The 144,179-nt window shown below is 35.0% G+C and overlaps 1 non-coding gene across 1 annotated transcript; it reads left to right on the forward strand.

Annotated features, from left to right (window-relative positions):
• The first annotated feature begins 29,935 nt into the window (after positions 1-29,935).
• Positions 29,936-30,007, forward strand: TRNAD-AUC (transfer RNA aspartic acid (anticodon AUC)). The gene has a single exon. It is a non-coding gene; the product is annotated as a tRNA-Asp (tRNA).
• The last annotated feature ends 114,172 nt before the right edge of the window (positions 30,008-144,179 follow it).

Below are 144,179 nucleotides of genomic sequence, written 5' to 3' on the forward strand. Positions count from 1 at the left end.
CCATCAAAAACAATTTACATCTATAATCTAATGGAAATGGAATGAAGCAGTGGGGAATATTATGCTTCTGCTCAACTCTAGGGGCTAGATTTAGAAGTGGAGTGGATGCTTTTTGTTAGTAGTGACCCCTGGTGGTAAATGGTTATAAGCTGCAAATGGTAAAGTGAGCTGATTGTATATATATATATATATATATATATACATATACATAGATAGAAAGATAGATAGACAGATCGATAAATAGGTATTTATTTTAATCAATCATTTCTTATTAAAGCAGATTATTTTTAGCTACGAATTTCTGATTTGTAATCATTTATGAAAAAAGATTACTTGTCCTAACCAAAAGAAGCAAAGCTGCCTATTACAATACTGTGAATTGATTGAGGGCATGCCCTAACCTCATGAAGGTGAGCACTGTTGAACTGAAGCCAATATGTCCTCGTTAGTATAGTGGTCAGTATCCCCGCCTGTCACGCGGGAGACCGGGGTTCAATTCCCCGACGGGGAGACGATTCCTTTTATTCACACAATTAAATAAAATGATGTACTTAATAACATTGTAAACTATATTTGTCATTATCCTTGTCTATTACGATTGAGATAAACGTTGAATTCAGTGATGGCCAAATTGCTTACAGATGTGTTAACTAAAAGTCAGAATATGCTCTGAATATTTCAATCTGCACAGACCATACCATCAAAAAAAATGTACATCTATAATCTAATGGAAATGGAATGAAGCAGTGGGGAATCTTATGCTTCTGCTCAACTCTAGGGGCTAGATTTAGAAGTGGAGTGGATGCTTTTTGTTAGTAGTGACCCCTGGTGGTAAATGGTTATAAGCTGCAAATGGTAAAGTGAGCTGATTGTATATATATATATATATATATACATATACATAGATAGATAGAAAGATAGATAGACAGATCGATAAATAGGTATTTATTTTAATCAATCATTTCTTATTAAAGCAGATTATTTTTGGCTAGGAATTTCTGATTTGTAATCATTTATGAAAAAAGATTGCTTCTCCTAACCAAAAGAAGCAAAGCTGCCTATTACAATACTGTGAATTGATTGAGGGCATGCCCTAACCTCATGGAGGTGAGCACTGTTGAACTGAAGCCAATATGTCCTCGTTAGTATAGTGGTCAGTATCCCCGCCTGCCACGCGGCAGACCGGGGTTCAATTCCCCGACGGGGAGACGATTCCTTTTATTCACACAATTAAATAAAATGATGTACTTAATAACATTGTAAACTATATTTGTCATTATCCTTCTCTATTACGATTGAGATAAACGTTGAATTCAGTGATGGCCAAATTGCTTACAGATGTGTTAACTAAAAGTCAGAAAATGCACTGAATATTTCAATCTGCACAGACCATACCATCAAAAACAATTTACATCTGTAATCTAATGGAAAATGGAATGAAGCAGTGGGGAATCTTATGCTTCTGCTCAACTCTAGGGGCTGGATTTAGAAGTGGAGTGGATGCTTTTTGTTAGTAGTGACCCCTGGTGGTAAATGGTTATAAGCTGCAAATGGTAAAGTGAGCTGATTGTATATATATATATATATATATATATATATATATACATATACATAGATAGATAGAAAGATAGATAGACAGATCGATAAATAGGTATTTATTTTAATCAATCATTTCTTATTAAAGCAGATTATTTTTGGCTAGGAATTTCTGATTTGTAATCATTTATGAAAAAAGATTACTTCTCCTAACCAAAAGAAGCAAAGCTGCCTATTACAATACTGTGAATTGATTGAGGGCATGCCCTAACCTCATGAAGGTGAGCACTGTTGAACTGAAGACAATATGTCCTCGTTAGTATAGTGGTCAGTATCCCCGCCTGTCACGCGGGAGACCGGGGTTCAATTCCCCGATGGGGAGACGATTCCTTTTATTCACACAATTAAATAAAATGATGTACTTAATAACATTGTAAACTATATTTGTCATTATCCTTGTCTATTACGATTGAGATAAACGTTGAATTCAGTGATGGCCAAATTGCTTACAGATGTGTTAACTAAAAGTCAGAATATGCTCTGAATATTTCAATCTGCACAGACCATACCATCAAAAACAATTTACATCTATAATCTAATGGAAATGGAATGAAGCAGTGGGGAATATTATGCTTCTGCTCAACTCTAGGGGCTAGATTTAGAAGTGGAGTGGATGCTTTTTGTTAGTAGTGACCCCTGGTGGTAAATGGTTATAAGCTGCAAATGGTAAAGTGAGCTGATTGTATATATATATATATATATATACATATACATAGATAGATAGAAAGATAGATAGACAGATCGATAGATAGGTATTTATTTTAATCAATCATTTCTTATTAAAGCAGATTATTTTTGGCTAGGAATTTCTGATTTGTAATCATTTATGAAAAAAGATTGCTTCTCCTAACCAAAGGAAGCAAAGCTGCCTATTACAATACTGTGAATTGATTGAGGGCATGCCCTAACCTCATGGATGTGAGCACTGTTGAACTGAAGCCAATATGTCCTCGTTAGTATAGTGGTCAGTATCCCCGCCTGTCACGCGGGAGACCGGGGTTCAATTCCCCGACGGGGAGACGATTCCTTTTATTCACACAATTAAATAAAATGATGTACTTAATAACATTGTAAACTATATTTGTCATTATCCTTGTCTATTACGATTGAGATAAACGTTGAATTCAGTGATGGCCAAATTGCTTACAGATGTGTTAACTAAAAGTCAGAATATGCTCTGAATATTTCAATCTGCACAGACCATACCATCAAAAACAATTTACATCTATAATCTAATGGAAATGGAATGAAGCAGTGGGGAATCTTATGCTTCTGCTCAACTCTAGGGGCTAGATTTAGAAGTGGAGTGGATGCTTTTTGTTAGTAGTGACCCCTGGTGGTAAATGGTTATAAGCTGCAAATGGTAAAGTGAGCTGATTGTATATATATATATATATATATACATATACATAGATAGATAGAAAGATAGATAGACAGATCGATAAATAGGTATTTATTTTAATCAATCATTTCTTATTAAAGCAGATTATTTTTGGCTAGGAATTTCTGATTTGTAATCATTTATGAAAAAAGATTACTTCTCCTAACCAAAAGAAGCAAAGCTGCCTATTACAATACTGTGAATTGATTGAGGGCATGCCCTAACCTCATGAAGGTGAGCACTGTTGAACTGAAGACAATATGTCCTCGTTAGTATAGTGGTCAGTATCCCCGCCTGTCACTCGGGAGACCGGGGTTCAATTCCCCGATGGGGAGACGATTCCTTTTATTCACACAATTAAATAAAATGATGTACTTAATAACATTGTAAACTATATTTGTCATTATCCTTGTCTATTACGATTGAGATAAACGTTGAATTCAGTGATGGCCAAATTGCTTACAGATGTGTTAACTAAAAGTCAGAATATGCTCTGAATATTTCAATCTGCACAGACCATACCATCAAAAACAATTTACATCTATAATCTAATGGAAATGGAATGAAGCAGTGGGGAATCTTATGCTTCTGCTCAACTCTAGGGGCTAGATTTAGAAGTGGAGTGGATGCTTTTTGTTAGTAGTGACCCCTGGTGGTAAATGGTTATAAGCTGCAAATGGTAAAGTGAGCTGATTGTATATATATATATATATATATACATATACATAGATAGATAGAAAGATAGATAGACAGATCGATAAATAGGTATTTATTTTAATCAATCATTTCTTATTAAAGCAGATTATTTTTGGCTAGGAATTTCTGATTTGTAATCATTTATGAAAAAAGATTGCTTCTCCTAACCAAAAGAAGCAAAGCTGCCTATTACAATACTGTGAATTGATTGAGGGCATGCCCTAACCTCATGGAGGTGAGCACTGTTGAACTGAAGCCAATATGTCCTCGTTAGTATAGTGGTCAGTATCCCCGCCTGCCACGCGGCAGACCGGGGTTCAATTCCCCGACGGGGAGACGATTCCTTTTATTCACACAATTAAATAAAATGATGTACTTAATAACATTGTAAACTATATTTGTCATTATCCTTCTCTATTACGATTGAGATAAACGTTGAATTCAGTGATGGCCAAATTGCTTACAGATGTGTTAACTAAAAGTCAGAAAATGCACTGAATATTTCAATCTGCACAGACCATACCATCAAAAACAATTTACATCTGTAATCTAATGGAAAATGGAATGAAGCAGTGGGGAATCTTATGCTTCTGCTCAACTCTAGGGGCTGGATTTAGAAGTGGAGTGGATGCTTTTTGTTAGTAGTGACCCCTGGTGGGTAAATGGTTATAAGCTGCAAATGGTAAAGTGAGCTGATTGTATATATATATATATATATATATATATATATATATATATACATATACATAGATAGATAGAAAGATAGATAGACAGATCGATAAATAGGTATTTATTTTAATCAATCATTTCTTATTAAAGCAGATTATTTTTGGCTAGGAATTTCTGATTTGTAATCATTTATGAAAAAAGATTACTTCTCCTAACCAAAAGAAGCAAAGCTGCCTATTACAATACTGTGAATTGATTGAGGGCATGCCCTAACCTCATGAAGGTGAGCACTGTTGAACTGAAGACAATATGTCCTCGTTAGTATAGTGGTCAGTATCCCCGCCTGTCACGCGGGAGACCGGGGTTCAATTCCCCGATGGGGAGACGATTCCTTTTATTCACACAATTAAATAAAATGATGTACTTAATAACATTGTAAACTATATTTGTCATTATCCTTGTCTATTACGATTGAGATAAACGTTGAATTCAGTGATGGCCAAATTGCTTACAGATGTGTTAACTAAAAGTCAGAATATGCTCTGAATATTTCAATCTGCACAGACCATACCATCAAAAACAATTTACATCTATAATCTAATGGAAATGGAATGAAGCAGTGGGGAATATTATGCTTCTGCTCAACTCTAGGGGCTAGATTTAGAAGTGGAGTGGATGCTTTTTGTTAGTAGTGACCCCTGGTGGTAAATGGTTATAAGCTGCAAATGGTAAAGTGAGCTGATTGTATATATATATATATATATATATATACATATACATAGATAGAAAGATAGATAGACAGATCGATAAATAGGTATTTATTTTAATCAATCATTTCTTATTAAAGCAGATTATTTTTAGCTACGAATTTCTGATTTGTAATCATTTATGAAAAAAGATTACTTGTCCTAACCAAAAGAAGCAAAGCTGCCTATTACAATACTGTGAATTGATTGAGGGCATGCCCTAACCTCATGAAGGTGAGCACTGTTGAACTGAAGCCAATATGTCCTCGTTAGTATAGTGGTCAGTATCCCCGCCTGTCACGCGGGAGACCGGGGTTCAATTCCCCGACGGGGAGACGATTCCTTTTATTCACACAATTAAATAAAATGATGTACTTAATAACATTGTAAACTATATTTGTCATTATCCTTGTCTATTACGATTGAGATAAACGTTGAATTCAGTGATGGCCAAATTGCTTACAGATGTGTTAACTAAAAGTCAGAATATGCTCTGAATATTTCAATCTGCACAGACCATACCATCAAAAAAAATGTACATCTATAATCTAATGGAAATGGAATGAAGCAGTGGGGAATCTTATGCTTCTGCTCAACTCTAGGGGCTAGATTTAGAAGTGGAGTGGATGCTTTTTGTTAGTAGTGACCCCTGGTGGTAAATGGTTATAAGCTGCAAATGGTAAAGTGAGCTGATTGTATATATATATATATATATATACATATACATAGATAGATAGAAAGATAGATAGACAGATCGATAAATAGGTATTTATTTTAATCAATCATTTCTTATTAAAGCAGATTATTTTTGGCTAGGAATTTCTGATTTGTAATCATTTATGAAAAAAGATTGCTTCTCCTAACCAAAAGAAGCAAAGCTGCCTATTACAATACTGTGAATTGATTGAGGGCATGCCCTAACCTCATGGAGGTGAGCACTGTTGAACTGAAGCCAATATGTCCTCGTTAGTATAGTGGTCAGTATCCCCGCCTGCCACGCGGCAGACCGGGGTTCAATTCCCCGACGGGGAGACGATTCCTTTTATTCACACAATTAAATAAAATGATGTACTTAATAACATTGTAAACTATATTTGTCATTATCCTTCTCTATTACGATTGAGATAAACGTTGAATTCAGTGATGGCCAAATTGCTTACAGATGTGTTAACTAAAAGTCAGAAAATGCACTGAATATTTCAATCTGCACAGACCATACCATCAAAAACAATTTACATCTGTAATCTAATGGAAAATGGAATGAAGCAGTGGGGAATCTTATGCTTCTGCTCAACTCTAGGGGCTGGATTTAGAAGTGGAGTGGATGCTTTTTGTTAGTAGTGACCCCTGGTGGTAAATGGTTATAAGCTGCAAATGGTAAAGTGAGCTGATTGTATATATATATATATATATATATATATATATATATATATATATATACATATACATAGATAGATAGAAAGATAGATAGACAGATCGATAAATAGGTATTTATTTTAATCAATCATTTCTTATTAAAGCAGATTATTTTTGGCTAGGAATTTCTGATTTGTAATCATTTATGAAAAAAGATTACTTCTCCTAACCAAAAGAAGCAAAGCTGCCTATTACAATACTGTGAATTGATTGAGGGCATGCCCTAACCTCATGAAGGTGAGCACTGTTGAACTGAAGACAATATGTCCTCGTTAGTATAGTGGTCAGTATCCCCGCCTGTCACGCGGGAGACCGGGGTTCAATTCCCCGATGGGGAGACGATTCCTTTTATTCACACAATTAAATAAAATGATGTACTTAATAACATTGTAAACTATATTTGTCATTATCCTTGTCTATTACGATTGAGATAAACGTTGAATTCAGTGATGGCCAAATTGCTTACAGATGTGTTAACTAAAAGTCAGAATATGCTCTGAATATTTCAATCTGCACAGACCATACCATCAAAAACAATTTACATCTATAATCTAATGGAAATGGAATGAAGCAGTGGGGAATATTATGCTTCTGCTCAACTCTAGGGGCTAGATTTAGAAGTGGAGTGGATGCTTTTTGTTAGTAGTGACCCCTGGTGGTAAATGGTTATAAGCTGCAAATGGTAAAGTGAGCTGATTGTATATATATATATATATATATACATATACATAGATAGATAGAAAGATAGATAGACAGATCGATAAATAGGTATTTATTTTAATCAATCATTTCTTATTAAAGCAGATTATTTTTGGCTAGGAATTTCTGATTTGTAATCATTTATGAAAAAAGATTGCTTCTCCTAACCAAAAGAAGCAAAGCTGCCTATTACAATACTGTGAATTGATTGAGGGCATGCCCTAACCTCATGGAGGTGAGCACTGTTGAACTGAAGCCAATATGTCCTCGTTAGTATAGTGGTCAGTATCCCCGCCTGCCACGCGGCAGACCGGGGTTCAATTCCCCGACGGGGAGACGATTCCTTTTATTCACACAATTAAATAAAATGATGTACTTAATAACATTGTAAACTATATTTGTCATTATCCTTGTCTATTACGATTGAGATAAACGTTGAATTCAGTGATGGCCAAATTGCTTACAGATGTGTTAACTAAAAGTCAGAATATGCTCTGAATATTTCAATCTGCACAGACCATACCATCAAAAACAATTTACATCTATAATCTAATGGAAATGGAATGAAGCAGTGGGGAATCTTATGCTTCTGCTCAACTCTAGGGGCTAGATTTAGAAGTGGAGTGGATGCTTTTTGTTAGTAGTGACCCCTGGTGGTAAATGGTTATAAGCTGCAAATGGTAAAGTGAGCTGATTGTATATATATATATATATATATACATATACATAGATAGATAGAAAGATAGATAGACAGATCGATAAATAGGTATTTATTTTAATCAATCATTTCTTATTAAAGCAGATTATTTTTGGCTAGGAATTTCTGATTTGTAATCATTTATGAAAAAAGATTACTTCTCCTAACCAAAAGAAGCAAAGCTGCCTATTACAATACTGTGAATTGATTGAGGGCATGCCCTAACCTCATGAAGGTGAGCACTGTTGAACTGAAGACAATATGTCCTCGTTAGTATAGTGGTCAGTATCCCCGCCTGTCACGCGGGAGACCGGGGTTCAATTCCCCGACGGGGAGACGATTCCTTTTATTCACACAATTAAATAAAATGATGTACTTAATAACATTGTAAACTATATTTGTCATTATCCTTGTCTATTACGATTGAGATAAACGTTGAATTCAGTGATGGCCAAATTGCTTACAGATGTGTTAACTAAAAGTCAGAATATGCTCTGAATATTTCAATCTGCACAGACCATACCATCAAAAACAATTTACATCTATAATCTAATGGAAATGGAATGAAGCAGTGGGGAATATTATGCTTCTGCTCAACTCTAGGGGCTAGATTTAGAAGTGGAGTGGATGCTTTTTGTTAGTAGTGACCCCTGGTGGTAAATGGTTATAAGCTGCAAATGGTAAAGTGAGCTGATTGTATATATATATATATATATATATATATACATATACATAGATAGAAAGATAGATAGACAGATCGATAAATAGGTATTTATTTTAATCAATCATTTCTTATTAAAGCAGAATATTTTTGGCTAGGAATTTCTGATTTGTAATCATTTATGAAAAAAGATTGCTTCTCCTAACCAAAAGAAGCAAAGCTGCCTATTACAATACTGTGAATTGATTGAGGGCATGCCCTAACCTCATGGAGGTGAGCACTGTTGAACTGAAGCCAATATGTCCTCGTTAGTATAGTGGTCAGTATCCCCGCCTGTCACGCGGGAGACCGGGGTTCAATTCCCCGACGGGGAGACAATTCCTTTTATTCACACAATTAAATAAAATGATGTACTTAATAACATTGTAAACTATATTTGTCATTATCCTTCTCTATTACGATTGAGATAAACGTTGAATTAAGTGATGGCCAAATTGCTTACAGATGTGTTAACTAAAAGTCAGAATATGCTCTGAATATTTCAATCTGCACAGACCATACCATCAAAAACAATTTACATCTATAATCTAATGGAAATGGAATGAAGCAGTGGGGAATCTTATGCTTCTGCTCAACTCTAGGGGCTAGATTTAGAAGTGGAGTGGATGCTTTTTGTTAGTAGTGACCCCTGGTGGTAAATGGTTATAAGCTGCAAATGGTAAAGTGAGCTGATTATATATATATATATATATATATATATATATATATATATATATATATACATAGATAGATAGAAAGATAGATAGACAGATCGATAAATAGGTATTTATTTTAATCAATCATTTCTTATTAAAGCAGATTATTTTTAGCTAGGAATTTCTGATTTGTAATCATTTATGAAAAAAGATTACTTCTCCTAACCAAAAGAAGCAAAGCTGCCTATTACAATACTGTGAATTGATTGAGGGCATGCCCTAACCTCATGAAGGTGAGCACTGTTGAACTGAAGCCAATATGTCCTCGTTAGTATAGTGGTCAGTATCCCCGCCTGTCACGCGGGAGACCGGGGTTCAATTCCCCGACGGGGAGACGATTCCTTTTATTCACACAATTAAATAAAATGATGTACTTAATAACATTGTAAACTATATTTGTCATTATCCTTGTCTATTACGATTGAGATAAACGTTGAATTCAGTGATGGCCAAATTGCTTACAGATGTGTTAACTAAAAGTCAGAATATGCTCTGAATATTTCAATCTGCACAGACCATACCATCAAAAAAAATTTACATCTATAATCTAATGGAAATGGAATGAAGCAGTGGGGAATCTTATGCTTCTGCTCAACTCTAGGTGCTAGATTTAGAAGTGGAGTGGATGCTTTTTGTTAGTAGTGACCCCTGGTGGTAAATGGTTATAAGCTGCAAATGGTAAAGTGAGCTGATAGTATATATATATATATATATATATATATACATATACATAGATAGATAGAAAGATAGATAGACAGATCGATAGATAGGTATTTATTTTAATCAATCATTTCTTATTAAAGCAGATTATTTTTGGCTAGGAATTTCTGATTTGTAATCATTTATGAAAAAAGATTGCTTCTCCTAACCAAAAGAAGCAAAGCTGCCTATTACAATACTGTGAATTGATTGAGGGCATGCCCTAACCTCATGGAGGTGAGCACTGTTGAACTGAAGCCAATATTTCCTCGTTAGTATAGTGGTCAGTATCCCCGCCTGTCATGCGGGAGACCGGGGTTCAATTCCCCGACGGGGAGACTATTCCTTTTATTCACACAATTAAATAAAATGATGTACTTAATAACATTGTAAACTATATTTGTCATTATCCTTGTCTATTACGATTGAGATAAACGTTGAATTCAGTGATGGCCAAATTGCTTACAGATGTGTTAACTAAAAGTCAGAATATGCTCTGAATATTTCAATCTGCACAGACCATACCATCAAAAACAATTTACATCTATAATCTAATGGAAATGGAATGAAGCAGTGGGGAATCTTATGCTTCTGCTCAACTCTAGGGGCTAGATTTAGAAGTGGAGTGGATGCTTTTTGTTAGTAGTGACCCCTGGTGGTAAATGGTTATAAGCTGCAAATGGTAAAGTGAGCTGATTGTATATATATATATATATATATATACATATACATAGATAGATAGAAAGATAGATAGACAGATCGATAAATAGGTATTTATTTTAATCAATCATTTCTTATTAAAGCAGATTATTTTTGGCTAGGAATTTCTGATTTGTAATCATTTATGAAAAAAGATTGCTTCTCCTAACCAAAAGAAGCAAAGCTGCCTATTACAATACTGTGAATTGATTGAGGGCATGCCCTAACCTCATGGAGGTGAGCACTGTTGAACTGAAGCCAATATGTCCTCGTTAGTATAGTGGTCAGTATCCCCGCCTGTCATGCGGGAGACCGGGGTTCAATTCCCCGACGGGGAGACTATTCCTTTTATTCACACAATTAAATAAAATGATGTACTTAATAACATTGTAAACTATATTTGTCATTATCCTTCTCTATTACGATTGAGATAAACGTTGAATTCAGTGATGGCCAAATTGCTTACAGATGTGTTAACTAAAAGTCAGAATATGCTCTGAATATTTCAATCTGCACAGACCATACCATCAAAAACAATTTACATCTATAATCTAATGGAAATGGAATGAAGCAGTGGGGAATCTTATGCTTCTGCTCAACTCTAGGGGCTAGATTTAGAAGTGGAGTGGATGCTTTTTGTTAGTAGTGACCCCTGGTGGTAAATGGTTATAAGCTGCAAATGGTAAAGTGAGCTGATTGTATATATATATATATATATATATATATATATATATATATATATATACATAGATAGATAGAAAGATAGATAGACAGATCGATAAATAGGTATTTATTTTAATCAATCATTTCTTATTAAAGCAGATTATTTTTAGCTAGGAATTTCTGATTTGTAATCATTTATGAAAAAAGATTACTTCTCCTAACCAAAAGAAGCAAAGCTGCCTATTACAATACTGTGAATTGATTGAGGGCATGCCCTAACCTCATGAAGGTGAGCACTGTTGAACTGAAGCCAATATGTCCTCGTTAGTATAGTGGTCAGTATCCCCGCCTGTCACGCGGGAGACCGGGGTTCAATTCCCCGACGGGGAGACGATTCCTTTTATTCACACAATTAAATAAAATGATGTACTTAATAACATTGTAAACTATATTTGTCATTATCCTTGTCTATTACGATTGAGATAAACGTTGAATTCAGTGATGGCCAAATTGCTTACAGATGTGTTAACTAAAAGTCAGAATATGCTCTGAATATTTCAATCTGCACAGACCATACCATCAAAAAAAAATTACATCTATAATCTAATGGAAATGGAATGAAGCAGTGGGGAATCTTATGCTTCTGCTCAACTCTAGGGGCTAGATTTAGAAGTGGAGTGGATGCTTTTTGTTAGTAGTGACCCCTGGTGGTAAATGGTTATAAGCTGCAAATGGTAAAGTGAGCTGATAGTATATATATATATATATATATATATATACATATACATAGATAGATAGAAAGATAGATAGACAGATCGATAGATAGGTATTTATTTTAATCAATCATTTCTTATTAAAGCAGATTATTTTTGGCTAGGAATTTCTGATTTGTAATCATTTATGAAAAAAGATTGCTTCTCCTAACCAAAGGAAGCAAAGCTGCCTATTACAATACTGTGAATTGATTGAGGGTATGCCCTAACCTCATGGAGGTGAGCACTGTTGAACTGAAGCCAATATGTCCTCGTTAGTATAGTGGTCAGTATCCCCGCCTGTCACGCGGGAGACCGGGGTTCAATTCCCCGACGGGGAGACGATTCCTTTTATTCACACAATTAAATAAAATGATGTACTTAATAACATTGTAAACTATATTTGTCATTATCCTTGTCTATTACGATTGAGATAAACGTTGAATTCAGTGATGGCCAAATTGCTTACAGATGTGTTAACTAAAAGTCAGAATATGCTCTGAATATTTCAATCTGCACAGACCATACCATCAAAAACAATTTACATCTATAATCTAATGGAAATGGAATGAAGCAGTGGGGAATCTTATGGTTCTGCTCAACTCTAGGGGCTAGATTTAGAAGTGGAGTGGATGCTTTTTGTTAGTAGTGACCCCTGGTGGTAAATGGTTATAAGCTGCAAATGGTAAAGTGAGCTGATTGTATATATATATATATATATATACATATACATAGATAGATAGAAAGATAGATAGACAGATCGATAAATAGGTATTTATTTTAATCAATCATTTCTTATTAAAGCAGATTATTTTTGGCTAGGAATTTCTGATTTGTAATCATTTATGAAAAAAGATTGCTTCTCCTAACCAAAAGAAGCAAAGCTGCCTATTACAATACTGTGAATTGATTGAGGGCATGCCCTAACCTCATGGAGGTGAGCACTGTTGAACTGAAGCCAATATGTCCTCGTTAGTATAGTGGTCAGTATCCCCGCCTGTCACGCGGCAGACCGGGGTTCAATTCCCCGACGGGGAGACGATTCCTTTTATTCACACAATTAAATAAAATGATGTACTTAATAACATTGTAAACTATATTTGTCATTATCCTTGTCTATTACGATTGAGATAAACGTTGAATTCAGTGATGGCCAAATTGCTTACAGATGTGTTAACTAAAAGTCAGAATATGCTCTGAATATTTCAATCTGCACAGACCATACCATCAAAAACAATTTACATCTATAATCTAATGGAAATGGAATGAAGCAGTGGGGAATCTTATGCTTCTGCTCAACTCTAGGGGCTAGATTTAGAAGTGGAGTGGATGCTTTTTGTTAGTAGTGACCCCTGGTGGTAAATGGTTATAAGCTGCAAATGGTAAAGTGAGCTGATTGTATATATATATATATATATATATATACATATACATAGATAGATAGAAAGATAGATAGACAGATCGATAAATAGGTATTTATTTTAATCAATCATTTCTTATTAAAGCAGATTATTTTTGGCTAGGAATTTCTGATTTGTAATCATTTATGAAAAAAGATTGCTTCTCCTAACCAAAGGAAGCAAAGCTGCCTATTACAATACTGTGAATTGATTGAGGGCATGCCCTAACCTCATGGAGGTGAGCACTGTTGAACTGAAGCCAATATGTCCTCGTTAGTATAGTGGTCAGTATCCCCGCCTGTCATGCGGGAGACCGGGGTTCAATTCCCCGACGGGGAGACTATTCCTTTTATTCACACAATTAAATAAAATGATGTACTTAATAACATTGTAAACTATATTTGTCATTATCCTTCTCTATTACGATTGAGATAAACGTTGAATTCAGTGATGGCCAAATTGCTTACAGATGTGTTAACTAAAAGTCAGAATATGCTCTGAATATTTCAATCTGCACAGACCATACCATCAAAAACAATTTACATCTATAATCTAATGGAAATGGAATGAAGCAGTGGGGAATCTTATGCTTCTGCTCAACTCTAGGGGCTAGATTTAGAAGTGGAGTGGATGCTTTTTGTTAGTAGTGACCCCTGGTGGTAAATGGTTATAAGCTGCAAATGGTAAAGTGAGCTGATTGTATATATATATATATATATATATACATATACATAGATAGATAGAAAGATAGATAGACAGATCGATAAATAGGTATTTATTTTAATCAATCATTTCTTATTAAAGCAGATTATTTTTGGCTAGGAATTTCTGATTTGTAATCATTTATGAAAAAAGATTGCTTCTCCTAACCAAAAGAAGCAAAGCTGCCTATTACAATACTGTGAATTGATTGAGGGCATGCCCTAACCTCATGGAGGTGAGCACTGTTGAACTGAAGCCAATATGTCCTCGTTAGTATAGTGGTCAGTATCCCCGCCTGTCACGCGGCAGACCGGGGTTCAATTCCCCGACGGGGAGACGATTCCTTTTATTCACACAATTAAATAAAATGATGTACTTAATAACATTGTAAACTATATTTGTCATTATCCTTCTCTATTACGATTGAGATAAACGTTGAATTCAGTGATGGCCAAATTGCTTACAGATGTGTTAACTAAAAGTCAGAATATGCTCTGAATATTTCAATCTGCACAGACCATACCATCAAAAACAATTTACATCTGTAATCTAATGGAAAATGGAATGAAGCAGTGGGGAATCTTATGCTTCTGCTCAACTCTAGGGGCTGGATTTAGAAGTGGAGTGGATGCTTTTTGTTAGTAGTGACCCCTGGTGGTAAATGGTTATAAGCTGCAAATGGTAAAGTGAGCTGATTGTATATATATATATATATATATATATATATATACATATACATAGATAGATAGAAAGATAGATAGACAGATCGATAAATAGGTATTTATTTTAATCAATCATTTCTTATTAAAGCAGATTATTTTTAGCTAGGAATTTCTGATTTGTAATCATTTATGAAAAAAGATTGCTTCTCCTAACCAAAGGAAGCAAAGCTGCCTATTACAATACTGTGAATTGATTGAGGGCATGCCCTAACCTCATGGAGGTGAGCACTGTTGAACTGAAGCCAATATGTCCTCGTTAGTATAGTGGTCAGTATCCCCGCCTGTCACGCGGGAGACCGGGGTTCAATTCCCCGACGGGGAGACGATTCCTTTTATTCACACAATTAAATAAAATGATGTACTTAATAACATTGTAAACTATATTTGTCATTATCCTTGTCTATTACGATTGAGATAAACGTTGAATTCAGTGATGGCCAAATTGCTTACAGATGTGTTAACTAAAAGTCAGAATATGCTCTGAATATTTCAATCTGCACAGACCATACCATCAAAAACAATTTACATCTATAATCTAATGGAAATGGAATGAAGCAGTGGGGAATCTTATGCTTCTGCTCAACTCTAGGGGCTAGATTTAGAAGTGGAGTGGATGCTTTTTGTTAGTAGTGACCCCTGGTGGTAAATGGTTATAAGCTGCAAATGGTAAAGTGAGCTGATTGTATATATATATATATATATATACATATACATAGATAGATAGAAAGATAGATAGACAGATCGATAAATAGGTATTTATTTTAATCAATCATTTCTTATTAAAGCAGATTATTTTTGGCTAGGAATTTCTGATTTGTAATCATTTATGAAAAAAGATTGCTTCTCCTAACCAAAAGAAGCAAAGCTGCCTATTACAATACTGTGAATTGATTGAGGGCATGCCCTAACCTCATGGAGGTGAGCACTGTTGAACTGAAGCCAATATGTCCTCGTTAGTATAGTGGTCAGTATCCCCGCCTGTCACGCGGCAGACCGGGGTTCAATTCCCCGACGGGGAGACGATTCCTTTTATTCACACAATTAAATAAAATGATGTACTTAATAACATTGTAAACTATATTTGTCATTATCCTTCTCTATTACGATTGAGATAAACGTTGAATTCAGTGATGGCCAAATTGCTTACAGATGTGTTAACTAAAAGTCAGAATATGCTCTGAATATTTCAATCTGCACAGACCATACCATCAAAAACAATTTACATCTGTAATCTAATGGAAAATGGAATGAAGCAGTGGGGAATCTTATGCTTCTGCTCAACTCTAGGGGCTGGATTTAGAAGTGGAGTGGATGCTTTTTGTTAGTAGTGACCCCTGGTGGTAAATGGTTATAAGCTGCAAATGGTAAAGTGAGCTGATTGTATATATATATATATATATATATATATACATATACATAGATAGATAGAAAGATAGATAGACAGATCGATAAATAGGTATTTATTTTAATCAATCATTTCTTATTAAAGCAGATTATTTTTAGCTAGGAATTTCTGATTTGTAATCATTTATGAAAAAAGATTGCTTCTCCTAACCAAAGGAAGCAAAGCTGCCTATTACAATACTGTGAATTGATTGAGGGCATGCCCTAACCTCATGGAGGTGAGCACTGTTGAACTGAAGCCAATATGTCCTCGTTAGTATAGTGGTCAGTATCCCCGCCTGTCACGCGGGAGACCGGGGTTCAATTCCCCGACGGGGAGACGATTCCTTTTATTCACACAATTAAATAAAATGATGTACTTAATAACATTGTAAACTATATTTGTCATTATCCTTGTCTATTACGATTGAGATAAACGTTGAATTCAGTGATGGCCAAATTGCTTACAGATGTGTTAACTAAAAGTCAGAATATGCTCTGAATATTTCAATCTGCACAGACCATACCATCAAAAACAATTTACATCTATAATCTAATGGAAATGGAATGAAGCAGTGGGGAATCTTATGCTTCTGCTCAACTCTAGGGGCTAGATTTAGAAGTGGAGTGGATGCTTTTTGTTAGTAGTGACCCCTGGTGGTAAATGGTTATAAGCTGCAAATGGTAAAGTGAGCTGATTGTATATATATATATATATATATACATATACATAGATAGATAGAAAGATAGATAGACAGATCGATAAATAGGTATTTATTTTAATCAATCATTTCTTATTAAAGCAGATTATTTTTGGCTAGGAATTTCTGATTTGTAATCATTTATGAAAAAAGATTGCTTCTCCTAACCAAAGGAAGCAAAGCTGCCTATTACAATACTGTGAATTGATTGAGGGCATGCCCTAACCTCATGGAGGTGAGCACTGTTGAACTGAAGCCAATATGTCCTCGTTAGTATAGTGGTCAGTATCCCCGCCTGTCATGCGGGAGACCGGGGTTCAATTCCCCGACGGGGAGACTATTCCTTTTATTCACACAATTAAATAAAATGATGTACTTAATAACATTGTAAACTATATTTGTCATTATCCTTCTCTATTACGATTGAGATAAACGTTGAATTCAGTGATGGCCAAATTGCTTACAGATGTGTTAACTAAAAGTCAGAATATGCTCTGAATATTTCAATCTGCACAGACCATACCATCAAAAACAATTTACATCTATAATCTAATGGAAATGGAATGAAGCAGTGGGGAATCTTATGCTTCTGCTCAACTCTAGGGGCTAGATTTAGAAGTGGAGTGGATGCTTTTTGTTAGTAGTGACCCATGGTGGTAAATGGTTATAAGCTGCAAATGGTAAAGTGAGCTGATTGTATTTATATATATATATATATATACATATACATAGATAGATAGAAAGATAGATAGACAGATCGATAAATAGGTATTTATTTTAATCAATCATTTCTTATTAAAGCAGATTATTTTTGGCTAGGAATTTCTGATTTGTAATCATTTATGAAAAAAGATTGCTTCTCCTAACCAAAAGAAGCAAAGCTGCCTATTACAATACTGTGAATTGATTGAGGGCATGCCCTAACCTCATGGAGGTGAGCACTGTTGAACTGAAGCCAATATGTCCTCGTTAGTATAGTGGTCAGTATCCCCGCCTGTCACGCGGCAGACCGGGGTTCAATTCCCCGACGGGGAGACGATTCCTTTTATTCACACAATTAAATAAAATGATGTACTTAATAACATTGTAAACTATATTTGTCATTATCCTTCTCTATTACGATTGAGATAAACGTTGAATTCAGTGATGGCCAAATTGCTTACAGATGTGTTAACTAAAAGTCAGAATATGCTCTGAATATTTCAATCTGCACAGACCATACCATCAAAAACAATTTACATCTGTAATCTAATGGAAAATGGAATGAAGCAGTGGGGAATCTTATGCTTCTGCTCAACTCTAGGGGCTGGATTTAGAAGTGGAGTGGATGCTTTTTGTTAGTAGTGACCCCTGGTGGTAAATGGTTATAAGCTGCAAATGGTAAAGTGAGCTGATTGTATATATATATATATATATATATATATATATACATATACATAGATAGATAGAAAGATAGATAGACAGATCGATAAATAGGTATTTATTTTAATCAATCATTTCTTATTAAAGCAGATTATTTTTAGCTAGGAATTTCTGATTTGTAATCATTTATGAAAAAAAATTGCTTCTCCTAACCAAAGGAAGCAAAGCTGCCTATTACAATACTGTGAATTGATTGAGGGCATGCCCTAACCTCATGGAGGTGAGCACTGTTGAACTGAAGCCAATATGTCCTCGTTAGTATAGTGGTCAGTATTCCCGCCTGTCACGCGGGAGACCGGGGTTCAATTCCCCGACGGAAAGACGATTCCTTTTATTCACACAATTAAATAAAATGATGTACTTAATAACATTGTAAACTATATTTGTCATTATCCTTGTCTATTACGATTGAGATAAACGTTGAATTCAGTGATGGCCAAATTGCTTACAGATGTGTTAACTAAAAGTCAGAATATGCTCTGAATATTTCAATCTGCACAGACCATACCATCAAAAACAATTTACATCTATAATCTAATGGAAATGGAATGAAGCAGTGGGGAATCTTATGCTTCTGCTCAACTCTAGGGGCTAGATTTAGAAGTGGAGTGGATGCTTTTTGTTAGTAGTGACCCCTGGTGGTAAATGGTTATAAGCTGCAAATGGTAAAGTGAGCTGATTGTATATATATATATATATATATACATATACCTAGATAGATAGAAAGATAGATAGACAGATCGATAAATAGGTATTTATTTTAATCAATCATTTCTTATTAAAGCAGATTATTTTTGGCTAGGAATTTCTGATTTGTAATCATTTATGAAAAAAGATTGCTTCTCCTAACCAAAAGAAGCAAAGCTGCCTATTACAATACTGTGAATTGATTGAGGGCATGCCCTAACCTCATGGAGGTGAGCACTGTTGAACTGAAGCCAATATGTCCTCGTTAGTATAGTGGTCAGTATCCCCGCCTGTCACGCGGCAGACCGGGGTTCAATTCCCCGACGGGGAGACGATTCCTTTTATTCACACAATTAAATAAAATGATGTACTTAATAACATTGTAAACTATATTTGTCATTATCCTTCTCTATTACGATTGAGATAAACGTTGAATTCAGTGATGGCCAAATTGCTTACAGATGTGTTAACTAAAAGTCAGAATATGCTCTGAATATTTCAATCTGCACAGACCATACCATCAAAAACAATTTACATCTGTAATCTAATGGAAAATGGAATGAAGCAGTGGGGAATCTTATGCTTCTGCTCAACTCTAGGGGCTGGATTTAGAAGTGGAGTGGATGCTTTTTGTTAGTAGTGACCCCTGGTGGTAAATGGTTATAAGCTGCAAATGGTAAAGTGAGCTGATTGTATATATATATATATATATATATATAAATACATATACATAGATAGATAGAAAGATAGATAGACAGATCGATAAATAGGTATTTATTTTAATCAATCATTTCTTATTAAAGCAGATTATTTTTAGCTAGGAATTTCTGATTTGTAATCATTTATGAAAAAAGATTGCTTCTCCTAACCAAAGGAAGCAAAGCTGCCTATTACAATACTGTGAATTGATTGAGGGCATGCCCTAACCTCATGAAGGTGAGCACTGTTGAACTGAAGCCAATATGTCCTCGTTAGTATAGTGGTCAGTATCCCCGCCTGTCACGCGGGAGACCGGGGTTCAATTCCCCGACGGGGAGACGATTCCTTTTATTCACACAATTAAATAAAATGATGTACTTAATAACATTGTAAACTATATTTGTCATTATCCTTGTCTATTACGATTGAGATAAACGTTGAATTCAGTGATGGCCAAATTGCTTACAGATGTGTTAACTAAAAGTCAGAATATGCTCTGAATATTTCAATCTGCACAGACCATACCATCAAAAAAAATTTACATCTATAATCTAATGGAAATGGAATGAAGCAGTGGGGAATCTTATGCTTCTGCTCAACTCTAGGGGCTAGATTTAGAAGTGGAGTGGATGCTTTTTGTTAGTAGTGACCCCTGGTGGTAAATGGTTATAAGCTGCAAATGGTAAAGTGAGCTGATTGTATATATATATATATATATATACATATACATAGATAGATAGAAAGATAGATAGACAGATCGATAAATAGGTATTTATTTTAATCAATCATTTCTTATTAAAGCAGATTATTTTTGGCTAGGAATTTCTGATTTGTAATCATTTATGAAAAAAGATTGCTTCTCCTAACCAAAAGAAGCAAAGCTGCCTATTACAATACTGTGAATTGATTGAGGGCATGCCCTAACCTCATGGAGGTGAGCACTGTTGAAATGAAGCCAATATGTCCTCGTTAGTATAGTGGTCAGTATCCCTGCCTGTCACGCGGCAGACCGGGGTTCAATGCCCCGACGGGGAGACGATTCCTTTTATTCACACAATTAAATAAAATGATGTACTTAATAACATTGTAAACTATATTTGTCATTATCCTTGTCTATTACGATTGAGATAAACGTTGAATTCAGTGATGGCCAAATTGCTTACAGATGTGTTAACTAAAAGTCAGAATATGCTCTGAATATTTCAATCTGCACAGACCATACCATCAAAAAAAATTTACATCTATAATCTAATGGAAATGGAATGAAGCAGTGGGGAATCTTATGCTTCTGCTCAACTCTAGGGGCTAGATTTAGAAGTGGAGTGGATGCTTTTTGTTAGTAGTGACCCCTGGTGGTAAATGGTTATAAGCTGCAAATGGTAAAGTGAGCTGATAGTATATATATATATATATATATATATATATACATATACATAGATAGATAGAAAGATAGATAGACAGATCGATAGATAGGTATTTATTTTAATCAATCATTTCTTATTAAAGCAGATTATTTTTGGCTAGGAATTTCTGATTTGTAATCATTTATGAAAAAAGATTGCTTCTCCTAACCAAAGGAAGCAAAGCTGCCTATTACAATACTGTGAATTGATTGAGGGCATGCCCTAACCTCATGGAGGTGAGCACTGTTGAACTGAAGCCAATATGTCCTCGTTAGTATAGTGGTCAGTATCCCCGCCTGTCACGCGGGAGACCGGGGTTCAATTCCCCGACGGGGAGACGATTCCTTTTATTCACACAATTAAATAAAATGATGTACTTAATAACATTGTAAACTATATTTGTCATTATCCTTGTCTATTACGATTGAGATAAACGTTGAATTCAGTGATGGCCAAATTGCTTACAGATGTGTTAACTAAAAGTCAGAATATGCTCTGAATATTTCAATCTGCACAGACCATACCATCAAAAACAATTTACATCTATAATCTAATGGAAATGGAATGAAGCAGTGGGGAATCTTATGCTTCTGCTCAACTCTAGGGGCTAGATTTAGAAGTGGAGTGGATGCTTTTTGTTAGTAGTGACCCCTGGTGGTAAATGGTTATAAGCTGCAAATGGTAAAGTGAGCTGATTGTATATATATATATATATATATACATATACATAGATAGATAGAAAGATAGATAGACAGATCGATAAATAGGTATTTATTTTAATCAATCATTTCTTATTAAAGCAGATTATTTTTGGCTAGGAATTTCTGATTTGTAATCATTTATGAAAAAAGATTGCTTCTCCTAACCAAAAGAAGCAAAGCTGCCTATTACAATACTGTGAATTGATTGAGGGCATGCCCTAACCTCATGGAGGTGAGCACTGTTGAACTGAAGCCAATATGTCCTCGTTAGTATAGTGGTCAGTATCCCCGCCTGTCACGCGGCAGACCGGGGTTCAATTCCCCGACGGGGAGACGATTCCTTTTATTCACACAATTAAATAAAATGATGTACTTAATAACATTGTAAACTATATTTGTCATTATCCTTCTCTATTACGATTGAGATAAACGTTGAATTCAGTGATGGCCAAATTGCTTACAGATGTGTTAACTAAAAGTCAGAATATGCTCTGAATATTTCAATCTGCACAGACCATACCATCAAAAACAATGTACATCTGTAATCTAATGGAAAATGGAATGAAGCAGTGGGGAATCTTATGCTTCTGCTCAACTCTAGGGGCTGGATTTAGAAGTGGAGTGGATGCTTTTTGTTAGTAGTGACCCCTGGTGGTAAATGGTTATAAGCTGCAAATGGTAAAGTGAGCTGATTGTATATATATATATATATATATATATATATATACATATACATAGATAGATAGAAAGATAGATAGACAGATCGATAAATAGGTATTTATTTTAATCAATCATTTCTTATTAAAGCAGATTATTTTTAGCTAGGAATTTCTGATTTGTAATCATTTATGAAAAAAGATTGCTTCTCCTAACCAAAGGAAGCAAAGCTGCCTATTACAATACTGTGAATTGATTGAGGGCATGCCCTAACCTCATGGAGGTGAGCACTGTTGAACTGAAGCCAATATGTCCTCGTTAGTATAGTGGTCAGTATCCCCGCCTGTCACGCGGGAGACCGGGGTTCAATTCCCCGACGGGGAGACGATTCCTTTTATTCACACAATTAAATAAAATGATGTACTTAATAACATTGTAAACTATATTTGTCATTATCCTTGTCTATTACGATTGAGATAAACGTTGAATTCAGTGATGGCCAAATTGCTTACAGATGTGTTAACTAAAAGTCAGAATATGCTCTGAATATTTCAATCTGCACAGACCATACCATCAAAAACAATTTACATCTATAATCTAATGGAAATGGAATGAAGCAGTGGGGAATCTTATGCTTCTGCTCAACTCTAGGGGCTAGATTTAGAAGTGGAGTGGATGCTTTTTGTTAGTAGTGACCCCTGGTGGTAAATGGTTATAAGCTGCAAATGGTAAAGTGAGCTGATTGTATATATATATATATATATATACATATACATAGATAGATAGAAAGATAGATAGACAGATCGATAAATAGGTATTTATTTTAATCAATCATTTCTTATTAAAGCAGATTATTTTTGGCTAGGAATTTCTGATTTGTAATCATTTATGAAAAAAGATTGCTTCTCCTAACCAAAGGAAGCAAAGCTGCCTATTACAATACTGTGAATTGATTGAGGGCATGCCCTAACCTCATGGAGGTGAGCACTGTTGAACTGAAGCCAATATGTCCTCGTTAGTATAGTGGTCAGTATCCCCGCCTGTCACGCGGGAGACCGGGGTTCAATTCCCAGACGGGGAGACGATTCCTTTTATTCACACAATTAAATAAAATGATGTACTTAATAACATTGTAAACTATATTTGTCATTATCCTTGTCTATTACGATTGAGATAAACGTTGAATTCAGTGATGGCCAAATTGCTTACAGATGTGTTAACTAAAAGTCAGAATATGCTCTGAATATTTCAATCTGCACAGACCATACCATCAAAAACAATTTACATCTATAATCTAATGGAAATGGAATGAAGCAGTGGGGAATCTTATGCTTCTGCTCAACTCTAGGGGCTAGATTTAGAAGTGGAGTGGATGCTTTTTGTTAGTAGTGACCCCTGGTGGTAAATGGTTATAAGCTGCAAATGGTAAAGTGAGCTGATTGTATATATATATATATATATATACATATACATAGATAGATAGAAAGATAGATAGACAGATCGATAAATAGGTATTTATTTTAATCAATCATTTCTTATTAAAGCAGATTATTTTTGGCTAGGAATTTCTGATTTGTAATCATTTATGAAAAAAGATTGCTTCTCCTAACCAAAAGAAGCAAAGCTGCCTATTACAATACTGTGAATTGATTGAGGGCATGCCCTAACCTCATGGAGGTGAGCACTGTTGAACTGAAGCCAATATGTCCTCGTTAGTATAGTGGTCAGTATCCCCGCCTGTCACGCGGCAGACCGGGGTTCAATTCCCCGACGGGGAGACGATTCCTTTTATTCACACAATTAAATAAAATGATGTACTTAATAACATTGTAAACTATATTTGTCATTATCCTTCTCTATTACGATTGAGATAAACGTTGAATTCAGTGATGGCCAAATTGCTTACAGATGTGTTAACTAAAAGTCAGAATATGCTCTGAATATTTCAATCTGCACAGACCATACCATCAAAAACAATTTACATCTGTAATCTAATGGAAAATGGAATGAAGCAGTGGGGAATCTTATGCTTCTGCTCAACTCTAGGGGCTGGATTTAGAAGTGGAGTGGATGCTTTTTGTTAGTAGTGACCCCTGGTGGTAAATGGTTATAAGCTGCAAATGGTAAAGTGAGCTGATTGTATATATATATATATATATATATATATATACATATACATAGATAGATAGAAAGATAGATAGACAGATCGATAAATAGGTATTTATTTTAATCAATCATTTCTTATTAAAGCAGATTATTTTTAGCTAGGAATTTCTGATTTGTAATCATTTATGAAAAAAGATTGCTTCTCCTAACCAAAGGAAGCAAAGCTGCCTATTACAATACTGTGAATTGATTGAGGGCATGCCCTAACCTCATGGAGGTGAGCACTGTTGAACTGAAGCCAATATGTCCTCGTTAGTATAGTGGTCAGTATCCCCGCCTGTCACGCGGGAGACCGGGGTTCAATTCCCCGACGGGGAGACGATTCCTTTTATTCACACAATTAAATAAAATGATGTACTTAATAACATTGTAAACTATATTTGTCATTATCCTTGTCTATTACGATTGAGATAAACGTTGAATTCAGTGATGGCCAAATTGCTTACAGATGTGTTAACTAAAAGTCAGAATATGCTCTGAATATTTCAATCTGCACAGACCATACCATCAAAAACAATTTACATCTATAATCTAATGGAAATGGAATGAAGCAGTGGGGAATCTTATGCTTCTGCTCAACTCTAGGGGCTAGATTTAGAAGTGGAGTGGATGCTTTTTGTTAGTAGTGACCCCTGGTGGTAAATGGTTATAAGCTGCAAATGGTAAAGTGAGCTGATTGTATATATATATATATATATATACATATACATAGATAGATAGAAAGATAGATAGACAGATCGATAAATAGGTATTTATTTTAATCAATCATTTCTTATTAAAGCAGATTATTTTTGGCTAGGAATTTCTGATTTGTAATCATTTATGAAAAAAGATTGCTTCTCCTAACCAAAGGAAGCAAAGCTGCCTATTACAATACTGTGAATTGATTGAGGGCATGCCCTAACCTCATGGAGGTGAGCACTGTTGAACTGAAGCCAATATGTCCTCGTTAGTATAGTGGTCAGTATCCCCGCCTGTCATGCGGGAGACCGGGGTTCAATTCCCCGACGGGGAGACTATTCCTTTTATTCACACAATTAAATAAAATGATGTACTTAATAACATTGTAAACTATATTTGTCATTATCCTTCTCTATTACGATTGAGATAAACGTTGAATTCAGTGATGGCCAAATTGCTTACAGATGTGTTAACTAAAAGTCAGAATATGCTCTGAATATTTCAATCTGCACAGACCATACCATCAAAAACAATTTACATCTATAATCTAATGGAAATGGAATGAAGCAGTGGGGAATCTTATGCTTCTGCTCAACTCTAGGGGCTAGATTTAGAAGTGGAGTGGATGCTTTTTGTTAGTAGTGACCCCTGGTGGTAAATGGTTATAAGCTGCAAATGGTAAAGTGAGCTGATTGTATATATATATATATATTTATATATATATATATATATACATAGATAGATAGAAAGATAGATAGACAGATCGATAAATAGGTATTTATTTTAATCAATCATTTCTTATTAAAGCAGATTATTTTTAGCTAGGAATTTCTGATTTGTAATCATTTATGAAAAAAGATTACTTCTCCTAACCAAAAGAAGCAAAGCTGCCTATTACAATACTGTGAATTGATTGAGGGCATGCCCTAACCTCATGAAGGTGAGCACTGTTGAACTGAAGCCAATATGTCCTCGTTAGTATAGTGGTCAGTATCCCCGCCTGTCACGCGGGAGACCGGGGTTCAATTCCCCGACGGGGAGACGATTCCTTTTATTCACACAATTAAATAAAATGATGTACTTAATAACATTGTAAACTATATTTGTCATTATCCTTGTCTATTACGATTGAGATAAACGTTGAATTCAGTGATGGCCAAATTGCTTACAGATGTGTTAACTAAAAGTCAGAATATGCTCTGAATATTTCAATCTGCACAGACCATACCATCAAAAAAAATTTACATCTATAATCTAATGGAAATGGAATGAAGCAGTGGGGAATCTTATGCTTCTGCTCAACTCTAGGGGCTAGATTTAGAAGTGGAGTGGATGCTTTTTGTTAGTAGTTACCCCTGGTGGTAAATGGTTATAAGCTGCAAATGGTAAAGTGAGCTGATAGTATATATATATATATATATATATATATACATATACATAGATAGATAGAAAGATAGATAGACAGATCGATAGATAGGTATTTATTTTAATCAATCATTTCTTATTAAAGCAGATTATTTTTGGCTAGGAATTTCTGATTTGTAATCATTTATGAAAAAAGATTGCTTCTCCTAACCAAAGGAAGCAAAGCTGCCTATTACAATACTGTGAATTGATTGAGGGCATGCCCTAACCTCATGGAGGTGAGCACTGTTGAACTGAAGCCAATATGTCCTCGTTAGTATAGTGGTCAGTATCCCCGCCTGTCACGCGGGAGACCGGGGTTCAATTCCCCGACGGGGAGACGATTCCTTTTATTCACACAATTAAATAAAATGATGTACTTAATAACATTGTAAACTATATTTGTCATTATCCTTGTCTATTACGATTGAGATAAACGTTGAATTCAGTGATGGCCAAATTGCTTACAGATGTGTTAACTAAAAGTCAGAATATGCTCTGAATATTTCAATCTGCACAGACCATACCATCAAAAACAATTTACATCTATAATCTAATGGAAATGGAATGAAGCAGTGGGGAATCTTATGCTTCTGCTCAACTCTAGGGGCTAGATTTAGAAGTGGAGTGGATGCTTTTTGTTAGTAGTGACCCCTGGTGGTAAATGGTTATAAGCTGCAAATGGTAAAGTGAGCTGATTGTATATATATATATATATATATACATATACATAGATAGATAGAAAGATAGATAGACAGATCGATAAATAGGTATTTATTTTAATCAATCATTTCTTATTAAAGCAGATTATTTTTGGCTAGGAATTTCTGATTTGTAATCATTTATGAAAAAAGATTGCTTCTCCTAACCAAAAGAAGCAAAGCTGCCTATTACAATACTGTGAATTGATTGAGGGCATGCCCTAACCTCATGGAGGTGAGCACTGTTGAACTGAAGCCAATATGTCCTCGTTAGTATAGTGGTCAGTATCCCCGCCTGTCACGCGGCAGACCGGGGTTCAATTCCCCGACGGGGAGACGATTCCTTTTATTCACACAATTAAATAAAATGATGTACTTAATAACATTGTAAACTATATTTGTCATTATCCTTCTCTATTACGATTGAGATAAACGTTGAATTCAGTGATGGCCAAATTGCTTACAGATGTGTTAACTAAAAGTCAGAATATGCTCTGAATATTTCAATCTGCACAGACCATACCATCAAAAACAATTTACATCTGTAATCTAATGGAAAATGGAATGAAGCAGTGGGGAATCTTATGCTTCTGCTCAACTCTAGGGGCTGGATTTAGAAGTGGAGTGGATGCTTTTTGTTAGTAGTGACCCCTGGTGGTAAATGGTTATAAGCTGCAAATGGTAAAGTGAGCTGATTGTATATATATATATATATATATATATATATACATATACATAGATAGATAGAAAGATAGATAGACAGATCGATAAATAGGTATTTATTTTAATCAATCATTTCTTATTAAAGCAGATTATTTTTAGCTAGGAATTTCTGATTTGTAATCATTTATGAAAAAAGATTGCTTCTCCTAACCAAAGGAAGCAAAGCTGCCTATTACAATACTGTGAATTGATTGAGGGCATGCCCTAACCTCATGGAGGTGAGCACTGTTGAACTGAAGCCAATATGTCCTCGTTAGTATAGTGGTCAGTATCCCCGCCTGTCACACGGGAGACCGGGGTTCAATTCCCCGACGGGGAGACGATTCCTTTTATTCACACAATTAAATAAAATGATGTACTTAATAACATTGTAAACTATATTTGTCATTATCCTTGTCTATTACGATTGAGATAAACGTTGAATTCAGTGATGGCCAAATTGCTTACAGATGTGTTAACTAAAAGTCAGAATATGCTCTGAATATTTCAATCTGCACAGACCATACCATCAAAAACAATTTACATCTATAATCTAATGGAAATGGAATGAAGCAGTGGGGAATCTTATGCTTCTGCTCAACTCTAGGGGCTAGATTTAGAAGTGGAGTGGATGCTTTTTGTTAGTAGTGACCCCTGGTGGTAAATGGTTATAAGCTGCAAATGGTAAAGTGAGCTGATTGTATATATATATATATATATATATACATATACATAGATAGATAGAAAGATAGATAGACAGATCGATAAATAGGTATTTATTTTAATCAATCATTTCTTATTAAAGCAGATTATTTTTGGCTAGGAATTTCTGATTTGTAATCATTTATGAAAAAAGATTGCTTCTCCTAACCAAAAGAAGCAAAGCTGCCTATTACAATACTGTGAATTGATTGAGGGCATGCCCTAACCTCATGGAGGTGAGCACTGTTGAACTGAAGCCAATATGTCCTCGTTAGTATAGTGGTCAGTATCCCCGCCTGTCACGCGGCAGACCGGGGTTCAATTCCCCGACGGGGAGACGATTCCTTTTATTCACACAATTAAATAAAATGATGTACTTAATAACATTGTAAACTATATTTGTCATTATCCTTCTCTATTACGATTGAGATAAACGTTGAATTTAGTGATGGCCAAATTGCTTACAGATGTGTTAACTAAAAGTCAGAATATGCTCTGAATATTTCAATCTGCACAGACCATACCATCAAAAACAATTTACATCTGTAATCTAATGGAAAATGGAATGAAGCAGTGGGGAATCTTATGCTTCTGCTCAACTCTAGGGGCTAGATTTAGAAGTGGAGTGGATGCTTTTTGTTAGTAGTGACCCCTGGTGGTAAATGGTTATAAGCTGCAAATGGTAAAGTGAGCTGATTGTATATATATATATATATATATATATATATATATATATACATAGATAGATAGAAAGATAGATAGACAGATCGATAAATAGGTATTTATTTTAATCAATCATTTCTTATTAAAGCAGATTATTTTTAGCTAGGAATTTCTGATTTGTAATCATTTATGAAAAAAGATTACTTCTCCTAACCAAAAGAAGCAAAGCTGCCTATTACAATACTGTGAATTGATTGAGGGCATGCCCTAACCTCATGAAGGTGAGCACTGTTGAACTGAAGCCAATATGTCCTCGTTAGTATAGTGGTCAGTATCCCCGCCTATCACGCGGGAGACCGGGGTTCAATTCCCCGACGGGGAGACGATTCCTTTTATTCACACAATTAAATAAAATGATGTACTTAATAACATTGTAAACTATATTTGTCATTATCCTTGTCTATTACGATTGAGATAAACGTTGAATTCAGTGATGGCCAAATTGCTTACAGATGTGTTAACTAAAAGTCAGAATATGCTCTGAATATTTCAATCTGCACAGACCATACCATCAAAAAAAATTTACATCTATAATCTAATGGAAATGGAATGAAGCAGTGGGGAATCTTATGCTTCTGCTCAACTCTAGGGGCTAGATTTAGAAGTGGAGTGGATGCTTTTTGTTAGTAGTGACCCCTGGTGGTAAATGGTTATAAGCTGCAAATGGTAAAGTGAGCTGATAGTATATATATATATATATATATATATATATATACATATACATAGATAGATAGAAAGATAGATAGACAGATCGATAGATAGGTATTTATTTTAATCAATCATTTCTTATTAAAGCAGATTATTTTTGGCTAGGAATTTCTGATTTGTAATCATTTATGAAAAAAGATTGCTTCTCCTAACCAAAGGAAGCAAAGCTGCCTATTACAATACTGTGAATTGATTGAGGGCATGCCCTAACCTCATGGAGGTGAGCACTGTTGAACTGAAGCCAATATGTCCTCGTTAGTATAGTGGTCAGTATCCCCGCCTGTCACGCGGGAGACCGGGGTTCAATTCCCCGACGGGGAGACGATTCCTTTTATTCACACAATTAAATAAAATGATGTACTTAATAACATTGTAAACTATATTTGTCATTATCCTTGTCTATTACGATTGAGATAAACGTTGAATTCAGTGATGGCCAAATTGCTTACAGATGTGTTAACTAAAAGTCAGAATATGCTCTGAATATTTCAATCTGCACAGACCATACCATCAAAAACAATTTACATCTATAATCTAATGGAAATGGAATGAAGCAGTGGGGAATCTTATGCTTCTGCTCAACTCTAGGGGCTAGATTTAGAAGTGGAGTGGATGCTTTTTGTTAGTAGTGACCCCTGGTGGTAAATGGTTATAAGCTGCAAATGGTAAAGTGAGCTGATTGTATATATATATATATATATATACATATACATAGATAGATAGAAAGATAGATAGACAGATCGATAAATAGGTATTTATTTTAATCAATCATTTCTTATTAAAGCAGATTATTTTTGGCTAGGAATTTCTGATTTGTAATCATTTATGAAAAAAGATTGCTTCTCCTAACCAAAAGAAGCAAAGCTGCCTATTACAATACTGTGAATTGATTGAGGGCATGCCCTAACCTCATGGAGGTGAGCACTGTTGAACTGAAGCCAATATGTCCTCGTTAGTATAGTGGTCAGTATCCCCGCCTGTCACGCGGCAGACCGGGGTTCAATTCCCCGACGGGGAGACGATTCCTTTTATTCACACAATTAAATAAAATGATGTACTTAATAACATTGTAAACTATATTTGTCATTATCCTTCTCTATTACGATTGAGATAAACGTTGAATTCAGTGATGGCCAAATTGCTTACAGATGTGTTAACTAAAAGTCAGAATATGCTCTGAATATTTCAATCTGCACAGACCATACCATCAAAAACAATTTACATCTGTAATCTAATGGAAAATGGAATGAAGCAGTGGGGAATCTTATGCTTCTGCTCAACTCTAGGGGCTGGATTTAGAAGTGGAGTGGATGCTTTTTGTTAGTAGTGACCCCTGGTGGTAAATGGTTATAAGCTGCAAATGGTAAAGTGAGCTGATTGTATATATATATATATATATATATATATATATATATATATACATAGATAGATAGAAAGATAGATAGACAGATCGATAAATAGGTATTTATTTTAATCAATCATTTCTTATTAAAGCAGATTATTTTTAGCTAGGAATTTCTGATTTGTAATCATTTATGAAAAAAGATTACTTCTCCTAACCAAAAGAAGCAAAGCTGCCTATTACAATACTGTGAATTGATTGAGGGCATGCCCTAACCTCATGAAGGTGAGCACTGTTGAACTGAAGCCAATATGTCCTCGTTAGTATAGTGGTCAGTATCCCCGCCTGTCACGCGGGAGACCGGGGTTCAATTCCCCGACGGGGAGACGATTCCTTTTATTCACACAATTAAATAAAATGATGTACTTAATAACATTGTAAACTATATTTGTCATTATCCTTGTCTATTACGATTGAGATAAACGTTGAATTCAGTGATGGCCAAATTGCTTACAGATGTGTTAACTAAAAGTCAGAATATGCTCTGAATATTTCAATCTGCACAGACCATACCATCAAAAAAAATTTACATCTATAATCTAATGGAAATGGAATGAAGCAGTGGGGAATCTTATGCTTCTGCTCAACTCTAGGGGCTAGATTTAGAAGTGGAGTGGATGCTTTTTGTTAGTAGTGACCCCTGGTGGTAAATGGTTATAAGCTGCAAATGGTAAAGTGAGCTGATAGTATATATATATATATATATATATATATATATACATATACATAGATAGATAGAAAGATAGATAGACAGATCGATAGATAGGTATTTATTTTAATCAATCATTTCTTATTAAAGCAGATTATTTTTGGCTAGGAATTTCTGATTTGTAATCATTTATGAAAAAAGATTGCTTCTCCTAACCAAAGGAAGCAAAGCTGCCTATTACAATACTGTGAATTGATTGAGGGCATGCCCTAACCTCATGGAGGTGAGCACTGTTGAACTGAAGCCAATATGTCCTCGTTAGTATAGTGGTCAGTATCCCCGCCTGTCACGCGGGAGACCGGGGTTCAATTCCCCGACGGGGAGACGATTCCTTTTATTCACACAATTAAATAAAATGATGTACTTAATAACATTGTAAACTATATTTGTCATTATCCTTGTCTATTACGATTGAGATAAACGTTGAATTCAGTGATGGCCAAATTGCTTACAGATGTGTTAACTAAAAGTCAGAATATGCTCTGAATATTTCAATCTGCACAGACCATACCATCAAAAACAATTTACATCTATAATCTAATGGAAATGGAATGAAGCAGTGGGGAATCTTATGCTTCTGCTCAACTCTAGGGGCTAGATTTAGAAGTGGAGTGGATGCTTTTTGTTAGTAGTGACCCCTGGTGGTAAATGGTTATAAGCTGCAAATGGTAAAGTGAGCTGATTGTATATATATATATATATATATACATATACATAGATAGATAGAAAGATAGATAGACAGATCGATAAATAGGTATTTATTTTAATCAATCATTTCTTATTAAAGCAGATTATTTTTGGCTAGGAATTTCTGATTTGTAATCATTTATGAAAAAAGATTGCTTCTCCTAACCAAAAGAAGCAAAGCTGCCTATTACAATACTGTGAATTGATTGAGGGCATGCCCTAACCTCATGGAGGTGAGCACTGTTGAACTGAAGCCAATATGTCCTCGTTAGTATAGTGGTCAGTATCCCCGCCTGTCACGCGGCAGACCGGGGTTCAATTCCCCGACGGGGAGACGATTCCTTTTATTCACACAATTAAATAAAATGATGTACTTAATAACATTGTAAACTATATTTGTCATTATCCTTCTCTATTACGATTGAGATAAACGTTGAATTCAGTGATGGCCAAATTGCTTACAGATGTGTTAACTAAAAGTCAGAATATGCTCTGAATATTTCAATCTGCACAGACCATACCATCAAAAACAATTTACATCTGTAATCTAATGGAAAATGGAATGAAGCAGTGGGGAATCTTATGCTTCTGCTCAACTCTAGGGGCTGGATTTAGAAGTGGAGTGGATGCTTTTTGTTAGTAGTGACCCCTGGTGGTAAATGGTTATAAGCTGCAAATGGTAAAGTGAGCTGATTGTATATATATATATATATATATATATATATATATACATATACATAGATAGATAGAAAGATAGATAGACAGATCGATAAATAGGTATTTATTTTAATCAATCATTTCTTATTAAAGCAGATTATTTTTAGCTAGGAATTTCTGATTTGTAATCATTTATGAAAAAAGATTGCTTCTCCTAACCAAAGGAAGCAAAGCTGCCTATTACAATACTGTGAATTGATTGAGGGCATGCCCTAACCTCATGGAGGTGAGCACTGTTGAACTGAAGCCAATATGTCCTCGTTAGTATAGTGGTCAGTATCCCCGCCTGTCACGCGGGAGACCGGGGTTCAATTCCCCGACGGGGAGACGATTCCTTTTATTCACACAATTAAATAAAATGATGTACTTAATAACATTGTAAACTATATTTGTCATTATCCTTGTCTATTACGATTGAGATAAACGTTGAATTCAGTGATGGCCAAATTGCTTACAGATGTGTTAACTAAAAGTCAGAATATGCTCTGAATATTTCAATCTGCACAGACCATACCATCAAAAACAATTTACATCTATAATCTAATGGAAATGGAATGAAGCAGTGGGGAATCTTATGCTTCTGCTCAACTCTAGGGGCTAGATTTAGAAGTGGAGTGGATGCTTTTTGTTAGTAGTGACCCCTGGTGGTAAATGGTTATAAGCTGCAAATGGTAAAGTGAGCTGATTGTATATATATATATATATATATACATATACATAGATAGATAGAAAGATAGATAGACAGATCGATAAATAGGTATTTATTTTAATCAATCATTTCTTATTAAAGCAGATTATTTTTGGCTAGGAATTTCTGATTTGTAATCATTTATGAAAAAAGATTGCTTCTCCTAACCAAAGGAAGCAAAGCTGCCTATTACAATACTGTGAATTGATTGAGGGCATGCCCTAACCTCATGGAGGTGAGCACTGTTGAACTGAAGCCAATATGTCCTCGTTAGTATAGTGGTCAGTATCCCCGCCTGTCACGCGGGAGACCGGGGTTCAATTCCCCGACGGGGAGACGATTCCTTTTATTCACACAATTAAATAAAATGATGTACTTAATAACATTGTAAACTATATTTGTCATTATCCTTGTCTATTACGATTGAGATAAACGTTGAATTCAGTGATGGCCAAATTGCTTACAGATGTGTTAACTAAAAGTCAGAATATGCTCTGAATATTTCAATCTGCACAGACCATACCATCAAAAACAATTTACATCTATAATCTAATGGAAATGGAATGAAGCAGTGGGGAATCTTATGCTTCTGCTCAACTCTAGGGGCTAGATTTAGAAGTGGAGTGGATGCTTTTTGTTAGTAGTGACCCCTGGTGGTAAATGGTTATAAGCTGCAAATGGTAAAGTGAGCTGATTGTATATATATATATATATATATACATATACATAGATAGATAGAAAGATAGATAGACAGATCGATAAATAGGTATTTATTTTAATCAATCATTTCTTATTAAAGCAGATTATTTTTGGCTAGGAATTTCTGATTTGTAATCATTTATGAAAAAAGATTGCTTCTCCTAACCAAAAGAAGCAAAGCTGCCTATTACAATACTGTGAATTGATTGAGGGCATGCCCTAACCTCATGGAGGTGAGCACTGTTGAACTGAAGCCAATATGTCCTCGTTAGTATAGTGGTCAGTATCCCCGCCTGTCACGCGGCAGACCGGGGTTCAATTCCCCGACGGGGAGACGATTCCTTTTATTCACACAATTAAATAAAATGATGTACTTAATAACATTGTAAACTATATTTGTCATTATCCTTCTCTATTACGATTGAGATAAACGTTGAATTCAGTGATGGCCAAATTGCTTACAGATGTGTTAACTAAAAGTCAGAATATGCTCTGAATATTTCAATCTGCACAGACCATACCATCAAAAACAATTTACATCTGTAATCTAATGGAAAATGGAATGAAGCAGTGGGGAATCTTATGCTTCTGCTCAACTCTAGGGGCTGGATTTAGAAGTGGAGTGGATGCTTTTTGTTAGTAGTGACCCCTGGTGGTAAATGGTTATAAGCTGCAAATGGTAAAGTGAGCTGATTGTATATATATATATATATATATATATATATATATACATATACATAGATAGATAGAAAGATAGATAGACAGATCGATAAATAGGTATTTATTTTAATCAATCATTTCTTATTAAAGCAGATTATTTTTAGCTAGGAATTTCTGATTTGTAATCATTTATGAAAAAAGATTGCTTCTCCTAACCAAAGGAAGCAAAGCTGCCTATTACAATACTGTGAATTGATTGAGGGCATGCCCTAACCTCATGGAGGTGAGCACTGTTGAACTGAAGCCAATATGTCCTCGTTAGTATAGTGGTCAGTATCCCCGCCTGTCACGCGGGAGACCGGGGTTCAATTCCCCGACGGGGAGACGATTCCTTTTATTCACACAATTAAATAAAATGATGTACTTAATAACATTGTAAACTATATTTGTCATTATCCTTGTCTATTACGATTGAGATAAACGTTGAATTCAGTGATGGCCAAATTGCTTACAGATGTGTTAACTAAAAGTCAGAATATGCTCTGAATATTTCAATCTGCACAGACCATACCATCAAAAACAATTTACATCTATAATCTAATGGAAATGGAATGAAGCAGTGGGGAATCTTATGCTTCTGCTCAACTCTAGGGGCTAGATTTAGAAGTGGAGTGGATGCTTTTTGTTAGTAGTGACCCCTGGTGGTAAATGGTTATAAGCTGCAAATGGTAAAGTGAGCTGATTGTATATATATATATATATATATACATATACATAGATAGATAGAAAGATAGATAGACAGATCGATAAATAGGTATTTATTTTAATCAATCATTTCTTATTAAAGCAGATTATTTTTGGCTAGGAATTTCTGATTTGTAATCATTTATGAAAAAAGATTGCTTCTCCTAACCAAAGGAAGCAAAGCTGCCTATTACAATACTGTGAATTGATTGAGGGCATGCCCTAACCTCATGGAGGTGAGCACTGTTGAACTGAAGCCAATATGTCCTCGTTAGTATAGTGGTCAGTATCCCCGCCTGTCACGCGGGAGACCGGGGTTCAATTCCCCGACGGGGAGACGATTCCTTTTATTCACACAATTAAATAAAATGATGTACTTAATAACATTGTAAACTATATTTGTCATTATCCTTGTCTATTACGATTGAGATAAACGTTGAATTCAGTGATGGCCAAATTGCTTACAGATGTGTTAACTAAAAGTCAGAATATGCTCTGAATATTTCAATCTGCACAGACCATACCATCAAAAACAATTTACATCTATAATCTAATGGAAATGGAATGAAGCAGTGGGGAATCTTATGCTTCTGCTCAACTCTAGGGGCTAGATTTAGAAGTGGAGTGGATGCTTTTTGTTAGTAGTGACCCCTGGTGGTAAATGGTTATAAGCTGCAAATGGTAAAGTGAGCTGATTGTATATATATATATATATATATACATATACATAGATAGATAGAAAGATAGATAGACAGATCGATAAATAGGTATTTATTTTAATCAATCATTTCTTATTAAAGCAGATTATTTTTGGCTAGGAATTTCTGATTTGTAATCATTTATGAAAAAAGATTGCTTCTCCTAACCAAAAGAAGCAAAGCTGCCTATTACAATACTGTGAATTGATTGAGGGCATGCCCTAACCTCATGGAGGTGAGCACTGTTGAACTGAAGCCAATATGTCCTCGTTAGTATAGTGGTCAGTATCCCCGCCTGTCACGCGGGAGACCGGGGTTCAATTCCCCGACGGGGAGACGATTCCTTTTATTCACACAATTAAATAAAATGATGTACTTAATAACATTGTAAACTATATTTGTCATTATCCTTGTCTATTACGATTGAGATAAACGTTGAATTCAGTGATGGCCAAATTGCTTACAGATGTGTTAACTAAAAGTCAGAATATGCTCTGAATATTTCAATCTGCACAGACCATACCATCAAAAACAATTTACATCTATAATCTAATGGAAATGGAATGAAGCAGTGGGGAATCTTATGCTTCTGCTCAACTCTAGGGGCTAGATTTAGAAGTGGAGTGGATGCTTTTTGTTAGTAGTGACCCCTGGTGGTAAATGGTTATAAGCTGCAAATGGTAAAGTGAGCTGATTGTATATATATATATATATATATATACATATACATAGATAGATAGAAAGATAGATAGACAGATCGATAAATAGGTATTTATTTTAATCAATCATTTCTTATTAAAGCAGATTATTTTTGGCTAGGAATTTCTGATTTGTAATCATTTATGAAAAAAGATTGCTTCTCCTAACCAAAGGAAGCAAAGCTGCCTATTACAATACTGTGAATTGATTGAGGGCATGCCCTAACCTCATGGAGGTGAGCACTGTTGAACTGAAGCCAATATGTCCTCGTTAGTATAGTGGTCAGTATCCCCGCCTGTCATGCGGGAGACCGGGGTTCAATTCCCCGACGGGGAGACTATTCCTTTTATTCACACAATTAAATAAAATGATGTACTTAATAACATTGTAAACTATATTTGTCATTATCCTTCTCTATTACGATTGAGATAAACGTTGAATTCAGTGATGGCCAAATTGCTTACAGATGTGTTAACTAAAAGTCAGAATATGCTCTGAATATTTCAATCTGCACAGACCATACCATCAAAAACAATTTACATCTATAATCTAATGGAAATGGAATGAAGCAGTGGGGAATCTTATGCTTCTGCTCAACTCTAGGGGCTAGATTTAGAAGTGGAGTGGATGCTTTTTGTTAGTAGTGACCCCTGGTGGTAAATGGTTATAAGCTGCAAATGGTAAAGTGAGCTGATTGTATATATATATATATATATATATATATATATATATATATATATATATATACATAGATAGATAGAAAGATAGATAGACAGATCGATAAATAGGTATTTATTTTAATCAATCATTTCTTATTAAAGCAGATTATTTTTAGCTAGGAATTTCTGATTTGTAATCATTTATGAAAAAAGATTACTTCTCCTAACCAAAAGAAGCAAAGCTGCCTATTACAATACTGTGAATTGATTGAGGGCATGCCCTAACCTCATGAAGGTGAGCACTGTTGAACTGAAGCCAATATGTCCTCGTTAGTATAGTGGTCAGTATCCCCGCCTGTCACGCGGGAGACCGGGGTTCAATTCCCCGACGGGGAGACGATTCCTTTTATTCACACAATTAAATAAAATGATGTACTTAATAACATTGTAAACTATATTTGTCATTATCCTTGTCTATTACGATTGAGATAAACGTTGAATTCAGTGATGGCCAAATTGCTTACAGATGTGTTAACTAAAAGTCAGAATATGCTCTGAATATTTCAATCTGCACAGACCATACCATCAAAAAAAATTTACATCTATAATCTAATGGAAATGGAATGAAGCAGTGGGGAATCTTATGCTTCTGCTCAACTCTAGGGGCTAGATTTAGAAGTGGAGTGGATGCTTTTTGTTAGTAGTGACCCCTGGTGGTAAATGGTTATAAGCTGCAAATGGTAAAGTGAGCTGATAGTATATATATATATATATATATATATATACATATACATAGATAGATAGAAAGATAGATAGACAGATCGATAGATAGGTATTTATTTTAATCAATCATTTCTTATTAAAGCAGATTATTTTTGGCTAGGAATTTCTGATTTGTAATCATTTATGAAAAAAGATTGCTTCTCCTAACCAAAGGAAGCAAAGCTGCCTATTACAATACTGTGAATTGATTGAGGGCATGCCCTAACCTCATGGAGGTGAGCACTGTTGAACTGAAGCCAATATGTCCTCGTTAGTATAGTGGTCAGTATCCCCGCCTGTCACGCGGGAGACCGGGGTTCAATTCCCCGACGGGGAGACGATTCCTTTTATTCACACAATTAAATAAAATGATGTACTTAATAACATTGTAAACTATATTTGTCATTATCCTTGTCTATTACGATTGAGATAAACGTTGAATTCAGTGATGGCCAAATTGCTTACAGATGTGTTAACTAAAAGTCAGAATATGCTCTGAATATTTCAATCTGCACAGACCATACCATCAAAAACAATTTACATCTATAATCTAATGGAAATGGAATGAAGCAGTGGGGAATCTTATGCTTCTGCTCAACTCTAGGGGCTAGATTTAGAAGTGGAGTGGATGCTTTTTGTTAGTAGTGACCCCTGGTGGTAAATGGTTATAACCTGCAAATGGTAAAGTGAGCTGATTGTATATATATATATATATATATACATATACATAGATAGATAGAAAGATAGATAGACAGATCGATAAATAGGTATTTATTTTAATCAATCATTTCTTATTAAAGCAGATTATTTTTGGCTAGGAATTTCTGATTTGTAATCATTTATGAAAAAAGATTGCTTCTCCTAACCAAAGGAAGCAAAGCTGCCTATTACAATACTGTGAATTGATTGAGGGCATGCCCTAACCTCATGGAGGTGAGCACTGTTGAACTGAAGCCAATATGTCCTCGTTAGTATAGTGGTCAGTATCCCCGCCTGTCACGCGGGAGACCGGGGTTCAATTCCCCGACGGGGAGACGATTCCTTTTATTCACACAATTAAATAAAATGATGTACTTAATAACATTGTAAACTATATTTGTCATTATCCTTCTCTATTACGATTGAGATAAACGTTGAATTCAGTGATGGCCAAATTGCTTACAGATGTGTTAACTAAAAGTCAGAATATGCTCTGAATATTTCAATCTGCACAGACCATACCATCAAAAACAATTTACATCTGTAATCTAATGGAAAATGGAATGAAGCAGTGGGGAATCTTATGCTTCTGCTCAACTCTAGGGGCTGGATTTAGAAGTGGAGTGGATGCTTTTTGTTAGTAGTGACCCCTGGTGGTAAATGGTTATAAGCTGCAAATGGTAAAGTGAGCTGATTGTATATATATATATATATATATATATATATATATACATATACATAGATAGATAGAAAGATAGATAGACAGATCGATAAATAGGTATTTATTTTAATCAATCATTTCTTATTAAAGCAGATTATTTTTAGCTAGGAATTTCTGATTTGTAATCATTTATGAAAAAAGATTGCTTCTCCTAACCAAAGGAAGCAAAGCTGCCTATTACAATACTGTGAATTGATTGAGGGCATGCCCTAACCTCATGGAGGTGAGCACTGTTGAACTGAAGCCAATATGTCCTCGTTAGTATAGTGGTCAGTATCCCCGCCTGTCACGCGGGAGACCGGGGTTCAATTCCCCGACGGGGAGACGATTCCTTTTATTCACACAATTAAATAAAATGATGTACTTAATAACATTGTAAACTATATTTGTCATTATCCTTGTCTATTACGATTGAGATAAACGTTGAATTCAGTGATGGCCAAATTGCTTACAGATGTGTTAACTAAAAGTCAGAATATGCTCTGAATATTTCAATCTGCACAGACCATACCATCAAAAACAATTTACATCTATAATCTAATGGAAATGGAATGAAGCAGTGGGGAATCTTATGCTTCTGCTCAACTCTAGGGGCTAGATTTAGAAGTGGAGTGGATGCTTTTTGTTAGTAGTGACCCCTGGTGGTAAATGGTTATAACCTGCAAATGGTAAAGTGAGCTGATTGTATATATATATATATATATATACATATACATAGATAGATAGAAAGATAGATAGACAGATCGATAAATAGGTATTTATTTTAATCAATCATTTCTTATTAAAGCAGATTATTTTTGGCTAGGAATTTCTGATTTGTAATCATTTATGAAAAAAGATTGCTTCTCCTAACCAAAGGAAGCAAAGCTGCCTATTACAATACTGTGAATTGATTGAGGGCATGCCCTAACCTCATGGAGGTGAGCACTGTTGAACTGAAGCCAATATGTCCTCGTTAGTATAGTGGTCAGTATCCCCGCCTGTCACGCGGGAGACCGGGGTTCAATTCCCCGACGGGGAGACGATTCCTTTTATTCACACAATTAAATAAAATGATGTACTTAATAACATTGTAAACTATATTTGTCATTATCCTTCTCTATTACGATTGAGATAAACGTTGAATTCAGTGATGGCCAAATTGCTTACAGATGTGTTAACTAAAAGTCAGAATATGCTCTGAATATTTCAATCTGCACAGACCATACCATCAAAAACAATTTACATCTGTAATCTAATGGAAAATGGAATGAAGCAGTGGGGAATCTTATGCTTCTGCTCAACTCTAGGGGCTGGATTTAGAAGTGGAGTTGATGCTTTTTGTTAGTAGTGACCCCTGGTGGTAAATGGTTATAAGCTGCAAATGGTAAAGTGAGCTGATTGTATATATATATATATATATATATATATATATACATATACATAGATAGATAGAAAGATAGATAGACAGATCGATAAATAGGTATTTATTTTAATCAATCATTTCTTATTAAAGCAGATTATTTTTAGCTAGGAATTTCTGATTTGTAATCATTTATGAAAAAAGATTGCTTCTCCTAACCAAAGGAAGCAAAGCTGCCTATTACAATACTGTGAATTGATTGAGGGCATGCCCTAACCTCATGGAGGTGAGCACTGTTGAACTGAAGCCAATATGTCCTCGTTAGTATAGTGGTCAGTATCCCCGCCTGTCACGCGGGAGACCGGGGTTCAATTCCCCGACGGGGAGACGATTCCTTTTATTCACACAATTAAATAAAATGATGTACTTAATAACATTGTAAACTATATTTGTCATTATCCTTGTCTATTACGATTGAGATAAACGTTGAATTCAGTGATGGCCAAATTGCTTACAGATGTGTTAACTAAAAGTCAGAATATGCTCTGAATATTTCAATCTGCACAGACCATACCATCAAAAACAATTTACATCTATAATCTAATGGAAATGGAATGAAGCAGTGGGGAATCTTATGCTTCTGCTCAACTCTAGGGGCTAGATTTAGAAGTGGAGTGGATGCTTTTTGTTAGTAGTGACCCCTGGTGGTAAATGGTTATAAGCTGCAAATGGTAAAGTGAGCTGATTGTATATATATATATATATATATACATATACATAGATAGATAGAAAGATAGATAGACAGATCGATAAATAGGTATTTATTTTAATCAATCATTTCTTATTAAAGCAGATTATTTTTGGCTAGGAATTTCTGATTTGTAATCATTTATGAAAAAAGATTGCTTCTCCTAACCAAAGGAAGCAAAGCTGCCTATTACAATACTGTGAATTGATTGAGGGCATGCCCTAACCTCATGGAGGTGAGCACTGTTGAACTGAAGCCAATATGTACTCGTTAGTATAGTGGTCAGTATCCCCGCCTGTCACGCGGGAGACCGGGGTTCAATTCCCCGACGGGGAGACGATTCCTTTTATTCACACAATTAAATAAAATGATGTACTTAATAACATTGTAAACTATATTTGTCATTATCCTTGTCTATTACGATTGAGATAAACGTTGAATTCAGTGATGGCCAAATTGCTTACAGATGTGTTAACTAAAAGTCAGAATATGCTCTGAATATTTCAATCTGCACAGACCATACCATCAAAAACAATTTACATCTATAATCTAATGGAAATGGAATGAAGCAGTGGGGAATCTTATGCTTCTGCTCAACTCTAGGGGCTAGATTTAGAAGTGGAGTGGATGCTTTTTGTTAGTAGTGACCCCTGGTGGTAAATGGTTATAAGCTGCAAATGGTAAAGTGAGCTGATTGTATATATATATATATATATATATATATATATACATATACATAGATAGATAGAAAGATAGATAGACAGATCGATAAATAGGTATTTATTTTAATCAATCATTTCTTATTAAAGCAGATTATTTTTAGCTAGGAATTTCTGATTTGTAATCATTTATGAAAAAAGATTGCTTCTCCTAACCAAAGGAAGCAAAGCTGCCTATTACAATACTGTGAATTGATTGAGGGCATGCCCTAACCTCATGGAGGTGAGCACTGTTGAACTGAAGCCAATATGTCCTCGTTAGTATAGTGGTCAGTATCCCCGCCTGTCACGCGGGAGACCGGGGTTCAATTCCCCGACGGGGAGACGATTCCTTTTATTCACACAATTAAATAAAATGATGTACTTAATAACATTGTAAACTATATTTGTCATTATCCTTGTCTATTACGATTGAGATAAACGTTGAATTCAGTGATGGCCAAATTGCTTACAGATGTGTTAACTAAAAGTCAGAATATGCTCTGAATATTTCAATCTGCACAGACCATACCATCAAAAACAATTTACATCTGTAATCTAATGGAAAATGGAATGAAGCAGTGGGGAATCTTATGCTTCTGCTCAACTCTAGGGGCTGGATTTAGAAGTGGAGTGGATGCTTTTTGTTAGTAGTGACCCCTGGTGGTAAATGGTTATAAGCTGCAAATGGTAAAGTGAGCTGATTGTATATATATATATATATATATATATATATATATATACATATACATAGATAGATAGAAAGATAGATAGACAGATCGATAAATAGGTATTTATTTTAATCAATCATTTCTTATTAAAGCAGATTATTTTTAGCTAGGAATTTCTGATTTGTAATCATTTATGAAAAAAGATTGCTTCTCCTAACCAAAGGAAGCAAAGCTGCCTATTACAATACTGTGAATTGATTGAGGGCATGCCCTAACCTCATGGAGGTGAGCACTGTTGAACTGAAGCCAATATGTCCTCGTTAGTATAGTGGTCAGTATCCCCGCCTGTCACGCGGGAGACCGGGGTTCAATTCCCCGACGGGGAGACGATTCCTTTTATTCACACAATTAAATAAAATGATGTACTTAATAACATTGTAAACTATATTTGTCATTATCCTTGTCTATTACGATTGAGATAAACGTTGAATTCAGTGTTGGCCAAATTGCTTACAGATGTGTTAACTAAAAGTCAGAATATGCTCTGAATATTTCAATCTGCACAGACCATACCATCAAAAACAATTTACATCTATAATCTAATGGAAATGGAATGAAGCAGTGGGGAATCTTATGCTTCTGCTCAACTCTAGGGGCTAGATTTAGAAGTGGAGTGGATGCTTTTTGTTAGTAGTGACCCCTGGTGGTAAATGGTTATAAGCTGCAAATGGTAAAGTGAGCTGATTGTATATATATATATATATATACATATACATAGATAGATAGAAAGATAGATAGACAGATCGATAAATAGGTATTTATTTTAATCAATCATTTCTTATTAAAGCAGATTATTTTTGGCTAGGAATTTCTGATTTGTAATCATTTATGAAAAAAGATTGCTTCTCCTAACCAAAGGAAGCAAAGCTGCCTATTACAATACTGTGAATTGATTGAGGGCATGCCCTAACCTCATGGAGGTGAGCACTGTTGAACTGAAGCCAATATGTCCTCGTTAGTATAGTGGTCAGTATCCCCGCATGTCACGCGGGAGACCGGGGTTCAATTCCCCGACGGGGAGACGATTCCTTTTATTCACACAATTAAATAAAATGATGTACTTAATAACATTGTAAACTATATTTGTCATTATCCTTGTCTATTACGATTGAGATAAACGTTGAATTCAGTGATGGCCAAATTGCTTACAGATGTGTTAACTAAAAGTCAGAATATGCTCTGAATATTTCAATCTGCACAGACCATACCATCAAAAACAATTTACATCTATAATCTAATGGAAATGGAATGAAGCAGTGGGGAATCTTATGCTTCTGCTCAACTCTAGGGGCTAGATTTAGAAGTGGAGTGGATGCTTTTTGTTAGTAGTGACCCCTGGTGGTAAATGGTTATAAGCTGCAAATGGTAAAGTGAGCTGATTGTATATATATATATATATATATATATATATACATATACATAGATAGATAGAAAGATAGATAGACAGATCGATAAATAGGTATTTATTTTAATCAATCATTTCTTATTAAAGCAGATTATTTTTAGCTAGGAATTTCTGATTTGTAATCATTTATGAAAAAAGATTGCTTCTCCTAACCAAAGGAAGCAAAGCTGCCTATTACAATACTGTGAATTGATTGAGGGCATGCCCTAACCTCATGGAGGTGAGCACTGTTGAACTGAAGCCAATATGTCCTCGTTAGTATAGTGGTCAGTATCCCCGCCTGTCACGCGGGAGACCGGGGTTCAATTCCCCGACGGGGAGACGATTCCTTTTATTCACACAATTAAATAAAATGATGTACTTAATAACATTGTAAACTATATTTGTCATTATCCTTGTCTATTACGATTGAGATAAACGTTGAATTCAGTGATGGCCAAATTGCTTACAGATGTGTTAACTAAAAGTCAGAATATGCTCTGAATATTTCAATCTGCACAGACCATACCATCAAAAACAATTTACATCTATAATCTAATGGAAATGGAATGAAGCAGTGGGGAATCTTATGCTTCTGCTCAACTCTAGGGGCTAGATTTAGAAGTGGAGTGGATGCTTTTTGTTAGTAGTGACCCCTGGTGGTAAATGGTTATAAGCTGCAAATGGTAAAGTGAGCTGATTGTATATATATATATATATATATACATATACATAGATAGATAGAAAGATAGATAGACAGATCGATAAATAGGTATTTATTTTAATCAATCATTTCTTATTAAAGCAGATTATTTTTGGCTAGGAATTTCTGATTTGTAATCATTTATGAAAAAAGATTGCTTCTCCTAACCAAAGGAAGCAAAGCTGCCTATTACAATACTGTGAATTGATTGAGGGCATGCCCTAACCTCATGGAGGTGAGCACTGTTGAACTGAAGCCAATATGTCCTCGTTAGTATAGTGGTCAGTATCCCCGCATGTCACGCGGGAGACCGGGGTTCAATTCCCCGACGGGGAGACGATTCCTTTTATTCACACAATTAAATAAAATGATGTACTTAATAACATTGTAAACTATATTTGTCATTATCCTTGTCTATTACGATTGAGATAAACGTTGAATTCAGTGATGGCCAAATTGCTTACAGATGTGTTAACTAAAAGTCAGAATATGCTCTGAATATTTCAATCTGCACAGACCATACCATCAAAAACAATTTACATCTATAATCTAATGGAAATGGAATGAAGCAGTGGGGAATCTTATGCTTCTGCTCAACTCTAGGGGCTAGATTTAGAAGTGGAGTGGATGCTTTTTGTTAGTAGTGACCCCTGGTGGTAAATGGTTATAAGCTGCAAATGGTAAAGTGAGCTGATTGTATATATATATATATATATATATATATATACATATACATAGATAGATAGAAAGATAGATAGACAGATCGATAAATAGGTATTTATTTTAATCAATCATTTCTTATTAAAGCAGATTATTTTTAGCTAGGAATTTCTGATTTGTAATCATTTATGAAAAAAGATTGCTTCTCCTAACCAAAGGAAGCAAAGCTGCCTATTACAATACTGTGAATTGATTGAGGGCATGCCCTAACCTCATGGAGGTGAGCACTGTTGAACTGAAGCCAATATGTCCTCGTTAGTATAGTGGTCAGTATCCCCGCCTGTCACGCGGGAGACCGGGGTTCAATTCCCCGACGGGGAGACGATTCCTTTTATTCACACAATTAAATAAAATGATGTACTTAATAACATTGTAAACTATATTTGTCATTATCCTTGTCTATTACGATTGAGATAAACGTTGAATTCAGTGATGGCCAAATTGCTTACAGATGTGTTAACTAAAAGTCAGAATATGCTCTGAATATTTCAATCTGCACAGACCATTCCATCAAAAACAATTTACATCTATAATCTAATGGAAATGGAATGAAGCAGTGGGGAATCTTATGCTTCTGCTCAACTCTAGGGGCTAGATTTAGAAGTGAGTGGATGCTTTTTGTTAGTAGTGACCCCTGGTGGTAAATGGTTATAAGCTGCAAATGGTAAAGTGAGCTGATTGTATATATATATATATATATATACATATACATAGATAGATAGAAAGATAGATAGACAGATCGATAAATAGGTATTTATTTTAATCAATCATTTCTTATTAAAGCAGATTATTTTTGGCTAGGAATTTCTGATTTGTAATCATTTATGAAAAAAGATTGCTTCTCCTAACCAAAAGAAGCAAAGCTGCCTATTACAATACTGTGAATTGATTGAGGGCATGCCCTAACCTCATGGAGGTGAGCACTGTTGAACTGAAGCCAATATGTCCTCGTTAGTATAGTGGTCAGTATCCCCGCCTGTCACGCGGCAGACCGGGGTTCAATTCCCCGACGGGGAGACGATTCCTTTTATTCACACAATTAAATAAAATGATGTACTTAATAACATTGTAAACTATATTTGTCATTATCCTTCTCTATTACGATTGAGATAAACGTTGAATTCAGTGATGGCCAAATTGCTTACAGATGTGTTAACTAAAAGTCAGAATATGCTCTGAATATTTCAATCTGCACAGACCATACCATCAAAAACAATTTACATCTGTAATCTAATGGAAAATGGAATGAAGCAGTGGGGAATCTTATGCTTCTGCTCAACTCTAGGGGCTGGATTTAGAAGTGGAGTGGATGCTTTTTGTTAGTAGTGACCCCTGGTGGTAAATGGTTATAAGCTGCAAATGGTAAAGTGAGCTGATTGTATATATATATATATATATATATTACCTACTGGCGGTCGCCAGTAGGTAGTTATAGTTAGGACCACGTTTCCATAGGAAAACCTCAACATTCTATTTTGAATAACTTTGGCGCCGGTCGACGAATCCTCGCGAATTTCTCAAAATAGGTGGGGGGCTACGCTCCGCTCCTACCCTGAAAGTCTCGGGGGGATTCGTCAAGCGGGGGCTGAGATAAAAGGGGGGTCCCAAAACGCGTTTTTCCCATGCATTTTTCCATAGGACCTTTAGAACGAGCTACAGCCCGAACGGCTAAACAGAATTACTAGAAATTTGGCAGAGAGGTAGTCCCTAGGTCAAGGAAGTGCCTTTTGTAGGTTTGGTGTAAATCTGTTCAGTAGATTCTGAGAAAATAGCCTTTAAATCAATATATATATCTGAGCCCGCTTACGGTACGCTTACCGTACGCTTACCGTACGCTTACCGTAAGCTTACGGTGGCGTGCGCGAGCGCGATTCTGATTGGCTCTTAGATCTTAGTAAACATTCGAATCGGCCGAAACCAGGAAGCGGCGTCCGCCATTTTGTCTCTCGCACTGAGTGTTGTTTATCAAACATGATGGCCAAAAACATGTTACGGGGCTGTTTTGACAACTCCCTCCCACATAGTCATGTTGAGGGAGTCCCCAAACATCCCCCAAGAGCAAAAACGGTTTTATTTTTTTTTCGGCAATTTCGCGGGGTACGCTTACCGTACGCTTACCGTAAGCTTACCGTACGCTTACGGTAAAAAAATTAAAATAAAAAAAACACTATCCACACTTACCCCACCCCCTGTGCTTTTGGTGGCCGCAGGCCACCAAATGTGCAGGGCTTATTAATAGAGAAAAAAAACGTAATTTTGGCAACATGAAATTATAAAATCGAAATAAAAAAAACACTATCCACATTGACCTCACCCCCTGTGCTTTTGGTGGCCGAAGGCCACCAAATGTACAGGGCTTATTAAAGTTGATAAAAACCGTGCACGGAACGAACTGCGTTAAGTGGGCGCGCACGCCACAAATGGCGTAAAGTAACTTAGCATTTAAAAAAACGTACAAATTCACTGAAAAAAACATAGGTTTCACACACGTTATAGTTAGGAAATAGCATTTAAAAAACCTTGCTAATTCACTGAAAAAACCATAGGTTTCACACATGTTATAGTTAGCTGGACATTTTACTGATAAAAAACCAATGAAATTCCCCCGTTATAGTTACTGTAGGCAACTATAACTCACGCGACCGTAATCCTCTGCTGATGACATATGTGTCTTTATGAAAAAAAAATATTTGTAATATATGTATAGCTAAAATTTAATGGAAGAAGATATGGGCAAATAAGTGTCTAAATACAGTATTAGCATCAGCAGAGGATTACGGTCGCGTGAGTTATAGTTGCCTACAGTAACTATAACGGGGGAATTTCATTGGTTTTTTATCAGTAAAATGTCCAGCTAACTATAACATGTGTGAAACCTATGGTTTTTTCAGTGAATATATATATATACATATACATAGATAGATAGAAAGATAGATAGACAGATCGATAAATAGGTATTTATTTTAATCAATCATTTCTTATTAAAGCAGATTATTTTTAGCTAGGAATTTCTGATTTGTAATCATTTATGAAAAAAGATTGCTTCTCCTAACCAAAGGAAGCAAAGCTGCCTATTTCAATACTGTGAATTGATTGAGGGCATGCCCTAACCTCATGGAGGTGAGCACTGTTGAACTGAAGCCAATATGTCCTCGTTAGTATAGTGGTCAGTATCCCCGCCTGTCACACGGGAGACCGGGGTTCAATTCCCCGACGGGGAGACGATTCCTTTTATTCACACAATTAAATAAAATGATGTACTTAATAACATTGTAAACTATATTTGTCATTATCCTTGTCTATTACGATTGAGATAAACGTTGAATTCAGTGATGGCCAAATTGCTTACAGATGTGTTAACTAAAAGTCAGAATATGCTCTGAATATTTCAATCTGCACAGACCATACCATCAAAAACAATTTACATCTATAATCTAATGGAAATGGAATGAAGCAGTGGGGAATCTTATGCTTCTGCTCAACTCTAGGGGCTAGATTTAGAAGTGGAGTGGATGCTTTTTGTTAGTAGTGACCCCTGGTGGTAAATGGTTATAAGCTGCAAATGGTAAAGTGAGCTGATTGTATATATATATATATATATATACATATACATAGATAGATAGAAAGATAGATAGACAGATCGATAAATAGGTATTTATTTTAATCAATCATTTCTTATTAAAGCAGATTATTTTTGGCTAGGAATTTCTGATTTGTAATCATTTATGAAAAAAGATTGCTTCTCCTAACCAAAAGAAGCAAAGCTGCCTATTACAATACTGTGAATTGATTGAGGGCATGCCCTAACCTCATGGAGGTGAGCACTGTTGAACTGAAGCCAATATGTCCTCGTTAGTATAGTGGTCAGTATCCCCGCCTGTCACGCGGCAGACCGGGGTTCAATTCCCCGACGGGGAGACGATTCCTTTTATTCACACAATTAAATAAAATGATGTACTTAATAACATTGTAAACTATATTTGTCATTATCCTTCTCTATTACGATTGAGATAAACGTTGAATTTAGTGATGGCCAAATTGCTTACAGATGTGTTAACTAAAAGTCAGAATATGCTCTGAATATTTCAATCTGCACAGACCATACCATCAAAAACAATTTACATCTGTAATCTAATGGAAAATGGAATGAAGCAGTGGGGAATCTTATGCTTCTGCTCAACTCTAGGGGCTAGATTTAGAAGTGGAGTGGATGCTTTTTGTTAGTAGTGACCCCTGGTGGTAAATGGTTATAAGCTGCAAATGGTAAAGTGAGCTGATTGTATATATATATATATATATATATATACATATACATAGATAGATAGAAAGATAGATAGACAGATCGATAAATAGGTATTTATTTTAATCAATCATTTCTTATTAAAGCAGATTATTTTTGGCTAGGAATTTCTGATTTGTAATCATTTATGAAAAAAGATTGCTTCTCCTAACCAAAGGAAGCAAAGCTGCCTATTACAATACTGTGAATTGATTGAGGGCATGCCCTAACCTCATGGAGGTGAGCACTGTTGAACTGAAGCCAATATGTCCTCGTTAGTATAGTGGTCAGTATCCCCGCCTGTCACGCGGGAGACCGGGGTTCAATTCCCCGACGGGGAGACGATTCCTTTTATTCACACAATTAAATAAAATGATGTACTTAATAACATTGTAAACTATATTTGTCATTATCCTTCTCTATTACGATTGAGATAAACGTTGAATTCAGTGATGGCCAAATTGCTTACAGATGTGTTAACTAAAAGTCAGAATATGCTCTGAATATTTCAATCTGCACAGACCATACCATCAAAAACAATTTACATCTGTAATCTAATGGAAAATGGAATGAAGCAGTGGGGAATCTTATGCTTCTGCTCAACTCTAGGGGCTGGATTTAGAAGTGGAGTTGATGCTTTTTGTTAGTAGTGACCCCTGGTGGTAAATGGTTATAAGCTGCAAATGGTAAAGTGAGCTGATTGTATATATATATATATATATATATATATATATACATATACATAGATAGATAGAAAGATAGATAGACAGATCGATAAATAGGTATTTATTTTAATCAATCATTTCTTATTAAAGCAGATTATTTTTAGCTAGGAATTTCTGATTTGTAATCATTTATGAAAAAAGATTGCTTCTCCTAACCAAAGGAAGCAAAGCTGCCTATTACAATACTGTGAATTGATTGAGGGCATGCCCTAACCTCATGGAGGTGAGCACTGTTGAACTGAAGCCAATATGTCCTCGTTAGTATAGTGGTCAGTATCCCCGCCTGTCACGCGGGAGACCGGGGTTCAATTCCCCGACGGGGAGACGATTCCTTTTATTCACACAATTAAATAAAATGATGTACTTAATAACATTGTAAACTATATTTGTCATTATCCTTGTCTATTACGATTGAGATAAACGTTGAATTCAGTGATGGCCAAATTGCTTACAGATGTGTTAACTAAAAGTCAGAATATGCTCTGAATATTTCAATCTGCACAGACCATACCATCAAAAACAATTTACATCTATAATCTAATGGAAATGGAATGAAGCAGTGGGGAATCTTATGCTTCTGCTCAACTCTAGGGGCTAGATTTAGAAGTGGAGTGGATGCTTTTTGTTAGTAGTGACCCCTGGTGGTAAATGGTTATAAGCTGCAAATGGTAAAGTGAGCTGATTGTATATATATATATATATATATACATATACATAGATAGATAGAAAGATAGATAGACAGATCGATAAATAGGTATTTATTTTAATCAATCATTTCTTATTAAAGCAGATTATTTTTGGCTAGGAATTTCTGATTTGTAATCATTTATGAAAAAAGATTGCTTCTCCTAACCAAAGGAAGCAAAGCTGCCTATTACAATACTGTGAATTGATTGAGGGCATGCCCTAACCTCATGGAGGTGAGCACTGTTCAACTGAAGCCAATATGTCCTCGTTAGTATAGTGGTCAGTATCCCCGCCTGTCACGCGGGAGACCGGGGTTCAATTCCCCGACGGGGAGACGATTCCTTTTATTCACACAATTAAATAAAATGATGTACTTAATAACATTGTAAACTATATTTGTCATTATCCTTGTCTATTACGATTGAGATAAACGTTGAATTCAGTGATGGCCAAATTGCTTACAGATGTGTTAACTAAAAGTCAGAATATGCTCTGAATATTTCAATCTGCACAGACCATACCATCAAAAACAATTTACATCTATAATCTAATGGAAATGGAATGAAGCAGTGGGGAATCTTATGCTTCTGCTCAACTCTAGGGGCTAGATTTAGAAGTGGAGTGGATGCTTTTTGTTAGTAGTGACCCCTGGTGGTAAATGGTTATAAGCTGCAAATGGTAAAGTGAGCTGATTGTATATATATATATATATATATATATATATATACATATACATAGATAGATAGAAAGATAGATAGACAGATCGATAAATAGGTATTTATTTTAATCAATCATTTCTTATTAAAGCAGATTATTTTTAGCTAGGAATTTCTGATTTGTAATCATTTATGAAAAAAGATTGCTTCTCCTAACCAAAGGAAGCAAAGCTGCCTATTACAATACTGTGAATTGATTGAGGGCATGCCCTAACCTCATGGAGGTGAGCACTGTTGAACTGAAGCCAATATGTCCTCGTTAGTATAGTGGTCAGTATCCCCGCCTGTCACGCGGGAGACCGGGGTTCAATTCCCCGACGGGGAGACGATTCCTTTTATTCACACAATTAAATAAAATGATGTACTTAATAACATTGTAAACTATATTTGTCATTATCCTTGTCTATTACGATTGAGATAAACGTTGAATTCAGTGATGGCCAAATTGCTTACAGATGTGTTAACTAAAAGTCAGAATATGCTCTGAATATTTCAATCTGCACAGACCATACCATCAAAAACAATTTACATCTATAATCTAATGGAAATGGAATGAAGCAGTGGGGAATCTTATGCTTCTGCTCAACTCTAGGGGCTAGATTTAGAAGTGGAGTGGATGCTTTTTGTTAGTAGTGACCCCTGGTGGTAAATGGTTATAAGCTGCAAATGGTAAAGTGAGCTGATTGTATATATATATATATATATATACATATACATAGATAGATAGAAAGATAGATAGACAGATCGATAAATAGGTATTTATTTTAATCAATCATTTCTTATTAAAGCAGATTATTTTTGGCTAGGAATTTCTGATTTGTAATCATTTATGAAAAAAGATTGCTTCTCCTAACCAAAAGAAGCAAAGCTGCCTATTACAATACTGTGAATTGATTGAGGGCATGCCCTAACCTCATGGAGGTGAGCACTGTTGAACTGAAGCCAATATGTCCTCGTTAGTATAGTGGTCAGTATCCCCGCCTGTCACGCGGCAGACCGGGGTTCAATTCCCCGACGGGGAGACGATTCCTTTTATTCACACAATTAAATAAAATGATGTACTTAATAACATTGTAAACTATATTTGTCATTATCCTTCTCTATTACGATTGAGATAAACGTTGAATTTAGTGATGGCCAAATTGCTTACAGATGTGTTAACTAAAAGTCAGAATATGCTCTGAATATTTCAATCTGCACAGACCATACCATCAAAAACAATTTACATCTGTAATCTAATGGAAAATGGAATGAAGCAGTGGGGAATCTTATGCTTCTGCTCAACTCTAGGGGCTAGATTTAGAAGTGGAGTGGATGCTTTTTGTTAGTAGTGACCCCTGGTGGTAAATGGTTATAAGCTGCAAATGGTAAAGTGAGCTGATTGTATATATATATATATATATATATATATATATATATATATATACATAGATAGATAGAAAGATAGATAGACAGATCGATAAATAGGTATTTATTTTAATCAATCATTTCTTATTAAAGCAGATTATTTTTAGCTAGGAATTTCTGATTTGTAATCATTTATGAAAAAAGATTACTTCTCCTAACCAAAAGAAGCAAAGCTGCCTATTACAATACTGTGAATTGATTGAGGGCATGCCCTAACCTCATGAAGGTGAGCACTGTTGAACTGAAGCCAATATGTCCTCGTTAGTATAGTGGTCAGTATCCCCGCCTGTCACGCGGGAGACCGGGGTTCAATTCCCCGACGGGGAGACGATTCCTTTTATTCACACAATTAAATAAAATGATGTACTTAATAACATTGTAAACTATATTTGTCATTATCCTTGTCTATTACGATTGAGATAAACGTTGAATTCAGTGATGGCCAAATTGCTTACAGATGTGTTAACTAAAAGTCAGAATATGATCTGAATATTTCAATCTGCACAGACCATACCATCAAAAAAAAATTACATCTATAATCTAATGGAAATGGAATGAAGCAGTGGGGAATCTTATGCTTCTGCTCAACTCTAGGGGCTAGATTTAGAAGTGGAGTGGATGCTTTTTGTTAGTAGTGACCCCTGGTGGTAAATGGTTATAAGCTGCAAATGGTAAAGTGAGCTGATTGTATATATATATATATATATATACATATACATAGATAGATAGAAAGATAGATAGACAGATCGATAAATAGGTATTTATTTTAATCAATCATTTCTTATTAAAGCAGATTATTTTTGGCTAGGAATTTCTGATTTGTAATCATTTATGAAAAAAGATTGCTTCTCCTAACCAAAAGAAGCAAAGCTGCCTATTACAATACTGTGAATTGATTGAGGGCATGCCCTAACCTCATGGAGGTGAGCACTGTTGAACTGAAGCCAATATGTCCTCGTTAGTATAGTGGTCAGTATCCCCGCCTGTCACGCGGCAGACCGGGGTTCAATTCCCCGACGGGGAGACGATTCCTTTTATTCACACAATTAAATAAAATGATGTACTTAATAACATTGTAAACTATATTTGTCATTATCCTTCTCTATTACGATTGAGATAAACGTTGAATTTAGTGATGGCCAAATTGCTTACAGATGTGTTAACTAAAAGTCAGAATATGCTCTGAATATTTCAATCTGCACAGACCATACCATCAAAAACAATTTACATCTGTAATCTAATGGAAAATGGAATGAAGCAGTGGGGAATCTTATGCTTCTGCTCAACTCTAGGGGCTAGATTTAGAAGTGGAGTGGATGCTTTTTGTTAGTAGTGACCCCTGGTGGTAAATGGTTATAAGCTGCAAATGGTAAAGTGAGCTGATTGTATATATATATATATATATATATATATATATATATATATATACATAGATAGATAGAAAGATAGATAGACAGATCGATAAATAGGTATTTATTTTAATCAATCATTTCTTATTAAAGCAGATTATTTTTAGCTAGGAATTTCTGATTTGTAATCATTTATGAAAAAAGATTACTTCTCCTAACCAAAAGAAGCAAAGCTGCCTATTACAATACTGTGAATTGATTGAGGGCATGCCCTAACCTCATGAAGGTGAGCACTGTTGAACTGAAGCCAATATGTCCTCGTTAGTATAGTGGTCAGTATCCCCGCCTGTCACGCGGGAGACCGGGGTTCAATTCCCCGACGGGGAGACGATTCCTTTTATTCACACAATTAAATAAAATGATGTACTTAATAACATTGTAAACTATATTTGTCATTATCCTTGTCTATTACGATTGAGATAAACGTTGAATTCAGTGATGGCCAAATTGCTTACAGATGTGTTAACTAAAAGTCAGAATATGATCTGAATATTTCAATCTGCACAGACCATACCATCAAAAAAAAATTACATCTATAATCTAATGGAAATGGAATGAAGCAGTGGGGAATCTTATGCTTCTGCTCAACTCTAGGGGCTAGATTTAGAAGTGGAGTGGATGCTTTTTGTTAGTAGTGACCCCTGGTGGTAAATGGTTATAAGCTGCAAATGGTAAAGTGAGCTGATAGTATATATATATATATATATATATATATACATATACATAGATAGATAGAAAGATAGATAGACAGATCGATAAATAGGTATTTATTTTAATCAATCATTTCTTATTAAAGCAGATTATTTTTGGCTAGGAATTTCTGATTTGTAATCATTTATGAAAAAAGATTGCTTCTCCTAACCAAAGGAAGCAAAGCTGCCTATTACAATACTGTGAATTGATTGAGGGCATGCCCTAACCTCATGGAGGTGAGCACTGTTGAACTGAAGCCAATATGTCCTCGTTAGTATAGTGGTCAGTATCCCCGCCTGTCACGCGGGAGACCGGGGTTCAATTCCCCGACGGGGAGACGATTCCTTTTATTCACACAATTAAATAAAATGATGTACTTAATAACATTGTAAACTATATTTGTCATTATCCTTGTCTATTACGATTGAGATAAACGTTGAATTCAGTGATGGCCAAATTGCTTACAGATGTGTTAACTAAAAGTCAGAATATGCTCTGAATATTTCAATCTGCACAGACCATACCATCAAAAACAATTTACATCTATAATCTAATGGAAATGGAATGAAGCAGTGGGGAATCTTATGCTTCTGCTCAACTCTAGGGGCTAGATTTAGAAGTGGAGTGGATGCTTTTTGTTAGTAGTGACCCCTGGTGGTAAATGGTTATAAGCTGCAAATGGTAAAGTGAGCTGATTGTATATATATATATATATATATATATATATATACATATACATAGATAGATAGAAAGATAGATAGACAGATCGATAAATAGGTATTTATTTTAATCAATCATTTCTTATTAAAGCAGATTATTTTTAGCTAGGAATTTCTGATTTGTAATCATTTATGAAAAAAGATTGCTTCTCCTAACCAAAGGAAGCAAAGCTGCCTATTACAATACTGTGAATTGATTGAGGGCATGCCCTAACCTCATGGAGGTGAGCACTGTTGAACTGAAGCCAATATGTCCTCGTTAGTATAGTGGTCAGTATCCCCGCCTGTCACGCGGGAGACCGGGGTTCAATTCCCCGACGGGGAGACGATTCCTTTTATTCACACAATTAAATAAAATGATGTACTTAATAACATTGTAAACTATATTTGTCATTATCCTTGTCTATTACGATTGAGATAAACGTTGAATTCAGTGATGGCCAAATTGCTTACAGATGTGTTAACTAAAAGTCAGAATATGCTCTGAATATTTCAATCTGCACAGACCATACCATCAAAAACAATTTACATCTGTAATCTAATGGAAAATGGAATGAAGCAGTGGGGAATCTTATGCTTCTGCTCAACTCTAGGGGCTGGATTTAGAAGTGGAGTGGATGCTTTTTGTTAGTAGTGACCCCTGGTGGTAAATGGTTATAAGCTGCAAATGGTAAAGTGAGCTGATTGTATATATATATATATATATATATATATATATACATATACATAGATAGATAGAAAGATAGATAGACAGATCGATAAATAGGTATTTATTTTAATCAATCATTTCTTATTAAAGCAGATTATTTTTAGCTAGGAATTTCTGATTTGTAATCATTTATGAAAAAAGATTGCTTCTCCTAACCAAAGGAAGCAAAGCTGCCTATTACAATACTGTGAATTGATTGAGGGCATGCCCTAACCTCATGGAGGTGAGCACTGTTGAACTGAAGCCAATATGTCCTCGTTAGTATAGTGGTCAGTATCCCCGCCTGTCACGCGGGAGACCGGGGTTCAATTCCCCGACGGGGAGACGATTCCTTTTATTCACACAATTAAATAAAATGATGTACTTAATAACATTGTAAACTATATTTGTCATTATCCTTGTCTATTACGATTGAGATAAACGTTGAATTCAGTGATGGCCAAATTGCTTACAGATGTGTTAACTAAAAGTCAGAATATGCTCTGAATATTTCAATCTGCACAGACCATACCATCAAAAACAATTTACATCTATAATCTAATGGAAATGGAATGAAGCAGTGGGGAATCTTATGCTTCTGCTCAACTCTAGGGGCTAGATTTAGAAGTGGAGTGGATGCTTTTTGTTAGTAGTGACCCCTGGTGGTAAATGGTTATAAGCTGCAAATGGTAAAGTGAGCTGATTGTATATATATATATATATATATACATATACATAGATAGATAGAAAGATAGATAGACAGATCGATAAATAGGTATTTATTTTAATCAATCATTTCTTATTAAAGCAGATTATTTTTGGCTAGGAATTTCTGATTTGTAATCATTTATGAAAAAAGATTGCTTCTCCTAACCAAAAGAAGCAAAGCTGCCTATTACAATACTGTGAATTGATTGAGGGCATGCCCTAACCTCATGGAGGTGAGCACTGTTGAACTGAAGCCAATATGTCCTCGTTAGTATAGTGGTCAGTATCCCCGCCTGTCACGCGGCAGACCGGGGTTCAATTCCCCGACGGGGAGACGATTCCTTTTATTCACACAATTAAATAAAATGATGTACTTAATAACATTGTAAACTATATTTGTCATTATCCTTCTCTATTACGATTGAGATAAACGTTGAATTTAGTGATGGCCAAATTGCTTACAGATGTGTTAACTAAAAGTCAGAATATGCTCTGAATATTTCAATCTGCACAGACCATACCATCAAAAACAATTTACATCTGTAATCTAATGGAAAATGGAATGAAGCAGTGGGGAATCTTATGCTTCTGCTCAACTCTAGGGGCTAGATTTAGAAGTGGAGTGGATGCTTTTTGTTAGTAGTGACCCCTGGTGGTAAATGGTTATAAGCTGCAAATGGTAAAGTGAGCTGATTGTATATATATATATATATATATATATATATATATATATATATACATAGATAGATAGAAAGATAGATAGACAGATCGATAAATAGGTATTTATTTTAATCAATCATTTCTTATTAAAGCAGATTATTTTTAGCTAGGAATTTCTGATTTGTAATCATTTATGAAAAAAGATTACTTCTCCTAACCAAAAGAAGCAAAGCTGCCTATTACAATACTGTGAATTGATTGAGGGCATGCCCTAACCTCATGAAGGTGAGCACTGTTGAACTGAAGCCAATATGTCCTCGTTAGTATAGTGGTCAGTATCCCCGCCTGTCACGCGGGAGACCGGGGTTCAATTCCCCGACGGGGAGACGATTCCTTTTATTCACACAATTAAATAAAATGATGTACTTAATAACATTGTAAACTATATTTGTCATTATCCTTGTCTATTACGATTGAGATAAACGTTGAATTCAGTGATGGCCAAATTGCTTACAGATGTGTTAACTAAAAGTCAGAATATGATCTGAATATTTCAATCTGCACAGACCATACCATCAAAAAAAAATTACATCTATAATCTAATGGAAATGGAATGAAGCAGTGGGGAATCTTATGCTTCTGCTCAACTCTAGGGGCTAGATTTAGAAGTGGAGTGGATGCTTTTTGTTAGTAGTGACCCCTGGTGGTAAATGGTTATAAGCTGCAAATGGTAAAGTGAGCTGATAGTATATATATATATATATATATATATATACATATACATAGATAGATAGAAAGATAGATAGACAGATCGATAAATAGGTATTTATTTTAATCAATCATTTCTTATTAAAGCAGATTATTTTTGGCTAGGAATTTCTGATTTGTAATCATTTATGAAAAAAGATTGCTTCTCCTAACCAAAAGAAGCAAAGCTGCCTATTACAATACTGTGAATTGATTGAGGGCATGCCCTAACCTCATGGAGGTGAGCACTGTTGAACTGAAGCCAATATGTCCTCGTTAGTATAGTGGTCAGTATCCCCGCCTGTCACGCGGCAGACCGGGGTTCAATTCCCCGACGGGGAGACGATTCCTTTTATTCACACAATTAAATAAAATGATGTACTTAATAACATTGTAAACTATATTTGTCATTATCCTTCTCTATTACGATTGAGATAAACGTTGAATTTAGTGATGGCCAAATTGCTTACAGATGTGTTAACTAAAAGTCAGAATATGCTCTGAATATTTCAATCTGCACAGACCATACCATCAAAAACAATTTACATCTGTAATCTAATGGAAAATGGAATGAAGCAGTGGGGAATCTTATGCTTCTGCTCAACTCTAGGGGCTAGATTTAGAAGTGGAGTGGATGCTTTTTGTTAGTAGTGACCCCTGGTGGTAAATGGTTATAAGCTGCAAATGGTAAAGTGAGCTGATTGTATATATATATATATATATATATATATATATATATATATATACATAGATAGATAGAAAGATAGATAGACAGATCGATAAATAGGTATTTATTTTAATCAATCATTTCTTATTAAAGCAGATTATTTTTAGCTAGGAATTTCTGATTTGTAATCATTTATGAAAAAAGATTACTTCTCCTAACCAAAAGAAGCAAAGCTGCCTATTACAATACTGTGAATTGATTGAGGGCATGCCCTAACCTCATGAAGGTGAGCACTGTTGAACTGAAGCCAATATGTCCTCGTTAGTATAGTTGTCAGTATCCCCGCCTGTCACGCGGGAGACCGGGGTTCAATTCCCCGACGGGGAGACGATTCCTTTTATTCACACAATTAAATAAAATGATGTACTTAATAACATTGTAAACTATATTTGTCATTATCCTTGTCTATTACGATTGAGATAAACGTTGAATTCAGTGATGGCCAAATTGCTTACAGATGTGTTAACTAAAAGTCAGAATATGATCTGAATATTTCAATCTGCACAGACCATACCATCAAAAAAAAATTACATCTATAATCTAATGGAAATGGAATGAAGCAGTGGGGAATCTTATGCTTCTGCTCAACTCTAGGGGCTAGATTTAGAAGTGGAGTGGATGCTTTTTGTTAGTAGTGACCCCTGGTGGTAAATGGTTATAAGCTGCAAATGGTAAAGTGAGCTGATAGTATATATATATATATATATATATATATATATATACATATACATAGATAGATAGAAAGATAGATAGACAGATCGATAAATAGGTATTTATTTTAATCAATCATTTCTTATTAAAGCAGATTATTTTTAGCTAGGAATTTCTGATTTGTAATCATTTATGAAAAAAGATTGCTTCTCCTAACCAAAGGAAGCAAAGCTGCCTATTACAATACTGTGAAGTGATTGAGGGCATGCCCTAACCTCATGGAGGTGAGCACTGTTGAACTGAAGCCAATATGTCCTCGTTAGTATAGTGGTCAGTATCCCCGCCTGTCATGCGGGAGACCGGGGTTCAATTCCCCGACGGGGAGACGATTCCTTTTATTCACACAATTAAATAAAATGATGTACTTAATAACATTGTAAACTATATTTGTCATTATCCTTGTCTATTACGATTGAGATAAACGTTGAATTCAGTGATGGCCAAATTGCTTACAGATGTGTTAACTAAAAGTCAGAATATGCTCTGAATATTTCAATCTGCACAGACCATACCATCAAAAACAATTTACATCTATAATCTAATGGAAATGGAATGAAGCAGTGGGGAATCTTATGCTTCTGCTCAACTCTAGGGGCTAGATTTAGAAGTGGAGTGGATGCTTTTTGTTAGTAGTGACCCCTGGTGGTAAATGGTTATAAGCTGCAAATGGTAAAGTGAGCTGATTGTATATATATATATATATATATATATATATATATATATATATATATATATATATATACATATACATAGATAGATAGAAAGATAGATAGACAGATCGATAAATAGGTATTTATTTTAATCAATCATTTCTTATTAAAGCAGATTATTTTTAGCTAGGAATTTCTGATTTGTAATCATTTATGAAAAAAGATTGCTTCTCCTAACCAAAGGAAGCAAAGCTGCCTATTACAATACTGTGAATTGATTGAGGGCATGCCCTAACCTCATGGAGGTGAGCACTGTTGAACTGAAGCCAATATGTCCTCGTTAGTATAGTGGTCAGTATCCCCGCCTGTCACGCGGGAGACCGGGGTTCAATTCCCCGACGGGGAGACGATTCCTTTTATTCACACAATTAAATAAAATGATGTACTTAATAACATTGTAAACTATATTTGTCATTATCCTTGTCTATTACGATTGAGATAAACGTTGAATTCAGTGATGGCCAAATTGCTTACAGATGTGTTAACTAAAAGTCAGAATATGATCTGAATATTTCAATCTGCACAGACCATACCATCAAAAAAAAATTACATCTATAATCTAATGGAAATGGAATGAAGCAGTGGGGAATCTTATGCTTCTGCTCAACTCTAGGGGCTAGATTTAGAAGTGGAGTGGATGCTTTTTGTTAGTAGTGACCCCTGGTGGTAAATGGTTATAAGCTGCAAATGGTAAAGTGAGCTGATAGTATATATATATATATATATATATATATATACATATACATAGATAGATAGAAAGATAGATAGACAGATCGATAAATAGGTATTTATTTTAATCAATCATTTCTTATTAAAGCAGATTATTTTTAGCTAGGAATTTCTGATTTGTAATCATTTATGAAAAAAGATTGCTTCTCCTAACCAAAGGAAGCAAAGCTGCCTATTACAATACTGTGAAGTGATTGAGGGCATGCCCTAACCTCATGGAGGTGAGCACTGTTGAACTGAAGCCAATATGTCCTCGTTAGTATAGTGGTCAGTATCCCCGCCTGTCATGCGGGAGACCGGGGTTCAATTCCCCGACGGGGAGACGATTCCTTTTATTCACACAATTAAATAAAATGATGTACTTAATAACATTGTAAACTATATTTGTCATTATCCTTGTCTATTACGATTGAGATAAACGTTGAATTCAGTGATGGCCAAATTGCTTACAGATGTGTTAACTAAAAGTCAGAATATGCTCTGAATATTTCAATCTGCACAGACCATACCATCAAAAAAAAATTACATCTATAATCTAATGGAAATGGAATGAAGCAGTGGGGAATCTTATGCTTCTGCTCAACTCTAGGGGCTAGATTTAGAAGTGGAGTGGATGCTTTTTGTTAGTAGTGACCCCTGGTGGTAAATGGTTATAAGCTGCAAATGGTAAAGTGAGCTGATAGTATATATATATATATATATATATATATATATATACATATACATAGATAGATAGAAAGATAGATAGACAGATCGATAAATAGGTATTTATTTTAATCAATCATTTCTTATTAAAGCAGATTATTTTTAGCTAGGAATTTCTGATTTGTAATCATTTATGAAAAAAGATTGCTTCTCCTAACCAAAGGAAGCAAAGCTGCCTATTACAATACTGTGAAGTGATTGAGGGCATGCCCTAACCTCATGGAGGTGAGCACTGTTGAACTGAAGCCAATATGTCCTCGTTAGTATAGTGGTCAGTATCCCCGCCTGTCATGCGGGAGACCGGGGTTCAATTCCCCGACGGGGAGACGATTCCTTTTATTCACACAATTAAATAAAATGATGTACTTAATAACATTGTAAACTATATTTGTCATTATCCTTGTCTATTACGATTGAGATAAACGTTGAATTCAGTGATGGCCAAATTGCTTACAGATGTGTTAACTAAAAGTCAGAATATGCTCTGAATATTTCAATCTGCACAGACCATACCATCAAAAACAATTTACATCTATAATCTAATGGAAATGGAATGAAGCAGTGGGGAATCTTATGCTTCTGCTCAACTCTAGGGGCTAGATTTAGAAGTGGAGTGGATGCTTTTTGTTAGTAGTGACCCCTGGTGGTAAATGGTTATAAGCTGCAAATGGTAAAGTGAGCTGATTGTATATATATATATATATATATATATATATATATATATATATATATATATATATACATATACATAGATAGATAGAAAGATAGATAGACAGATCGATAAATAGGTATTTATTTTAATCAATCATTTCTTATTAAAGCAGATTATTTTTAGCTAGGAATTTCTGATTTGTAATCATTTATGAAAAAAGATTGCTTCTCCTAACCAAAGGAAGCAAAGCTGCCTATTACAATACTGTGAATTGATTGAGGGCATGCCCTAACCTCATGGAGGTGAGCACTGTTGAACTGAAGCCAATATGTCCTCGTTAGTATAGTGGTCAGTATCCCCGCCTGTCACGCGGGAGACCGGGGTTCAATTCCCCGACGGGGAGACGATTCCTTTTATTCACACAATTAAATAAAATGATGTACTTAATAACATTGTAAACTATATTTGTCATTATCCTTGTCTATTACGATTGAGATAAACGTTGAATTCAGTGATGGCCAAATTGCTTACAGATGTGTTAACTAAAAGTCAGAATATGATCTGAATATTTCAATCTGCACAGACCATACCATCAAAAAAAAATTACATCTATAATCTAATGGAAATGGAATGAAGCAGTGGGGAATCTTATGCTTCTGCTCAACTCTAGGGGCTAGATTTAGAAGTGGAGTGGATGCTTTTTGTTAGTAGTGACCCCTGGTGGTAAATGGTTATAAGCTGCAAATGGTAAAGTGAGCTGATAGTATATATATATATATATATATATATATATACATATACATAGATAGATAGAAAGATAGATAGACAGATCGATAAATAGGTATTTATTTTAATCAATCATTTCTTATTAAAGCAGATTATTTTTAGCTAGGAATTTCTGATTTGTAATCATTTATGAAAAAAGATTGCTTCTCCTAACCAAAGGAAGCAAAGCTGCCTATTACAATACTGTGAAGTGATTGAGGGCATGCCCTAACCTCATGGAGGTGAGCACTGTTGAACTGAAGCCAATATGTCCTCGTTAGTATAGTGGTCAGTATCCCCGCCTGTCATGCGGGAGACCGGGGTTCAATTCCCCGACGGGGAGACGATTCCTTTTATTCACACAATTAAATAAAATGATGTACTTAATAACATTGTAAACTATATTTGTCATTATCCTTGTCTATTACGATTGAGATAAACGTTGAATTCAGTGATGGCCAAATTGCTTACAGATGTGTTAACTAAAAGTCAGAATATGCTCTGAATATTTCAATCTGCACAGACCATACCATCAAAAACAATTTACATCTATAATCTAATGGAAATGGAATGAAGCAGTGGGGAATCTTATGCTTCTGCTCAACTCTAGGGGCTAGATTTAGAAGTGGAGTGGATGCTTTTTGTTAGTAGTGACCCCTGGTGGTAAATGGTTATAAGCTGCAAATGGTAAAGTGAGCTGATTGTATATATATATATATATATATACATATACATAGATAGATAGAAAGATAGATAGACAGATCGATAAATAGGTATTTATTTTAATCAATCATTTCTTATTAAAGCAGATTATTTTTGGCTAGGAATTTCTGATTTGTAATCATTTATGAAAAAAGATTGCTTCTCCTAACCAAAGGAAGCAAAGCTGCCTATTACAATACTGTGAATTGATTGAGGGCATGCCCTAACCTCATGGAGGTGAGCACTGTTGAACTGAAGCCAATATGTCCTCGTTAGTATAGTGGTCAGTATCCCCGCCTGTCACGCGGCAGACCGGGGTTCAATTCCCCGACGGGGAGACGATTCCTTTTATTCACACAATTAAATAAAATGATGTACTTAATAACATTGTAAACTATATTTGTCATTATCCTTCTCTATTACGATTGAGATAAACGTTGAATTTAGTGATGGCCAAATTGCTTACAGATGTGTTAACTAAAAGTCAGAATATGCTCTGAATATTTCAATCTGCACAGACCATACCATCAAAAACAATTTACATCTGTAATCTAATGGAAAATGGAATGAAGCAGTGGGGAATCTTATGCTTCTGCTCAACTCTAGGGGCTAGATTTAGAAGTGGAGTGGATGCTTTTTGTTAGTAGTGACCCCTGGTGGTAAATGGTTATAAGCTGCAAATGGTAAAGTGAGCTGATTGTATATATATATATATATATATATATATATATATATATACATAGATAGATAGAAAGATAGATAGACAGATCGATAAATAGGTATTTATTTTAATCAATCATTTCTTATTAAAGCAGATTATTTTTAGCTAGGAATTTCTGATTTGTAATCATTTATGAAAAAAGATTACTTCTCCTAACCAAAAGAAGCAAAGCTGCCTATTACAATACTGTGAATTGATTGAGGGCATGCCCTAACCTCATGAAGGTGAGCACTGTTGAACTGAAGCCAATATGTCCTCGTTAGTATAGTTGTCAGTATCCCCGCCTGTCACGCGGGAGACCGGGGTTCAATTCCCCGACGGGGAGACGATTCCTTTTATTCACACAATTAAATAAAATGATGTACTTAATAACATTGTAAACTATATTTGTCATTATCCTTGTCTATTACGATTGAGATAAACGTTGAATTCAGTGATGGCCAAATTGCTTACAGATGTGTTAACTAAAAGTCAGAATATGATCTGAATATTTCAATCTGCACAGACCATACCATCAAAAAAAAATTACATCTATAATCTAATGGAAATGGAATGAAGCAGTGGGGAATCTTATGCTTCTGCTCAACTCTAGGGGCTAGATTTAGAAGTGGAGTGGATGCTTTTTGTTAGTAGTGACCCCTGGTGGTAAATGGTTATAAGCTGCAAATGGTAAAGTGAGCTGATTGTATATATATATATATATATATATATATATATATATATATATATATACATATACATAGATAGATAGAAAGATAGATAGACAGATCGATAAATAGGTATTTATTTTAATCAATCATTTCTTATTAAAGCAGATTATTTTTAGCTAGGAATTTCTGATTTGTAATCATTTATGAAAAAAGATTGCTTCTCCTAACCAAAGGAAGCAAAGCTGCCTATTACAATACTGTGAATTGATTGAGGGCATGCCCTAACCTCATGGAGGTGAGCACTGTTGAACTGAAGCCAATATGTCCTCGTTAGTATAGTGGTCAGTATCCCCGCCTGTCACGCGGGAGACCGGGGTTCAATTCCCCGACGGGGAGACGATTCCTTTTATTCACACAATTAAATAAAATGATGTACTTAATAACATTGTAAACTATATTTGTCATTATCCTTCTCTATTACGATTGAGATAAACGTTGAATTTAGTGATGGCCAAATTGCTTACAGATGTGTTAACTAAAAGTCAGAATATGCTCTGAATATTTCAATCTGCACAGACCATACCATCAAAAACAATTTACATCTGTAATCTAATGGAAAATGGAATGAAGCAGTGGGGAATCTTATGCTTCTGCTCAACTCTAGGGGCTAGATTTAGAAGTGGAGTGGATGCTTTTTGTTAGTAGTGACCCCTGGTGGTAAATGGTTATAAGCTGCAAATGGTAAAGTGAGCTGATTGTATATATATATATATATATATATATATATATATATATATATACATAGATAGATAGAAAGATAGATAGACAGATCGATAAATAGGTATTTATTTTAATCAATCATTTCTTATTAAAGCAGATTATTTTTAGCTAGGAATTTCTGATTTGTAATCATTTATGAAAAAAGATTACTTCTCCTAACCAAAAGAAGCAAAGCTGCCTATTACAATACTGTGAATTGATTGAGGGCATGCCCTAACCTCATGAAGGTGAGCACTGTTGAACTGAAGCCAATATGTCCTCGTTAGTATAGTTGTCAGTATCCCCGCCTGTCACGCGGGAGACCGGGGTTCAATTCCCCGACGGGGAGACGATTCCTTTTATTCACACAATTAAATAAAATGATGTACTTAATAACATTGTAAACTATATTTGTCATTATCCTTGTCTATTACGATTGAGATAAACGTTGAATTCAGTGATGGCCAAATTGCTTACAGATGTGTTAACTAAAAGTCAGAATATGATCTGAATATTTCAATCTGCACAGACCATACCATCAAAAAAAAATTACATCTATAATCTAATGGAAATGGAATGAAGCAGTGGGGAATCTTATGCTTCTGCTCAACTCTAGGGGCTAGATTTAGAAGTGGAGTGGATGCTTTTTGTTAGTAGTGACCCCTGGTGGTAAATGGTTATAAGCTGCAAATGGTAAAGTGAGCTGATAGTATATATATATATATATATATATATATACATATACATAGATAGATAGAAAGATAGATAGACAGATCGATAAATAGGTATTTATTTTAATCAATCATTTCTTATTAAAGCAGATTATTTTTAGCTAGGAATTTCTGATTTGTAATCATTTATGAAAAAAGATTGCTTCTCCTAACCAAAGGAAGCAAAGCTGCCTATTACAATACTGTGAAGTGATTGAGGGCATGCCCTAACCTCATGGAGGTGAGCACTGTTGAACTGAAGCCAATATGTCCTCGTTAGTATAGTGGTCAGTATCCCCGCCTGTCATGCGGGAGACCGGGGTTCAATTCCCCGACGGGGAGACGATTCCTTTTATTCACACAATTAAATAAAATGATGTACTTAATAACATTGTAAACTATATTTGTCATTATCCTTGTCTATTACGATTGAGATAAACGTTGAATTCAGTGATGGCCAAATTGCTTACAGATGTGTTAACTAAAAGTCAGAATATGCTCTGAATATTTCAATCTGCACAGACCATACCATCAAAAACAATTTACATCTATAATCTAATGGAAATGGAATGAAGCAGTGGGGAATCTTATGCTTCTGCTCAACTCTAGGGGCTAGATTTAGAAGTGGAGTGGATGCTTTTTGTTAGTAGTGACCCCTGGTGGTAAATGGTTATAAGCTGCAAATGGTAAAGTGAGCTGATTGTATATATATATATATATATATATATATATATATATATATATATATACATATACATAGATAGATAGAAAGATAGATAGACAGATCGATAAATAGGTATTTATTTTAATCAATCATTTCTTATTAAAGCAGATTATTTTTAGCTAGGAATTTCTGATTTGTAATCATTTATGAAAAAAGATTGCTTCTCCTAACCAAAGGAAGCAAAGCTGCCTATTACAATACTGTGAATTGATTGAGGGCATGCCCTAACCTCATGGAGGTGAGCACTGTTGAACTGAAGCCAATATGTCCTCGTTAGTATAGTGGTCAGTATCCCCGCCTGTCACGCGGGAGACCGGGGTTCAATTCCCCGACGGGGAGACGATTCCTTTTATTCACACAATTAAATAAAATGATGTACTTAATAACATTGTAAACTATATTTGTCATTATCCTTCTCTATTACGATTGAGATAAACGTTGAATTCAGTGATGGCCAAATTGCTTACAGATGTGTTAACTAAAAGTCAGAATATGCTCTGAATATTTCAATCTGCACAGACCATACCATCAAAAACAATTTACATCTATAATCTAATGGAAATGGAATGAAGCAGTGGGGAATCTTATGCTTCTGCTCAACTCTAGGGGCTAGATTTAGAAGTGGAGTGGATGCTTTTTGTTAGTAGTGACCCCTGGTGGTAAATGGTTATAAGCTGCAAATGGTAAAGTGAGCTGATTGTATATATATATATATATATATACATATACATAGATAGATAGAAAGATAGATAGACAGATCGATAAATAGGTATTTATTTTAATCAATCATTTCTTATTAAAGCAGATTATTTTTGGCTAGGAATTTCTGATTTGTAATCATTTATGAAAAAAGATTGCTTCTCCTAACCAAAGGAAGCAAAGCTGCCTATTACAATACTGTGAATTGATTGAGGGCATGCCCTAACCTCATGGAGGTGAGCACTGTTGAACTGAAGCCAATATGTCCTCGTTAGTATAGTGGTCAGTATCCCCGCCTGTCACGCGGCAGACCGGGGTTCAATTCCCCGACGGGGAGACGATTCCTTTTATTCACACAATTAAATAAAATGATGTACTTAATAACATTGTAAACTATATTTGTCATTATCCTTCTCTATTACGATTGAGATAAACGTTGAATTTAGTGATGGCCAAATTGCTTACAGATGTGTTAACTAAAAGTCAGAATATGCTCTGAATATTTCAATCTGCACAGACCATACCATCAAAAACAATTTACATCTGTAATCTAATGGAAAATGGAATGAAGCAGTGGGGAATCTTATGCTTCTGCTCAACTCTAGGGGCTAGATTTAGAAGTGGAGTGGATGCTTTTTGTTAGTAGTGACCCCTGGTGGTAAATGGTTATAAGCTGCAAATGGTAAAGTGAGCTGATTGTATATATATATATATATATATATATATATATATATATACATAGATAGATAGAAAGATAGATAGACAGATCGATAAATAGGTATTTATTTTAATCAATCATTTCTTATTAAAGCAGATTATTTTTAGCTAGGAATTTCTGATTTGTAATCATTTATGAAAAAAGATTACTTCTCCTAACCAAAAGAAGCAAAGCTGCCTATTACAATACTGTGAATTGATTGAGGGCATGCCCTAACCTCATGAAGGTGAGCACTGTTGAACTGAAGCCAATATGTCCTCGTTAGTATAGTTGTCAGTATCCCCGCCTGTCACGCGGGAGACCGGGGTTCAATTCCCCGACGGGGAGACGATTCCTTTTATTCACACAATTAAATAAAATGATGTACTTAATAACATTGTAAACTATATTTGTCATTATCCTTGTCTATTACGATTGAGATAAACGTTGAATTCAGTGATGGCCAAATTGCTTACAGATGTGTTAACTAAAAGTCAGAATATGATCTGAATATTTCAATCTGCACAGACCATACCATCAAAAAAAAATTACATCTATAATCTAATGGAAATGGAATGAAGCAGTGGGGAATCTTATGCTTCTGCTCAACTCTAGGGGCTAGATTTAGAAGTGGAGTGGATGCTTTTTGTTAGTAGTGACCCCTGGTGGTAAATGGTTATAAGCTGCAAATGGTAAAGTGAGCTGATTGTATATATATATATATATATATATATATATATATATATATATATATACATATACATAGATAGATAGAAAGATAGATAGACAGATCGATAAATAGGTATTTATTTTAATCAATCATTTCTTATTAAAGCAGATTATTTTTAGCTAGGAATTTCTGATTTGTAATCATTTATGAAAAAAGATTGCTTCTCCTAACCAAAGGAAGCAAAGCTGCCTATTACAATACTGTGAATTGATTGAGGGCATGCCCTAACCTCATGGAGGTGAGCACTGTTGAACTGAAGCCAATATGTCCTCGTTAGTATAGTGGTCAGTATCCCCGCCTGTCACGCGGGAGACCGGGGTTCAATTCCCCGACGGGGAGACGATTCCTTTTATTCACACAATTAAATAAAATGATGTACTTAATAACATTGTAAACTATATTTGTCATTATCCTTCTCTATTACGATTGAGATAAACGTTGAATTCAGTGATGGCCAAATTGCTTACAGATGTGTTAACTAAAAGTCAGAATATGCTCTGAATATTTCAATCTGCACAGACCATACCATCAAAAACAATTTACATCTATAATCTAATGGAAATGGAATGAAGCAGTGGGGAATCTTATGCTTCTGCTCAACTCTAGGGGCTAGATTTAGAAGTGGAGTGGATGCTTTTTGTTAGTAGTGACCCCTGGTGGTAAATGGTTATAAGCTGCAAATGGTAAAGTGAGCTGATTGTATATATATATATATATATATATATATATATATATATATATATATACATATACATAGATAGATAGAAAGATAGATAGACAGATCGATAAATAGGTATTTATTTTAATCAATCATTTCTTATTAAAGCAGATTATTTTTAGCTAGGAATTTCTGATTTGTAATCATTTATGAAAAAAGATTGCTTCTCCTAACCAAAGGAAGCAAAGCTGCCTATTACAATACTGTGAATTGATTGAGGGCATGCCCTAACCTCATGGAGGTGAGCACTGTTGAACTGAAGCCAATATGTCCTCGTTAGTATAGTGGTCAGTATCCCCGCCTGTCACGCGGGAGACCGGGGTTCAATTCCCCGACGGGGAGACGATTCCTTTTATTCACACAATTAAATAAAATGATGTACTTAATAACATTGTAAACTATATTTGTCATTATCCTTCTCTATTACGATTGAGATAAACGTTGAATTCAGTGATGGCCAAATTGCTTACAGATGTGTTAACTAAAAGTCAGAATATGCTCTGAATATTTCAATCTGCACAGACCATACCATCAAAAACAATTTACATCTATAATCTAATGGAAATGGAATGAAGCAGTGGGGAATCTTATGCTTCTGCTCAACTCTAGGGGCTAGATTTAGAAGTGGAGTGGATGCTTTTTGTTAGTAGTGACCCCTGGTGGTAAATGGTTATAAGCTGCAAATGGTAAAGTGAGCTGATTGTATATATATATATATATATATACATATACATAGATAGATAGAAAGATAGATAGACAGATCGATAAATAGGTATTTATTTTAATCAATCATTTCTTATTAAAGCAGATTATTTTTGGCTAGGAATTTCTGATTTGTAATCATTTATGAAAAAAGATTGCTTCTCCTAACCAAAGGAAGCAAAGCTGCCTATTACAATACTGTGAATTGATTGAGGGCATGCCCTAACCTCATGGAGGTGAGCACTGTTGAACTGAAGCCAATATGTCCTCGTTAGTATAGTGGTCAGTATCCCCGCCTGTCACGCGGGAGACCGGGGTTCAATTCCCAGACGGGGAGACGATTCCTTTTATTCACACAATTAAATAAAATGATGTACTTAATAACATTGTAAACTATATTTGTCATTATCTTTGTCTATTACGATTGAGATAAACGTTGAATTCAGTGATGGCCAAATTGCTTACAGATGTGTTAACTAAAAGTCAGAATATGCTCTGAATATTTCAATCTGCACAGACCATACCATCAAAAACAATTTACATCTATAATCTAATGGAAATGGAATGAAGCAGTGGGGAATCTTATGCTTCTGCTCAACTCTAGGGGCTAGATTTAGAAGTGGAGTGGATGCTTTTTGTTAGTAGTGACCCCTGGTGGTAAATGGTTATAAGCTGCAAATGGTAAAGTGAGCTGATTGTATATATATATATATATATATACATATACATAGATAGATAGAAAGATAGATAGACAGATCGATAAATAGGTATTTATTTTAATCAATCATTTCTTATTAAAGCAGATTATTTTTGGCTAGGAATTTCTGATTTGTAATCATTTATGAAAAAAGATTGCTTCTCCTAACCAAAAGAAGCAAAGCTGCCTATTACAATACTGTGAATTGATTGAGGGCATGCCCTAACCTCATGGAGGTGAGCACTGTTGAACTGAAGCCAATATGTCCTCGTTAGTATAGTGGTCAGTATCCCCGCCTGTCACGCGGCAGACCGGGGTTCAATTCCCCGACGGGGAGACGATTCCTTTTATTCACACAATTAAATAAAATGATGTACTTAATAACATTGTAAACTATATTTGTCATTATCCTTCTCTATTACGATTGAGATAAACGTTGAATTCAGTGATGGCCAAATTGCTTACAGATGTGTTAACTAAAAGTCAGAATATGCTCTGAATATTTCAATCTGCACAGACCATACCATCAAAAACAATTTACATCTGTAATCTAATGGAAAATGGAATGAAGCAGTGGGGAATCTTATGCTTCTGCTCAACTCTAGGGGCTGGATTTAGAAGTGGAGTGGATGCTTTTTGTTAGTAGTGACCCCTGGTGGTAAATGGTTATAAGCTGCAAATGGTAAAGTGAGCTGATTGTATATATATATATATATATATATATATATACATATACATAGATAGATAGAAAGATAGATAGACAGATCGATAAATAGGTATTTATTTTAATCAATCATTTCTTATTAAAGCAGATTATTTTTAGCTAGGAATTTCTGATTTGTAATCATTTATGAAAAAAGATTGCTTCTCCTAACCAAAGGAAGCAAAGCTGCCTATTACAATACTGTGAATTGATTGAGGGCATGCCCTAACCTCATGGAGGTGAGCACTGTTGAACTGAAGCCAATATGTCCTCGTTAGTATAGTGGTCAGTATCCCCGCCTGTCACGCGGGAGACCGGGGTTCAATTCCCCGACGGGGAGACGATTCCTTTTATTCACACAATTAAATAAAATGATGTACTTAATAACATTGTAAACTATATTTGTCATTATCCTTGTCTATTACGATTGAGATAAACGTTGAATTCAGTGATGGCCAAATTGCTTACAGATGTGTTAACTAAAAGTCAGAATATGCTCTGAATATTTCAATCTGCACAGACCATACCATCAAAAACAATTTACATCTGTAATCTAATGGAAAATGGAATGAAGCAGTGGGGAATCTTATGCTTCTGCTCAACTCTAGGGGCTAGATTTAGAAGTGGAGTGGATGCTTTTTGTTAGTAGTGACCCCTGGTGGTAAATGGTTATAAGCTGCAAATGGTAAAGTGAGCTGATTGTATATATATATATATATATATATATATATATATATATATATATATATATATATACATAGATAGATAGAAAGATAGATAGACAGATCGATAAATAGGTATTTATTTTAATCAATCATTTCTTATTAAAGCAGATTATTTTTAGCTAGGAATTTCTGATTTGTAATCATTTATGAAAAAAGATTACTTCTCCTAACCAAAAGAAGCAAAGCTGCCTATTACAATACTGTGAATTGATTGAGGGCATGCCCTAACCTCATGAAGGTGAGCACTGTTGAACTGAAGCCAATATGTCCTCGTTAGTATAGTGGTCAGTATCCCCGCCTGTCACGCGGGAGACCGGGGTTCAATTCCCCGACGGGGAGACGATTCCTTTTATTCACACAATTAAATAAAATGATGTACTTAATAACATTGTAAACTATATTTGTCATTATCCTTGTCTATTACGATTGAGATAAACGTTGAATTCAGTGATGGCCAAATTGCTTACAGATGTGTTAACTAAAAGTCAGAATATGCTCTGAATATTTCAATCTGCACAGACCATACCATCAAAAAAAATTTACATCTATAATCTAATGGAAATGGAATGAAGCAGTGGGGAATCTTATGCTTCTGCTCAACTCTAGGGGCTAGATTTAGAAGTGGAGTGGATGCTTTTTGTTAGTAGTGACCCCTGGTGGTAAATGGTTATAAGCTGCAAATGGTAAAGTGAGCTGATAGTATATATATATATATATATATATATATATATATATATATACATATACATAGATAGATAGAAAGATAGATAGACAGATCGATAGATAGGTATTTATTTTAATCAATCATTTCTTATTAAAGCAGATTATTTTTGGCTAGGAATTTCTGATTTGTAATCATTTATGAAAAAAGATTGCTTCTCCTAACCAAAGGAAGCAAAGCTGCCTATTACAATACTGTGAATTGATTGAGGGCATGCCCTAACCTCATGGAGGTGAGCACTGTTGAACTGAAGCCAATATGTCCTCGTTAGTATAGTGGTCAGTATCCCCGCCTGTCACGCGGGAGACCGGGGTTCAATTCCCCGACGGGGAGACGATTCCTTTTATTCACACAATTAAATAAAATGATGTACTTAATAACATTGTAAACTATATTTGTCATTATCCTTGTCTATTACGATTGAGATAAACGTTGAATTCAGTGATGGCCAAATTGCTTACAGATGTGTTAACTAAAAGTCAGAATATGCTCTGAATATTTCAATCTGCACAGACCATACCATCAAAAACAATTTACATCTATAATCTAATGGAAATGGAATGAAGCAGTGGGGAATCTTATGCTTCTGCTCAACTCTAGGGGCTAGATTTAGAAGTGGAGTGGATGCTTTTTGTTAGTAGTGACCCCTGGTGGTAAATGGTTATAAGCTGCAAATGGTAAAGTGAGCTGATTGTATATATATATATATATATATATATATATATATACATATACATAGATAGATAGAAAGATAGATAGACAGATCGATAAATAGGTATTTATTTTAATCAATCATTTCTTATTAAAGCAGATTATTTTTGGCTAGGAATTTCTGATTTGTAATCATTTATGAAAAAAGATTGCTTCTCCTAACCAAAAGAAGCAAAGCTGCCTATTACAATACTGTGAATTGATTGAGGGCATGCCCTAACCTCATGGAGGTGAGCACTGTTGAACTGAAGCCAATATGTCCTCGTTAGTATAGTGGTCAGTATCCCCGCCTGTCACGCGGCAGACCGGGGTTCAATTCCCCGACGGGGAGACGATTCCTTTTATTCACACAATTAAATAAAATGATGTACTTAATAACATTGTAAACTATATTTGTCATTATCCTTCTCTATTACGATTGAGATAAACGTTGAATTCAGTGATGGCCAAATTGCTTACAGATGTGTTAACTAAAAGTCAGAATATGCTCTGAATATTTCAATCTGCACAGACCATACCATCAAAAACAATTTACATCTGTAATCTAATGGAAAATGGAATGAAGCAGTGGGGAATCTTATGCTTCTGCTCAACTCTAGGGGCTGGATTTAGAAGTGGAGTGGATGCTTTTTGTTAGTAGTGACCCCTGGTGGTAAATGGTTATAAGCTGCAAATGGTAAAGTGAGCTGATTGTATATATATATATATATATATATATATATATATACATATACATAGATAGATAGAAAGATAGATAGACAGATCGATAAATAGGTATTTATTTTAATCAATCATTTCATATTAAAGCAGATTATTTTTAGCTAGGAATTTCTGATTTGTAATCATTTATGAAAAAAGATTGCTTCTCCTAACCAAAGGAAGCAAAGCTGCCTATTACAATACTGTGAATTGATTGAGGGCATGCCCTAACCTCATGGAGGTGAGCACTGTTGAACTGAAGCCAATATGTCCTCGTTAGTATAGTGGTCAGTATCCCCGCCTGTCACGCGGGAGACCGGGGTTCAATTCCCCGACGGGGAGACGATTCCTTTTATTCACACAATTAAATAAAATGATGTACTTAATAACATTGTAAACTATATTTGTCATTATCCTTGTCTATTACGATTGAGATAAACGTTGAATTCAGTGATGGCCAAATTGCTTACAGATGTGTTAACTAAAAGTCAGAATATGCTCTGAATATTTCAATCTGCAAGACCATACCATCAAAAACAATTTACATCTGTAATCTAATGGAAAATGGAATGAAGCAGTGGGGAATCTTATGCTTCTGCTCAACTCTAGGGGCTGGATTTAGAAGTGGAGTGGATGCTTTTTGTTAGTAGTGACCCCTGGTGGTAAATGGTTATAAGCTGCAAATGGTAAAGTGAGCTGATTGTATATATATATATATATATATATATATATACATATACATAGATAGATAGAAAGATAGATAGACAGATCGATAAATAGGTATTTATTTTAATCAATCATTTCTTATTAAAGCAGATTATTTTTAGCTAGGAATTTCTGATTTGTAATCATTTATGAAAAAAGATTGCTTCTCCTAACCAAAGGAAGCAAAGCTGCCTATTACAATACTGTGAATTGATTGAGGGCATGCCCTAACCTCATGGAGGTGAGCACTGTTGAACTGAAGCCAATATGTCCTCGTTAGTATAGTGGTCAGTATCCCCGCCTGTCACGCGGGAGACCGGGGTTCAATTCCCCGACGGGGAGACGATTCCTTTTATTCACACAATTAAATAAAATGATGTACTTAATAACATTGTAAACTATATTTGTCATTATCCTTGTCTATTACGATTGAGATAAACGTTGAATTCAGTGATGGCCAAATTGCTTACAGATGTGTTAACTAAAAGTCAGAATATGCTCTGAATATTTCAATCTGCACAGACCATACCATCAAAAACAATTTACATCTATAATCTAATGGAAATGGAATGAAGCAGTGGGGAATCTTATGCTTCTGCTCAACTCTAGGGGCTAGATTTAGAAGTGGAGTGGATGCTTTTTGTTAGTAGTGACCCCTGGTGGTAAATGGTTATAAGCTGCAAATGGTAAAGTGAGCTGATTGTATATATATATATATATATATACATATACATAGATAGATAGAAAGATAGATAGACAGATCGATAAATAGGTATTTATTTTAATCAATCATTTCTTATTAAAGCAGATTATTTTTGGCTAGGAATTTCTGATTTGTAATCATTTATGAAAAAAGATTGCTTCTCCTAACCAAAGGAAGCAAAGCTGCCTATTACAATACTGTGAATTGATTGAGGGCATGCCCTAACCTCATGGAGGTGAGCACTGTTGAACTGAAGCCAATATGTCCTCGTTAGTATAGTGGTCAGTATCCCCGCCTGTCATGCGGGAGACCGGGGTTCAATTCCCCGACGGGGAGACTATTCCTTTTATTCACACAATTAAATAAAATGATGTACTTAATAACATTGTAAACTATATTTGTCATTATCCTTCTCTATTACGATTGAGATAAACGTTGAATTCAGTGATGGCCAAATTGCTTACAGATGTGTTAACTAAAAGTCAGAATATGCTCTGAATATTTCAATCTGCACAGACCATACCATCAAAAACAATTTACATCTATAATCTAATGGAAATGGAATGAAGCAGTGGGGAATCTTATGCTTCTGCTCAACTCTAGGGGCTAGATTTAGAAGTGGAGTGGATGCTTTTTGTTAGTAGTGACCCCTGGTGGTAAATGGTTATAAGCTGCAAATGGTAAAGTGAGCTGATTGTATATATATATATATATATATATATATATATATATATATATATATACATAGATAGATAGAAAGATAGATAGACAGATCGATAAATAGGTATTTATTTTAATCAATCATTTCTTATTAAAGCAGATTATTTTTAGCTAGGAATTTCTGATTTGTAATCATTTATGAAAAAAGATTACTTCTCCTAACCAAAAGAAGCAAAGCTGCCTATTACAATACTGTGAATTGATTGAGGGCATGCCCTAACCTCATGAAGGTGAGCACTGTTGAACTGAAGCCAATATGTCCTCGTTAGTATAGTGGTCAGTATCCCCGCCTGTCACGCGGGAGACCGGGGTTCAATTCCCCGACGGGGAGACGATTCCTTTTATTCACACAATTAAATAAAATGATGTACTTAATAACATTGTAAACTATATTTGTCATTATCCTTGTCTATTACGATTGAGATAAACGTTGAATTCAGTGATGGCCAAATTGCTTACAGATGTGTTAACTAAAAGTCAGCATATGCTCTGAATATTTCAATCTGCACAGACCATACCATCAAAAAAAATTTACATCTATAATCTAATGGAAATGGAATGAAGCAGTGGGGAATCTTATGCTTCTGCTCAACTCTAGGGGCTAGATTTAGAAGTGGAGTGGATGCTTTTTGTTAGTAGTGACCCCTGGTGGTAAATGGTTATAAGCTGCAAATGGTAAAGTGAGCTGATTGTATATATATATATATATATATATATACATATACATAGATAGATAGAAAGATAGATAGACAGATCGATAAATAGGTATTTATTTTAATCAATCATTTCTTATTAAAGCAGATTATTTTTGGCTAGGAATTTCTGATTTGTAATCATTTATGAAAAAAGATTGCTTCTCCTAACCAAAAGAAGCAAAGCTGCCTATTACAATACTGTGAATTGATTGAGGGCATGCCCTAACCTCATGGAGGTGAGCACTGTTGAACTGAAGCCAATATGTCCTCGTTAGTATAGTGGTCAGTATCCCCGCCTGTCACGCGGCAGACCGGGGTTCAATTCCCCGACGGGGAGACGATTCCTTTTATTCACACAATTAAATAAAATGATGTACTTAATAACATTGTAAACTATATTTGTCATTATCCTTCTCTATTACGATTGAGATAAACGTTGAATTTAGTGATGGCCAAATTGCTTACAGATGTGTTAACTAAAAGTCAGAATATGCTCTGAATATTTCAATCTGCACAGACCATACCATCAAAAACAATTTACATCTGTAATCTAATGGAAAATGGAATGAAGCAGTGGGGAATCTTATGCTTCTGCTCAACTCTAGGGGCTAGATTTAGAAGTGGAGTGGATGCTTTTTGTTAGTAGTGACCCCTGGTGGTAAATGGTTATAAGCTGCAAATGGTAAAGTGAGCTGATTGTATATATATATATATATATATATATATATATATATATATATACATAGATACATAGAAAGATAGATAGACAGATCGATAAATAGGTATTTATTTTAATCAATCATTTCTTATTAAAGCAGATTATTTTTAGCTAGGAATTTCTGATTTGTAATCATTTATGAAAAAAGATTACTTCTCCTAACCAAAAGAAGCAAAGCTGCCTATTACAATACTGTGAATTGATTGAGGGCATGCCCTAACCTCATGGAGGTGAGCACTGTTGAACTGAAGCCAATATGTCCTCGTTAGTATAGTGGTCAGTATCCCCGCCTGTCACGCGGGAGACCGGGGTTCAATTCCCCGACGGGGAGACGATTCCTTTTATTCACACAATTAAATAAAATGATGTACTTAATAACATTGTAAACTATATTTGTCATTATCCTTGTCTATTACGATTGAGATAAACGTTGAATTCAGTGATGGCCAAATTGCTTACAGATGTGTTAACTAAAAGTCAGAATATGCTCTGAATATTTCAATCTGCACAGACCATACCATCAAAAACAATTTACATCTATAATCTAATGGAAATGGAATGAAGCAGTGGGGAATCTTATGCTTCTGCTCAACTCTAGGGGCTAGATTTAGAAGTGGAGTGGATGCTTTTTGTTAGTAGTGACCCCTGGTGGTAAATGGTTATAAGCTGCAAATGGTAAAGTGAGCTGATTGTATATATATATATATATATATACATATACATAGATAGATAGAAAGATAGATAGACAGATCGATAAATAGGTATTTATTTTAATCAATCATTTCTTATTAAAGCAGATTATTTTTGGCTAGGAATTTCTGATTTGTAATCATTTATGAAAAAAGATTGCTTCTCCTAACCAAAAGAAGCAAAGCTGCCTATTACAATACTGTGAATTGATTGAGGGCATGCCCTAACCTCATGGAGGTGAGCACTGTTGAACTGAAGCCAATATGTCCTCGTTAGTATAGTGGTCAGTATCCCCGCCTGTCACGCGGGAGACCGGGGTTCAATTCCCCGACGGGGAGACGATTCCTTTTATTCACACAATTAAATAAAATGATGTACTTAATAACATTGTAAACTATATTTGTCATTATCCTTGTCTATTACGATTGAGATAAACGTTGAATTCAGTGATGGCCAAATTGCTTACAGATGTGTTAACTAAAAGTCAGAATATGCTCTGAATATTTCAATCTGCACAGACCATACCATCAAAAACAATTTACATCTATAATCTAATGGAAATGGAATGAAGCAGTGGGGAATCTTATGCTTCTGCTCAACTCTAGGGGCTAGATTTAGAAGTGGAGTGGATGCTTTTTGTTAGTAGTGACCCCTGGTGGTAAATGGTTATAAGCTGCAAATGGTAAAGTGAGCTGATTGTATATATATATATATATATATACATATACATAGATAGATAGAAAGATAGATAGACAGATCGATAAATAGGTATTTATTTTAATCAATCATTTCTTATTAAAGCAGATTATTTTTGGCTAGGAATTTCTGATTTGTAATCATTTATGAAAAAAGATTGCTTCTCCTAACCAAAAGAAGCAAAGCTGCCTATTACAATACTGTGAATTGATTGAGGGCATGCCCTAACCTCATGGAGGTGAGCACTGTTGAACTGAAGCCAATATGTCCTCGTTAGTATAGTGGTCAGTATCCCCGCCTGTCACGCGGCAGACCGGGGTTCAATTCCCCGACGGGGAGACGATTCCTTTTATTCACACAATTAAATAAAATGATGTACTTAATAACATTGTAAACTATATTTGTCATTATCCTTCTCTATTACGATTGAGATAAACGTTGAATTCAGTGATGGCCAAATTGCTTACAGATGTGTTAACTAAAAGTCAGAATATGCTCTGAATATTTCAATCTGCACAGACCATACCATCAAAAACAATTTACATCTGTAATCTAATGGAAAATGGAATGAAGCAGTGGGGAATCTTATGCTTCTGCTCAACTCTAGGGGCTGGATTTAGAAGTGGAGTGGATGCTTTTTGTTAGTAGTGACCCCTGGTGGTAAATGGTTATAAGCTGCAAATGGTAAAGTGAGCTGATTGTATATATATATATATATATATATATATATATATACATATACATAGATAGATAGAAAGATAGATAGACAGATCGATAAATAGGTATTTATTTTAATCAATCATTTCTTATTAAAGCAGATTATTTTTAGCTAGGAATTTCTGATTTGTAATCATTTATGAAAAAAGATTGCTTCTCCTAACCAAAGGAAGCAAAGCTGCCTATTACAATACTGTGAATTGATTGAGGGCATGCCCTAACCTCATGGAGGTGAGCACTGTTGAACTGAAGCCAATATGTCCTCGTTAGTATAGTGGTCAGTATCCCCGCCTGTCACGCGGCAGACCGGGGTTCAATTCCCCGACGGGGAGACGATTCCTTTTATTCACACAATTAAATAAAATGATGTACTTAATAACATTGTAAACTATATTTGTCATTATCCTTCTCTATTACGATTGAGATAAACGTTGAATTCAGTGATGGCCAAATTGCTTACAGATGTGTTAACTAAAAGTCAGAATATGCTCTGAATATTTCAATCTGCAAGACCATACCATCAAAAACAATTTACATCTGTAATCTAATGGAAAATGGAATGAAGCAGTGGGGAATCTTATGCTTCTGCTCAACTCTAGGGGCTGGATTTAGAAGTGGAGTGGATGCTTTTTGTTAGTAGTGACCCCTGGTGGTAAATGGTTATAAGCTGCAAATGGTAAAGTGAGCTGATTGTATATATATATATATATATATATATATATATATACATATACATAGATAGATAGAAAGATAGATAGACAGATCGATAAATAGGTATTTATTTTAATCAATCATTTCTTATTAAAGCAGATTATTTTTAGCTAGGAATTTCTGATTTGTAATCATTTATGAAAAAAGATTGCTTCTCCTAACCAAAGGAAGCAAAGCTGCCTATTACAATACTGTGAATTGATTGAGGGCATGCCCTAACCTCATGGAGGTGAGCACTGTTGAACTGAAGCCAATATGTCCTCGTTAGTATAGTGGTCAGTATCCCCGCCTGTCACGCAGGAGACCGGGGTTCAATTCCCCGACGGGGAGACGATTCCTTTTATTCACACAATTAAATAAAATGATGTACTTAATAACATTGTAAACTATATTTGTCATTATCCTTGTCTATTACGATTGAGATAAACGTTGAATTCAGTGATGGCCAAATTGCTTACAGATGTGTTAACTAAAAGTCAGAATATGCTCTGAATATTTCAATCTGCACAGACCATACCATCAAAAACAATTTACATCTATAATCTAATGGAAATGGAATGAAGCAGTGGGGAATCTTATGCTTCTGCTCAACTCTAGGGGCTAGATTTAGAAGTGGAGTGGATGCTTTTTGTTAGTAGTGACCCCTGGTGGTAAATGGTTATAAGCTGCAAATGGTAAAGTGAGCTGATTGTATATATATATATATATATATACATATACATAGATAGATAGAAAGATAGATAGACAGATCGATAAATAGGTATTTATTTTAATCAATCATTTCTTATTAAAGCAGATTATTTTTGGCTAGGAATTTCTGATTTGTAATCATTTATGAAAAAAGATTGCTTCTCCTAACCAAAGGAAGCAAAGCTGCCTATTACAATACTGTGAATTGATTGAGGGCATGCCCTAACCTCATGGAGGTGAGCACTGTTGAACTGAAGCCAATATGTCCTCGTTAGTATAGTGGTCAGTATCCCCGCCTGTCATGCGGGAGACCGGGGTTCAATTCCCCGACGGGGAGACTATTCCTTTTATTCACACAATTAAATAAAATGATGTACTTAATAACATTGTAAACTATATTTGTCATTATCCTTCTCTATTACGATTGAGATAAACGTTGAATTCAGTGATGGCCAAATTGCTTACAGATGTGTTAACTAAAAGTCAGAATATGCTCTGAATATTTCAATCTGCACAGACCATACCATCAAAAACAATTTACATCTATAATCTAATGGAAATGGAATGAAGCAGTGGGGAATCTTATGCTTCTGCTCAACTCTAGGGGCTAGATTTAGAAGTGGAGTGGATGCTTTTTGTTAGTAGTGACCCCTGGTGGTAAATGGTTATAAGCTGCAAATGGTAAAGTGAGCTGATTGTATATATATATATATATATATATATATATATATATATATATATATATATACATAGATAGATAGAAAGATAGATAGACAGATCGATAAATAGGTATTTATTTTAATCAATCATTTCTTATTAAAGCAGATTATTTTTAGCTAGGAATTTCTGATTTGTAATCATTTATGAAAAAAGATTACTTCTCCTAACCAAAAGAAGCAAAGCTGCCTATTACAATACTGTGAATTGATTGAGGGCATGCCCTAACCTCATGAAGGTGAGCACTGTTGAACTGAAGCCAATATGTCCTCGTTAGTATAGTGGTCAGTATCCCCGCCTGTCACGCGGGAGACCGGGGTTCAATTCCCCGACGGGGAGACGATTCCTTTTATTCACACAATTAAATAAAATGATGTACTTAATAACATTGTAAACTATATTTGTCATTATCCTTGTCTATTACGATTGAGATAAACGTTGAATTCAGTGATGGCCAAATTGCTTACAGATGTGTTAACTAAAAGTCAGAATATGCTCTGAATATTTCAATCTGCACAGACCATACCATCAAAAAAAATTTACATCTATAATCTAATGGAAATGGAATGAAGCAGTGGGGAATCTTATGCTTCTGCTCAACTCTAGGGGCTAGATTTAGAAGTGGAGTGGATGCTTTTTGTTAGTAGTGACCCCTGGTGGTAAATGGTTATAAGCTGCAAATGGTAAAGTGAGCTGATAGTATATATATATATATATATATATATATATATATACATATACATAGATAGATAGAAAGATAGATAGACAGATCGATAGATAGGTATTTATTTTAATCAATCATTTCTTATTAAAGCAGATTATTTTTGGCTAGGAATTTCTGATTTGTAATCATTTATGAAAAAAGATTGCTTCTCCTAACCAAAGGAAGCAAAGCTGCCTATTACAATACTGTGAATTGATTGAGGGCATGCCCTAACCTCATGGAGGTGAGCACTGTTGAACTGAAGCCAATATGTCCTTGTTAGTATAGTGGTCAGTATCCCCGCCTGTCACGCGGGAGACCGGGGTTCAATTCCCCGACGGGGAGACGATTCCTTTTATTCACACAATTAAATAAAATGATGTACTTAATAACATTGTAAACTATATTTGTCATTATCCTTGTCTATTACGATTGAGATAAACGTTGAATTCAGTGATGGCCAAATTGCTTACAGATGTGTTAACTAAAAGTCAGAATATGCTCTGAATATTTCAATCTGCACAGACCATACCATCAAAAACAATTTACATCTATAATCTAATGGAAATGGAATGAAGCAGTGGGGAATCTTATGCTTCTGCTCAACTCTAGGGGCTAGATTTAGAAGTGGAGTGGATGCTTTTTGTTAGTAGTGACCCCTGGTGGTAAATGGTTATAAGCTGCAAATGGTAAAGTGAGCTGATTGTATATATATATATATATATATATATATATATACATATACATAGATAGATAGAAAGATAGATAGACAGATCGATAAATAGGTATTTATTTTAATCAATCATTTCTTATTAAAGCAGATTATTTTTGGCTAGGAATTTCTGATTTGTAATCATTTATGAAAAAAGATTGCTTCTCCTAACCAAAAGAAGCAAAGCTGCCTATTACAATACTGTGAATTGATTGAGGGCATGCCCTAACCTCATGAAGGTGAGCACTGTTGAACTGAAGCCAATATGTCGTCGTTAGTATAGTGGTCAGTATCCCCGCCTGTCATGCGGGAGACCGGGGTTCAATTCCCCGACGGGGAGACGATTCCTTTTATTCACACAATTAAATAAAATGATGTACTTAATAACATTGTAAACTATATTTGTCATTATCCTTCTCTATTACGATTGAGATAAACGTTGAATTCAGTGATGGCCAAATTGCTTACAGATGTGTTAACTAAAAGTCAGAATATGCTCTGAATATTTCAATCTGCACAGACCATACCATCAAAAACAATTTACATCTGTAATCTAATGGAAAATGGAATGAAGCAGTGGGGAATCTTATGCTTCTGCTCAACTCTAGGGGCTGGATTTAGAAGTGGAGTGGATGCTTTTTGTTAGTAGTGACCCCTGGTGGTAAATGGTTATAAGCTGCAAATGGTAAAGTGAGCTGATTGTATATATATATATATATATATATATATATATATACATATACATAGATAGATAGAAAGATAGATAGACAGATCGATAAATAGGTATTTATTTTAATCAATCATTTCTTATTAAAGCAGATTATTTTTAGCTAGGAATTTCTGATTTGTAATCATTTATGAAAAAAGATTGCTTCTCCTAACCAAAGGAAGCAAAGCTGCCTATTACAATACTGTGAATTGATTGAGGGCATGCCCTAACCTCATGGAGGTGAGCACTGTTGAACTGAAGCCAATATGTCCTTGTTAGTATAGTGGTCAGTATCCCCGCCTGTCACGCGGGAGACCGGGGTTCAATTCCCCGACGGGGAGACGATTCCTTTTATTCACACAATTAAATAAAATGATGTACTTAATAACATTGTAAACTATATTTGTCATTATCCTTGTCTATTACGATTGAGATAAATGTTGAATTCAGTGATGGCCAAATTGCTTACAGATGTGTTAACTAAAAGTCAGAATATGCTCTGAATATTTCAATCTGCACAGACCATACCATCAAAAACAATTTACATCTATAATCTAATGGAAATGGAATGAAGCAGTGGGGAATCTTATGCTTCTGCTCAACTCTAGGGGCTAGATTTAGAAGTGGAGTGGATGCTTTTTGTTAGTAGTGACCCCTGGTGGTAAATGGTTATAAGCTGCAAATGGTAAAGTGAGCTGATTGTATATATATATATATATATATATATATATATACATATACATAGATAGATAGAAAGATAGATAGACAGATCGATAAATAGGTATTTATTTTAATCAATCATTTCTTATTAAAGCAGATTATTTTTGGCTAGGAATTTCTGATTTGTAATCATTTATGAAAAAAGATTGCTTCTCCTAACCAAAAGAAGCAAAGCTGCCTATTACAATACTGTGAATTGATTGAGGGCATGCCCTAACCTCATGAAGGTGAGCACTGTTGAACTGAAGCCAATATGTCGTCGTTAGTATAGTGGTCAGTATCCCCGCCTGTCATGCGGGAGACCGGGGTTCAATTCCCCGACGGGGAGACGATTCCTTTTATTCACACAATTAAATAAAATGATGTACTTAATAACATTGTAAACTATATTTGTCATTATCCTTCTCTATTACGATTGAGATAAACGTTGAATTCAGTGATGGCCAAATTGCTTACAGATGTGTTAACTAAAAGTCAGAATATGCTCTGAATATTTCAATCTGCACAGACCATACCATCAAAAACAATTTACATCTGTAATCTAATGGAAAATGGAATGAAGCAGTGGGGAATCTTATGCTTCTGCTCAACTCTAGGGGCTGGATTTAGAAGTGGAGTGGATGCTTTTTGTTAGTAGTGACCCCTGGTGGTAAATGGTTATAAGCTGCAAATGGTAAAGTGAGCTGATTGTATATATATATATATATATATATATATATATATACATATACATAGATAGATAGAAAGATAGATAGACAGATCGATAAATAGGTATTTATTTTAATCAATCATTTCTTATTAAAGCAGATTATTTTTAGCTAGGAATTTCTGATTTGTAATCATTTATGAAAAAAGATTGCTTCTCCTAACCAAAGGAAGCAAAGCTGCCTATTACAATACTGTGAATTGATTGAGGGCATGCCCTAACCTCATGGAGGTGAGCACTGTTGAACTGAAGCCAATATGTCCTCGTTAGTATAGTGGTCAGTATCCCCGCCTGTCACGCGGGAGACCGGGGTTCAATTCCCCGACGGGGAGACGATTCCTTTTATTCACACAATTAAATAAAATGATGTACTTAATAACATTGTAAACTATATTTGTCATTATCCTTGTCTATTACGATTGAGATAAATGTTGAATTCAGTGATGGCCAAATTGCTTACAGATGTGTTAACTAAAAGTCAGAATATGCTCTGAATATTTCAATCTGCACAGACCATACCATCAAAAACAATTTACATCTATAATCTAATGGAAATGGAATGAAGCAGTGGGGAATCTTATGCTTCTGCTCAACTCTAGGGGCTAGATTTAGAAGTGGAGTGGATGCTTTTTGTTAGTAGTGACCCCTGGTGGTAAATGGTTATAAGCTGCAAATGGTAAAGTGAGCTGATTGTATATATATATATATATATATACATATACATAGATAGATAGAAAGATAGATAGACAGATCGATAAATAGGTATTTATTTTAATCAATCATTTCTTATTAAAGCAGATTATTTTTGGCTAGGAATTTCTGATTTGTAATCATTTATGAAAAAAGATTGCTTCTCCTAACCAAAGGAAGCAAAGCTGCCTATTACAATACTGTGAATTGATTGAGGGCATGCCCTAACCTCATGGAGGTGAGCACTGTTGAACTGAAGCCAATATGTCCTCGTTAGTATAGTGGTCAGTATCCCCGCCTGTCATGCTGGAGACCGGGGTTCAATTCCCCGACGGGGAGACTATTCCTTTTATTCACACAATTAAATAAAATGATGTACTTAATAACATTGTAAACTATATTTGTCATTATCCTTCTCTATTACGATTGAGATAAACGTTGAATTCAGTGATGGCCAAATTGCTTACAGATGTGTTAACTAAAAGTCAGAATATGCTCTGAATATTTCAATCTGCACAGACCATACCATCAAAAACAATTTACATCTATAATCTAATGGAAATGGAATGAAGCAGTGGGGAATCTTATGCTTCTGCTCAACTCTAGGGGCTAGATTTAGAAGTGGAGTGGATGCTTTTTGTTAGTAGTGACCCCTGGTGGTAAATGGTTATAAGCTGCAAATGGTAAAGTGAGCTGATTGTATATATATATATATATATATATATATATATATATATATATATATATATACATAGATAGATAGAAAGATAGATAGACAGATCGATAAATAGGTATTTATTTTAATCAATCATTTCTTATTAAAGCAGATTATTTTTAGCTAGGAATTTCTGATTTGTAATCATTTATGAAAAAAGATTACTTCTCCTAACCAAAAGAAGCAAAGCTGCCTATTACAATACTGTGAATTGATTGAGGGCATGCCCTAACCTCATGAAGGTGAGCACTGTTGAACTGAAGCCAATATGTCCTCGTTAGTATAGTGGTCAGTATCCCCGCCTGTCACGCGGGAGACCGGGGTTCAATTCCCCGACGGGGAGACGATTCCTTTTATTCACACAATTAAATAAAATGATGTACTTAATAACATTGTAAACTATATTTGTCATTATCCTTGTCTATTACGATTGAGATAAACGTTGAATTCAGTGATGGCCAAATTGCTTACAGATGTGTTAACTAAAAGTCAGAATATGCTCTGAATATTTCAATCTGCACAGACCATACCATCAAAAAAAATTTACATCTATAATCTAATGGAAATGGAATGAAGCAGTGGGGAATCTTATGCTTCTGCTCAACTCTAGGGGCTAGATTTAGAAGTGGAGTGGATGCTTTTTGTTAGTAGTGACCCCTGGTGGTAAATGGTTATAAGCTGCAAATGGTAAAGTGAGCTGATAGTATATATATATATATATATATATATATACATATACATAGATAGATAGAAAGATAGATAGACAGATCGATAGATAGGTATTTATTTTAATCAATCATTTCTTATTAAAGCAGATTATTTTTGGCTAGGAATTTCTGATTTGTAATCATTTATGAAAAAAGATTGCTTCTCCTAACCAAAGGAAGCAAAGCTGCCTATTACAATACTGTGAATTGATTGAGGGCATGCCCTAACCTCATGGAGGTGAGCACTGTTGAACTGAAGCCAATATGTCCTTGTTAGTATAGTGGTCAGTATCCCCGCCTGTCACGCGGGAGACCGGGGTTCAATTCCCCGACGGGGAGACGATTCCTTTTATTCACACAATTAAATAAAATGATGTACTTAATAACATTGTAAACTATATTTGTCATTATCCTTGTCTATTACGATTGAGATAAATGTTGAATTCAGTGATGGCCAAATTGCTTACAGATGTGTTAACTAAAAGTCAGAATATGCTCTGAATATTTCAATCTGCACAGACCATACCATCAAAAACAATTTACATCTATAATCTAATGGAAATGGAATGAAGCAGTGGGGAATCTTATGCTTCTGCTCAACTCTAGGGGCTAGATTTAGAAGTGGAGTGGATGCTTTTTGTTAGTAGTGACCCCTGGTGGTAAATGGTTATAAGCTGCAAATGGTAAAGTGAGCTGATTGTATATATATATATATATATATACATATACATAGATAGATAGAAAGATAGATAGACAGATCGATAAATAGGTATTTATTTTAATCAATCATTTCTTATTAAAGCAGATTATTTTTGGCTAGGAATTTCTGATTTGTAATCATTTATGAAAAAAGATTGCTTCTCCTAACCAAAGGAAGCAAAGCTGCCTATTACAATACTGTGAATTGATTGAGGGCATGCCCTAACCTCATGGAGGTGAGCACTGTTGAACTGAAGCCAATATGTCCTCGTTAGTATAGTGGTCAGTATCCCCGCCTGTCATGCTGGAGACCGGGGTTCAATTCCCCGACGGGGAGACTATTCCTTTTATTCACACAATTAAATAAAATGATGTACTTAATAACATTGTAAACTATATTTGTCATTATCCTTCTCTATTACGATTGAGATAAACGTTGAATTCAGTGATGGCCAAATTGCTTACAGATGTGTTAACTAAAAGTCAGAATATGCTCTGAATATTTCAATCTGCACAGACCATACCATCAAAAACAATTTACATCTATAATCTAATGGAAATGGAATGAAGCAGTGGGGAATCTTATGCTTCTGCTCAACTCTAGGGGCTAGATTTAGAAGTGGAGTGGATGCTTTTTGTTAGTAGTGACCCCTGGTGGTAAATGGTTATAAGCTGCAAATGGTAAAGTGAGCTGATTGTATATATATATATATATATATATATATATATATATATATATATATATACATAGATAGATAGAAAGATAGATAGACAGATCGATAAATAGGTATTTATTTTAATCAATCATTTCTTATTAAAGCAGATTATTTTTAGCTAGGAATTTCTGATTTGTAATCATTTATGAAAAAAGATTACTTCTCCTAACCAAAAGAAGCAAAGCTGCCTATTACAATACTGTGAATTGATTGAGGGCATGCCCTAACCTCATGAAGGTGAGCACTGTTGAACTGAAGCCAATATGTCCTCGTTAGTATAGTGGTCAGTATCCCCGCCTGTCACGCGGGAGACCGGGGTTCAATTCCCCGACGGGGAGACGATTCCTTTTATTCACACAATTAAATAAAATGATGTACTTAATAACATTGTAAACTATATTTGTCATTATCCTTGTCTATTACGATTGAGATAAACGTTGAATTCAGTGATGGCCAAATTGCTTACAGATGTGTTAACTAAAAGTCAGAATATGCTCTGAATATTTCAATCTGCACAGACCATACCATCAAAAAAAATTTACATCTATAATCTAATGGAAATGGAATGAAGCAGTGGGGAATCTTAAGCTTCTGCTCAACTCTAGGGGCTAGATTTAGAAGTGGAGTGGATGCTTTTTGTTAGTAGTGACCCCTGGTGGTAAATGGTTATAAGCTGCAAATGGTAAAGTGAGCTGATAGTATATATATATATATATATATATATATACATATACATAGATAGATAGAAAGATAGATAGACAGATCGATAGATAGGTATTTATTTTAATCAATCATTTCTTATTAAAGCAGATTATTTTTGGCTAGGAATTTCTGATTTGTAATCATTTATGAAAAAAGATTGCTTCTCCTAACCAAAGGAAGCAAAGCTGCCTATTACAATACTGTGAATTGATTGAGGGCATGCCCTAACCTCATGGAGGTGAGCACTGTTGAACTGAAGCCAATATGTCCTTGTTAGTATAGTGGTCAGTATCCCCGCCTGTCACGCGGGAGACCGGGGTTCAATTCCCCGACGGGGAGACGATTCCTTTTATTCACACAATTAAATAAAATGATGTACTTAATAACATTGTAAACTATATTTGTCATTATCCTTGTCTATTACGATTGAGATAAACGTTGAATTCAGTGATGGCCAAATTGCTTACAGATGTGTTAACTAAAAGTCAGAATATGCTCTGAATATTTCAATCTGCACAGACCATACCATCAAAAACAATTTACATCTATAATCTAATGGAAATGGAATGAAGCAGTGGGGAATCTTATGCTTCTGCTCAACTCTAGGGGCTAGATTTAGAAGTGGAGTGGATGCTTTTTGTTAGTAGTGACCCCTGGTGGTAAATGGTTATAAGCTGCAAATGGTAAAGTGAGCTGATTGTATATATATATATATATATATATATATATATACATATACATAGATAGATAGAAAGATAGATAGACAGATCGATAAATAGGTATTTATTTTAATCAATCATTTCTTATTAAAGCAGATTATTTTTGGCTAGGAATTTCTGATTTGTAATCATTTATGAAAAAAGATTGCTTCTCCTAACCAAAAGAAGCAAAGCTGCCTATTACAATACTGTGAATTGATTGAGGGCATGCCCTAACCTCATGAAGGTGAGCACTGTTGAACTGAAGCCAATATGTCCTCGTTAGTATAGTGGTCAGTATCCCCGCCTGTCATGCGGGAGACCGGGGTTCAATTCCCCGACGGGGAGACGATTCCTTTTATTCACACAATTAAATAAAATGATGTACTTAATAACATTGTAAACTATATTTGTCATTATCCTTCTCTATTACGATTGAGATAAACGTTGAATTCAGTGATGGCCAAATTGCTTACAGATGTGTTAACTAAAAGTCAGAATATGCTCTGAATATTTCAATCTGCACAGACCATACCATCAAAAACAATTTACATCTATAATCTAATGGAAATGGAATGAAGCAGTGGGGAATCTTATGCTTCTGCTCAACTCTAGGGGCTAGATTTAGAAGTGGAGTGGATGCTTTTTGTTAGTAGTGACCCCTGGTGGTAAATGGTTATAAGCGGCAAATGGTAAAGTGAGCTGATTGTATATATATATATATATATATATATATATATATATATATACATAGATAGATAGAAAGATAGATAGACAGATCGATAAATAGGTATTTATTTTAATCAATCATTTCTTATTAAAGCAGATTATTTTTAGCTAGGAATTTCTGATTTGTAATCATTTATGAAAAAAGATTACTTCTCCTAACCAAAAGAAGCAAAGCTGCCTATTACAATACTGTGAATTGATTGAGGGCATGCCCTAACCTCATGAAGGTGAGCACTGTTGAACTGAAGCCAATATGTCCTCGTTAGTATAGTGGTCAGTATCCCCGCCTGTCACGCGGGAGACCGGGGTTCAATTCCCCGACGGGGAGACGATTCCTTTTATTCACACAATTAAATAAAATGATGTACTTAATAACATTGTAAACTATATTTGTCATTATCCTTGTCTATTACGATTGAGATAAACGTTGAATTCAGTGATGGCCAAATTGCTTACAGATGTGTTAACTAAAAGTCAGAATATGCTCTGAATATTTCAATCTGCACAGACCATACCATCAAAAAAAATTTACATCTATAATCTAATGGAAATGGAATGAAGCAGTGGGGAATCTTATGCTTCTGCTCAACTCTAGGGGCTAGATTTAGAAGTGGAGTGGATGCTTTTTGTTAGTAGTGACCCCTGGTGGTAAATGGTTATAAGCTGCAAATGGTAAAGTGAGCTGATAGTATATATATATATATATATATATATATATACATATACATAGATAGATAGAAAGATAGATAGACAGATCGATAGATAGGTATTTATTTTAATCAATCATTTCTTATTAAAGCAGATTATTTTTGGCTAGGAATTTCTGATTTGTAATCATTTATGAAAAAAGATTGCTTCTCCTAACCAAAGGAAGCAAAGCTGCCTATTACAATACTGTGAATTGATTGAGGGCATGCCCTAACCTCATGGAGGTGAGCACTGTTGAACTGAAGCCAATATGTCCTCGTTAGTATAGTGGTCAGTATCCCCGCCTGTCACGCGGGAGACCGGGGTTCAATTCCCCGACGGGGAGACGATTCCTTTTATTCACACAATTAAATAAAATGATGTACTTAATAACATTGTAAACTATATTTGTCATTATCCTTGTCTATTACGATTGAGATAAACGTTGAATTCAGTGATGGCCAAATTGCTTACAGATGTGTTAACTAAAAGTCAGAATATGCTCTGAATATTTCAATCTGCACAGACCATACCATCAAAAACAATTTACATCTATAATCTAATGGAAATGGAATGAAGCAGTGGGGAATCTTATGCTTCTGCTCAACTCTAGGGGCTAGATTTAGAAGTGGAGTGGATGCTTTTTGTTAGTAGTGACCCCTGGTGGTAAATGGTTATAAGCTGCAAATGGTAAAGTGAGCTGATTGTATATATATATATATATATATATATATATATATATACATATACATAGATAGATAGAAAGATAGATAGACAGATCGATAGATAGGTATTTATTTTAATCAATCATTTCTTATTAAAGCAGATTATTTTTGGCTAGGAATTTCTGATTTGTAATCATTTATGAAAAAAGATTGCTTCTCCTAACCAAAGGAAGCAAAGCTGCCTATTACAATACTGTGAATTGATTGAGGGCATGCCCTAACCTCATGGAGGTGAGCACTGTTGAACTGAAGCCAATATGTCCTTGTTAGTATAGTGGTCAGTATCCCCGCCTGTCACGCGGGAGACCGGGGTTCAATTCCCCGACGGGGGGACGATTCCTTTTATTCACACAATTAAATAAAATGATGTACTTAATAACATTGTAAACTATATTTGTCATTATCCTTGTCTATTACGATTGAGATAAACGTTGAATTCAGTGATGGCCAAATTGCTTACAGATGTGTTAACTAAAAGTCAGAATATGCTCTGAATATTTCAATCTGCACAGACCATACCATCAAAAACAATTTACATCTATAATCTAATGGAAATGGAATGAAGCAGTGGGGAATCTTATGCTTCTGCTCAACTCTAGGGGCTAGATTTAGAAGTGGAGTGGATGCTTTTTGTTAGTAGTGACCCCTGGTGGTAAATGGTTATAAGCTGCAAATGGTAAAGTGAGCTGATTGTATATATATATATATATATATATATATATATACATATACATAGATAGATAGAAAGATAGATAGACAGATCGATAAATAGGTATTTATTTTAATCAATCATTTCTTATTAAAGCAGATTATTTTTGGCTAGGAATTTCTGATTTGTAATCATTTATGAAAAAAGATTGCTTCTCCTAACCAAAAGAAGCAAAGCTGCCTATTACAATACTGTGAATTGATTGAGGGCATGCCCTAACCTCATGAAGGTGAGCACTGTTGAACTGAAGCCAATATGTCGTCGTTAGTATAGTGGTCAGTATCCCCGCCTGTCATGCGGGAGACCGGGGTTCAATTCCCCGACGGGGAGACGATTCCTTTTATTCACACAATTAAATAAAATGATGTACTTAATAACATTGTAAACTATATTTGTCATTATCCTTCTCTATTACGATTGAGATAAACGTTGAATTCAGTGATGGCCAAATTGCTTACAGATGTGTTAACTAAAAGTCAGAATATGCTCTGAATATTTCAATCTGCACAGACCATACCATCAAAAACAATTTACATCTGTAATCTAATGGAAAATGGAATGAAGCAGTGGGGAATCTTATGCTTCTGCTCAACTCTAGGGGCTGGATTTAGAAGTGGAGTGGATGCTTTTTGTTAGTAGTGACCCCTGGTGGTAAATGGTTATAAGCTGCAAATGGTAAAGTGAGCTGATTGTATATATATATATATATATATATATATATATATATACATATACATAGATAGATAGAAAGATAGATAGACAGATCGATAAATAGGTATTTATTTTAATCAATCATTTCTTATTAAAGCAGATTATTTTTAGCTAGGAATTTCTGATTTGTAATCATTTATGAAAAAAGATTGCTTCTCCTAACCAAAGGAAGCAAAGCTGCCTATTACAATACTGTGAATTGATTGAGGGCATGCCCTAACCTCATGGAGGTGAGCACTGTTGAACTGAAGCCAATATGTCCTCGTTAGTATAGTGGTCAGTATCCCCGCCTGTCACGCGGGAGACCGGGGTTCAATTCCCCGACGGGGAGACGATTCCTTTTATTCACACAATTAAATAAAATGATGTACTTAATAACATTGTAAACTATATTTGTCATTATCCTTGTCTATTACGATTGAGATAAATGTTGAATTCAGTGATGGCCAAATTGCTTACAGATGTGTTAACTAAAAGTCAGAATATGCTCTGAATATTTCAATCTGCACAGACCATACCATCAAAAACAATTTACATCTATAATCTAATGGAAATGGAATGAAGCAGTGGGGAATCTTATGCTTCTGCTCAACTCTAGGGGCTAGATTTAGAAGTGGAGTGGATGCTTTTTGTTAGTAGTGACCCCTGGTGGTAAATGGTTATAAGCTGCAAATGGTAAAGTGAGCTGATTGTATATATATATATATATATATACATATACATAGATAGATAGAAAGATAGATAGACAGATCGATAAATAGGTATTTATTTTAATCAATCATTTCTTATTAAAGCAGATTATTTTTGGCTAGGAATTTCTGATTTGTAATCATTTATGAAAAAAGATTGCTTCTCCTAACCAAAGGAAGCAAAGCTGCCTATTACAATACTGTGAATTGATTGAGGGCATGCCCTAACCTCATGGAGGTGAGCACTGTTGAACTGAAGCCAATATGTCCTCGTTAGTATAGTGGTCAGTATCCCCGCCTGTCATGCTGGAGACCGGGGTTCAATTCCCCGACGGGGAGACTATTCCTTTTATTCACACAATTAAATAAAATGATGTACTTAATAACATTGTAAACTATATTTGTCATTATCCTTCTCTATTACGATTGAGATAAACGTTGAATTCAGTGATGGCCAAATTGCTTACAGATGTGTTAACTAAAAGTCAGAATATGCTCTGAATATTTCAATCTGCACAGACCATACCATCAAAAACAATTTACATCTATAATCTAATGGAAATGGAATGAAGCAGTGGGGAATCTTATGCTTCTGCTCAACTCTAGGGGCTAGATTTAGAAGTGGAGTGGATGCTTTTTGTTAGTAGTGACCCCTGGTGGTAAATGGTTATAAGCTGCAAATGGTAAAGTGAGCTGATTGTATATATATATATATATATATATATATATATATATATATATATATATATACATAGATAGATAGAAAGATAGATAGACAGATCGATAAATAGGTATTTATTTTAATCAATCATTTCTTATTAAAGCAGATTATTTTTAGCTAGGAATTTCTGATTTGTAATCATTTATGAAAAAAGATTACTTCTCCTAACCAAAAGAAGCAAAGCTGCCTATTACAATACTGTGAATTGATTGAGGGCATGCCCTAACCTCATGAAGGTGAGCACTGTTGAACTGAAGCCAATATGTCCTCGTTAGTATAGTGGTCAGTATCCCCGCCTGTCACGCGGGAGACCGGGGTTCAATTCCCCGACGGGGAGACGATTCCTTTTATTCACACAATTAAATAAAATGATGTACTTAATAACATTGTAAACTATATTTGTCATTATCCTTGTCTATTACGATTGAGATAAACGTTGAATTCAGTGATGGCCAAATTGCTTACAGATGTGTTAACTAAAAGTCAGAATATGCTCTGAATATTTCAATCTGCACAGACCATACCATCAAAAAAAATTTACATCTATAATCTAATGGAAATGGAATGAAGCAGTGGGGAATCTTATGCTTCTGCTCAACTCTAGGGGCTAGATTTAGAAGTGGAGTGGATGCTTTTTGTTAGTAGTGACCCCTGGTGGTAAATGGTTATAAGCTGCAAATGGTAAAGTGAGCTGATAGTATATATATATATATATATATATATATACATATACATAGATAGATAGAAAGATAGATAGACAGATCGATAGATAGGTATTTATTTTAATCAATCATTTCTTATTAAAGCAGATTATTTTTGGCTAGGAATTTCTGATTTGTAATCATTTATGAAAAAAGATTGCTTCTCCTAACCAAAGGAAGCAAAGCTGCCTATTACAATACTGTGAATTGATTGAGGGCATGCCCTAACCTCATGGAGGTGAGCACTGTTGAACTGAAGCCAATATGTCCTTGTTAGTATAGTGGTCAGTATCCCCGCCTGTCACGCGGGAGACCGGGGTTCAATTCCCCGACGGGGAGACGATTCCTTTTATTCACACAATTAAATAAAATGATGTACTTAATAACATTGTAAACTATATTTGTCATTATCCTTGTCTATTACGATTGAGATAAACGTTGAATTCAGTGATGGCCAAATTGCTTACAGATGTGTTAACTAAAAGTCAGAATATGCTCTGAATATTTCAATCTGCACAGACCATACCATCAAAAACAATTTACATCTATAATCTAATGGAAATGGAATGAAGCAGTGGGGAATCTTATGCTTCTGCTCAACTCTAGGGGCTAGATTTAGAAGTGGAGTGGATGCTTTTTGTTAGTAGGGACCCCTGGTGGTAAATGGTTATAAGCTGCAAATGGTAAAGTGAGCTGATTGTATATATATATATATATATATATATATATATACATATACATAGATAGATAGAAAGATAGATAGACAGATCGATAAATAGGTATTTATTTTAATCAATCATTTCTTATTAAAGCAGATTATTTTTGGCTAGGAATTTCTGATTTGTAATCATTTATGAAAAAAGATTGCTTCTCCTAACCAAAGGAAGCAAAGCTGCCTATTACAATACTGTGAATTGATTGAGGGCATGCCCTAACCTCATGGAGGTGAGCACTGTTGAACTGAAGCCAATATGTCCTTGTTAGTATAGTGGTCAGTATCCCTGCCTGTCACGCGGGAGACCGGGGTTCAATTCCCCGACGGGGAGACGATTCCTTTTATTCACACAATTAAATAAAATGATGTACTTAATAACATTGTAAACTATATTTGTCATTATCCTTGTCTATTACGATTGAGATAAACGTTGAATTCAGTGATGGCCAAATTGCTTACAGATGTGTTAACTAAAAGTCAGAATATGCTCTGAATATTTCAATCTGCACAGACCATACCATCAAAAACAATTTACATCTATAATCTAATGGAAATGGAATGAAGCAGTGGGGAATCTTATGCTTCTGCTCAACTCTAGGGGCTAGATTTAGAAGTGGAGTGGATGCTTTTTGTTAGTAGTGACCCCTGGTGGTAAATGGTTATAAGCTGCAAATGGTAAAGTGAGCTGATTGTATATATATATATATATATATATATATATATACATATACATAGATAGATAGAAAGATAGATAGACAGATCGATAAATAGGTATTTATTTTAATCAATCATTTCTTATTAAAGCAGATTATTTTTGGCTAGGAATTTCTGATTTGTAATCATTTATGAAAAAAGATTGCTTCTCCTAACCAAAAGAAGCAAAGCTGCCTATTACAATACTGTGAATTGATTGAGGGCATGCCCTAACCTCATGGAGGTGAGCACTGTTGAACTGAAGCCAATATGTCCTCGTTAGTATAGTGGTCAGTATCCCCGCCTGTCATGCTGGAGACCGGGGTTCAATTCCCCGACGGGGAGACTATTCCTTTTATTCACACAATTAAATAAAATGATGTACTTAATAACATTGTAAACTATATTTGTCATTATCCTTCTCTATTACGATTGAGATAAACGTTGAATTCAGTGATGGCCAAATTGCTTACAGATGTGTTAACTAAAAGTCAGAATATGCTCTGAATATTTCAATCTGCACAGACCATACCATCAAAAACAATTTACATCTATAATCTAATGGAAATGGAATGAAGCAGTGGGGAATCTTATGCTTCTGCTCAACTCTAGGGGCTAGATTTAGAAGTGGAGTGGATGCTTTTTGTTAGTAGTGACCCCTGGTGGTAAATGGTTATAAGCTGCAAATGGTAAAGTGAGCTGATTGTATATATATATATATATATATATATATATATATATATATATATACATAGATAGATAGAAAGATAGATAGACAGATCGATAAATAGGTATTTATTTTAATCAATCATTTCTTATTAAAGCAGATTATTTTTAGCTAGGAATTTCTGATTTGTAATCATTTATGAAAAAAGATTACTTCTCCTAACCAAAAGAAGCAAAGCTGCCTATTACAATACTGTGAATTGATTGAGGGCATGCCCTAACCTCATGAAGGTGAGCACTGTTGAACTGAAGCCAATATGTCCTCGTTAGTATAGTGGTCAGTATCCCCGCCTGTCACGCGGGAGACCGGGGTTCAATTCCCCGACGGGGAGACGATTCCTTTTATTCACACAATTAAATAAAATGATGTACTTAATAACATTGTAAACTATATTTGTCATTATCCTTGTCTATTACGATTGAGATAAACGTTGAATTCAGTGATGGCCAAATTGCTTACAGATGTGTTAACTAAAAGTCAGAATATGCTCTGAATATTTCAATCTGCACAGACCATACCATCAAAAAAAATTTACATCTATAATCTAATGGAAATGGAATGAAGCAGTGGGGAATCTTATGCTTCTGCTCAACTCTAGGGGCTAGATTTAGAAGTGGAGTGGATGCTTTTTGTTAGTAGTGACCCCTGGTGGTAAATGGTTATAAGCTGCAAATGGTAAAGTGAGCTGATAGTATATATATATATATATATATATATATACATATACATAGATAGATAGAAAGATAGATAGACAGATCGATAGATAGGTATTTATTTTAATCAATCATTTCTTATTAAAGCAGATTATTTTTGGCTAGGAATTTCTGATTTGTAATCATTTATGAAAAAAGATTGCTTCTCCTAACCAAAGGAAGCAAAGCTGCCTATTACAATACTGTGAATTGATTGAGGGCATGCCCTAACCTCATGGAGGTGAGCACTGTTGAACTGAAGCCAATATGTCCTTGTTAGTATAGTGGTCAGTATCCCCGCCTGTCACGCGGGAGACCGGGGTTCAATTCCCCGACGGGGAGACGATTCCTTTTATTCACACAATTAAATAAAATGATGTACTTAATAACATTGTAAACTATATTTGTCATTATCCTTGTCTATTACGATTGAGATAAACGTTGAATTCAGTGATGGCCAAATTGCTTACAGATGTGTTAACTAAAAGTCAGAATATGCTCTGAATATTTCAATCTGCACAGACCATACCATCAAAAACAATTTACATCTATAATCTAATGGAAATGGAATGAAGCAGTGGGGAATCTTATGCTTCTGCTCAACTCTAGGGGCTAGATTTAGAAGTGGAGTGGATGCTTTTTGTTAGTAGGGACCCCTGGTGGTAAATGGTTATAAGCTGCAAATGGTAAAGTGAGCTGATTGTATATATATATATATATATATATATATATATACATATACATAGATAGATAGAAAGATAGATAGACAGATCGATAAATAGGTATTTATTTTAATCAATCATTTCTTATTAAAGCAGATTATTTTTGGCTAGGAATTTCTGATTTGTAATCATTTATGAAAAAAGATTGCTTCTCCTAACCAAAGGAAGCAAAGCTGCCTATTACAATACTGTGAATTGATTGAGGGCATGCCCTAACCTCATGGAGGTGAGCACTGTTGAACTGAAGCCAATATGTCCTTGTTAGTATAGTGGTCAGTATCCCTACCTGTCACGCGGGAGACCGGGGTTCAATTCCCCGACGGGGAGACGATTCCTTTTATTCACACAATTAAATAAAATGATGTACTTAATAACATTGTAAACTATATTTGTCATTATCCTTGTCTATTACGATTGAGATAAACGTTGAATTCAGTGATGGCCAAATTGCTTACAGATGTGTTAACTAAAAGTCAGAATATGCTCTGAATATTTCAATCTGCACAGACCATACCATCAAAAACAATTTACATCTATAATCTAATGGAAATGGAATGAAGCAGTGGGGAATCTTATGCTTCTGCTCAACTCTAGGGGCTAGATTTAGAAGTGGAGTGGATGCTTTTTGTTAGTAGTGACCCCTGGTGGTAAATGGTTATAAGCTGCAAATGGTAAAGTGAGCTGATTGTATATATATATATATATATATATATATACATATACATAGATAGATAGAAAGATAGATAGACAGATCGATAAATAGGTATTTATTTTAATCAATCATTTCTTATTAAAGCAGATTATTTTTGGCTAGGAATTTCTGATTTGTAATCATTTATGAAAAAAGATTGCTTCTCCTAACCAAAAGAAGCAAAGCTGCCTATTACAATACTGTGAATTGATTGAGGGCATGCCCTAACCTCATGAAGGTGAGCACTGTTGAACTGAAGCCAATATGTCCTCGTTAGTATAGTGGTCAGTATCCCCGCCTGTCATGCGGGAGACCGGGGTTCAATTCCCCGACGGGGAGACGATTCCTTTTATTCACACAATTAAATAAAATGATGTACTTAATAACATTGTAAACTATATTTGTCATTATCCTTCTCTATTACGATTGAGATAAACGTTGAATTCAGTGATGGCCAAATTGCTTACAGATGTGTTAACTAAAAGTCAGAATATGCTCTGAATATTTCAATCTGCACAGACCATACCATCAAAAACAATTTACATCTATAATCTAATGGAAATGGAATGAAGCAGTGGGGAATCTTATGCTTCTGCTCAACTCTAGGGGCTAGATTTAGAAGTGGAGTGGATGCTTTTTGTTAGTAGTGACCCCTGGTGGTAAATGGTTATAAGCGGCAAATGGTAAAGTGAGCTGATTGTATATATATATATATATATATATATATATATATATATATACATAGATAGATAGAAAGATAGATAGACAGATCGATAAATAGGTATTTATTTTAATCAATCATTTCTTATTAAAGCAGATTATTTTTAGCTAGGAATTTCTGATTTGTAATCATTTATGAAAAAAGATTACTTCTCCTAACCAAAAGAAGCAAAGCTGCCTATTACAATACTGTGAATTGATTGAGGGCATGCCCTAACCTCATGAAGGTGAGCACTGTTGAACTGAAGCCAATATGTCCTCGTTAGTATAGTGGTCAGTATCCCCGCCTGTCACGCGGGAGACCGGGGTTCAATTCCCCGACGGGGAGACGATTCCTTTTATTCACACAATTAAATAAAATGATGTACTTAATAACATTGTAAACTATATTTGTCATTATCCTTGTCTATTACGATTGAGATAAACGTTGAATTCAGTGATGGCCAAATTGCTTACAGATGTGTTAACTAAAAGTCAGAATATGCTCTGAATATTTCAATCTGCACAGACCATACCATCAAAAAAAATTTACATCTATAATCTAATGGAAATGGAATGAAGCAGTGGGGAATCTTATGCTTCTGCTCAACTCTAGGGGCTAGATTTAGAAGTGGAGTGGATGCTTTTTGTTAGTAGTGACCCCTGGTGGTAAATGGTTATAAGCTGCAAATGGTAAAGTGAGCTGATAGTATATATATATATATATATATATATATATACATATACATAGATAGATAGAAAGATAGATAGACAGATCGATAGATAGGTATTTATTTTAATCAATCATTTCTTATTAAAGCAGATTATTTTTGGCTAGGAATTTCTGATTTGTAATCATTTATGAAAAAAGATTGCTTCTCCTAACCAAAGGAAGCAAAGCTGCCTATTACAATACTGTGAATTGATTGAGGGCATGCCCTAACCTCATGGAGGTGAGCACTGTTGAACTGAAGCCAATATGTCCTCGTTAGTATAGTGGTCAGTATCCCCGCCTGTCACGCGGGAGACCGGGGTTCAATTCCCCGACGGGGAGACGATTCCTTTTATTCACACAATTAAATAAAATGATGTACTTAATAACATTGTAAACTATATTTGTCATTATCCTTCTCTATTACGATTGAGATAAACGTTGAATTCAGTGATGGCCAAATTGCTTACAGATGTGTTAACTAAAAGTCAGAATATGCTCTGAATATTTCAATCTGCACAGACCATACCATCAAAAACAATTTACATCTATAATCTAATGGAAATGGAATGAAGCAGTGGGGAATCTTATGCTTCTGCTCAACTCTAGGGGCTAGATTTAGAAGTGGAGTGGATGCTTTTTGTTAGTAGTGACCCCTGGTGGTAAATGGTTATAAGCTGCAAATGGTAAAGTGAGCTGATTGTATATATATATATATATATATATATACATATACATAGATAGATAGAAAGATAGATAGACAGATCGATAGATAGGTATTTATTTTAATCAATCATTTCTTATTAAAGCAGATTATTTTTGGCTAGGAATTTCTGATTTGTAATCATTTATGAAAAAAGATTGCTTCTCCTAACCAAAGGAAGCAAAGCTGCCTATTACAATACTGTGAATTGATTGAGGGCATGCCCTAACCTCATGGAGGTGAGCACTGTTGAACTGAAGCCAATATGTCCTCGTTAGTATAGTGGTCAGTATCCCCGCCTGTCACGCGGGAGACCGGGGTTCAATTCCCCGACGGGGAGACGATTCCTTTTATTCACACAATTAAATAAAATGATGTACTTAATAACATTGTAAACTATATTTGTCATTATCCTTCTCTATTACGATTGAGATAAACGTTGAATTCAGTGATGGCCAAATTGCTTACAGATGTGTTAACTAAAAGTCAGAATATGCTCTGAATATTTCAATCTGCACAGACCATACCATCAAAAACAATTTACATCTGTAATCTAATGGAAAATGGAATGAAGCAGTGGGGAATCTTATGCTTCTGCTCAACTCTAGGGGCTAGATTTAGAAGTGGAGTGGATGCTTTTTGTTAGTAGTGACCCCTGGTGGTAAATGGTTATAAGCTGCAAATGGTAAAGTGAGCTGATTGTATATATATATATATATATATATATACATATACATAGATAGATAGAAAGATAGACAGACAGATCGATAAATAGGTATTTATTTTAATCAATCATTTCTTATTAAAGCAGATTATTTTTAGCTAGGAATTTCTGATTTGTAATCATTTATGAAAAAAGATTACTTCTCCTAACCAAAAGAAGCAAAGCTGCCTATTACAATACTGTGAATTGATTGAGGGCATGCCCTAACCTCATGAAGGTGAGCACTGTTGAACTGAAGCCAATATGTCCTCGTTAGTATAGTGGTCAGTATCCCCGCCTGTCACGCGGGAGACCGGGGTTCAATTCCCCGAAGGGGAGACGATTCCTTTTATTCACACAATTAAATAAAATGATGTACTTAATAACATTGTAAACTATATTTGTCATTATCCTTGTCTATTACGATTGAGATAAACGTTGAATTCAGTGATGGCCAAATTGCTTACAGATGTGTTAACTAAAAGTCAGAATATGCTCTGAATATTTCAATCTGCACAGACCATACCATCAAAAAAAATTTACATCTATAATCTAATGGAAATGGAATGAAGCAGTGGGGAATCTTATGCTTCTGCTCAACTCTAGGGGCTAGATTTAGAAGTGGAGTGGATGCTTTTTGTTAGTAGTAACCCCTGGTGGTAAATGGTTATAAGCTGCAAATGGTAAAGTGAGCTGATTGTATATATATATATATATATATATATATATATATAGATATACATAGATAGATAGAAAGATAGATAGACAGATCGATAAATAGGTATTTATTTTAATCAATCATTTCTTATTAAAGCAGATTATTTTTGGCTAGGAATTTCTGATTTGTAATCATTTATGAAAAAAGATTGCTTCTCCTAACCAAAAGAAGCAAAGCTGCCTATTACAATACTGTGAATTGATTGAGGGCATGCCCTAACCTCATGGAGGTGAGCACTGTTGAACTGAAGCCAATATGTCCTCGTTAGTATAGTGGTCAGTATCCCCGCCTGTCACGCGGGAGACCGGGGTTCAATTCCCCGACGGGGAGACGATTCCTTTTATTCACACAATTAAATAAAATGATGTACTTAATAACATTGTAAACTATATTTGTCATTATCCTTCTCTATTACGATTGAGATAAACGTTGAATTCAGTGATGGCCAAATTGCTTACAGATGTGTTAACTAAAAGTCAGAATATGCTCTGAATATTTCAATCTGCACAGACCATACCATCAAAAACAATTTACATCTATAATCTAATGGAAATGGAATGAAGCAGTGGGGAATCTTATGCTTCTGCTCAACTCTAGGGGCTAGATTTAGAAGTGGAGTGGATGCTTTTTGTTAGTAGTGACCCCTGGTGGTAAATGGTTATAAGCTGCAAATGGTAAAGTGAGCTGATAGTATATATATATATATATATATATATATACATATACATAGATAGATAGAAAGATAGATAGACAGATCGATAGATAGGTATTTATTTTAATCAATCATTTCTTATTAAAGCAGATTATTTTTGGCTAGGAATTTCTGATTTGTAATCATTTATGAAAAAAGATTGCTTCTCCTAACCAAAGGAAGCAAAGCTGCCTATTACAATACTGTGAATTGATTGAGGGCATGCCCTAACCTCATGGAGGTGAGCACTGTTGAACTGAAGCCAATATGTCCTCGTTAGTATAGTGGTCAGTATCCCCGCCTGTCACGCGGGAGACCGGGGTTCAATTCCCCGACGGGGAGACGATTCCTTTTATTCACACAATTAAATAAAATGATGTACTTAATAACATTGTAAACTATATTTGTCATTATCCTTGTCTATTACGATTGAGATAAACGTTGAATTCAGTGATGGCCAAATTGCTTACAGATGTGTTAACTAAAAGTCAGAATATGCTCTGAATATTTCAATCTGCACAGACCATACCATCAAAAACAATTTACATCTATAATCTAATGGAGATGGAATGAAGCAGTGGGGAATCTTATGCTTCTGCTCAACTCTAGGGGCTAGATTTAGAAGTGGAGTGGATGCTTTTTGTTAGTAGTGACCCCTGGTGGTAAATGGTTATAAGCTGCAAATGGTAAAGTGAGCTGATTGTATATATATATATATATATATATATATATATATATATATATACATATACATAGATAGAAAGATAGATAGACAGATCGATAAATAGGTATTTATTTTAATCAATCATTTCTTATTAAAGCAGATTATTTTTGGCTAGGAATTTCTGATTTGTAATCATTTATGAAAAAAGATTGCTTCTCCTAACCAAAAGAAGCAAAGCTGCCTATTACAATACTGTGAATTGATTGAGGGCATGCCCTAACCTCATGGAGGTGAGCACTGTTGAACTGAAGCCAATATGTCCTCGTTAGTATAGTGGTCAGTATCCCCGCCTGTCACGCGGGAGACCGGGGTTCAATTCCCCGACGGGGAGACGATTCCTTTTATTCACACAATTAAATAAAATGATGTACTTAATAACATTGTAAACTATATTTGTCATTATCCTTCTCTATTACGATTGAGATAAACGTTGAATTCAGTGATGGCCAAATTGCTTACAGATGTGTTAACTAAAAGTCAGAATATGCTCTGAATATTTCAATCTGCACAGACCATACCATCAAAAACAATTTACATCTATAATCTAATGGAAATGGAATGAAGCAGTGGGGAATCTTATGCTTCTGCTCAACTCTAGGGGCTAGATTTAGAAGTGGAGTGGATGCTTTTTGTTAGTAGTGACCCCTGGTGGTAAATGGTTATAAGCTGCAAATGGTAAAGTGAGCTGATTGTATATATATATATATATATATATATACATATACATAGATAGATAGAAAGATAGATAGACAGATCGATAGATAGGTATTTATTTTAATCAATCATTTCTTATTAAAGCAGATTATTTTTGGCTAGGAATTTCTGATTTGTAATCATTTATGAAAAAAGATTGCTTCTCCTAACCAAAGGAAGCAAAGCTGCCTATTACAATACTGTGAATTGATTGAGGGCATGCCCTAACCTCATGGAGGTGAGCACTGTTGAACTGAAGCCAATATGTCCTCGTTAGTATAGTGGTCAGTATCCCCGCCTGTCACGCGGGAGACCGGGGTTCAATTCCCCGACGGGGAGACGATTCCTTTTATTCACACAATTAAATAAAATGATGTACTTAATAACATTGTAAACTATATTTGTCATTATCCTTCTCTATTACGATTGAGATAAACGTTGAATTCAGTGATGGCCAAATTGCTTACAGATGTGTTAACTAAAAGTCAGAATATGCTCTGAATATTTCAATCTGCACAGACCATACCATCAAAAACAATTTACATCTGTAATCTAATGGAAAATGGAATGAAGCAGTGGGGAATCTTATGCTTCTGCTCAACTCTAGGGGCTAGATTTAGAAGTGGAGTGGATGCTTTTTGTTAGTAGTGACCCCTGGTGGTAAATGGTTATAAGCTGCAAATGGTAAAGTGAGCTGATTGTATATATATATATATATATATATATACATATACATAGATAGATAGAAAGATAGACAGACAGATCGATAAATAGGTATTTATTTTAATCAATCATTTCTTATTAAAGCAGATTATTTTTAGCTAGGAATTTCTGATTTGTAATCATTTATGAAAAAAGATTACTTCTCCTAACCAAAAGAAGCAAAGCTGCCTATTACAATACTGTGAATTGATTGAGGGCATGCCCTAACCTCATGAAGGTGAGCACTGTTGAACTGAAGCCAATATGTCCTCGTTAGTATAGTGGTCAGTATCCCCGCCTGTCACGCGGGAGACCGGGGTTCAATTCCCCGAAGGGGAGACGATTCCTTTTATTCACACAATTAAATAAAATGATGTACTTAATAACATTGTAAACTATATTTGTCATTATCCTTGTCTATTACGATTGAGATAAACGTTGAATTCAGTGATGGCCAAATTGCTTACAGATGTGTTAACTAAAAGTCAGAATATGCTCTGAATATTTCAATCTGCACAGACCATACCATCAAAAAAAATTTACATCTATAATCTAATGGAAATGGAATGAAGCAGTGGGGAATCTTATGCTTCTGCTCAACTCTAGGGGCTAGATTTAGAAGTGGAGTGGATGCTTTTTGTTAGTAGTAACCCCTGGTGGTAAATGGTTATAAGCTGCAAATGGTAAAGTGAGCTGATTGTATATATATATATATATATATATATATATATATAGATATACATAGATAGATAGAAAGATAGATAGACAGATCGATAAATAGGTATTTATTTTAATCAATCATTTCTTATTAAAGCAGATTATTTTTGGCTAGGAATTTCTGATTTGTAATCATTTATGAAAAAAGATTGCTTCTCCTAACCAAAAGAAGCAAAGCTGCCTATTACAATACTGTGAATTGATTGAGGGCATGCCCTAACCTCATGGAGGTGAGCACTGTTGAACTGAAGCCAATATGTCCTCGTTAGTATAGTGGTCAGTATCCCCGCCTGTCACGCGGGAGACCGGGGTTCAATTCCCCGACGGGGAGACGATTCCTTTTATTCACACAATTAAATAAAATGATGTACTTAATAACATTGTAAACTATATTTGTCATTATCCTTCTCTATTACGATTGAGATAAACGTTGAATTCAGTGATGGCCAAATTGCTTACAGATGTGTTAACTAAAAGTCAGAATATGCTCTGAATATTTCAATCTGCACAGACCATACCATCAAAAACAATTTACATCTATAATCTAATGGAAATGGAATGAAGCAGTGGGGAATCTTATGCTTCTGCTCAACTCTAGGGGCTAGATTTAGAAGTGGAGTGGATGCTTTTTGTTAGTAGTGACCCCTGGTGGTAAATGGTTATAAGCTGCAAATGGTAAAGTGAGCTGATAGTATATATATATATATATATATATATATACATATACATAGATAGATAGAAAGATAGATAGACAGATCGATAGATAGGTATTTATTTTAATCAATCATTTCTTATTAAAGCAGATTATTTTTGGCTAGGAATTTCTGATTTGTAATCATTTATGAAAAAAGATTGCTTCTCCTAACCAAAGGAAGCAAAGCTGCCTATTACAATACTGTGAATTGATTGAGGGCATGCCCTAACCTCATGGAGGTGAGCACTGTTGAACTGAAGCCAATATGTCCTCGTTAGTATAGTGGTCAGTATCCCCGCCTGTCACGCGGGAGACCGGGGTTCAATTCCCCGACGGGGAGACGATTCCTTTTATTCACACAATTAAATAAAATGATGTACTTAATAACATTGTAAACTATATTTGTCATTATCCTTCTCTATTACGATTGAGATAAACGTTGAATTCAGTGATGGCCAAATTGCTTACAGATGTGTTAACTAAAAGTCAGAATATGCTCTGAATATTTCAATCTGCACAGACCATACCATCAAAAACAATTTACATCTATAATCTAATGGAGATGGAATGAAGCAGTGGGGAATCTTATGCTTCTGCTCAACTCTAGGGGCTAGATTTAGAAGTGGAGTGGATGCTTTTTGTTAGTAGTGACCCCTGGTGGTAAATGGTTATAAGCTGCAAATGGTAAAGTGAGCTGATTGTATATATATATATATATATATATATATATATATATATATATATACATATACATAGATAGAAAGATAGATAGACAGATCGATAAATAGGTATTTATTTTAATCAATCATTTCTTATTAAAGCAGATTATTTTTGGCTAGGAATTTCTGATTTGTAATCATTTATGAAAAAAGATTGCTTCTCCTAACCAAAAGAAGCAAAGCTGCCTATTACAATACTGTGAATTGATTGAGGGCATGCCCTAACCTCATGGAGGTGAGCACTGTTGAACTGAAGCCAATATGTCCTCGTTAGTATAGTGGTCAGTATCCCCGCCTGTCACGCGGGAGACCGGGGTTCAATTCCCCGACGGGGAGACGATTCCTTTTATTCACACAATTAAATAAAATGATGTACTTAATAACATTGTAAACTATATTTGTCATTATCCTTCTCTATTACGATTGAGATAAACGTTGAATTCAGTGATGGCCAAATTGCTTACAGATGTGTTAACTAAAAGTCAGAATATGCTCTGAATATTTCAATCTGCACAGACCATACCATCAAAAACAATTTACATCTATAATCTAATGGAAATGGAATGAAGCAGTGGGGAATCTTATGCTTCTGCTCAACTCTAGGGGCTAGATTTAGAAGTGGAGTGGATGCTTTTTGTTAGTAGTGACCCCTGGTGGTAAATGGTTATAAGCTGCAAATGGTAAAGTGAGCTGATTGTATATATATATATATATATATATATACATATACATAGATAGATAGAAAGATAGATAGACAGATCGATAGATAGGTATTTATTTTAATCAATCATTTCTTATTAAAGCAGATTATTTTTGGCTAGGAATTTCTGATTTGTAATCATTTATGAAAAAAGATTGCTTCTCCTAACCAAAGGAAGCAAAGCTGCCTATTACAATACTGTGAATTGATTGAGGGCATGCCCTAACCTCATGGAGGTGAGCACTGTTGAACTGAAGCCAATATGTCCTCGTTAGTATAGTGGTCAGTATCCCCGCCTGTCACGCGGGAGACCGGGGTTCAATTCCCCGACGGGGAGACGATTCCTTTTATTCACACAATTAAATAAAATGATGTACTTAATAACATTGTAAACTATATTTGTCATTATCCTTCTCTATTACGATTGAGATAAACGTTGAATTCAGTGATGGCCAAATTGCTTACAGATGTGTTAACTAAAAGTCAGAATATGCTCTGAATATTTCAATCTGCACAGACCATACCATCAAAAACAATTTACATCTGTAATCTAATGGAAAATGGAATGAAGCAGTGGGGAATCTTATGCTTCTGCTCAACTCTAGGGGCTAGATTTAGAAGTGGAGTGGATGCTTTTTGTTAGTAGTGACCCCTGGTGGTAAATGGTTATAAGCTGCAAATGGTAAAGTGAGCTGATTGTATATATATATATATATATATATATACATATACATAGATAGATAGAAAGATAGACAGACAGATCGATAAATAGGTATTTATTTTAATCAATCATTTCTTATTAAAGCAGATTATTTTTAGCTAGGAATTTCTGATTTGTAATCATTTATGAAAAAAGATTACTTCTCCTAACCAAAAGAAGCAAAGCTGCCTATTACAATACTGTGAATTGATTGAGGGCATGCCCTAACCTCATGAAGGTGAGCACTGTTGAACTGAAGCCAATATGTCCTCGTTAGTATAGTGGTCAGTATCCCCGCCTGTCACGCGGGAGACCGGGGTTCAATTCCCCGAAGGGGAGACGATTCCTTTTATTCACACAATTAAATAAAATGATGTACTTAATAACATTGTAAACTATATTTGTCATTATCCTTGTCTATTACGATTGAGATAAACGTTGAATTCAGTGATGGCCAAATTGCTTACAGATGTGTTAACTAAAAGTCAGAATATGCTCTGAATATTTCAATCTGCACAGACCATACCATCAAAAAAAATTTACATCTATAATCTAATGGAAATGGAATGAAGCAGTGGGGAATCTTATGCTTCTGCTCAACTCTAGGGGCTAGATTTAGAAGTGGAGTGGATGCTTTTTGTTAGTAGTAACCCCTGGTGGTAAATGGTTATAAGCTGCAAATGGTAAAGTGAGCTGATTGTATATATATATATATATATATATATATATATATATATAGATATACATAGATAGATAGAAAGATAGATAGACAGATCGATAAATAGGTATTTATTTTAATCAATCATTTCTTATTAAAGCAGATTATTTTTGGCTAGGAATTTCTGATTTGTAATCATTTATGAAAAAAGATTGCTTCTCCTAACCAAAAGAAGCAAAGCTGCCTATTACAATACTGTGAATTGATTGAGGGCATGCCCTAACCTCATGGAGGTGAGCACTGTTGAACTGAAGCCAATATGTCCTCGTTAGTATAGTGGTCAGTATCCCCGCCTGTCACGCGGGAGACCGGGGTTCAATTCCCCGACGGGGAGACGATTCCTTTTATTCACACAATTAAATAAAATGATGTACTTAATAACATTGTAAACTATATTTGTCATTATCCTTCTCTATTACGATTGAGATAAACGTTGAATTCAGTGATGGCCAAATTGCTTACAGATGTGTTAACTAAAAGTCAGAATATGCTCTGAATATTTCAATCTGCACAGACCATACCATCAAAAACAATTTACATCTATAATCTAATGGAAATGGAATGAAGCAGTGGGGAATCTTATGCTTCTGCTCAACTCTAGGGGCTAGATTTAGAAGTGGAGTGGATGCTTTTTGTTAGTAGTGACCCCTGGTGGTAAATGGTTATAAGCTGCAAATGGTAAAGTGAGCTGATAGTATATATATATATATATATATATATATACATATACATAGATAGATAGAAAGATAGATAGACAGATCGATAGATAGGTATTTATTTTAATCAATCATTTCTTATTAAAGCAGATTATTTTTGGCTAGGAATTTCTGATTTGTAATCATTTATGAAAAAAGATTGCTTCTCCTAACCAAAGGAAGCAAAGCTGCCTATTACAATACTGTGAATTGATTGAGGGCATGCCCTAACCTCATGGAGGTGAGCACTGTTGAACTGAAGCCAATATGTCCTCGTTAGTATAGTGGTCAGTATCCCCGCCTGTCACGCGGGAGACCGGGGTTCAATTCCCCGACGGGGAGACGATTCCTTTTATTCACACAATTAAATAAAATGATGTACTTAATAACATTGTAAACTATATTTGTCATTATCCTTCTCTATTACGATTGAGATAAACGTTGAATTCAGTGATGGCCAAATTGCTTACAGATGTGTTAACTAAAAGTCAGAATATGCTCTGAATATTTCAATCTGCACAGACCATACCATCAAAAACAATTTACATCTGTAATTTAATGGAAAATGGAATGAAGCAGTGGGGAATCTTATGCTTCTGCTCAACTCTAGGGGCTAGATTTAGAAGTGGAGTGGATGCTTTTTGTTAGTAGTGACCCCTGGTGGTAAATGGTTATAAGCTGCAAATGGTAAAGTGAGCTGATTGTATATATATATATATATATATATATATATATACATATACATAGATAGATAGAAAGATAGATAGACAGATCGATAAATAGGTATTTATTTTAATCAATCATTTCTTATTAAAGCAGATTATTTTTGGCTAGGAATTTCTGATTTGTAATCATTTATGAAAAAAGATTGCTTCTCCTAACCAAAAGAAGCAAAGCTGCCTATTACAATACTGTGAATTGATTGAGGGCATGCCCTAACCTCATGAAGGTGAGCACTGTTGAACTGAAGCCAATATGTCCTCGTTAGTATAGTGGTCAGTATCCCCGCCTGTCACGCGGGAGACCGGGGTTCAATTCCCCGAAGGGGAGACGATTCCTTTTATTCACACAATTAAATAAAATGATGTACTTAATAACATTGTAAACTATATTTGTCATTATCCTTGTCTATTACGATTGAGATAAACGTTGAATTCAGTGATGGCCAAATTGCTTACAGATGTGTTAACTAAAAGTCAGAATATGCTCTGAATATTTCAATCTGCACAGACCATACCATCAAAAAAAATTTACATCTATAATCTAATGGAAATGGAATGAAGCAGTGGGGAATCTTATGCTTCTGCTCAACTCTAGGGGCTAGATTTAGAAGTGGAGTGGATGCTTTTTGTTAGTAGTAACCCCTGGTGGTAAATGGTTATAAGCTGCAAATGGTAAAGTGAGCTGATTGTATATATATATATATATATATATATATATATATACATATACATAGATAGATAGAAAGATAGATAGACAGATCGATAAATAGGTATTTATTTTAATCAATCATTTCTTATTAAAGCAGATTATTTTTGGCTAGGAATTTCTGATTTGTAATCATTTATGAAAAAAGATTGCTTCTCCTAACCAAAAGAAGCAAAGCTGCCTATTACAATACTGTGAATTGATTGAGGGCATGCCCTAACCTCATGAAGGTGAGCACTGTTGAACTGAAGACAATATGTCCTCGTTAGTATAGTGGTCAGTATCCCCGCCTGTCACGCGGGAGACCGGGGTTCAATTCCCCGACGGGGAGACGATTCCTTTTATTCACACAATTAAATAAAATGATGTACTTAATAACATTGTAAACTATATTTGTCATTATCCTTGTCTATTACGATTGAGATAAACGTTGAATTCAGTGATGGCCAAATTGCTTACAGATGTGTTAACTAAAAGTCAGAATATGCTCTGAATATTTCAATCTGCACAGACCATACCATCAAAAACAATTTACATCTATAATCTAATGGAAATGGAATGAAGCAGTGGGGAATCTTATGCTTCTGCTCAACTCTAGGGGCTAGATTTAGAAGTGGAGTGGATGCTTTTTGTTAGTAGTGACCCCTGGTGGTAAATGGTTATAAGCTGCAAATGGTAAAGTGAGCTGATAGTATATATATATATATATATATATATATACATATACATAGATAGATAGAAAGATAGATAGACAGATCGATAGATAGGTATTTATTTTAATCAATCATTTCTTATTAAAGCAGATTATTTTTGGCTAGGAATTTCTGATTTGTAATCATTTATGAAAAAAGATTGCTTCTCCTAACCAAAGGAAGCAAAGCTGCCTATTACAATACTGTGAATTGATTGAGGGCATGCCCTAACCTCATGGAGGTGAGCACTGTTGAACTGAAGCCAATATGTCCTCGTTAGTATAGTGGTCAGTATCCCCGCCTGTCACGCGGGAGACCGGGGTTCAATTCCCCGACGGGGAGACGATTCCTTTTATTCACACAATTAAATAAAATGATGTACTTAATAACATTGTAAACTATATTTGTCATTATCCTTGTCTATTACGATTGAGATAAACGTTGAATTCAGTGATGGCCAAATTGCTTACAGATGTGTTAACTAAAAGTCAGAATATGCTCTGAATATTTCAATCTGCACAGACCATACCATCAAAAACAATTTACATCTATAATCTAATGGAAATGGAATGAAGCAGTGGGGAATCTTATGCTTCTGCTCAACTCTAGGGGCTAGATTTAGAAGTGGAGTGGATGCTTTTTGTTAGTAGTGACCCCTGGTGGTAAATGGTTATAAGCTGCAAATGGTAAAGTGAGCTGATTGTATATATATATATATATATATATATATATATATATACATATACATAGATAGATAGAAAGATAGATAGACAGATCGATAGATAGGTATTTATTTTAATCAATCATTTCTTATTAAAGCAGATTATTTTTGGCTAGGAATTTCTGATTTGTAATCATTTATGAAAAAAGATTGCTTCTCCTAACCAAAGGAAGCAAAGCTGCCTATTACAATACTGTGAATTGATTGAGGGCATGCCCTAACCTCATGGAGGTGAGCACTGTTGAACTGAAGCCAATATGTCCTCGTTAGTATAGTGGTCAGTATCCCCGCCTGTCACGCGGGAGACCGGGGTTCAATTCCCCGACGGGGAGACGATTCCTTTTATTCACACAATTAAATAAAATGATGTACTTAATAACATTGTAAACTATATTTGTCATTATCCTTGTCTATTACGATTGAGATAAACGTTGAATTCAGTGATGGCCAAATTGCTTACAGATGTGTTAACTAAAAGTCAGAATATGCTCTGAATATTTCAATCTGCACAGACCATACCATCAAAAACAATTTACATCTATAGTCTAATGGAAATGGAATGAAGCAGTGGGGAATCTTATGCTTCTGCTCAACTCTAGGGGCTAGATTTAGAAGTGGAGTGGATGCTTTTTGTTAGTAGTGACCCCTGGTGGTAAATGGTTATAAGCTGCAAATGGTAAAGTGAGCTGATTGTATATATATATATATATATATATATATATATATACATATACATAGATAGAAAGATAGATAGACAGATCGATAAATAGGTATTTATTTTAATCAATCATTTCTTATTAAAGCAGATTATTTTTGGCTAGGAATTTCTGATTTGTAATCATTTATGAAAAAAGATTGCTTCTCCTAACCAAAAGAAGCAAAGCTGCCTATTACAATACTGTGAATTGATTGAGGGCATGCCCTAACCTCATGGAGGTGAGCACTGTTGAACTGAAGCCAATATGTCCTCGTTAGTATAGTGGTCAGTATCCCCGCCTGTCACGCGGGAGACCGGGGTTCAATTCCCCGACGGGGAGACGATTCCTTTTATTCACACAATTAAATAAAATGATGTACTTAATAACATTGTAAACTATATTTGTCATTATCCTTCTCTATTACGATTGGGATAAACGTTGAATTCAGTGATGGCCAAATTGCTTACAGATGTGTTAACTAAAAGTCAGAATATGCTCTGAATATTTCAATCTGCACAGACCATACCATCAAAAACAATTTACATCTATAATCTAATGGAAATGGAATGAAGCAGTGGGGAATCTTATGCTTCTGCTCAACTCTAGGGGCTAGATTTAGAAGTGGAGTGGATGCTTTTTGTTAGTAGTGACCCCTGGTGGTAAATGGTTATAAGCTGCAAATGGTAAAGTGAGCTGATTGTATATATATATATACATATACATAGATAGATAGAAAGATAGATAGACAGATCGATAAATAGGTATTTATTTTAATCAATCATTTCTTATTAAAGCAGATTATTTTTGGCTAGGAATTTCTGATTTGTAATCATTTATGAAAAAAGATTGCTTCTCCTAACCAAAAGAAGCAAAGCTGCCTATTACAATACTGTGAATTGATTGAGGGCATGCCCTAACCTCATGGAGGTGAGCACTGTTTAACTGAAGCCAATATGTCCTCGTTAGTATAGTGGTCAGTATCCCCGCCTGTCACGCGGGAGACCGGGGTTCAATTCCCCGACGGGGAGACGATTCCTTTTATTCACACAATTAAATAAAATGATGTACTTAATAACATTGTAAACTATATTTGTCATTATCCTTGTCTATTACGATTGAGATAAACGTTGAATTCAGTGATGGCCAAATTGCTTACAGATGTGTTAACTTAAAGTCAGAATATGCTCTGAATATTTCAATCTGCACAGACCATACCATCAAAAACAATTTACATCTATAATCTAATGGAAATGGAATGAAGCAGTGGGGAATCTTATGCTTCTGCTCAACTCTAGGGGCTAGATTTAGAAGTGGAGTGGATGCTTTTTGTTAGTAGTGACCCCTGGTGGTAAATGGTTATAAGCTGCAAATGGTAAAGTGAGCTGATTGTATATATATATATATATATATACATATACATAGATAGATAGAAAGATAGATAGACAGATCGATAAATAGGTATTTATTTTAATCAATCATTTCTTATTAAAGCAGATTATTTTTGGCTAGGAATTTCTGATTTGTAATCATTTATGAAAAAAGATTGCTTCTCCTAACCAAAAGAAGCAAAGCTGCCTATTACAATACTGTGAATTGATTGAGGGCATGCCCTAACCTCATGGAGGTGAGCACTGTTTAACTGAAGCCAATATGTCCTCGTTAGTATAGTGGTCAGTATCCCCGCCTGTCACGCGGCAGACCGGGGTTCAATTCCCCGACGGGGAGACGATTCCTTTTATTCACACAATTAAATAAAATGATGTACTTAATAACATTGTAAACTATATTTGTCATTATCCTTCTCTATTACGATTGAGATAAACGTTGAATTCAGTGATGGCCAAATTGCTTACAGATGTGTTAACTAAAAGTCAGAATATGCTCTGAATATTTCAATCTGCACAGACCATACCATCAAAAACAATTTACATCTGTAATCTAATGGAAAATGGAATGAAGCAGTGGGGAATCTTATGCTTCTGCTCAACTCTAGGGGCTAGATTTAGAAGTGGAGTGGATGCTTTTTGTTAGTAGTGACCCCTGGTGGTAAATGGTTATAAGCTGCAAATGGTAAAGTGAGCTGATTGTATATATATATATATATATATATATATACATATACATAGATAGATAGAAAGATAGATAGACAGATCGATAAATAGGTATTTATTTTAATCAATCATTTCTTATTAAAGCAGATTATTTTTAGCTAGGAATTTCTGATTTGTAATCATTTATGAAAAAAGATTACTTCTCCTAACCAAAAGAAGCAAAGCTGCCTATTACAATACTGTGAATTGATTGAGGGCATGCCCTAACCTCATGAAGGTGAGCACTGTTGAACTGAAGCCAATATGTCCTCGTTAGTATAGTGGTCAGTATCCCCGCCTGTCACGCGGGAGACCGGGGTTCAATTCCCCGACGGGGAGACGATTCCTTTTATTCACACAATTAAATAAAATGATGTACTTAATAACATTGTAAACTATATTTGTCATTATCCTTGTCTATTACGATTGAGATAAACGTTGAATTCAGTGATGGCCAAATTGCTTACAGATGTGTTAACTAAAAGTCAGAATATGCTCTGAATATTTCAATCTGCACAGACCATACCATCAAAAAAAATTTACATCTATAATCTAATGGAAATGGAATGAAGCAGTGGGGAATCTTATGCTTCTGCTCAACTCTAGGGGCTAGATTTAGAAGTGGAGTGGATGCTTTTTGTTAGTAGTAACCCCTGGTGGTAAATGGTTATAAGCTGCAAATGGTAAAGTGAGCTGATTGTATATATATATATATATATATATATATATATACATATACATAGATAGATAGAAAGATAGATAGACAGATCGATAAATAGGTATTTATTTTAATCAATCATTTCTTATTAAAGCAGATTATTTTTGGCTAGGAATTTCTGATTTGTAATCATTTATGAAAAAAGATTGCTTCTCCTAACCAAAAGAAGCAAAGCTGCCTATTACAATACTGTGAATTGATTGAGGGCATGCCCTAACCTCATGGAGGTGAGCACTGTTGAACTGAAGCCAATATGTCCTCGTTAGTATAGTGGTCAGTATCCCCGCCTGTCACGCGGGAGACCGGGGTTCAATTCCCCGACGGGGAGACGATTCCTTTTATTCACACAATTAAATAAAATGATGTACTTAATAACATTGTAAACTATATTTGTCATTATCCTTCTCTATTACGATTGAGATAAACGTTGAATTCAGTGATGGCCAAATTGCTTACAGATGTGTTAACTAAAAGTCAGAATATGCTCTGAATATTTCAATCTGCACAGACCATACCATCAAAAACAATTTACATCTATAATCTAATGGAAATGGAATGAAGCAGTGGGGAATCTTATGCTTCTGCTCAACTCTAGGGGCTAGATTTAGAAGTGGAGTGGATGCTTTTTGTTAGTAGTGACCCCTGGTGGTAAATGGTTATAAGCTGCAAATGGTAAAGTGAGCTGATTGTATATATATATATATATATATATATATATATATATATATATATATATACATAGATAGATAGAAAGATAGATAGACAGATCGATAAATAGGTATTTATTTTAATCAATCATTTCTTATTAAAGCAGATTATTTTTAGCTAGGAATTTCTGATTTGTAATCATTTATGAAAAAAGATTGCTTCTCCTAACCAAAAGAAGCAAAGCTGCCTATTACAATACTGTGAATTGATTGAGGGCATGCCCTAACCTCATGGAGGTGAGCACTGTTGAACTGAAGCCAATATGTCCTCGTTAGTATAGTGGTCAGTATCCCCGCCTGTCACGCGGCAGACCGGGGTTCAATTCCCCGACGGGGAGACGATTCCTTTTATTCACACAATTAAATAAAATGATGTACTTAATAACATTGTAAACTATATTTGTCATTATCCTTCTCTATTACGATTGAGATAAACGTTGAATTCAGTGATGGCCAAATTGCTTACAGATGTGTTAACTAAAAGTCAGAATATGCTCTGAATATTTCAATCTGCACAGACCATACCATCAAAAACAATTTACATCTGTAATCTAATGGAAAATGGAATGAAGCAGTGGGGAATCTTATGCTTCTGCTCAACTCTAGGGGCTAGATTTAGAAGTGGAGTGGATGCTTTTTGTTAGCAGTGACCCCTGGTGGTAAATGGTTATAAGCTGCAAATGGTAAAGTGAGCTGATTGTATATATATATATATATATATATATATATATATATATATATATATATATATACATAGATAGATAGAAAGATAGATAGACAGATCGATAAATAGGTATTTATTTTAATCAATCATTTCTTATTAAAGCAGATTATTTTTAGCTAGGAATTTCTGATTTGTAATCATTTATGAAAAAAGATTACTTCTCCTAACCAAAAGAAGCAAAGCTGCCTATTACAATACTGTGAATTGATTGAGGGCATGCCCTAACCTCATGGAGGTGAGCACTGTTGAACTGAAGCCAATATGTCCTCGTTAGTATAGTGGTCAGTATCCCCGCCTGTCACGCGGGAGACCGGGGTTCAATTCCCCGACGGGGAGACGATTCCTTTTATTCACACAATTAAATAAAATGATGTACTTAATAACATTGTAAACTATATTTGTCATTATCCTTGTCTATTACGATTGAGATAAACGTTGAATTCAGTGATGGCCAAATTGCTTACAGATGTGTTAACTAAAAGTCAGAATATGCTCTGAATATTTCAATCTGCACAGACCATACCATCAAAAACAATTTACATCTATAATCTAATGGAAATGGAATGAAGCAGTGGGGAATCTTATGCTTCTGCTCAACTCTAGGGGCTAGATTTAGAAGTGGAGTGGATGCTTTTTGTTAGTAGTGACCCCTGGTGGTAAATGGTTATAAGCTGCAAATGGTAAAGTGAGCTGATTGTATATATATATATATATATATATATATATATACATATACATAGATAGATAGAAAGATAGATAGACAGATCGATAAATAGGTATTTATTTTAATCAATCATTTCTTATTAAAGCAGATTATTTTTGGCTAGGAATTTCTGATTTGTAATCATTTATGAAAAAAGATTGCTTCTCCTAACCAAAAGAAGCAAAGCTGCCTATTACAATACTGTGAATTGATTGAGGGCATGCCCTAACCTCATGGAGGTGAGCACTGTTGAACTGAAGCCAATATGTCCTCGTTAGTATAGTGGTCAGTATCCCCGCCTGTCACGCGGGAGACCGGGGTTCAATTCCCCGACGGGGAGACGATTCCTTTTATTCACACAATTAAATAAAATGATGTCCTTAATAACATTGTAAACTATATTTGTCATTATCCTTCTCTATTACGATTGAGATAAACGTTGAATTCAGTGATGGCCAAATTGCTTACAGATGTGTTAACTAAAAGTCAGAATATGCTCTGAATATTTCAATCTGCACAGACCATACCATCAAAAACAATTTACATCTATAATCTAATGGAAATGGAATGAAGCAGTGGGGAATCTTATGCTTCTGCTCAACTCTAGGGGCTAGATTTAGAAGTGGAGTGGATGCTTTTTGTTAGTAGTGACCCCTGGTGGTAAATGGTTATAAGCTGCAAATGGTAAAGTGAGCTGATTGTATATATATATATATATATATATATATATATATATACATAGATAGATAGAAAGATAGATAGACAGATCGATAAATAGGTATTTATTTTAATCAATCATTTCTTATTCAAGCAGATTATTTTTAGCTAGGAATTTCTGATTTGTAATCATTTATGAAAAAAGATTACTTCTCCTAACCAAAAGAAGCAAAGCTGCCTATTACAATACTGTGAATTGATTGAGGGCATGCCCTAACCTCATGAAGGTGAGCACTGTTGAACTGAAGCCAATATGTCCTCGTTAGTATAGTGGTCAGTATCCCCGCCTGTCACGCGGGAGACCGGGGTTCAATTCCCCGACGGGGAGACGATTCCTTTTATTCACACAATTAAATAAAATGATGTACTTAATAACATTGTAAACTATATTTGTCATTATCCTTGTCTATTACGATTGAGATAAACGTTGAATTCAGTGATGGCCAAATTGCTTACAGATGTGTTAACTAAAAGTCAGAATATGCTCTGAATATTTCAATCTGCACAGACCATACCATCAAAAAAAATTTACATCTATAATCTAATGGAAATGGAATGAAGCAGTGGGGAATCTTATGCTTCTGCTCAACTCTAGGGGCTAGATTTAGAAGTGGAGTGGATGCTTTTTGTTAGTAGTGACCCCTGGTGGTAAATGGTTATAAGCTGCAAATGGTAAAGTGAGCTGATAGTATATATATATATATATATATATATATATATACATATACATAGATAGATAGAAAGATAGATAGACAGATCGATAGATAGGTATTTATTTTAATCAATCATTTCTTATTAAAGCAGATTATTTTTGGCTAGGAATTTCTGATTTGTAATCATTTATGAAAAAAGATTGCTTCTCCTAACCAAAAGAAGCAAAGCTGCCTATTACAATACTGTGAATTGATTGAGGGCATGCCCTAACCTCATGAAGGTGAGCACTGTTGAACTGAAGACAATATGTCCTCGTTAGTATAGTGGTCAGTATCCCTGCCTGTCACACGGGAGACCGGGGTTCAATTCCCCGACGGGGAGACGATTCCTTTTATTCACACAATTAAATAAAATGATGTACTTAATAACATTGTAAACTATATTTGTCATTATCCTTGTCTATTACGATTGAGATAAACGTTGAATTCAGTGATGGCCAAATTGCTTACAGATGTGTTAACTAAAAGTCAGAATATGCTCTGAATATTTCAATCTGCACAGACCATACCATCAAAAACAATTTACATCTATAATCTAATGGAAATGGAATGAAGCAGTGGGGAATATTATGCTTCTGCTCAACTCTAGGGGCTAGATTTAGAAGTGGAGTGGATGCTTTTTGTTAGTAGTGACCCCTGGTGGTAAATGGTTATAAGCTGCAAATGGTAAAGTGAGCTGATTGTATATATATATATATATATATATATACATATACATAGATAGATAGAAAGATAGATAGACAGATCGATAAATAGGTATTTATTTTAATCAATCATTTCTTATTAAAGCAGATTATTTTTGGCTAGGAATTTCTGATTTGTAATCATTTATGAAAAAAGATTGCTTCTCCTAACCAAAAGAAGCAAAGCTGCCTATTACAATACTGTGAATTGATTGAGGGCATGCCCTAACCTCATGGAGGTGAGCACTGTTGAACTGAAGCCAATATGTCCTCGTTAGTATAGTGGTCAGAATCCCCGCCTGTCACGCGGGAGACCGGGGTTCAATTCCCCGACGGGGAGACGATTCCTTTTATTCACACAATTAAATAAAATGATGTACTTAATAACATTGTAAACTATATTTGTCATTATCCTTCTCTATTACGATTGAGATAAACGTTGAATTCAGTGATGGCCAAATTGCTTACAGATGTGTTAACTAAAAGTCAGAATATGCTCTGAATATTTCAATCTGCACAGACCATACCATCAAAAACAATTTACATCTATAATCTAATGGAAATGGAATGAAGCAGTGGGGAATCTTATGCTTCTGCTCAACTCTAGGGGCTAGATTTAGAAGTGGAGTGGATGCTTTTTGTTAGTAGTGACCCCTGGTGGTAAATGGTTATAAGCTGCAAATGGTAAAGTGAGCTGATTGTATATATATATATATATATATATATATACATATACATAGATAGATAGAAAGATAGATAGACAGATCGATAAATAGGTATTTATTTTAATCAATCATTTCTTATTAAAGCAGATTATTTTTGGCTAGGAATTTCTGATTTGTAATCATTTATGAAAAAAGATTGCTTCTCCTAACCAAAAGAAGCAAAGCTGCCTATTACAATACTGTGAATTGATTGAGGGCATGCCCTAACCTCATGGAGGTGAGCACTGTTGAACTGAAGCCAATATGTCCTCGTTAGTATAGTGGTCAGAATCCCCGCCTGTCACGCGGGAGACCGGGGTTCAATTCCCCGACGGGGAGACGATTCCTTTTATTCACACAATTAAATAAAATGATGTACTTAATAACATTGTAAACTATATTTGTCATTATCCTTCTCTATTACGATTGAGATAAACGTTGAATTCAGTGATGGCCAAATTGCTTACAGATGTGTTAACTAAAAGTCAGAATATGCTCTGAATATTTCAATCTGCACAGACCATACCATCAAAAACAATTTACATCTATAATCTAATGGAAATGGAATGAAGCAGTGGGGAATCTTATGCTTCTGCTCAACTCTAGGGGCTAGATTTAGAAGTGGAGTGGATGCTTTTTGTTAGTAGTGACCCCTGGTGGTAAATGGTTATAAGCTGCAAATGGTAAAGTGAGCTGATAGTATATATATATATATATATATATATATATACATATACATAGATAGATAGAAAGATAGATAGACAGATCGATAGATAGGTATTTATTTTAATCAATCATTTCTTATTAAAGCAGATTATTTTTGGCTAGGAATTTCTGATTTGTAATCATTTATGAAAAAAGATTGCTTCTCCTAACCAAAAGAAGCAAAGCTGCCTATTACAATACTGTGAATTGATTGAGGGCATGCCCTAACCTCATGAAGGTGAGCACTGTTGAACTGAAGACAATATGTCCTCGTTAGTATAGTTGTCAGTATCCCCGCCTGTCACGCGGGAGACCGGGGTTCAATTCCCCGACGGGGAGACGATTCCTTTTATTCACACAATTAAATAAAATGATGTACTTAATAACATTGTAAACTATATTTGTCATTATCCTTGTCTATTACGATTGAGATAAACGTTGAATTCAGTGATGGCCAAATTGCTTACAGATGTGTTAACTAAAAGTCAGAATATGCTCTGAATATTTCAATCTGCACAGACCATACCATCAAAAACAATTTACATCTATAATCTAATGGAAATGGAATGAAGCAGTGGGGAATATTATGCTTCTGCTCAACTCTAGGGGCTAGATTTAGAAGTGGAGTGGATGCTTTTTGTTAGTAGTGACCCCTGGTGGTAAATGGTTATAAGCTGCAAATGGTAAAGTGAGCTGATTGTATATATATATATATATATATATATATATATATATACATAGATAGATAGAAAGATAGATAGACAGATCGATAAATAGGTATTTATTTTAATCAATCATTTCTTATTCAAGCAGATTATTTTTAGCTAGGAATTTCTGATTTGTAATCATTTATGAAAAAAGATTACTTCTCCTAACCAAAAGAAGCAAAGCTGCCTATTACAATACTGTGAATTGATTGAGGGCATGCCCTAACCTCATGAAGGTGAGCACTGTTGAACTGAAGCCAATATGTCCTCGTTAGTATAGTGGTCAGTATCCCCGCCTGTCACGCGGGAGACCGGGGTTCAATTCCCCGACGGGGAGACGATTCCTTTTATTCACACAATTAAATAAAATGATGTACTTAATAACATTGTAAACTATATTTGTCATTATCCTTGTCTATTACGATTGAGATAAACGTTGAATTCAGTGATGGCCAAATTGCTTACAGATGTGTTAACTAAAAGTCAGAATATGCTCTGAATATTTCAATCTGCACAGACCATACCATCAAAAAAAATTTACATCTATAATCTAATGGAAATGGAATGAAGCAGTGGGGAATCTTATGCTTCTGCTCAACTCTAGGGGCTAGATTTAGAAGTGGAGTGGATGCTTTTTGTTAGTAGTGACCCCTGGTGGTAAATGGTTATAAGCTGCAAATGGTAAAGTGAGCTGATAGTATATATATATATATATATATATATATATATACATATACATAGATAGATAGAAAGATAGATAGACAGATCGATAGATAGGTATTTATTTTAATCAATCATTTCTTATTAAAGCAGATTCTTTTTGGCTAGGAATTTCTGATTTGTAATCATTTATGAAAAAAGATTGCTTCTCCTAACCAAAAGAAGCAAAGCTGCCTATTACAATACTGTGAATTGATTGAGGGCATGCCCTAACCTCATGAAGGTGAGCACTGTTGAACTGAAGACAATATGTCCTCGTTAGTATAGTGGTCAGTATCCCTGCCTGTCACACGGGAGACCGGGGTTCAATTCCCCGACGGGGAGACGATTCCTTTTATTCACACAATTAAATAAAATGATGTACTTAATAACATTGTAAACTATATTTGTCATTATCCTTGTCTATTACGATTGAGATAAACGTTGAATTCAGTGATGGCCAAATTGCTTACAGATGTGTTAACTAAAAGTCAGAATATGCTCTGAATATTTCAATCTGCACAGACCATACCATCAAAAACAATTTACATCTATAATCTAATGGAAATGGAATGAAGCAGTGGGGAATATTATGCTTCTGCTCAACTCTAGGGGCTAGATTTAGAAGTGGAGTGGATGCTTTTTGTTAGTAGTGACCCCTGGTGGTAAATGGTTATAAGCTGCAAATGGTAAAGTGAGCTGATTGTATATATATATATATATATATATATACATATACATAGATAGATAGAAAGATAGATAGACAGATCGATAAATAGGTATTTATTTTAATCAATCATTTCTTATTAAAGCAGATTATTTTTGGCTAGGAATTTCTGATTTGTAATCATTTATGAAAAAAGATTGCTTCTCCTAACCAAAAGAAGCAAAGCTGCCTATTACAATACTGTGAATTGATTGAGGGCATGCCCTAACCTCATGGAGGTGAGCACTGTTGAACTGAAGCCAATATGTCCTCGTTAGTATAGTGGTCAGAATCCCCGCCTGTCACGCGGGAGACCGGGGTTCAATTCCCCGACGGGGAGACGATTCCTTTTATTCACACAATTAAATAAAATGATGTACTTAATAACATTGTAAACTATATTTGTCATTATCCTTCTCTATTACGATTGAGATAAACGTTGAATTCAGTGATGGCCAAATTGCTTACAGATGTGTTAACTAAAAGTCAGAATATGCTCTGAATATTTCAATCTGCACAGACCATACCATCAAAAACAATTTACATCTATAATCTAATGGAAATGGAATGAAGCAGTGGGGAATCTTATGCTTCTGCTCAACTCTAGGGGCTAGATTTAGAAGTGGAGTGGATGCTTTTTGTTAGTAGTGACCCCTGGTGGTAAATGGTTATAAGCTGCAAATGGTAAAGTGAGCTGATTGTATATATATATATATATATATATATATACATATACATAGATAGATAGAAAGATAGATAGACAGATCGATAAATAGGTATTTATTTTAATCAATCATTTCTTATTAAAGCAGATTATTTTTGGCTAGGAATTTCTGATTTGTAATCATTTATGAAAAAAGATTGCTTCTCCTAACCAAAAGAAGCAAAGCTGCCTATTACAATACTGTGAATTGATTGAGGGCATGCCCTAACCTCATGGAGGTGAGCACTGTTGAACTGAAGCCAATATGTCCTCGTTAGTATAGTGGTCAGAATCCCCGCCTGTCACGCGGGAGACCGGGGTTCAATTCCCCGACGGGGAGACGATTCCTTTTATTCACACAATTAAATAAAATGATGTACTTAATAACATTGTAAACTATATTTGTCATTATCCTTCTCTATTACGATTGAGATAAACGTTGAATTCAGTGATGGCCAAATTGCTTACAGATGTGTTAACTAAAAGTCAGAATATGCTCTGAATATTTCAATCTGCACAGACCATACCATCAAAAACAATTTACATCTATAATCTAATGGAAATGGAATGAAGCAGTGGGGAATCTTATGCTTCTGCTCAACTCTAGGGGCTAGATTTAGAAGTGGAGTGGATGCTTTTTGTTAGTAGTGACCCCTGGTGGTAAATGGTTATAAGCTGCAAATGGTAAAGTGAGCTGATAGTATATATATATATATATATATATATATATACATATACATAGATAGATAGAAAGATAGATAGACAGATCGATAGATAGGTATTTATTTTAATCAATCATTTCTTATTAAAGCAGATTATTTTTGGCTAGGAATTTCTGATTTGTAATCATTTATGAAAAAAGATTGCTTCTCCTAACCAAAAGAAGCAAAGCTGCCTATTACAATACTGTGAATTGATTGAGGGCATGCCCTAACCTCATGAAGGTGAGCACTGTTGAACTGAAGACAATATGTCCTCGTTAGTATAGTTGTCAGTATCCCCGCCTGTCACGCGGGAGACCGGGGTTCAATTCCCCGACGGGGAGACGATTCCTTTTATTCACACAATTAAATAAAATGATGTACTTAATAACATTGTAAACTATATTTGTCATTATCCTTGTCTATTACGATTGAGATAAACGTTGAATTCAGTGATGGCCAAATTGCTTACAGATGTGTTAACTAAAAGTCAGAATATGCTCTGAATATTTCAATCTGCACAGACCATACCATCAAAAACAATTTACATCTATAATCTAATGGAAATGGAATGAAGCAGTGGGGAATATTATGCTTCTGCTCAACTCTAGGGGCTAGATTTAGAAGTGGAGTGGATGCTTTTTGTTAGTAGTGACCCCTGGTGGTAAATGGTTATAAGCTGCAAATGGTAAAGTGAGCTGATTGTATATATATATATATATATATATATATATACATATACATAGATAGATAGAAAGATAGATAGACAGATCGATAAATAGGTATTTATTTTAATCAATCATTTCTTATTAAAGCAGATTATTTTTGGCTAGGAATTTCTGATTTGTAATCATTTATGAAAAAAGATTGCTTCTCCTAACCAAAAGAAGCAAAGCTGCCTATTACAATACTGTGAATTGATTGAGGGCATGCCCTAACCTCATGGAGGTGAGCACTGTTGAACTGAAGCCAATATGTCCTCGTTAGTATAGTGGTCAGTATCCCCGCCTGTCACGCGGGAGACCGGGGTTCAATTCCCCGACGGGGAGACGATTCCTTTTATTCACACAATTAAATAAAATGATGTACTTAATAACATTGTAAACTATATTTGTCATTATCCTTCTCTATTACGATTGAGATAAACGTTGAATTCAGTGATGGCCAAATTGCTTACAGATGTGTTAACTAAAAGTCAGAATATGCTCTGAATATTTCAATCTGCACAGACCATACCATCAAAAACAATTTACATCTATAATCTAATGGAAATGGAATGAAGCAGTGGGGAATCTTATGCTTCTGCTCAACTCTAGGGGCTAGATTTAGAAGTGGAGTGGATGCTTTTTGTTAGTAGTGACCCCTGGTGGTAAATGGTTATAAGCTGCAAATGGTAAAGTGAGCTGATTGTATATATATATATATATATATATATATATATATACATAGATAGATAGAAAGATAGATAGACAGATCGATAAATAGGTATTTATTTTAATCAATCATTTCTTATTAAAGCAGATTATTTTTAGCTAGGAATTTCTGATTTGTAATCATTTATGAAAAAAGATTACTTCTCCTAACCAAAAGAAGCAAAGCTGCCTATTACAATACTGTGAATTGATTGAGGGCATGCCCTAACCTCATGAAGGTGAGCACTGTTGAACTGAAGCCAATATGTCCTCGTTAGTATAGTGGTCAGTATCCCCGCCTGTCACGCGGGAGACCGGGGTTCAATTCCCCGACGGGGAGACGATTCCTTTTATTCACACAATTAAATAAAATGATGTACTTAATAACATTGTAAACTATATTTGTCATTATCCTTGTCTATTACGATTGAGATAAACGTTGAATTCAGTGATGGCCAAATTGCTTACAGATGTGTTAACTAAAAGTCAGAATATGCTCTGAATATTTCAATCTGCACAGACCATACCATCAAAAAAAATTTACATCTATAATCTAATGGAAATGGAATGAAGCAGTGGGGAATCTTATGCTTCTGCTCAACTCTAGGGGCTAGATTTAGAAGTGGAGTGGATGCTTTTTGTTAGTAGTGACCCCTGGTGGTAAATGGTTATAAGCTGCAAATGGTAAAGTGAGCTGATAGTATATATATATATATATATATATATATATATACATATACATAGATAGATAGAAAGATAGATAGACAGATCGATAGATAGGTATTTATTTTAATCAATCATTTCTTATTAAAGCAGATTATTTTTGGCTAGGAATTTCTGATTTGTAATCATTTATGAAAAAAGATTGCTTCTCCTAACCAAAGGAAGCAAAGCTGCCTATTACAATACTGTGAATTGATTGAGGGCATGCCCTAACCTCATGGAGGTGAGCACTGTTGAACTGAAGCCAATATGTCCTCGTTAGTATAGTGGTCAGAATCCCCGCCTGTCACGCGGGAGACCGGGGTTCAATTCCCCGACGGGGAGACGATTCCTTTTATTCACACAATTAAATAAAATGATGTACTTAATAACATTGTAAACTATATTTGTCATTATCCTTCTCTATTACGATTGAGATAAACGTTGAATTCAGTGATGGCCAAATTGCTTACAGATGTGTTAACTAAAAGTCAGAATATGCTCTGAATATTTCAATCTGCACAGACCATACCATCAAAAACAATTTACATCTATAATCTAATGGAAATGGAATGAAGCAGTGGGGAATCTTATGCTTCTGCTCAACTCTAGGGGCTAGATTTAGAAGTGGAGTGGATGCTTTTTGTTAGTAGTGACCCCTGGTGGTAAATGGTTATAAGCTGCAAATGGTAAAGTGAGCTGATAGTATATATATATATATATATATATATATATACATATACATAGATAGATAGAAAGATAGATAGACAGATCGATAGATAGGTATTTATTTTAATCAATCATTTCTTATTAAAGCAGATTATTTTTGGCTAGGAATTTCTGATTTGTAATCATTTATGAAAAAAGATTGCTTCTCCTAACCAAAAGAAGCAAAGCTGCCTATTACAATACTGTGAATTGATTGAGGGCATGCCCTAACCTCATGAAGGTGAGCACTGTTGAACTGAAGACAATATGTCCTCGTTAGTATAGTTGTCAGTATCCCCGCCTGTCACGCGGGAGACCGGGGTTCAATTCCCCGACGGGGAGACGATTCCTTTTATTCACACAATTAAATAAAATGATGTACTTAATAACATTGTAAACTATATTTGTCATTATCCTTGTCTATTACGATTGAGATAAACGTTGAATTCAGTGATGGCCAAATTGCTTACAGATGTGTTAACTAAAAGTCAGAATATGCTCTGAATATTTCAATCTGCACAGACCATACCATCAAAAACAATTTACATCTATAATCTAATGGAAATGGAATGAAGCAGTGGGGAATATTATGCTTCTGCTCAACTCTAGGGGCTAGATTTAGAAGTGGAGTGGATGCTTTTTGTTAGTAGTGACCCCTGGTGGTAAATGGTTATAAGCTGCAAATGGTAAAGTGAGCTGATTGTATATATATATATATATATATATATATACATATACATAGATAGATAGAAAGATAGATAGACAGATCGATAAATAGGTATTTATTTTAATCAATCATTTCTTATTAAAGCAGATTATTTTTGGCTAGGAATTTCTGATTTGTAATCATTTATGAAAAAAGATTGCTTCTCCTAACCAAAAGAAGCAAAGCTGCCTATTACAATACTGTGAATTGATTGAGGGCATGCCCTAACCTCATGGAGGTGAGCACTGTTGAACTGAAGCCAATATGTCCTCGTTAGTATAGTGGTCAGTATCCCCGCCTGTCACGCGGGAGACCGGGGTTCAATTCCCCGACGGGGAGACGATTCCTTTTATTCACACAATTAAATAAAATGATGTACTTAATAACATTGTAAACTATATTTGTCATTATCCTTCTCTATTACGATTGAGATAAACGTTGAATTCAGTGATGGCCAAATTGCTTACAGATGTGTTAACTAAAAGTCAGAATATGCTCTGAATATTTCAATCTGCACAGACCATACCATCAAAAACAATTTACATCTATAATCTAATGGAAATGGAATGAAGCAGTGGGGAATCTTATGCTTCTGCTCAACTCTAGGGGCTAGATTTAGAAGTGGAGTGGATGCTTTTTGTTAGTAGTGACCCCTGGTGGTAAATGGTTATAAGCTGCAAATGGTAAAGTGAGCTGATTGTATATATATATATATATATATATATATATATACATAGATAGATAGAAAGATAGATAGACAGATCGATAAATAGGTATTTATTTTAATCAATCATTTCTTATTAAAGCAGATTATTTTTAGCTAGGAATTTCTGATTTGTAATCATTTATGAAAAAAGATTACTTCTCCTAACCAAAAGAAGCAAAGCTGCCTATTACAATACTGTGAATTGATTGAGGGCATGCCCTAACCTCATGAAGGTGAGCACTGTTGAACTGAAGCCAATATGTCCTCGTTAGTATAGTGGTCAGTATCCCCGCCTGTCACGCGGGAGACCGGGGTTCAATTCCCCGACGGGGAGACGATTCCTTTTATTCACACAATTAAATAAAATGATGTACTTAATAACATTGTAAACTATATTTGTCATTATCCTTGTCTATTACGATTGAGATAAACGTTGAATTCAGTGATGGCCAAATTGCTTACAGATGTGTTAACTAAAAGTCAGAATATGCTCTGAATATTTCAATCTGCACAGACCATACCATCAAAAAAAATTTACATCTATAATCTAATGGAAATGGAATGAAGCAGTGGGGAATCTTATGCTTCTGCTCAACTCTAGGGGCTAGATTTAGAAGTGGAGTGGATGCTTTTTGTTAGTAGTGACCCCTGGTGGTAAATGGTTATAAGCTGCAAATGGTAAAGTGAGCTGATAGTATATATATATATATATATATATATATATACATATACATAGATAGATAGAAAGATAGATAGACAGATCGATAGATAGGTATTTATTTTAATCAATCATTTCTTATTAAAGCAGATTATTTTTGGCTAGGAATTTCTGATTTGTAATCATTTATGAAAAAAGATTGCTTCTCCTAACCAAAGGAAGCAAAGCTGCCTATTACAATACTGTGAATTGATTGAGGGCATGCCCTAACCTCATGGAGGTGAGCACTGTTGAACTGAAGCCAATATGTCCTCGTTAGTATAGTGGTCAGAATCCCCGCCTGTCACGCGGGAGACCGGGGTTCAATTCCCCGACGGGGAGACGATTCCTTTTATTCACACAATTAAATAAAATGATGTACTTAATAACATTGTAAACTATATTTGTCATTATCCTTCTCTATTACGATTGAGATAAACGTTGAATTCAGTGATGGCCAAATTGCTTACAGATGTGTTAACTAAAAGTCAGAATATGCTCTGAATATTTCAATCTGCACAGACCATACCATCAAAAACAATTTACATCTATAATCTAATGGAAATGGAATGAAGCAGTGGGGAATCTTATGCTTCTGCTCAACTCTAGGGGCTAGATTTAGAAGTGGAGTGGATGCTTTTTGTTAGTAGTGACCCCTGGTGGTAAATGGTTATAAGCTGCAAATGGTAAAGTGAGCTGATAGTATATATATATATATATATATATATATATACATATACATAGATAGATAGAAAGATAGATAGACAGATCGATAGATAGGTATTTATTTTAATCAATCATTTCTTATTAAAGCAGATTATTTTTGGCTAGGAATTTCTGATTTGTAATCATTTATGAAAAAAGATTGCTTCTCCTAACCAAAAGAAGCAAAGCTGCCTATTACAATACTGTGAATTGATTGAGGGCATGCCCTAACCTCATGAAGGTGAGCACTGTTGAACTGAAGACAATATGTCCTCGTTAGTATAGTTGTCAGTATCCCCGCCTGTCACGCGGGAGACCGGGGTTCAATTCCCCGACGGGGAGACGATTCCTTTTATTCACACAATTAAATAAAATGATGTACTTAATAACATTGTAAACTATATTTGTCATTATCCTTGTCTATTACGATTGAGATAAACGTTGAATTCAGTGATGGCCAAATTGCTTACAGATGTGTTAACTAAAAGTCAGAATATGCTCTGAATATTTCAATCTGCACAGACCATACCATCAAAAACAATTTACATCTATAATCTAATGGAAATGGAATGAAGCAGTGGGGAATATTATGCTTCTGCTCAACTCTAGGGGCTAGATTTAGAAGTGGAGTGGATGCTTTTTGTTAGTAGTGACCCCTGGTGGTAAATGGTTATAAGCTGCAAATGGTAAAGTGAGCTGATTGTATATATATATATATATATATATATATACATATACATAGATAGATAGAAAGATAGATAGACAGATCGATAAATAGGTATTTATTTTAATCAATCATTTCTTATTAAAGCAGATTATTTTTGGCTAGGAATTTCTGATTTGTAATCATTTATGAAAAAAGATTGCTTCTCCTAACCAAAAGAAGCAAAGCTGCCTATTACAATACTGTGAATTGATTGAGGGCATGCCCTAACCTCATGGAGGTGAGCACTGTTGAACTGAAGCCAATATGTCCTCGTTAGTATAGTGGTCAGTATCCCCGCCTGTCACGCGGGAGACCGGGGTTCAATTCCCCGACGGGGAGACGATTCCTTTTATTCACACAATTAAATAAAATGATGTACTTAATAACATTGTAAACTATATTTGTCATTATCCTTCTCTATTACGATTGAGATAAACGTTGAATTCAGTGATGGCCAAATTGCTTACAGATGTGTTAACTAAAAGTCAGAATATGCTCTGAATATTTCAATCTGCACAGACCATACCATCAAAAACAATTTACATCTATAATCTAATGGAAATGGAATGAAGCAGTGGGGAATCTTATGCTTCTGCTCAACTCTAGGGGCTAGATTTAGAAGTGGAGTGGATGCTTTTTGTTAGTAGTGACCCCTGGTGGTAAATGGTTATAAGCTGCAAATGGTAAAGTGAGCTGATTGTATATATATATATATATATATATATATATATACATAGATAGATAGAAAGATAGATAGACAGATCGATAAATAGGTATTTATTTTAATCAATCATTTCTTATTAAAGCAGATTATTTTTAGCTAGGAATTTCTGATTTGTAATCATTTATGAAAAAAGATTACTTCTCCTAACCAAAAGAAGCAAAGCTGCCTATTACAATACTGTGAATTGATTGAGGGCATGCCCTAACCTCATGAAGGTGAGCACTGTTGAACTGAAGCCAATATGTCCTCGTTAGTATAGTGGTCAGTATCCCCGCCTGTCACGCGGGAGACCGGGGTTCAATTCCCCGACGGGGAGACGATTCCTTTTATTCACACAATTAAATAAAATGATGTACTTAATAACATTGTAAACTATATTTGTCATTATCCTTGTCTATTACGATTGAGATAAACGTTGAATTCAGTGATGGCCAAATTGCTTACAGATGTGTTAACTAAAAGTCAGAATATGCTCTGAATATTTCAATCTGCACAGACCATACCATCAAAAAAAATTTACATCTATAATCTAATGGAAATGGAATGAAGCAGTGGGGAATCTTATGCTTCTGCTCAACTCTAGGGGCTAGATTTAGAAGTGGAGTGGATGCTTTTTGTTAGTAGTGACCCCTGGTGGTAAATGGTTATAAGCTGCAAATGGTAAAGTGAGCTGATAGTATATATATATATATATATATATATATATACATATACATAGATAGATAGAAAGATAGATAGACAGATCGATAGATAGGTATTTATTTTAATCAATCATTTCTTATTAAAGCAGATTATTTTTGGCTAGGAATTTCTGATTTGTAATCATTTATGAAAAAAGATTGCTTCTCCTAACCAAAGGAAGCAAAGCTGCCTATTACAATACTGTGAATTGATTGAGGGCATGCCCTAACCTCATGGAGGTGAGCACTGTTGAACTGAAGCCAATATGTCCTCGTTAGTATAGTGGTCAGAATCCCCGCCTGTCACGCGGGAGACCGGGGTTCAATTCCCCGACGGGGAGACGATTCCTTTTATTCACACAATTAAATAAAATGATGTACTTAATAACATTGTAAACTATATTTGTCATTATCCTTCTCTATTACGATTGAGATAAACGTTGAATTCAGTGATGGCCAAATTGCTTACAGATGTGTTAACTAAAAGTCAGAATATGCTCTGAATATTTCAATCTGCACAGACCATACCATCAAAAACAATTTACATCTATAATCTAATGGAAATGGAATGAAGCAGTGGGGAATCTTATGCTTCTGCTCAACTCTAGGGGCTAGATTTAGAAGTGGAGTGGATGCTTTTTGTTAGTAGTGACCCCTGGTGGTAAATGGTTATAAGCTGCAAATGGTAAAGTGAGCTGATAGTATATATATATATATATATATATATATATACATATACATAGATAGATAGAAAGATAGATAGACAGATCGATAGATAGGTATTTATTTTAATCAATCATTTCTTATTAAAGCAGATTATTTTTGGCTAGGAATTTCTGATTTGTAATCATTTATGAAAAAAGATTGCTTCTCCTAACCAAAAGAAGCAAAGCTGCCTATTACAATACTGTGAATTGATTGAGGGCATGCCCTAACCTCATGAAGGTGAGCACTGTTGAACTGAAGACAATATGTCCTCGTTAGTATAGTTGTCAGTATCCCCGCCTGTCACGCGGGAGACCGGGGTTCAATTCCCCGACGGGGAGACGATTCCTTTTATTCACACAATTAAATAAAATGATGTACTTAATAACATTGTAAACTATATTTGTCATTATCCTTGTCTATTACGATTGAGATAAACGTTGAATTCAGTGATGGCCAAATTGCTTACAGATGTGTTAACTAAAAGTCAGAATATGCTCTGAATATTTCAATCTGCACAGACCATACCATCAAAAACAATTTACATCTATAATCTAATGGAAATGGAATGAAGCAGTGGGGAATATTATGCTTCTGCTCAACTCTAGGGGCTAGATTTAGAAGTGGAGTGGATGCTTTTTGTTAGTAGTGACCCCTGGTGGTAAATGGTTATAAGCTGCAAATGGTAAAGTGAGCTGATTGTATATATATATATATATATATATATATACATATACATAGATAGATAGAAAGATAGATAGACAGATCGATAAATAGGTATTTATTTTAATCAATCATTTCTTATTAAAGCAGATTATTTTTGGCTAGGAATTTCTGATTTGTAATCATTTATGAAAAAAGATTGCTTCTCCTAACCAAAAGAAGCAAAGCTGCCTATTACAATACTGTGAATTGATTGAGGGCATGCCCTAACCTCATGGAGGTGAGCACTGTTGAACTGAAGCCAATATGTCCTCGTTAGTATAGTGGTCAGTATCCCCGCCTGTCACGCGGGAGACCGGGGTTCAATTCCCCGACGGGGAGACGATTCCTTTTATTCACACAATTAAATAAAATGATGTACTTAATAACATTGTAAACTATATTTGTCATTATCCTTGTCTATTACGATTGAGATAAACGTTGAATTCAGTGATGGCCAAATTGCTTACAGATGTGTTAACTAAAAGTCAGAATATGCTCTGAATATTTCAATCTGCACAGACCATACCATCAAAAACAATTTACATCTATAATCTAATGGAAATGGAATGAAGCAGTGGGGAATATTATGCTTCTGCTCAACTCTAGGGGCTAGATTTAGAAGTGGAGTGGATGCTTTTTGTTAGTAGTGACCCCTGGTGGTAAATGGTTATAAGCTGCAAATGGTAAAGTGAGCTGATTGTATATATATATATATATATATATATATACATATACATAGATAGATAGAAAGATAGATAGACAGATCGATAAATAGGTATTTATTTTAATCAATCATTTCTTATTAAAGCAGATTATTTTTGGCTAGGAATTTCTGATTTGTAATCATTTATGAAAAAAGATTGCTTCTCCTAACCAAAAGAAGCAAAGCTGCCTATTACAATACTGTGAATTGATTGAGGGCATGCCCTAACCTCATGGAGGTGAGCACTGTTGAACTGAAGCCAATATGTCCTCGTTAGTATAGTGGTCAGTATCCCCGCCTGTCACGCGGGAGACCGGGGTTCAATTCCCCGACGGGGAGACGATTCCTTTTATTCACACAATTAAATAAAATGATGTACTTAATAACATTGTAAACTATATTTGTCATTATCCTTCTCTATTACGATTGAGATAAACGTTGAATTCAGTGATGGCCAAATTGCTTACAGATGTGTTAACTAAAAGTCAGAATATGCTCTGAATATTTCAATCTGCACAGACCATACCATCAAAAACAATTTACATCTATAATCTAATGGAAATGGAATGAAGCAGTGGGGAATCTTATGCTTCTGCTCAACTCTAGGGGCTAGATTTAGAAGTGGAGTGGATGCTTTTTGTTAGTAGTGACCCCTGGTGGTAAATGGTTATAAGCTGCAAATGGTAAAGTGAGCTGATTGTATATATATATATATATATATATATATATATACATATACATAGATAGATAGAAAGATAGATAGACAGATCGATAAATAGGTATTTATTTTAATCAATCATTTCTTATTAAAGCAGATTATTTTTGGCTAGGAATTTCTGATTTGTAATCATTTATGAAAAAAGATTGCTTCTCCTAACCAAAAGAAGCAAAGCTGCCTATTACAATACTGTGAATTGATTGAGGGCATGCCCTAACCTCATGGAGGTGAGCACTGTTGAACTGAAGCCAATATGTCCTCGTTAGTATAGTGGTCAGTATCCCCGCCTGTCACGCGGGAGACCGGGGTTCAATTCCCCGACGGGGAGACGATTCCTTTTATTCACACAATTAAATAAAATGATGTACTTAATAACATTGTAAACTATATTTGTCATTATCCTTCTCTATTACGATTGAGATAAACGTTGAATTCAGTGATGGCCAAATTGCTTACAGATGTGTTAACTAAAAGTCAGAATATGCTCTGAATATTTCAATCTGCACAGACCATACCATCAAAAACAATTTACATCTATAATCTAATGGAAATGGAATGAAGCAGTGGGGAATCTTATGCTTCTGCTCAACTCTAGGGGCTAGATTTAGAAGTGGAGTGGATGCTTTTTGTTAGTAGTGACCCCTGGTGGTAAATGGTTATAAGCTGCAAATGGTAAAGTGAGCTGATTGTATATATATATATATATATATATATATATATACATATACATAGATAGATAGAAAGATAGATAGACAGATCGATAAATAGGTATTTATTTTAATCAATCATTTCTTATTAAAGCAGATTATTTTTGGCTAGGAATTTCTGATTTGTAATCATTTATGAAAAAAGATTGCTTCTCCTAACCAAAAGAAGCAAAGCTGCCTATTACAATACTGTGAATTGATTGAGGGCATGCCCTAACCTCATGGAGGTGAGCACTGTTGAACTGAAGCCAATATGTCCTCGTTAGTATAGTGGTCAGTATCCCCGCCTGTCACGCGGGAGACCGGGGTTCAATTCCCCGACGGGGAGACGATTCCTTTTATTCACACAATTAAATAAAATGATGTACTTAATAACATTGTAAACTATATTTGTCATTATCCTTCTCTATTACGATTGAGATAAACGTTGAATTCAGTGATGGCCAAATTGCTTACAGATGTGTTAACTAAAAGTCAGAATATGCTCTGAATATTTCAATCTGCACAGACCATACCATCAAAAACAATTTACATCTATAATCTAATGGAAATGGAATGAAGCAGTGGGGAATCTTATGCTTCTGCTCAACTCTAGGGGCTAGATTTAGAAGTGGAGTGGATGCTTTTTGTTAGTAGTGACCCCTGGTGGTAAATGGTTATAAGCTGCAAATGGTAAAGTGAGCTGATTGTATATATATATATATATATATATATATATATATATATATATACATAGATAGATAGAAAGATAGATAGACAGATCGATAAATAGGTATTTATTTTAATCAATCATTTCTTATTAAAGCAGATTATTTTTAGCTAGGAATTTCTGATTTGTAATCATTTATGAAAAAAGATTACTTCTCCTAACCAAAAGAAGCAAAGCTGCCTATTACAATACTGTGAATTGATTGAGGGCATGCCCTAACCTCATGAAGGTGAGCACTGTTGAACTGAAGCCAATATGTCCTCGTTAGTATAGTGGTCAGTATCCCCGCCTGTCACGCGGGAGACCGGGGTTCAATTCCCCGACGGGGAGACGATTCCTTTTATTCACACAATTAAATAAAATGATGTACTTAATAACATTGTAAACTATATTTGTCATTATCCTTGTCTATTACGATTGAGATAAACGTTGAATTCAGTGATGGCCAAATTGCTTACAGATGTGTTAACTAAAAGTCAGAATATGCTCTGAATATTTCAATCTGCACAGACCATACCATCAAAAAAAATTTACATCTATAATCTAATGGAAATGGAATGAAGCAGTGGGGAATCTTATGCTTCTGCTCAACTCTAGGGGCTAGATTTAGAAGTGGAGTGGATGCTTTTTGTTAGTAGTGACCCCTGGTGGTAAATGGTTATAAGCTGCAAATGGTAAAGTGAGCTGATAGTATATATATATATATATATATATATATATATACATATACATAGATAGATAGAAAGATAGATAGACAGATCGATAGATAGGTATTTATTTTAATCAATCATTTCTTATTAAAGCAGATTATTTTTGGCTAGGAATTTCTGATTTGTAATCATTTATGAAAAAAGATTGCTTCTCCTAACCAAAGGAAGCAAAGCTGCCTATTACAATACTGTGAATTGATTGAGGGCATGCCCTAACCTCATGGAGGTGAGCACTGTTGAACTGAAGCCAATATGTCCTCGTTAGTATAGTGGTCAGAATCCCCGCCTGTCACGCGGGAGACAGGGGTTCAATTCCCCGACGGGGAGACGATTCCTTTTATTCACACAATTAAATAAAATGATGTACTTAATAACATTGTAAACTATATTTGTCATTATCCTTCTCTATTACGATTGAGATAAACGTTGAATTCAGTGATGGCCAAATTGCTTACAGATGTGTTAACTAAAAGTCAGAATATGCTCTGAATATTTCAATCTGCACAGACCATACCATCAAAAACAATTTACATCTATAATCTAATGGAAATGGAATGAAGCAGTGGGGAATCTTATGCTTCTGCTCAACTCTAGGGGCTAGATTTAGAAGTGGAGTGGATGCTTTTTGTTAGTAGTGACCCCTGGTGGTAAATGGTTATAAGCTGCAAATGGTAAAGTGAGCTGATAGTATATATATATATATATATATATATATATACATATACATAGATAGATAGAAAGATAGATAGA

Source organism: Triturus cristatus, chromosome 4_1 (assembly GCF_964204655.1).
Source record: "Triturus cristatus chromosome 4_1, aTriCri1.1, whole genome shotgun sequence".
NCBI lineage: Eukaryota > Metazoa > Chordata > Amphibia > Caudata > Salamandridae > Triturus > Triturus cristatus.